We start from the raw sequence: 144,179 nt of genomic DNA on the forward strand, positions 1-144,179 counted from the left end.
TTACATTCTCATAAAACTTAGGAAGTCTCTTGATAACTGATTTTAAAATGGTAATTTTGGGTATCCCGCAAAAGATGTCTGGAGGGACAGTGTAGAACTTCTTTCATTTTAATGAGAAGATAAGAGAGGCTAAAGTACTACTACTGGTGCAAAGCATGCTGCAATATTATTCTTAGAAATGGCAACACGTTGAAGCATTTTTGTGGCAGGCTTCAGTGTTTTGTTAGTGTTTTTAACTTCCTGTTCTTGTAATATCACCCATTGGAAGAAGTGTGCTCATAAGGTTGGTCAAGAAATTGTGATTACTTTATCCAAGTATTTGGCATAACTTATGTTCTACTGCGTACCACATACAGCGTTGCCCTGATCTTGCAAATGCCCTTTCAACCCACTGGAGTGTGGCGTGAAGTACATGATTACAAGATCATTCTTCCTTGGCCAAGTCCAAGTCAAAACAGCCATTTCTTTAATGTGATGGCACACCTAAGATAGCCAATAATATTAATTTGCTACAGAAGTTTCCCCCATAGCCTGCATTTGTAAGGAGGGCCCTTGACTGTGTACATATATAAAGAAGGTGAGGAAATATGGAATTGAACTATTGTCTGGCCAAAATAACAATTAGAGTTTCAAGTTAGTCTCCTCCTGTGTAATGCTGGCTTATGTGACAAATTACTTCTTTGCCTTAGTCTTGGCATACTAAATTACAAGAGAAATGCTGGAGAAAAATAGGTTGATCTCCAATCATTTGATTTAATATCCCATCATTTGATTTAACGTCCCTTCTCTTAAATATTTTATCTAATAAATTGTTCACTCTTCACTGATGTTGTGCTCTATTTTTCCTAGAGCACAGTCTTTTCATGTACAGAGAGTAATACCCATCCTAAAAAAGTACTCTAAGGCTAAAGTAGAGTGCAGGAGATAAGCAAGTTATTTGTTGGATTGGAGAGGTATGATGCATAGATTGAGTCTACTGCTGTTACTTCCCATCCAGATGTGGATTGTTTGTTTGTTTCCTTTAAAAGCTAATTTTTTTTTTTTTTTTTTTTTTTTTTTTTTTTTTTTTTTTTTTTACTTTGTTAGTGATGCCTATGACTAGGCTCATTATCAGTTTTACCTTTGGGCATGGATGGATGCCAATAATATTATTTCCCCATCTTCTGTCCTTCAGCCTGACTGCATTTAAATAGCTAAACAATGAAATTTAATTGTCCTCTCAAGGACGTGATATTCTCTCACTTATTTTACTGGATGCAGACTAGATCATCCCATTCCTGTTCTTGGACAGGCTATCCGTGCTAAACTAGGTTATGCTGTTTTGGATCAGGGTTGAGCCTATAACATTCACGCTTTGTTTCCTCTGGTGTGTGTGGTGGGTTTTTTTTGGGGTTTTATTTTTTTTTTTTTTTTTTGCTTTAAACCCCCTCACTTCTATCACTTTATGGCTGGTCCAATGACTTCTAGGAGCAGGGCTAGGGAAGCAAGCATAAGCTTCCACAGCATTCAGCCTCTCACACAGCTTAATGTGAATCATTACTATGAGGCTAAGGCTAATCTGACCAGATTTCGTCAATAGCTACTAAACATGAAGCATAAATGTTTTTAAACATTTACTGCAGCCTTCAGATGCATTACTAATGAATGTTATCCCTCTTGCCTCCTTTTTGTGGAGAAGGTGAACAGCTTTTATATAACATTCATAAAACAGCTGCTGGAAGAACTAACACTTCGTAATCCTTATTGTTACAGTATCATAATATATTTATGGATAACACATCCTAAAAATCTTCATCTTTTAACAACTGTATTTGTAATTTTAGTTTGTAATTTTAGTTTTTAATGGTATTTTGGCAAATCTTCATAGTTTTATTTTTTCTGAGACTACTGTCACTGGTGAGGCTTGTCATGCTTGGCTTATCCCAAAGGGATAAAGGGAATTCCCCCTCCCTATCCATGATAATCCTTTGTAGGTTTTCTCTGTTGTGTTTTTTCCTCTTATCCCTGCCACCCCCCCGCATTCTTTTTTCCTTTCTCATCTCAAGCCTGTTTGACAGAGTGAAAAAATTCCTTTGCAAAATATTGCTAGCAGTGTTGTATTTGAAAAAGCATTATCTGAAACAGTAAAGTTAAAAATGGTTTATTTGTTTATACTGGTGGGAGACAACAATCATGGATCGAGTTTTGTGTCCATCCCTTCTCCCTGCTTTCCCACTGGGGAAACAAAAAATAGATCATCTACATCTGCTTTGAGTCAGTCACTTCTGTCTTCTGGTTTTCCAAGAATAGCCAAATGCTGCCATTGGTTCGCTAACTGTCAGGGAGAAAAACACTGTGGAGACTGTGGCATTAACGCAGGCTCTTGAAAACACCAGCCCAAATGCATGCTCATCATGAGTCACGACTGAGTGCTTGGATTATTTCGTTCCTGCAATTCCTCCGCAGCAGAGACTGTTCCCTTGTCTTGTATCTACTGGAGTGGGACAGTAACTTGGTTTTGGGACAGAACCTACTTGGGACCCTTCTGCCACCACAGTGACAGTATCATAGCATGCCCTCAAAGCTACTTTTTTCCCAAAATACGACTGAGGAGTCAGGTAATTTAATGAGGGACCCTCAGTGTTACTCATAATAGGATTTGAAGGAAGAGACCTCTCCTTTCCCTTGCTTGACAGCACTCTTAGAACTGCTTCCCCAATCTGCCCCTTTCTATCAGATGCATGACTTCTGGGATGTGCTTGTCTAAGGGGAAAGCTTGAAAAGCCAGGACTCAATGAGAACTAGTGACCTTCCGTAAAAATAAGTGAATGTGGAAGTTGAGACTTAAATCTCTGAGAGACTTGTGATGTACCCACAGCCTTCTGCTTTCTAATAAACCCAAGCAATTCTGGCTTTGCATGTGTTGAAAGCAACAACAAAACAAACCCTGCAATGGGAATGCAAGGTTTTTGCTAAAATCATGCATTAACAGTAAATGGAAGGACTCCAAAAACGGCAAGGTTGTTATCTTGCTTTTATTTTAAAGAATCAAAGCGTGTGATGTGATGATGTCCCCCAGCCCTGCAACAAGAGGAGGACAGCAGGCCTTGCCACAAGTAAGGCCCTGAGAGAGGGGAAGGAAAAGCCCTTTGCCAGGGTTGTCTCTCTCCATTTTCTAGGAGTACCCTGCTACGGCATGAGCCCGCCTCGGTGACCAGGGAACATGTTCCCCCATCCCTGGGCGGACCCTGGCCTGCTGCCGCCGCGTCGGTGGGGTCAGGGCCCCGGATGGGGATGAGGCCCACGGGCGGCAACCCGTCCTCCCACCCCACAGCCGGGCCACGCCGCCCCGTCCTCCTCCGCGCCGCCAGGGGGCGCTGGCGGAGGCGGGGAGGCCGCGCGCAGGCGCAGTAGCGGGCGCCCCCGCAGCGTTGTCCCTCCCCCGGCGGCAGAGCGCGGGGCGGGCGTCCCCTGCCGCAAGGGCTGCCGGTCTGTCGGCGGCGCGGGGGCGGGCGGCCGGCCCGGGGCCCGGACATAAGATGGCGGCGGCGTTGCTGGGGAGGCGGCGGCGGCGGTTGCGGCCGTGCGGGCTGTCGCGGAGCGCGGGCGGCGCGCGACTCTGCCCGGGCTCGCAGGGCGGATAGAGCGGGGCCGGCTCGGCGGAGCGGGGCCGCCATGGGCTCCCAGGTGCTGCAGATCCTGCGCCAGGGCGTGTGGGCGGCGCTGAGCGGCGGCTGGTACCAGGACCCGCACCAGGGCGCTGGGGTCAACGCGCTGCACCTCTACCTGTGGCTCTTCTTGCTCGGCTTCCCCTTCACCCTCTACATGGTGAGCGCAGGCCGCCGCGGCCGAGGGAACGGTGCGGGCCTGGGCCTCGGGGCGGGCGGGCCTTGTGGGGGGCCGCCCGCCTCGGCGGCGGCGGGGAGGCGGGGGGAGGGCGGGCGGGAAGGGCCGCGGGGCCGGGGCCGTCGCACGCGCGCCCCCTGCCCGCGGCGCCGCCCGGGCGCTGCCGGTGCCGGGCCGCCCCGGGAAGGGGCGCCGAGGGGCCCGCCTGCCCGCCGCCGTGAGCGGTGCAGGCGACCCGGAATGCGCCGAAGGCTGCGGCGTTTGGGAAGCACGGGCCTGTTACCGGGAAGATGTGGGTGGGTGGGCGCTGGCGGGGCGCATCGGGCGCGGCAGGGCTTTAGTCACTGCCGCTTGGCTTTCGTTTTTCTGTTTCCTTCCCTTCAAAACGGGGCAAAGCTCTACTGGCTTCCACGGCAGATCGACTGGTAGTCCAGGAAAAAGCACGGTTTCTGTGGAAGCTGTCAGATGTAGCCAGTATTTCTGGCTGGCAGCTCTATCACTTTCTCTTCTGATTGTTGAGCCTGGGGGAGGGATGTGTTTCAGGGTCCATTACCTAGAAAGTTATTTGGCCATAGTATAGTGGACTGTGTGCTGGCTGACAATGTGTCTGGACTGGGTGTCGTTAACAAGAAGTTACTTTGGCTTTTCTGCTTGTGTCCAGCCTTGATATAGTTGGTTTGGGAGAATTTCTGTTGAGTATATCTTTTTACCTGACACATCAATCAAAGCTGCTGAAATACTAACCTTTAAACCTAGAAACTTTATTGACATTTGGACTTGGAAACAAATATATGAGAGGTATGATCCTCTTATGAGAGAAGGGGACTGTTTCCTGTTGGCCAGTGCTTTTCTTCCTAAACTGTGTAGTTTATGAAATACTAGTATTTCACTTTAGATTTCTTAGTACAAAAGCATGAATCATGCTAGGTGTGATATGACCAGTTATGAGCATATGAGTTAGAACGTAATTTGCAAGTCTGCTAGATCTAGATGCTATGACAACTTAAAGTAGAAACTGCATTGTGAAAAAGTGAGAGTTAGTGAATGAAATCTTGAAGTAAGAACTTTATGTCAGTGCAGCTGCAGATATTGAGAGCTTTGGGGTCAGGCATTTGCTTTGTTAAAAAGCAATTTGTAAGACTGCAGTATGAGACACTTCATACTAAGAAATAGCTAACGTGGAAGAGGAGTTTGCAGCCCTGTATGGTTAGTTTTTGATTCATATTATGTTGTTTTGGAAAAGGTAGCTCCTAGGCTTTTTGTTTGAAAACTTCAGACTGCGGGCAAGGAAACCGCAGGCTGAGACAAACTACTTTTAAAACCAAAGTTAGTGTGACAACAGGTAGATAAAACTTTCAACTAAGCAAATCCTATTTACAAAACCAGTGAATCTACATAGATTTGGAGTTCCACTGAATATGGGAAGAGGAGAGACCTTTGGGTCTCAAAAAAAAAAAAAAAGCTACATTTAAGTTGTTCTTCTGCTCTGACAGAGTGAGTAGTCTAGTACTTCCTTGCTGAGAAAGCTATTCAAAAAGATGTGGTGAGCTATACTCTGTATGCACAGAAGACTTCTGAAGAGGGGCTGATCTATATTCTACATAGGTCTTTTGACAGCTAATAAGTCTGGATCAGCATTTGAGTCTTCTGCCACTTCTAAAGCAGCGGTTAAGCTTCAGTTGCCCATACTATGGGGTAAACTTCAGTGTTGCTTAAACTCTTTTTCTTTTCCTTTGCAAGGGGAAAAGACTGGCAAAAGCAAGCTGCTTTGGGTTTTGTTGAGGTCAGAGAAATTCTCTTGCTTCATAGCTCTGGACAAATTAAAGATGCAACAACAAGTGCCAACTTCCCTGAGAATAAGTAGGGAGATTAGTCACAAGTTAAAGCAGATTGAATCATATTTGGCTGTTTTCCCTTTTTCCACCCTCTGCAGTTTAAGTGTTGTCTAGACATAAACTAAACACGCAGAACTGTGATGGTCATCTTAGCTCTTTAGCATCTTAAGCTCTTTTTCAGAATAAAAAGCAGTAAATGTTGCAGTGCTGTAGGACACACATAAATAAGCAGAACTTGCTTAAAAAGTCTTAGGTAATTGTAATCTGAATTCTGAGCATGGCTCACTGGTGTGTAGGAGGGATTTTCTAAGCTAGCTTCAAATGACTTGTTGCTGGCAGACAACCCTGCGTGTTTAAAAAACAAGGTATATAGAAAGACTTAGAATGCTGACAGGTTTTACATTACATATAAAACTTCCTCACATGAGGAATTCCAGGATCACTGTGTTGCTTTGATTGGGACAGCAATAACTGTAGTTAGTCCTAAGTTGCTTTGTAGCAACAAAGGCACAAGTATCTTCTAAGAGCTTCACTTGTAGCTGATTCTCAAGGCTGAATGCAGTTTACAGTATCACTTTTTAAAAATATTATTTAATCACTTTTTAAAAATGTTATTTAACCTTAAACAGGAATGGCACACTTAATCTCTTTTAATTATGGTGATTTAGATGCACTTACTGCTTAAAGACTTGGTTTATTGCACCCAACGTTGCTAGTCTTTCGTCTGTGCATTCCTTCTATTGATCCTGTATTTTCAGAATGGAGTCTGGTAATGTCTGTGGTTAGCAAGTAATAACATAAATCTGTGTTTCTTTGTACCTATATGCCAGTCTGTTAGGGCTGATAGGTTTAACATGTGGTGCAGACCAACTGAAGAAATTAGCAGTAGAATTCAGCTAGCCTTTCTTCCTTGGTCCCTCATCTGCCTTCTGAGCTTAAGCACGGGGAAGTCTGAGATCTGTACCCTGTGTGAAGAAGACACAGATGTATGCATAGGTCTATCTGTATTACTGATCTGGATATTTTTATTTTTCTCATAGGTATTTATATACTTAACCTGTCCTTGCTGGAAGTGTGGCAAAAATAAAAGTGTAGATCATGAAGGAACTGGGGTGTAGAGGAAGAGAAATGTCTGCTTGAGTGAAGCTGCTTGCGTCCGTACTCTTGGATTTGTGGCTTGGCAGCATGCATACAAAACCACTGCTTTCTAGACTAGTTAAATCTATCCTGTTTGGATATTTGTATTTGGTAACAGGCTCAACTGTACTTGTTGATCTGCATAACTGTCATAAGAGCTGATCTCTGTTTTTACTCTAATCTGAAACTCAAGTTGTGAGAAGAAAATATGCTACAATGAGGAAACAGTACAACTAGGTTGTAAAATATAGTGGTAGAGTTGGGAAAAAATACCCTAATTGCAGATGCCGATGTTACGCATCAGTGTTGCAAGGGGGAGGGGAAGAGAGGAGGCTGCCAAAGCGCTTCCCCTAGTAGGAATGCTGTTTCAGCCCCACCACGTGCACAGGAGGGGGTGAAGTCTTGGCTCCAGCACTCCGGGAGCTTTGCCAGTGACTGAAGAGAAGCCAGGACTGCACCTTGCTTGGGGTGATGGGCTTGTATGTACCTACAGAACTTGTCTGTCAAAATCAAGCTCATTTAGACAACAGTTCACTTAATAGGCACTTGATTTCCTGACTTGTGTACATAGTTATAGAAGTAGGTCATATAAATGTCTTTTTGCAGTGAACTTTCTGAAATAGGTCCTGCTTGTTAAACTAAGACTTTAAATACTTAAAGTTGGATGTATGATGAGAATTCCTGATATCCCACATTGCTCTAAGCCACACTTAATTTTTTGGCTACTCTGATTCCATTTGTACATCTTGAGGTTTCAGTCAAAAACTAGATAACTTGTAACTGGACAGACTTCCTGATAACAGCAGTTCTTAAGGGCTCTGGCTGTTCATAAACAAAAAATGGTGACAAAACAACATCTGCTGTTCCTTGATCTTTCCCCTTCTCCAGTATGAATGTTTCCATAAAATACAGGCCTTAAAATGCTTGAACTTGAGAGCATTTTACAAGGCAACTCTCACTGCTTAACAAATGTTTGATTAATATCACTTTTACATAAGGACTTGTAATCTGATTTGGGTTGGGAGACTTAGTGTTTCCTATAAATGTTCTCAACAGGTGACACATCTAATTTTGAAAATAATCTGTAAACTTCGTTACATTTGTGGTGTCTAGCTAAAGCTATATGTGGTTAGGTAAGGTCCATATGCTCTTTGTTTCTTCATAAGTATGAAGCGCAGCCTGTGATCAATGAAATTCCCTCTGGTGCCTGACACTTATGTGTTTGAAATGTTGAATCAAGATACAGTGACCTTTGTAGTTCAAATAAGAATATTTTAGTCCTGTAACTAGTGGTCTGAGGTTTCTTTTCTCTTCTAGGTTGACCACTGGAGTCTAGGAGTACCTAAAGCTTTTTCTACGCACTCTTTCACAAAGGGTGTGCTGTGATACCACTGAGCTGACCTCACAGCCAGCAGCTTCCAGAACGGGCAGTCCCACTCCTCATAACTGCATTACGGCATCTTACCTTTGTCCGTGTGTATAGTATGGTTTTCATAAGTTGTCTTGAAAGGTTTAAACTAGGAAAGTAATTCCTGAGGGAAAGGTGGTAGAAAATCAGTGTCCTTTGCCGCCTCCTCCGTCTTTCAGAGTACTACTTAACTTCCCTTTAAGATTTAGGGAAATACTTTCATCTAGGAGTTTATCTGATGATTGCATTTGTTTAACCACTAGATGACTGAAGTTTTCAACAGAATGTAATTAAAGCAGGCAGTTTTTGTATGGTCATGTCTAGCTCTTCTCTCCTACAAGAGCTTCAGTTGTGACTACTGCTATTCAGTATATGTTTTCTTTTGGTGCTAATGGAAGTGACTAGAGATGTGCAGTTCTCTGAAATGCTGTTGCAGCTACAGACTTGTAGCCAGCTGGTGTCTGCTAACAAGCTCTAACCTGAGGCTTTTAGTCTATTGTGCCCAATAAAAATGCATTAGAACTTGTGAAAAGAACTGAAATGAGATCTAGCTGCAAATCTGTGGGACTTAGATTTGTATTCCTGTCTTGAAGACAGTATTGTATAGGATGCTCAGTTATGCTGGCAAGAGACTTGTCTCTCCTGAAATGTAGTAAAGTGTCAAGCATAGTTTAAAATACTAATCTCACTTTAACTTTCCTTGGCTTGTGGAGGGAAGACCACTGTATTTGATTTGCCTGGCAAGGTTTTTGTAACGGGGGGCAGGGGGGGAGGCAGGCTACAGGGGTGGATCTGTGAGAAGCTGCTAGAGGCTTCCCCTGCGCCTGATAGAGCTAAAGCTAGCCAGTTCCAAGACTGAGCATTGGCCAAGGCTGAGCCTGTCAGGAACCGTGGTAGCGTCTCTGGGATAACGTAGTTAAGGAGGGAGAAGAAAAACCAGTGCAACTACAGTTGGAGAGAGGAGTGAGAATATGTGAGAGAAACAACTCTGCAGACACCAAGGTCAGTAGAGAAGGAGGGGGAGGAGGTGCTCCAGGCACTGGAGCAGAGCTTCCCCTGCAGCCTGTGATGCAGAGCATCGTGAGGCAGGTTGTCCCCCTGTAGCCCATGGGGGTTAATGGAGGAGCTGAGATCCACCTGTAGCCCGTGGAGGACCCCATGCTGGAGCAGGTGGATGCCCAAAGGAGGCTGTGACCCATGGGAAGCCTGTGCTGGAGCAGGCTGCTGGCAGGACTTGTGGCCCCATGGAGAGAGGAGCCCATGCCAGAGCAGGCTTGCTGATGGGACATGTGACCCTGTGGGGGACCAATACTGGAGCAGTCTGTTCCTGAAGGACTGCGCCCCATGGAAGTGACTCATGCTGGAGCAGTTGGTGAAGAACTGCAGTCTGTGGGAAGGACTTGCGTTGGAGAAGTTTGTAGAGGACTGTCTCGCGTGGGAGGGAACCCACACTGGAGCAGAGGAAGAGTGTGAGGAGGAAGGGAGTAGCAGAGACAATGTGTGATGAACTGACGGCAACCCCCATTCTCTGTCCCTCTGTGCTGCTGCGGGGAAGGAGGTAGAGAAAATTGGGAGTGAAGTTGAGTCCAGGAAGACAGGAGGAGCTGGGGGGAAGGTGTTTTAAGATTGGGTTTTGTTTCTTATTATCCTGCTCAATTTGATTGTTAATTAATTTTCCCCAGTGTTTTGCCCATGGCTGTAATTGGTGAATGATCTCTCTCTGTCCTTATCTCGACCCACAAGCTTTTCATTATATTCCCCTTCCCCTGTCCTTCTGGGAAGGGTGAGCAAGTGGCTACGTAGTGCTTAGCTGCCAGTTAGGCTAAACCATGACAACCTCAAATGGAAGCTGAATGTGTCTAAATTTGGCAAAGAAAAATAGAGGAGGCACCAGTGGTTTGGATTGGGTTGCAGTAACTTGTCCTCTTGAGGCTGAAATAGAGGCGAGTTGCTGGTACCATGCGTACTCATGCTGTACCACAGCATGAGACTCAATGCAAAGTGTGATCAGACAGCAGAGTATGCTGGATGTGCTAAAATTTTTCTTTTCCCAGAGTATATGCCCTATCCAGAGAGGAGTAACTACAGCTGAGTATGAATAATGAAAAGCAGTGAGTTAACTTACCTTATTTTTAACTTTTTGTAGTCCTGTGGAAACAGGATGTAAGGGTAGGAAAGCACCCTTTAATTCTTTTTTTGGTTTATGGCTAGTTACATGAGGTATTTTGCTTTTTTTTCCTCACTTGTTCTTAAAGCTTTCCTTTGCAGAACAGGATATGTAGATTTTGCATTCCACAAGATAAACTGGATAAACTTTTGTCATGTAGTCTTAAACTGACTCTTCTGGTATTGGCTTCTGAGCACTAGGAACTTGTAAAGGAGAGGATAGCTGACTTTGTGTTTGTGATTTTTGTAGCAGACTGCTTAACAGGTGCAGGAAGCTCGTACTTTTCTCCAAAGTTAACGGGTTTGCCCTTGCCTGCAGGGAGCTAGCTGCCTCCCAAGTTCCTGGCAGTGGAAGCACTGCATCTCTTGAGGAAACCCTCGCAGCATTGCCTCGGGAGGTGTATGGGTACCATTAGTGTAATTGTGGCTCCTGATTGCTTACTGATGCTGTTTTTAAATAGCTTTGTTTCCTCTCTCTGCTCCCAGCCTGGTGCTTGGTAAGTTAATCTCCCTATCCATTAGGGTCCTGTCCAGCTCAGCATGCAAAATACAATTTAGCATACCTCAGCTTAGTTTGCCTGTCATACTTCAAATGTTATTTAGGTGTTGACTTAAGTTGTATTGGAGGAAAAGGCAGGTTAAACTTGATCTCTTTAAGAAAAGAATCCTAATAAGTAACCTGCCTCCTGAAAGATTCCTGGCTCAATTATTTATACTTGTTTGGCTTTAGAAATGTTGCCTTGATTGTTTGGTTTTGCTTACTGTCAGAAAGTGAGCAGCCAGATTAAGGATTGGTTTTGTTCTGAAGTCAACAGTCAAATCAATATTTATAGATGTTTATTCTTTTATCCCCATTATTAGTGCAATATTTTGTATTTGGAGATCTCTTCAAACTGTTTTTGCTAAGCTCATGGCTTAAACTGTGTGACGAGCACTGCTAGTTCTTCTAGGACTAATAAGATCTTGAATATTTAGAAATATTAATATTGTAATTGGATGTCTTTTAAATGACTAAAACTAGCTTTATGTGTGGAATAGAGGGGCTCTCTGTCTTACTCTCCAGTCATTTTGCCTTTCTGATTCTGCAAGATGTGCATGGGGGCTTTGATCACCATAAAGACTCTTCTCTTGCAGTGGTCTGTATAGGGAGGGTAACTAGGTGTATGACTTAACTGTAATTCTCGTTAGACTATGAGGTCTAAAAGGACAATTCACTTATTCTTTTCATCTACTAAATTAATGTTTGTGCTGGGTAACATGCTGTTTAATTTTGATTGTCATAAGTCTCTGTGTGTGTGTATATATTTATGGCTGTTAGAACTTTATGTCAAACTATACGAGTGGAGCAGAGGATGGTGTAGCAAAATATTTGAGAACACAGACTCTTATTGCTTTTGTAAGGAAATAGTCTGTTTGTGGATGACTAAGAGTTAATATCTCATTTTGCTTAGTGACTGCCTGGGGAAATGGCAAAATTATAGATGTGAATAAAAGATGAATTAGAAGGGTGAAAGCCTTGAAGTGAAATCTGAAGTTTAACTAGTACTCTTAATGCTTATTTTACATAGCTATTAGACTGCACTTTATCAATATCTCTTGCTGAAGTGATTGATCTGTAAAAGCTTTATGGGCCTCAGTTTCGTGAGAAGTCTTATTCTGAGTGGAATTTCAAAAGTTACATTCAGGACTGAGGTTTTTACGTGACTTCTGGCCACCTTTGGCACAGCTGAAAAATCCTCTTTAGAACATCTACATTGGCAGCCTTTCCATGGGCACATAATGGTCTAGCACAAATAATCTCTGCAGCATTTGGTCTTGCAGGTTATTGTGGACTACTGCTCAAATGTGTGAGCCACATATGTGAACAGCCTTTTTTTTCTTTATTTTGTATGCAGGTAGGGAAAAGTTTGGCTTTTGTGACTGATCAGTATCTTGTCATGCAAGAGTAGCTGTTGGAAGCTGACAAGCTAAGTCAAAACATTTGTGTTGAGTAGCTGAGCAGACTTTTCTCCCATCCACCATGCTGTCAAACTCACATAAGTGAGGGTTTTTTGTTTGGAGTTTTTTTTTTGTGGGGGTGGTGTTTTGTTTTGTTTTCTTTTTTTTTGTTGTTGGTTTTTTTTTTTTTTTTTCCCCAAATGGATTTAGTTGGTCCTGTGTACAAGCCCTGAAATAAGGTCATACTCTGTGCTTGGTTTAGTTTTCAGGTTGTTTAAAATCTTTCCATGTTTTTTTATTCATAACAACTAATCGAAAATATTTGGTGTGACAGAAAAAAATCATGCTAGCTCTAGGTTTCCTAGTCTAGGTCTTATATTTTAATAGCCTGGAAAAAGAGAACAAGAGTTGAATTTGATTTTCAAGCTCTAGTGATAAGTCTTAGCATGCTGCTGTGGTGCTTTGTAGTCCAGTTGTTCCTTTTTTCTGTCTTGCTGGACTTCTAACAATCTCCACGTGAAGTTTGATGATAAGGGATCTGTGTTTACACCTTCATTTTCTGTATGAAGGAAACTGTTGAACTCTAGATAGCTTTATGTATTTTTATGGACATTTGACCTTGTGTTCATTAACTCTTTTACTCTCTTTTGAAAGGCCCTTCCTTCTTCCATGATGATAGTAGCTGTCTACTGCCCGGTGATAGCAGCTCTCTTTATCGTTTTGAAGATGGTGAATTACCGTTTGCACAGGGCACTGGATGAGGGAGAAATTGTGGAGAGGAATGCCAGTGAGCATATGGACAGAGGTGCAAAAACAGAACAAAGCAATGTTTCAGTCAAGAGGAAAGACAGCAATGGGCCCAGGTAAGCTGTCTGCTGATGTTTGTGTATTGCTTCAAATGATAAACAGTTTTGTCTTCATCAGATCTGTAGCTGGAACGGTGGTTGAAATAAACACTGAGGAATGTAGATGCAGAACTCCGTAGTTCTGAAAGACTGTTTAAGTCTGGTCTTTAAAAGCTGACTTATTTTATGTATTAGGTTTGAAATGATAGCTTCATGTTAATTTCCTGGTTTGTCCCCAGAAGGAGTTCCAGAACAATATTGAAAATACTGGAAGCACTGAAACAATAGCATGGAAAATGTGTGCTGATTAGGTCACTAAATACTTAATGAACACAACTGGTACAAGTAACCTTGTTTCAGCAGGAGACTTAGTTTTAAGAATCTAGCCGTGAAGACCACGTACTCCATGTTAAGTCCTTTATTGCTAAAAGGAATGTCTGATTAGGTTTCAATTTGCTTAGTTTTGCAAAAACAGGATTTAGACTATGCCTGGAGTCGAGCATTGGATCTTACTTCAGGAGAACACTGTCTTGTGAATTTGGAAATTCTGGAATTGCTCAGTAATGAAGATTATGATTCTGAAGTACTGTCAATAGGAGGTGATTCCTTTCCACAGATGTTTGCTGTTGCCAGCATCAAAAAACCGAGAGGTCTTCCTCCTCTGACCAGACTATTTGGAGAAAGAAGAGCAAAAGATGACTCATCAACAAGGCCAGCCTAACCAGTCTGATTAGACTGGATGTGTTGTGAGCTCTATTATCAAAGCCTCTGCCTGACTCCAGATAATTGAGGTCATCTTAAGAGTTAAACTGCATTAAATTAATCAACCATGACTTGTTGGCTTTTAAAGGCCTTTCTCTTTTCTGTAAGTTTCTAGTACTGGTAGCCATGAATAGTTTTCAAAGTGAGGCAATTAATATGCTGTTCTGACTCTTAAAGGTTGTGTGTGTTTTACTAAAAAAAGCAAACAACCTGAAACTTTTACATGGAGACACATGCTGTAAGGAAATAATAGTTGAAAGAAGCATCTTAAGTCTGTTTATCAGGATGCTTAAAGAAAGGAAGTGTTGAAGTGATACTCTTTTAAAGTGCTCAGCCTCGAAGTAAAAGGACTTTATTGTGCATATGGGTAGCTTCTTATGAGACCGATCTTAAGCTCTTCTGTATCTGCTCTCAGCTTAGGGAGTGTATTGTTAACAATAACAGTGTCTTGTATTCCTTGAAAGTTCATATTCAGTAACTTATCAATCTTTTATATCCTGACCCTTTTTCCATGTTGTGTTTGGTAACTGAACCTGCTGATTTTAATTGACTCCATTTAGATAACCATATACATTACTAAAACTGTATTGAGCTATTTTGGCAGAGTGCTTGAAAAATGTATGTTAATGCTTATTCTACTTAATAAAATTCATTAAAGTAAACTAGTGGTCTGTTCTGTTTCAATGCAACCTTGCTAACGCATGTTTTAGCTGTGGTCCTTAGATATTTTTTTTCTTTTTTAAGCTTTTGCTTCCAAAACAGTAGCCAAGACTGGGCAAGGGACTTCTTTCTACTACTATTGTGAGTTACTTCTGGATGTTTCAGAAGTTCTGTTTTCTCTAAGGAGCAGTTGACATGGGACAAGTTACTACATTACAAGCATTTGTGAGCTCAGAAGTAGAGGTTAGTTTGATGCTGTGTGTCCTGCTTGCCAACTAAAGTTTCATTAACTTTTATATGATCCTTGTTCCCGCTTTCAGGTCTCTTAACTAGAACTGGGAACAAGGTCAATGCAGAAATTACGGAGTTACTTTTTGGTAAGTGGGATATACAGTATATACTAATCTTTGCCTGGAAGCCTACAAGAATTCTGGGATAACATTCAAACCAGTAGAGGGGATGTAGAGTGTTTAAGATTGAGCTGTCACCTTCTTAATAAGTTAAATTGGAACACTGATTTTAAAAAAATCAGAATATTAGTTTTGATAGCTTAGACTGCAGCATGTGATACCAAATAAATATGTAGAGAGAATATAGTGTGCAAAGCTGAACTAGAGTTTTTATCATGTGTCCCCACCTACCCGGACCATTTTAGATATGGATGTTAGTATATTTGAAGGATTAAGCAATAGTCTAGTTTCTGTTCAAAAGTTATGTTCAGGATTCTGTTTAGCTTCTAAGAACTGCTGTTCTTTCTTTCTGAAGTTGTTCAATTGCGAAGTGGTGCTTTCAGGCATCTGACAAAAATTTATGTGCTGTCGTTTGTAGGTTTATGTGAATCGCTCATTATCTTCTTAGTTTATTAATAGGATCAGACTCTGAACTTTCCCTAAGAAATGCCTTGTTTATTTTTTTTTTTCCTCATCCTCTTTATAAAGGTGAAATTCTCTAGTTAGTATTTTTGAGAGAAGCTAGTCTTAATTTAAAGATAGGAATGTGAGTTTTCTGTAGCTTCTAGTGCAGTTGCTGCTTTCATACTTAAGGAGATGGTGTTGGTAATGCTTCTGTGAGGTTTCATGAAAACAAATAATGGGAATAGAGGCTTGTAATTGCACATAAAAAGGTAGAAGGAACAGTGCAAGTATAATCTCTGAGTGTGAGTGGACCCACATAGATACCTTAAAATGCTTAAGTTAGTTTTACTTCTGAGGAGGTAAATATAATTTCTTTCTGGTATCAATGGCTACTATGGTTCAAAGTATCATAAAGGATTAACCTGGTGACACTGCTGTTGCCAACCTCCATCAGCATGGGAGAAGCTGTAATCATGATACTACATGAATTTCACATGTAAATACAAAATAAAACTGTCAGCTGGAGAATGTTGTTTCCTAATTTGTTGTATATTTGATTTACATACAATCTACTGAGGTATGAGCAAGAGAAATAAAAAAGTAGTCTCTACAACTCTTGCTCTGCCTTTTGCTATTTCTTCTTGCAGTGTTCTGTGTCTGGCAGACCTGTCTTTGAGCTTTGAGTTGTTTTGTCTTTTTGACTCTACAATTAGCGATTCAAGCTTTAAAGAAAACTTATTTTAATACTTGAAACTGTTATAGTCTAGCGTTTGCAGTACATGCTGTGTTCCTTCTGTGTTTTGAAAGCAGCCTCCTGGCTAGTTCTCCTGCTATTTTAGTTGGAAATTAAGGATAGAAGGTGTTCAAAAGAAAGGAATAAAACTCTTCCTCTACTTTGTCCTGAAATAAAAATTGCTCATTCAAAATTCTCTGTAGAAGTTCTTGTCTGAATATCAGGTTTCTTCAGTCAGTCACCTTAAGTCAGGTTTTAAACTTAAGAATTCATGTGGACTTACCTCTTCAGACTTTTGGTTAGTCTCTGACACACTAATGTAATACAGCTGTAGTTAGTAATTTTTAGATAGGACAGTTATTAATAATTAGAAATACTCTTTTAAAGTTTTTTTGTACCGTCTGAATGCCTCTTCTGCAGCAATCTCTGCAGGTAGCTGGACATAATTTAGTCAATCTTCTCAATTTTTGTAGTAACTTCAGGATTTTTGCTTGCAAACTACGCAAAAAGCGTAGCATTGCTCTAAGGTGTGAAGTCAGCAAACTGTAAGAAACTGATTGTATAACTTAATAGGAGAAAGGAATGGCCACAATGCTAGCAGAATCGTAGAATGGTTTGAGTTGGAAGGGACCTTCAAAGGTCATCTGGTCCAACCCCCCTGCAAGGAGCAGGGACATCTTTAACCAGATCAGGTTGCTCAGAGCCTCATCCAGCCTGACCTTGAATGTTTCCAGGGATGGGGCATCCACTACCTCTCTGGGTGACCTCTTCCAGTGTTCTACCACCCTCATTGTAAAAAATTTTTTCCTAACATCTAATGTAAATCTACCTCCCTCTGTTTTGAAGCCATTACTGCTAGTCCTGTCACAACAGGCTCTACTGAACAGCCTCTCCCCATCTTTCCTGTAGGCCCCCTTGAGGTACTGGAAGACCGCTATCAGGTCTCCCCGGAGCCTCCTCTTCTCCAGGCTGAACAACCCCAACTCTCTCAGCCTGTCCTCATAGGAGAGGTGCTCCAGCCCTCTTATCATTTTCGTGGCCCTCCTCTGGACCCTCTCCAACTGGTCCAACCCTCTCAAACTTGTGTTGGGGGCTCTAGAACTGGATGCAGTACTCCAGGTGGGGTCTCACCCGGGCAGAGTAGAGGGGGAGAATCACCTCCCTCGACATCCTGGCCACGCTCCTCTTGATGCAGCCCAGGATGCGGTTGGCCTTCTGGGCTGCAAGGGCACATTGTCGGCTCATGTTGAGCTTCTCGTCCACCATCACTCCCAGGTCCCTCTCCTCAGGGTTGCTCTCAATCCGTTCTCCGCCCAGCCTGTATTTGTGCCTGGGATTGCCATGACCCAGGTGCAGGACCTTGCACTTGGCCTTGTTGAGCTTCATGAAGTTGGCATGGGCCCACCTCTCCAGCCTGTCAAGGTCCCTCTGGATGGCATCCCTCCCCTCCAGCATGTCAACGGTACCACACAGCTTGGTGTCATCGGCGAACTTGCTGAGGGTGCACTTGATCCCGCTGACCATGTCACTGATGAAGATGTTGAACAGGGCAGGGCCCAACAGAGACTACTGAGGAATGCCACTTGTCACTGGTCTCCACTTGGACACTGAAAATAGCTCCTAAAGGATTCTGCATGCTGTTGTAGTTGATTGTTACGCATACGATGATTAATCCTAAAAATTTGTACTTCCTGCTTGTTCCTACAGACTTTTTTTGTTGTTGTTTGTAACTAGCTTTTGTTAATCCCTTAGTTTGTGTGTGCTGTCACAGAATATAGCAGCTGTGAGTAGAGTGGTGATTTTGGGTTGTATTGTTGTTTATGCTGATATCTGTTGGTTCAGTTTTAGACAAAATCACATCCATCTCCCACCCTGGCTAACTACCCAGCTCTGTGCATAAGAGCTTATTCGCAGTGACTTATATTTCTACTTCATAGGACATACTTTAATCATATGCAGTGTTTCTGAATTAATTATTCAAACAGGAAAGGAATTTCATCTTTTTCTGAAAGGCATTCTTTGTTATCTTCAGTTGTCATTGTAATGTATGCTGAACTTAAACATTAAGTGATAATTTTTCAGTTTAGTCCTTAACTTCATGTTGTGTTCTTAAAATGCTTATATAAGGAGTACTTTGACTGAAGCTGGTGGAAATTATTGAAGCTGAATTCCATTTAACCCTTTCCTTACCTGGTTCTGCCTTAGCATAATAGATAATAGCAGATCAGAGAGGACTCTGTAAACAAGCATCAGTAAGAGCGTGCTTATGTCTCACTACTGAGCTGTACCAAAATGGTGACTTTTCACTTCAGTTTGCTGGAGTCCAGTCATAACTGTTTTGCTAACTCATGGCTGGTTGTCTCATAAGTTAACTTATTTTTACTGAAGTAATATATTCCGAACTTCAAACTGACTTTTTTTTTTGTCATGTCTGCTGTAGGAAGGTTCAGGAGTCTCTTGTATGATCTAGGATGGTTCTCAAGGTTGTACCTTTATGTCTCTGAGATAACAACAGCTTGAAATGTCATACTGCGGAATGAATAATGTTTCAGGTCCTTTGGTCTACAGCCAGTTTCTTTATAATATCCTAGACTGATGTCTATCTATTACAAAAATCATTAGGTGTTGGTCTTGTTGCGTGAGACTTTTCTATGAGTAACATGCTTCTGTCCATTTCTGTCCCCTTCTCCGAAGGTGCTTCATCTTTAGTTTCTTTAGTCCAACTGGAGAAGTGTTGTGCATATGTGCTTTCTCCAGTAAAATGTTGGAGCAGATTTGCCACAGCTCTAAATCATTGATTGCTGGGAGGCAGTTGTTTGTCTTTGGGAAGGAGCAGAGAGTCTCAGTATCAAATTACACTGCGGTTACTTCTGTGCAGAAGTCTCCTGGATCAAGATGGTTGAAGAGAACTGTACTGGGAGAGGAAAAAAGATGTCCCAGCTTCTCCCTCTTTGCAATTAAAGTGCTAGGTTGGATCCTTGACGTGTGTTCCCCAACTCATTTCACATCCCGCTGTCCTAATAGATAGAGCCAACTTGCTTTTATTTCATAAATACCTGCCTTTGACAAGCTGAATTATGTTGAATTACAATTTGATGATGTTGATCTAGAAAGTACTTTCAAACCAATACTTACTAATCCTGAAAGGGTGAAATTACTAGGGTGTAATAATATATCTATTGTACCTCAAAATATTTAGAATCATAGAATGGTTAGGGTTGGAAGGGACCTTCAGAGGTCATCTGTACCATTTCTTGGTACAGCCTGTAAATTTTCTGAAGGGAAGTTATTTTCTGCTAGAAAGAAGTGGCTTGCATCCCAGGGAGAGATACTGTGTCCCTATATGTCCCTTCCTTTCTAATGACTTTTACTGACAGTGTGTGGCTTTCTTGGTTAACCCATCCTTACTTTTGCTCCTAGATCTAGTCTAAGGAAAAATTCTGGAGTCCTTTCCCTGTTCTTTGAAGGAGTTCTATTTAGTACTCCTTCCTTTTGTTGGTTGTTTTCTGGTTATAATTGGACAGATGATTCAAAAGTTACGTGTGTGTACATTTAGACCGAGAATATCATATGTCAGCATTTCAGAATACCTTATAGCTCCTAAGCCTTCATGGCTTGTGTTGGCTCGTTACAGTGGACTTTGCAAGGCAGCACCTTCTGTGACAGTGTATAGGGTGCTCCAGCTCTGAGCTTCCTGTGTCAAATGCAGTATTCATCTGAGATATTAGGATTTATTTGAGCCCCTGATATTTGAAAAGGGAGACATTGTTTTGAATCTGCACTCAGTGTAGACAAACAAATTTCTGTTTAACTGGTAGGTTTATGTGTTGGTTTTTTTTTTTTTTTTCTTCATGTGTTTCAGTGACCCTGGTGGAGGGATTGAGATGTCAGAGTTCATACGAGAAGCAACTCCCCCTGTTGGCTGTAGTTCACGCAATTCTTATGCTGGGATAGATCCAAACAACCAGGTAAGAATTAAAGATGCTGCAGCTGCTTTAGTACTGTTGGCTTTGCAATCTGTAGAGTAATCTTTGCTGATTTTTTTTTTTGTTATTGTTTTACTTTTAAAAATTGTGTTATGATAAACAACTTACCTTTCTGTATTTCTTAACTGCTTTGTTAGGGTGACATTACAGCTTCCCAGCTGCATAGCTCTTGCTCATCCCATCTTGTGTTTATTTTAGGAATGGCTGGATTTTATAAGGCAACCTACTGTCTCCTTAAAGTATTCCCTTTTGCTCAATTAGCTTTCTTCTGATTTAGTAAGTAAAAATGGCTCGGAGCATGGTCAGATAAGTACCAAGACCCACTCCGGTGGCCTTACCTCTTCCTTTTGGTATTAGTGAGCTGTTAGCTCAAGCTATAACTTCATCCTTGTGTTTTGACTTTGTTTTTCTCCCTTACTTCTGTGTGATCTGTCATTTAGCTGCTTAATTGGCAAACTTAAGTTGTGCTGAATTTCAGGATGCTCCTGTTAAGTCTTCCAGAATGTATCCGCTGCTGATTATCCCTTGCAATGCTAAATGGCTTTCTGAAAGTTATTTTTCCTGACAGTTCAGACTCTGCAGTCAAAAATGTTGATTTGTTAAAGTATAAGGCAAGATATATGCTGGTAGAGATGGAAAGACTAAAACTTTTTATTTTTGGATGGCCTCGGCAAAATCTTCACTATTTTGTCGCTTCAACGGAGATGGGAAGAAAGCAGTAAATAGGGGCTACTGTGCAGCAGATGGAAGTGCTGAAGAACTAGGCTTTATTAGATTTTAATGCAACTTCATTATGCTCTAGTTGCTTTGTAATTTCAGTGATTTCACTGGTGGAGTTGCTCTGTTTCTTTATTATGTCTGCTAGATTTATGCATTCAGCTTCCATAGTGCTGCATGTGCTGTTCCTTCTATTTGGCTTGTAACATTTAGGCAGTTGTGGCATCTTTCTTTTACCAACTCTTCATGAGGACAAGTAGATTGACTGGCCAGACTTGTAAGGTTATGTTGACCATGAGCAATGCAGCATCATGTTAAAGATAAAGAAGCTATTCTTGAATGACTTGTAATACCACACCAAGAATTTCCAATATCAAGTCCTTCTAATTATTTCTCTGAGCAAGCAGTATATAATGTAGCACAGTGTTATGTTGATGCTGGTGTTTTATCTGAATAATGCTTCATTATGCAGCATAGATAAGCGATTTTCTCCCTTGAAGAGAGCAGATATTTGTTAGTGGTCAAAGGAAAAGGAAGCAGTGATCCATGTAGGAAGACAGAACAAGGCTGGAGATATGTTTCTTTGGCTGATCTCTGGGGGTGGGATGGGGGCAACACCAAAACTATGCTAAATATAATAGTTTTAAAGCATGTGAAGATCTGTATTCTTTCTTGTGTGCGTTAATGCTGACACTGCAACACAGTTAAAGCTACTGTGAAAGGAAGTAGTGTTTAAAATGTGTTTATGCTGATAAAATTAGTGCTCACTAGCCTCCTGTGACTGAATTTGCAGCATCAAAAGAGTATGTGAACAGTAAGCATCTGAGTAGTGTTTGGTTTTTTGTGTGAAGTAGCTTTCCCATGCTGATGCATTTGCATCCAGCTACAACATTCAGCAAGGGAATTTTTCCTGAAGGGGGAAAAAAAAATTGAAACTTGGCAAAATGACTAACTAAAAGTGTGCGTGACAGTGTAGTAAAGACAATGCATTAAACAAGCTCCAGCTGCTTTTTTGCATTACACATAGCAAAGCCATTGTTCTTCTCTAGTACAGCTGAATAAAATCTGCACGTCTTCAGATTACCTTAAATTTGCTGTGTTTACAGAGAAGAATTAGTGGAATTATGTTTTCTTATCCCTAGGGTAATTTGCACTAGGGATTTTTGAAAAACAACGTCCCCATAAGTATACAGTAAAGTCAAATTGCTGTTGTTTTTGTGTCTTGGGTTCAGATTTGCCTTTGACTGCTCTTCTCTTGTCTTATTTCTGAGTGGTTTATTTCACACATGCATTTTCTTTGAGAAGTGGTACTGGAAATATTATTGAAGGAAAGACTAAGTTCTCCTTAGCACCTCTGCAAAATAGATATGCTACAGATTACAGAATATATGTAGAAAGGCAGACTGCGAACCTAGATGGCTAATTTTCATATGAGGAGCTCCATGCCTGCTGATTGGCCATTAAACATGACTGAAAAGCAGATACTGTAAATTTGAAATGTGATTGTAACTAATATGCAAGAGTAGATCAAGGAATACTGCACAATGTTCCACTAACTGGAAGCTCACTTGCTTTGAGGTAACTGTAATCTGTGTATTTGGAAACTATCTTCAAAAGAAAAGCTGCATTTGCAGGAATGAGAGGGAGGAATAAGATACAGTAAAATTATTAGGTTGGATTGATTTAAGCTTATTTGGCTACCGGCAGGGATCATTTTGCTGTTTTCTCTGTTCATGATGCTGCCACTTTCCATGTACCAACGTTTAGGTTCTTGTTATCTGGTCATTGGATCAATTCTTAACAGATCTGAAAACTTACCCTGGTAAAAATGTTTATCTTCTCCAATGGGAGCAGCTTCTGGATTTAGCTTGGTGTTTACTATGTTGAACTGATAAGTTTTATATTAACGTGGTGTTTTCTTTAGGCAAACTTCATCACTGCATTAAACATTCAGCTTTACAGCAGCAGTTATTAGTGTACGACAACACTAGTAGTTTGTTTTCCCATTAAGTATTTTCAAGGTAAATTCCTAGATTATAAACTACTTTTAAAATCTCCAAGTATTGGCTATAAAACAGAACAATACTTGGGTGTATAATTAGATGCCTTGTCATCTCTGTTTGCAGTGGAAACATTCGGAGTCAGGATTTTACAGCATTGTGCTGTTGGATGCTTTTGTGCCTTTGAAAAATCTCTTCTAGGTGTTTAGACAAATGCATGCATTGCAGTAATAGGAAACAACAGTTGGATAATTCCTGAAAGTTTACAGCTTCTTACATGATTCCTTGGTTCTAGGTTGGATCTGGGTTATCTCGTCTGGGAACAGCAGCAACCATCAAAGGTGAGATTTTTTTTTTTTTTTTTTTTTTTTGGCTGCCTCTTAAAATTGCCTTGCGGTTGTACTTCAGATTACTATTGTTTACTGTGTTGTTTCCAAATACTTCCTGTCTTGTTTATCTTCAAAACTTCCAAACTTTTTTTGTGAGCTAAGTCCAGTATTTACTAATTGGAAGAAATCTTCCTTGGAGTTGCAAATTATGTGCCTAAAACACCAGGAGAGAATATCCTGGAATTTGTGCTCGATTTTTCCGTGTAATAGGTTTTTCTTTTGCTTGTAAATGCAGAGCCAAGGGGTTGGTTTGAGTGGACTTTTTGAGTTCTGTGCAACCAATTGCCCTTCTGGTATTTTATTTCAATGGCTTGATTATTTCTAGTTGCCTGGCATCTAGCAAAAGTATTGTCCAGGACAACCTTTGTGAACTCTCCTGAGATGAAGAGATAAATTACTTGTAATAAGCAGAGTAATTTACTTTGTAAATTTTTGTCATCTTCCTGATTTTCCCTTGCCTTTATCTTTACAAGTATTTTCTTGCAAGCTACCCCTCATTTTTTCTGGCAACCATGCAAAAAGGAATATTCAAACAAGATGTATCTTTTAAGGAGAAAAAAAACCCCAACCCTTTACTTAAATTGGGTTCTGTGTAAGAGACTTTTCAAGTTTTTCATGGAAGTTCTGTGTAGTTGAATGAAAACTTTCTTATATGCAAAATAAAAGAAATAGAGTAGACAATACTTTTTATCTCTAAAAGATAAATCTTGTGTTACTTGTACTTACTGTTATTTACCTTCAAAAGCAACAGTCTTTCATGACAAATAAGAAACCTGCAGTGTATGCAGATGTATGTGTTAATACTTTGAGCACTAGTACTCTTCTTTCTTTCTTAAAATTCACAGGAGATACTGACACTGCGAAGACGTCTGATGATATCAGTTTAAGTCTTGGCCAGAGTTCTAGTCTATGTAAAGAAGGGAGTGAAGAACAAGGTAAAATTTCTTCTGCATATTAATCATGGTATTTTGTTACCAAAGACACTTTGCTTAACATGCTAAATAAATTCATGTGATTTGTTGATCAGCTCTAAGAAATGCTATATTGAAGCTCTGTTTCCTCTCTTAATTACTCAAAATTCCTGGGATGCGTAGCTTGAATACTTCTAACTTTATTCTTTGACTGTGTGTTTCTTGTTCTGGCACCTTCCGTCAGGTAATAAATATTTACTATCCCTTACTGCTTAAAGATCGCTAACTTACATGTCTCTAGACTATCTTTCTCGTATTGAAAGTGGCCTAGGATTCATGCACTTAATTGTAGACTAATTTGCTTTGCTTTCCAGTACAGCCAAATAATTTTTTTTTTTTTTTTTTTTTCCAAATCAGGAGTGCTTTTTCTATAAAGTAAATAAACCCATGCAGAGTTCTGTATTTCTGGAGCTATAGACTGCTTCTAATATGCAAGCTATCACAGTTTTGTTATTGTTTTTTCCTAGTATGTAAGGAAACTGCTAGCTTGTGTTCTTCAGTTGTCCAATTTTGTTTCATATCTCATTTTTCATTTAGCTTCATTGCCAGGAAAAAAAAATCTGCTCAGATTAAAACAGAGCATAAAACTGCAGGGAAACCTTTTGCTTGCTGATTTTTAAATTACTGGGTGGTTAGCTGGAAGTTAACTCTGGAAATACTGTAGTTCATTTTGGCCAATCTAATCAGACTGATGGGTTCCTTTTAGTTGTTACTCTATGATTCAGTGCAGAAAGTATGTTTAGAATACACGATTACAAGTGGCTGTGCTGTTGTAATAGGCAGCAAAGTTCTGTTACTTTCAGCTGAGTAACAGAACTGTTTTGTGAAGTCTCTGAAGTTTTACATGTGCAAATACACTCTACATAATTCTAGCAGCTGTAGTAACTTAACTTGGCCTCCAGATCTTCTGTTTTTAGTGACAGTACCAAACAGGAAGATAGCCTAACTTTCAATACTACCTGCAAGTGGGCACTTTTAGAGGAGACTGCGTGTGATAGGTAACAGAAACAGTTGTTCTGACTAGGAGCTAACAGCAAATTCTCATTATTTTCTTTAACAGCACCAATTTTAGAGGTGGTAAGACTCAGTAACTTAGGAAGTTTCATTATAGTACCAATAGACGTATATCTGTGCCTGCATGCTTGCTAACCGTGAGCTTACTTAGTATCTGGCAGGAAAGGTGATTTTTGTTGGGTTTTATACGACTTCAGAGTTAATTGAGTTTACTCTGTTTTCTTTAATAATTTTCAAGTTTATGTGAAACAAACAATTTACTGCATGTAGAAAATAAAAGAAAAGGCAAGGTACTCTTTTATAATTAAGAAACTTTGGGATACATAAAAATAGTAAGTCAGAGACACATGAGTGATAGAGGAGGCTGGGAACTTCTTGGAATTGTGTTGTCTGTTATTAGCTGCTAAGATTAAGCTGGTGTTGATGGCTTGTTTTTTAAATAAAAAGTTTGTCAGGTTTGCCTAGATGCTAGGAAATCTTTTAAATGGTAGTGTGATACATGATATTGCAAATGGATTTGTCAGTTTATTTACTTTGTCTGATATTAAACAAGCAGTTGTAAAGCAAATTGTATAACTTACTGAACATTCTACATGAATATTTTTAAATATGTACTTAAACAGATTTGGCAACCGATCGGAAGCTTTTTCGTCTGGTGTCGAATGACTCATTTGTCTCCATCCAACCTTCATTATCCTCTGGACAGGATTTGCCAAGAGACAACAGTGACAAAGTGTGCCTCTCGAACAACCAGCTTGTGGACCAGTCTAAAACCAGTGCATGTGACGCAGAAGTAGCTTCACTTATAACTCTGCATTCTCACTCCTATAGGAAGGATCATAGACCACGAGGTGTACCAAGGACTTCTAGCTCTGCTGTCGCTTTTCCAGATGCTTCACTGAATGACTTCCCTCTCTATCAGCAAAGACGAGGACTAGATCCTGTCAGTGAGTTAGAAGCTTCCAAGCCCCCTTCTGGATCCAGAGAGTCCTTGGCTGAGAACTCTTGCATTTCAGGAGTTTTTCAATTAGATGACATTCTGAAAAGCAGCAGCCCTCAACCATTGGCTAAGAGTGGGAAGAGCAAATCCTTGAAAGCAGACAAAAGCGTGGACAGTTTGAGAAGCCTGAGTACTCGAAGCAGTGGTTCAACAGAAAGCTACTGCAGTGGGACTGATCGTGACACTAACAGTACCATCAGTAGCTATAAAAGTGAACATACTAGCTCAACGCATATAGAAAGTGTGCTGTCAGAGCACGAGGAGGAGTCTCCTAGAGAAGAGAAAAAGGATGGTAAGAAAAAAGACTGTGGTGTTGACTCAGAGGATGACAGTAGTTCTACTACTGACAAAAGGACTAGTAGTGAAAGGACTGCTGTGGAAGTGAGCACTAACAGTGGTATTCAAGAGGTAAAGGGTTCTAATGCATCTGATGAGATGCACAGTCAGAAAGGTCTTGGTGCATCTGCTTCAGAAGAGGCCAATAAGAACCCACATGCCAATGAACTGACTACACAAGCTGACAGGCCACCTGGGAAGGCTGCTGAACAAAGAGATGAGCAGAGTGAGAAACTAGCTGTCTTAGCAGATTCAAGAGCTTCTAAAGAAACGAGTGGAAAACAAAAAGAAGGAGATGTTCGACCCAAATCTTCTAGTTTAATACATCGAACGGCCTCTACCCACAAGTCTAGCCGCAGAAGGACAGGAAAAAAGCGGGCTAGTAGTTTTGATTCAAGTCGGCACAGGGAATATGTTTCCTTCCGAGGTGTATCTGGTACTAAACCTCACAGTGCTGTGTTTTGTCATGATGAGGACTCCAGTGATCAAAGTGACTTGAGCAGGACATCAAGTATGCAGTCAGCTCACCAGTTCAGCAGTGATAGCTCTTCCAGCACCACCTCCCATTCATGCCAGTCTCCTGAGGGAAAGTACAATGCTTTAAAGACCAAATATGTTTCTAAAGAACGTGGGGGCACAGACCCTGAAAACACTCACAAAACCTATGTAAGCTCTGAAGGAATTAGCAAAAAACGATCTACACGTCGGACTTCTAGCACAAACAGTGCCAAGAATCGTGCCAGAGTGTTAAGCCTGGACAGTGGTACTGTAGCTTGTTTAAATGACCCAAATAGTTTAATGGCACCAGGTAACATAAAACAATTAACCACTTCAAAATCTGATTTGGAAGCCAAAGAAGGAGAGGTGCTAGATGAGCTATCTCTGCTGGGAAGGGCTTCACACTTAGAGTCAGTCACTCGTTCTAGGAATAGCTTACCAAGCCAGGCTACGTTTCCTGAAGGGGAAGAGCAAGAATCAGCAAGTGGAGGTAAGTAAGTGACCAACCAGAAGTACGTTGCTGTATTTTATTAATGAGTCTGGTATCTGTAATTTAAGTTGCAACTAAACTTAAGCATCTTCCTATTTATTCATTCTTGCCAAGTAAGGCTGAAAAAGCATTTCCTTCATAATCTCTTGGAAGATCTACAGGAATAGGAGTTGAAATCAAACAAATGTTGTGAAATCTATAGGTAGATTTGTTATGGGTTTGTAACTGGCAGGCTTTGTTAACCAGAGCTATATCTTAAAGTTATTATTTGTGATCAAATCAGACTTGCTCCATTGTATTACTCAAACTTCAAATTATGTGTACTATTTTAAGAGTTAACAATAAAAGAGAGACTATTTTGTTGGAAAGATTGTGCAGCTTAGAAAATTTGGAACATGGAAGTGATTATTTAGAGTTACTGCTGCCTCTTAAATAAACTCTCTGGCATGACTTGAGGTAGTATCAAAAAAAACCAAACCCACCCTTACCGTGCTGCCTTGAATCGTGCATTCTTACAGTGGTCTAGTTACTAAGCTGAATTCTCCAAAGGATGTGATTTTGCTTAGCCTTGCTGTTGTTGGCTAGACACTGTTGTTTACTTTGAGTTTGGGTTTTTTTTTTTTGTTCTCATTATGAGAACACAATAAACTTCCTGTGCTGGATAGAGGAATATAGTTTCCTCATACTTTCTATAACTATTGCTTGTTTGGTGTAATGTGAGTACTAAGTTTACCCGTAGTAGCTGGTTCTACTATAGATTAATAGGGGCATTTAAAAAAAAAAAAATTGGAGCTCCTAGTTATTTGTTTATCACTTATTTCAACATTTCAGTCTCTTTTCTTCACTAGGCATATTGACTGCCTTAACTAGAAGGCTTTTTGTGTCCGAGAAGATAAGTGGATTTAAAATAAGTTTTCAGAGCAGCATGGTATTGTGAATTACCTCAGTCTGACTTAGGGGACTGTTTGAGGGAAGTACCTACCAGATAATCTGGATCTTGTTAGCTAAGCACACAAATGTTTCATGAAATTGTATTTTAGATCAAGACATAAATTTTTTTTTTAAGAAACTGTAGCAAATTTACTGTCCTTGTTATTTAGACTGCCTAAGCAAAGTGTAGTGACTCTTCCTTTTAAAAAGGAGAGACTTCCAGCTCACAGTGAGACGATGTATGTATGCCCAATAGTTCATTTCCCCCCACCCCTGCCCTGATACAGACATAACAGCAAACTCTAAAAATCAATACAGTTAATTGAGGGGAGGTGGAAGGAGTGTGCTACTCTGAAGTTCAGCTGTGTGTTGATCACTGATTAAATCTGACATCACTACAATTGGTTCAGACCTATTTAGATGCCTTCACTTTAAAAATTGAATAAGGGTATATACTGGCACTTTCTATCTTTCTATTATTTCTATTATTCCTAGTAACAGGAATTGCGGCAGCTTTAGTGAAAGATTCCAGGTTGCTCTTTTAGTACTAACTCTGCAAGTAAAACACTTAACACACATTTTTATTATACCTTGTTCAAGTGACAGCTCTTCTTTATGTCTACTGAGAGTAATTTGGCCAGTAAAAGTGTTATTGGGCTAGATGATCTTTAAAGATCGCTTCCAACCCAAGCTATTCATGATTCTAAGGTCTGCTTTATCTATTTACCATTTTGACTCTATACTCTCCTTAGCACAAGATTTAATTTCATTTTGGTTTGTGTTATTACAACTTAAAACTGTTAAGGTTCTCTCCTTATATGCAAAGGAGGATTAATATGCCTTACCTTACAGAACATGCCAGCTTTTATATGTGCTCTCCAGTCATCAGTAATTTGAAAGTATTGGCGCATGACTGATGCTGTATATTAGCAAATATTTTGATTGCTCTTTTGAAGAGAGCAATGGCGAGGCAGACCAACCCTAGCACATTTAAAAGCAGTCTTCAAGAGACAGATCTGTAGCAGCTTAAGCAGGGAAGCCTTGCAGGACATTCTTGCCTGACTGTTCTCTTCAGTTTCCCCTTTAAACTTCATTTGGATAGTGGTAATTTTGAAGTTGTTAGTATTTTTAATAAATTACGAGCACCCAAGTATTACTCTTCTGTGGGTTTCAGGCTAACTTTAAGAAGCAATCTAGATGTAGGTTCTCCAGGTTTGATGACATCATATGATTAATAACATTTGCTATAACTTATGTTTCTTGTTACCAAGAGAATAGGAAATATTTTCTTTGTGATTGTAAGAAATTAATATAATACTACTTTTTTGAAAGCAGAATGAAAATATCACTAGATTTTCTTTAGCAGTACTTAAATATTTATGCAGTCATGTCTAGCATCAAGCCAGTAATTATTTTGCATTTATCTGTTCATGATCAATCTGACTAATTCCTTCATGTTGTCCTTTGTTTCTACTAGGGTTGGTTTTTTTTTTGGGTGTATTTTTTGTTGGTGACTTTTTTTTTCCTAAACGTATAGCCTATATTACAAATTTTGTAACAGCTGTATCTTTAATTGTGGCTTTCTTCTTTGGGCTTACATGTGACTAACAGTAACAGGAGAAGATTTTTTAACTTTTTAGAATCCAAGTTACTCTATTCAGTGTTTCCCACAATTGAGTTGTCTTCACCTTTTGCGAGTGTTTTTAGGCATACATGTGTAATATAAATATATATCATATGTATGTATGTGTATAGAAATGATGTGAGAATACGAAGAAGTTATTTTATTTACATGAAGCAGATGCATTACAGAATAAATGTGATTCAGATTTTAATAAGATCAGAGAATACTGGTTGGATGGGACTCAGAAATTGTTCCAACCTCTTGCTGAAAGAATTATTTTATAACTTTTATATAATGCTTTTTAATTTCTGTGACTGGTTATGATAACTTTCTGAAACAATTAACAGATGCATGCTGAATAACCAAAAGACTGATATTAATACCACCTCTTCTTTTTCAGTCAGCAGCTTTCAAGTTGCTATTTTTTAAAGAGGACTTAAATCAGTAACTATAACTTAATTTTATCTTTAAGTCTTTAGGGAGTAAACAAAAAAGTACATTCGTACTTGTTTGTGTTAACTGCTGAAACATGTTTCGTAATGGATATGGCCTTCAGTAATCTTTTACTAAGCAGGATGCTGTACAAACTTGTACATACTTTACTTGAGCAGATGCAACTTGGCAGTTTCATTTCTATCTTATTATGCCAGGAAGTGGTGAATGACTCACTTTGTATATGATAACTTGTGCATTTGAATAAAAATTGCAGTTCATTAAAAGACAGAGAAACAGCATTTGAAAATTCTGTAATTAAATACATGTGGTGGATGTATAACAATAGCTGTTTAAATACTCAGCCTCTGAAAGTAGCTAATGAATTGATAGGTTATGGGTTAAATGAAGTTGTTTAGATACCTGAATGTTTGCCTGGATGTTTGGGGATGTTTTGGAAATACCACCTTGATACTCTCCTGTTTGTCAGAGGTTTGTGAGATGTGTGCTATTTCTGGATTGCCGTTTGTAAAGATTTAAAGTACCAGCATAATGCTGTATATGACACAATGATGTTTTGTAAAACTTGACCTGACCTGAAAAGTCAAGTGTTCTCCCCTAGTTCTATATTAACTGTAAAAGATGTACCCTTTAAGTTGCTATTCTCTTGGATCTTGCTGTAATTTAAGATTTACTTACTATAAGTTATTGAGTTACATAGCCTTTTGTAAATAAAACTGCATGTATTGTAATGCATTCTTCCATCTGTGCTATAGTGATATTGAAGTAATAGCTCATACTGTTCTTCTGTGGTTTGTGGTCTGCAGTACATCTCTACAGGCAGGCAAAATAGGATTTTGTGAGCTTGGATTAGAATCTTGCATTTCACATGGCATATGGAAACCCGTTAATCTCTTCTGTCTGCGTATGTTCATACATACATAGTTAGTGTATGTGCTTCTAATCATTAGAGAGTATCCTATCCAAAGTTAAAAGTACAATTCAGTTCTCTGCTGTGCAGCCAATGGTCGTGTCAACTGTTACCAATGTATAATTTTTTTCCTACTGTGCTAATGTTGTATATGGTCTATAGTCATGACTTATTTTGCCTGTGTTGTAGAGCTGTTCCATGCTTCTGATGGCCTTAGCTGGATATGTTTTCTGCAGGTGGGACTAATACTGTTGCAGGTGATGAGGCTTCTGGTCTGTTTTCTGAGAGTCTACCAGTTCACATTCAGACTGCTAAACCAAACAGTTTTGCATGAGAAATGGAATTCTGAAAGAGTTTACAAATTGTAGAAACTGGAAAAGGTGTAAAGTGACTGTAATCTGGTTGTGTGTATGTTAGCTATTTCTGTGCATGTGTTCAGCAGGACCTCTCCTGTAACTGGATCACATTAAGCAGATTAGCCAGTAGAAAGGGCTCTATTCCATATGAGGTTTGTTACTGGAACCAAAAGACTGTATTATGTTACTTGATTTTTAGATGTTAACTAGCAGTGTCATAACGTACACAGCATTTGGTTCAAGCATGACATATAAATGTTGATGTTAGCCCTTCCCAATATTTGAGCTTAAAAGCATAATGTTGTTCTATCACACCTTTAGTGTTTGAAGGTTGAGTTTCACAGAATTGCCTCTGATTTTTGATATCTTGTCATCTCAGTAGAGGTGACATGTTGATGCTCAACACTTAAAGATGTAAACAGCATTAGGAGTGATGCGTGAGGCTGAAATGTAATTCTGCAGTTTAGGAACTTAACAATGAAATAACACTTTGAATTAATCTTGCATCTACTAATTGTTAATTACTACCTACTAAAGCAAAATGCAGTTTCAGTATGTTGTGTGGGGACACCATCCTGCTTGTTTTGTACCCTTTCTGGTATTTATGGATAATATAGGGGCTTTAATTACATGACTTAATACCAAAATACTACCATCTTCTTGACACTTTGTGGTTCCATGAAGGTGGTGATGGGGGAGAAACAAACAAACAAAAACCTCAAGTTTTGTCCAACTCACAGCAGTGGCTGTTGAGAGCCAGTAGTGTGTATAATTGCTTGGCAAAAGCCCTGAGTACTACTGGTAAGAGACTTCCTGTGCTTGGTAGAAGCATGCTCCTTTAGTGTGTCATTTATGGAGTAATAGATATTCTACCTAAAGTTCTGTAGGGTTGCATAAGGGAGATTGGGGATACTTGATGAGAAATGCATGCCACAGCATTACAGCATATAGCAAAAGTTAAAAATGAAGCAAAATACACTTAGTAGAATTTGTTTTTTTGTTTTTTTTTTTTCTTCTGGGAATATTACTTATAAAATTTGACCCTGGTTAAAGCTCTCAAGCCTCCCAAAGAAACCAGAAGTAGTAATTCTTTTAAAGTACTTTGCATTGCTCTATGAGTGAAATATTTAAATAATTCACATTGGTACTGTTTGTGCAACCACTTCTTACAATAATTTTTACTTGATTTGGAAAGAAGGGTTCAATTTTGTTGATGAGTATGATGTATTGTTCATAAATCTGCCAAGTATTTATCTCAAACAGGAGTTCAATAAGAATTTTTGATACTTGGTATAAACGAAGCTGCATCTACTAAAGTTTATAAGCCACTTTTTTCGTGCTCCTTTGTAGATGTACCTGGTTTTGTTGTTATACATACAGCTGAGAAAGTTCTGAGAGCTCTCTGAACTGTAATGGAAGTGCTTACATTGCTGCCAATTGTAGCTATGAGATGTAATTCCAGGACATATCAAAGTTGGCTACTAATTAACATTTGAGGTTATAGTTAATAGAAGCCCATTCAAAGCAAACATGACTTTGTGTGTGATATACTAATACCTCGAGCCACAGCTTCCACCTTTGAGCATCCTCCTGTTCCAGCGTGTGGTCCTCCATAGCTGCTAGTGGATCTCTGCTCCTCTGTGGGCCTCGATGGGCTGCAGGGGTGCGGCCTGCTTCACCATGGTCTGCATCACAGGCTGCAGGGGAATCTCTGCTAGGAATGACTTTACTCCTCCCTCTCCTTCTTCACTGACCTTGGTGTCTGCAGCCATCCGTCTCACAAGAAATTCTTCACAATCAGGTTCAGGCAGATGCCTCTCAGGTTCTCTTCACATCTCCTCTCTTCACTTCTTGCAGCCAGGCCAGGTCAGGCCCAGATGGCTGCCTGGCGGGAGGCCAAAGGGTGAGAGCCGCAAGGCCCACCAGGCTCACGCCTCCTCTGCTGCTGATTCTTCGCTACTACTTTTTTTTTTTCTAATATTTCCTCTTCTTAGATATGTTATCGCAGAGGTGTTATCAGGGAACAGTCCATCACCAGTTGGCTTGGCCCTGGCCCTAGACCCGGATGAGTCCACCGGACAAAGGGGAAACTTCTAGCAACTTGCAGAAGCTGCCACCGTAGCCCCTCCCACTACACAAAACCAACACATGATATTAACTCATAAATGCATGTGAGAATTATGGCTTTTCTCAGGTTTTGAATATGAATTAGATGTGTTTGATACAGAAGAGCAAAATTTCAGCTATTTGGTTTGGCAAAGTGTGTTCAGTGTTAGCAGACAGATTTCATTGCTTTTGTGAATGCGTGAGCTGTAAACTATTCATTTCAGCTCTCACTGAGAATTTGTAGGGTTGGTCATTACGAGTGGTTGAAAATAGTTAATCAGAATTTCCCATTTGATGGGGACAGAAATGGCATGTCCAAGCATCACTCAGGTTCTGTGCACATATTTAGCCATGCTTAACCTTACTAATGTTCAAAACCATCTAGACTTGAAGTAACCTTTTTTCTTTCCTGAGAAGTGAGGCACACTTTGTGTTGTGTGTGGGGTTTTTTGTTTGGGTTTGTTTTTTTTTTTTGTACACCACTAGATTGATGTTTCTATATCAGTTGTGTAGTTGTAGTATAAAACTTTGTCTTCAGTTCTGTTTAAAACCTTGAAGAACTACAGAGGTTTACAGCAAAACACTTGTGTAGTAGAGAGAAATTTTGGAAAAGCATAACCTACAGGCCAGGTAGTTCAATGTATGTTCAGATATTCCCAGCTGTTTAGCAAAGGGATGTGAATTACTTGTTATTCTAGAATTTTCTCTACAATAAATTTCAGTCTTTTTTGGGACAGTATCATTCCAAATGCATGACAACAAAATTACATTCTTGTGACTTTTTAAGTGTGTAACTGCTAATTTGGCTTTTTTCCAATCAGAAGTGTAATGAAAGGGGGGAAAAATATGAAATTTAGTAAAAATGTGTTCATACGCACAGTTGCTTTAACAAATACAAAAGTCAAATTATTTCCTTTTTGAAATTAGATGTATTACATTTGGGGATAGGTGTGAGAGGGTTAAGTTTGCTACAAAGTTGTCATTAGGTCTCCGGCTCTTATTTTATTGATTTCTGGGATGCAGCTTTGTATTTCTAACTTGTGCACTTTGAACTTCGAATGTGATTTGTCTGTTCTTGAGAACAGATAATGCTGGGGACTCAAATTAATATGACAACATGCAGAAGAAATTTATACTTAAATTTCTTGACTTTAATGAACTGTAGTGTTTCAGCATGAAAGTTTAGAATAAAATAGAAGAATAGAACACCTCAACACTCTGTAAGCTGAAAGGTTTGTCTACTTAAAGTCAGCAGGAACTGTAAAAGTATAACCTATGTTGACTCTCATTAGATCTAGATTTTGTATGTGGATCTTACCTTTCTGCAGTCTAGAGTAAGTGGTTCTAAGTAGCAGGATTGGAGAAGTGTGAGTGATGGTCTAGAGATGTTTTTTAATAAGAAAAAGCTGTCCTACAGGGATACTTTTATTTGTTTTGTTTTTAAACATCAAAACATTGTTATTTTGTAAATATTAAAGGAAGCTTATTTGTGTTAAAACAAAGCTATTTCCATGATGATTAAGCAGCTGCCAGCATGACAGAGGATAATTTAGGAGCTTTTTCTTACATCCTACTGGTGAATTGACAAGCAGCTGTACTGCGCCTTCTCATTAAAGACAAGTAGAAACACAAGCAATACTTATTAACATGAGTAGCTTTTCATACTGGTATAATTTTTTAATCCTATGTGTTATTTAAAATGGAAAAAAAAACCCCAAACTTTTTTCACTTTATTTTTCCACATTTCAAACTGTAATCCTTTCTGCTCAGCTAGATTTTTTTTTTTTGTGGTGGTGGTGTTTTTGGTTTGTGGGTTTCTTTTTTTTTTTTTCTTAGTATGGTTTCAACACGTAGCTTCTTGAGATGTTGCATAATGTTAGCAGACTCCGAGCTTGTTGGGCTGAAAAGCTCTGCAGTCTTTTCAAAAGAACTTAGACTGGCTCAGTGATTCTTATTGTCACCACCTACATTCAGGAAGAGCACATATAAAAAGATGTGCATTGAACAAAAGTTTCAAGGTAGATCAAAAATCCCTTAGTAGATTAGGTAGAAAGCTATACCAAAATCTACTTTGATCTTTAAAAGTTAAAGTGAAATAATAAAGAGCTAGCAAAAGCCAGAACTATTTGCCTGTGCAGCTTTGAATTTAATCCTCAAGTACATTTGAATTTTGATTTTACTTTTTTTTTTTTTAATCTTCAAATGTGTTTATCTGTTTTCCTCACAGGACATTGCCTCAGTGCTTGAGGTAGACTTGCTTTAGTGATAAATTGAAGCTGTGTAGGAAGGACCTCTACTGTTTCTGTAATCTGAGCTTCAGTTATTACGGCAGGTGATGCTTACTGAGTAAAGGATATGAAAAGAAAAACATATGCTGTCAGTGTTAAGTATGCTGCATTGAAAAATTGCACTTGAATGCTGCTTTTGCTAAGTAGTTGTAAATGGTAATTAAGATGCAATGCTGATGATTACTATCTTAATGGTAATTGAGATGTTTACATTTCAGTTAGGACTAGTCACTGGTCTTTATTTAATGGTGCTTAACTATGGCCTGATTAGCAGAAGCCTGTGGAATTGCTTTTGCATCGGAAGTGAGTGGAAGCTGTGTTGTGAATATGAGTTCTTACATGCCGATGTATGCGCTGGAAAAATTGAGCTTTACAAATTGACACCCAAAATTAATGGGCATTTTTGACCTCTTATGTGTTAAGTTAATTGACTAGAAAAAATTCAGGACTCATACTATCTTGTTCAGTGTTTCACTTTCCCAGTACTTCAAGTAGGAGAGCTATAAAGAAATCCTTGAAGAAAGGAGGTCGTATATGAAAGTAAAGCATAAAGCTATGTATTAAACCACAAGAGAAATGTATTGAATTCTTGCTGAAGAATACTGAAAAGGAAGTATCATTTATTCATGCTTAGAATAAAAAAAACTGTTGTGGAGGAGTGAGGAGAAAGTGAGCAATCCCACAGTTTTCCTGGAAATACAGAATAGGTCTGAATTAAGGATCTTCTTAACTTGTGATGTTTTGGTAGTGAAATTCTTGTAACTTTAATGTTGATCTTAAAGTATATCTCTTCATGTAGCTTCTTAGCTTTTGAAGCAAACTACAGAGTGGGGCTTCATATACAACATTCACTTGATGGGTGGAATTAGACTCTTGTTCCATGCAGTCTTTATTGCTTGAGTTACGGCAGTAATACACAGCAGTAGTAGGCTGTTACAGGTTGCTGTTTTCTTTAGACCAGCATTGGAGTCTTTGCTGTAAGTTTTGAAAGCTTAATGACAGGAATATTGTTACTTGTAATGTGCTTAAGTGAACATGGACTATTCTGCTTTTTTTTTTTGTTTTTTTTTTTGTTTTTTGTTTGTTTTGACTTGACACAATCCTTGCTTTTCTCACTCTAGTAACAGACTTCTTGGCTACCGAGTTGTGACTGCCCCTTTGAGATCGTGTGTGTTGGTGTTTTGTTTTTTTTTTTTTTTTTTCACTGACTTCATGTCAAGTTTGGGGGGTTTTTGATGGTGTTTTTTGGTGGTTTTTTTTTTTTTTTTCTCGTTAACTTGCCTGCCAAAACTTATTTTCTCTGTGACTCATTCATTTGAGCTCTGTGTTCAAATTTGTTAGTAGCTTCCTTGGTTCAGGAGGAAGACTCTGAGACTGTAGACATACCATGAAGCTGTCCAAATCTGAAGTTGTTCGGACTATGAAGCTTAGGGAGCACAGGTGGATTGGGGACGGGGGTGGTCTATGGAAAACTCTTAGACTCCCTTGGGTAAACACAAACTGTTTTGTACAGTCTTGCTTTATAAGTGTTGTGGGTTTTTTTGGTTTTGTTTTTTTTTGGGGGGGGGGGCGAGGGGGAGTTGAAATAATGAAAACACCAATCCTTACAAAGACATTACTCTTACTTAATCTCAATCACCTGCTCCTCCAAATCATAATGTAACTAGTCTACAATGAGCAATGCGTATCCCATGGTGCTTATGAGGAAAAACAAAAAAGCAACTCTATTTTGTCCCGTGAGGAGGTGTAATGAGGTTAACCTCAACCCTGCCCTATTTGGCAGAAATTATAAAATTATGGTGAGGAGTGGCAGACAACCTTCCTAGGTTGTCCTTTAGAATTCTCCTTTAATTATCTATTCAATGAGATAACGGGTGAGATCAGTCTTGTCTCTTCCTGATTTGTGTAAATGGAAGAGATTTGGGATATTCTTTTTTTTATTATTATTTTTTAAATTTTTTTTAGGGTTTTTTTTTTAGGTTTTTTTTAGGTTTTTTTTTTTAGGTATTTTTTTTTAGGGGTTTTTTTTAGGGTTTTTTTTTTTCCCAACCTGGCTATTTCAATCTAGGGGTGAAAAAAAAGCTAGCTGTATATTCAAGAACACATACACACACACAGCCCCCCCACCCCCCACTCACCCACATTTTTAGCAATAATTGTGTGTTGTGATCCTGTTTTGAGGCAGGTTGTTTGCTAACAGTTAGTGCATAAGCTACTTTTGTTGCAAGTCAAGTTCGTTAACTTGGGGAGGGTCAGGGGGAAGAAAGGAGTCTTAAGTTACTGTGTACGGAACTAGGATGGGTTCTTATTTGACCTAAAGTCTGTCTTGATGCAGCAGCACAAGCCAGCGAGGAGACTGTCACATTTCGCCGTGAACGCAGCACATTTAGGCGTCAGGCAGTACGACGCCGGCACAATGCAGGGAGTAACCCTACCCCTCCTACATTGCTCATCGGATCACCCCTCAGGTAGGGTATCTAAATGTTCCACCATATTTAGCATGCATGCAGCAGACCACTTCTCCCCACACCCACCAGTGTTGCCAGAAAAGCACTTTTTACTTCCTTCCCCACCATAACCTCCTTGAGCTGTCACTGCATGTCACTGTGGGCTTGTTGAATTGTGCATGTGTATGTGGCACTATTCTCAAAATGAACAAGACAGCCAGTGTCTAACATGTTATAGCTGATTTCAGATTAATAACAAAATGAACTAATGCTAACAAACTTAGACTCAGTGGTTTTTTTTAATCAAAAACTTTAAAATGTTTCTTTTCAAGTAAGGAGAAGAACCCAAGAAAATATTATTCACCAGCCCTCATTTTGGTTTTCTTTCCTTTAAGAAAGTAAGCATTAGGGACTAGCACTGTAATAACTTTTCACGTCTGTAGATAGAGAGAGATAAGCATAATAACACAATGGCAGAATATTATGAAGAGCTAAATTGTACATGCGAAGATTCCAAATCTAAAATACAGGTAAACCATTGTATGAACATCCTGCAGCTTTTTACAACAAAAGAAAAATAATGAAGTAATAGCAATGCTTTTGTTACAGAATGCACAGTATTACTCAGTATTAAACCTAATTGTGTGACACTGTGCATGCTATGGGGATGTTTAAAATGTAGTACATACATGTGTCTCAGGAGTCCACAACCTTCACTGGCCCATTTGTTAACAATAGTAATATGTTACATACAGCAGCTCTGGTCTGTCAACTTGAACAGTAGAAGCAGCAACCACATTAAGTGTTTAAGCTTGCTTTTAAAATCTTGTGGTTGCCTACAGTGTTGCAGAATCTGGCTACCATAACATTGCCTGTAGAGGAAAGAATGCTCCCCCATACATATAAAAGTAATTCTTCCTCCAGTTATATGGTAAATATGCAGGAATAATTTTATATGTTGTGTATTCTTAATGGGCTTCCTTCATATGCTAACCTGTCTTTTTAGTAATTTTTTTAACTGGAAATAAACTAAGCAAATAGAAAATTCTGAGCAAATAGATAAAAACTGAGCAAATGAAAATTCTTTATGGTAGAGTATGGGTGAGGAGTTGTGCCATCTTTGTGGCACCACCGAGGTAATCAAGAACTAAGTTGGTAAATTTTCCTCAGACAGGAGGATTACAAGAATGGTACCTAAAATCTAACAAACGAAGGATTGACTTCTGCCACATCAAAGATTGAAACTATTTAGATGTGTTTTTACTGGCCAGTGCAGTATGTAGCAGTAATCACAATTTCAGAGTTTATTTTTTTCCTTAAGCTTCTGGTCTTGCTGAATGTAGCTTGTTCAGCTGTACGTTACTGATTTACTTCATAGTGAGGAATGATAAAACTTTGCATTCTCGTAGATCACTTTTGCTCTACTCTCAATTGCAATCACTTGCTTCAGAGTTTTTTTTAATTTTATTCTTTTTCTTTTTTTATTTTATTCTTTTATTTTAGAAGTAGGCTAGTATAGTTTTGTGTATTGGTTCATAAGAAGCTGTGCAGACTAATCAGAACTCCTTAACTGTATTAGCCACAAACAGTAAGTTTTGTTTCTTAGATGGGTAAAAAGTAGGGCAAATAAAGGACTCTGTTTAAAACAGAGGCTGACAGTTGCCTCATTTTCACATGCTAGTACAGTCTTTAAGGTTCACATGGGTTAAGCTGGACTTCAGTGAGAGATCATGAGAAAACTGAAGTTGGTAGAAGTAACTTTTTAATTGGAGAACATGTTCAAGGGTGAAAAAGGAGATCAAATGTTCTAGCATTCTGTTTCCTCTATGCATCTTCCAGTTATCTAAATTTGTTCATTTCTAAATTAAAAAAAAAAAAACCCCAAACTCTGTACTTTCTCTGGCATAGACACACATTAAAAAAAATACTTGTATTAGAAACTTAGGTTCAGAATTGAGTACTTAGTGAGGTTACTTTCTCAAAGCATTGTGATGCTAAATGACTGTCTGTCAGAGTGGAGTTAAATTGCCTTAGTCCAACCAAACGCCAAAATGCTTTCAGATTTGTTTGACACAAATTCCATTTGAACTACCAACCGTGGAATGTATGTAAAAAATCATATTAATTACTGTTCTCATTTCTGTATGAATAGTTTGAAAAAGATTCTCCTTTACGTGGGTAGCTTAATTTTAATGTAAATTCAGTATATTACTGGAAGAAGAAACCTTTAAGATGGAGAAAAAAAAAGTGTATAAGGAAGAAATGTGAAGAAATAGAGGTTTGTCTCTTTTAGCAACCATACTGGCATTACTTGTATATGCTAGTGGTGAGCTGTCTCGGTCTAGTTCCCAATATTATTAATCCATATGACTTCAGACGTTAATTTCTAACAGTATTAGATTTACTAATCTTTACTTGCCCCATTACTACTTATTTCTTATTCTTGCCAGCAACCTTGATCTCCTAATTCTCTAACTCTGGCATAAAATTGAATGTTGTGGGGATGTTCCCTTAACCTGTTGAGTTCAACCAGATTTTATTTTTTTTTTTAATTTTTTTTTTCTTATCCATTATTGCAATTACTGTTAATTCCTCTGTGGAATGTTTAGTAAAAGAGACAATGACATCTATGTATGTCTGTGTTTGTCAATGGTAGACACTTAAGTAAAACCTAATCTAGTAAATTCTGCTGTTTTGATGCTAAATTAGACACAAGAGTACTTTGCCTGGTAACTTCAAAACAAAACCAAACCCCCAAACCCACCACAAAGCAGCCAGCCGCCCCTGCTTTTGTCCTACCTAAATGTCAACAGTATTTTGGGCACTTTAAACATCATTCTGCGTTGGCATCATATGTAGTCAATGGTGCATGCGTGTGTGTCTGATACAAGAATGTCCGTGACTGTCTGAAGCAGAATTTTATTTTTATAATTATTCATTAGAGAATAAATGTATCTTTTGCATATCAGTGCAATCTGGTAATGTTAATGTTTTTGGGTTTTTTTAATCGTGACAGATGTGGATAACCTCTGAAAGGGCAGCTTTGTATATACCATAGCTATTATTTAAGGGAAAGCGGTACTGTTTAGCATTGCTCTGGTGTTGCTGATAATAAGGGAGACAATGAAGGCTGCCATATCCATGAACTTCCTTAGGGCTTTTGTTGCCGTGTAGCTCACTGAAAGCCTTGTGTACAGCAGCAAAACACTGAATTTGAAGTTCAGATTAATATGTTAGAATATGATAAATGAGTTGTAATTTTTTTACCTCATGAGCTGAGTGCATGTCTGCTTTATTTTGCATGACCTTTTTTTAACACCTATTCTTATATCCATATTTTGTTTTCCAGTGGTGCTCTAACAAAAGAACTGAAAAGTAGATGGTCTAGAAAATATTGTTAAAAGTACATCAGTTAAACCCCTCAATTCTCAGTAAGATCTTGCTTTTTCAGTTGCTTCACTTGCCAACTGTAGCATCATGCTGTAAACAGTGAAATGCTAAAGGCAACAGGTGATAAAGATTGTTTTTCAAATGACAGTGTTTAAGATATTTTCCGTTGTCTTTAAAATATAAATTTTTATCTGTTTAAAAGAAAATTAATTTCATCGCGTCTCACAGCTAATGACTGTGATACGTAACTTCTTTAAATCACAAAATGAAGGATAATAAAAACAGTAATCTTGCAAAGTAGTGTGATATGTAAATGTAAACATTTATTCTGCCACTTTGCCATATTTTAATATAAAACAAGCTATTTAAAAAAATCTAACTTTGTTAAATAGCTTTATTAAACAGTTTTGCAATGAGAATGCTGTGAAGAGGAGAACTAACATTTTCTAGCATTTTGTACTCATGTGACTGTAAAGTTGGAAATTTCTCTGAAGCCCAAGTTGACTTTTAAAACCTGCTTTTTGGTGCAGGTATATGTCTGGATATGTAAGGATTTCTTTGCAGTAGTAATACTGAGTAATAAAGTTTTTGCTGTACTGTCACACTAACTTCAGAATAGAGTTAAAACTACTGCCAATTAATAATTTGTTATAAGCATTCTTAATATGTTAAAAAAAAAAATCTGAATCCAAACACTTTCACTGCAGTTATTTACAAGGTCTGTGGTAGTGTATGGCTTAAAGTTTAAAGACATTTTCTAGTTAGAGTGCAGATCAATAACAGGAACGATGATGATATTGTGAAAAAAAAAAAAAAAAAACAAAAAAAAATCCCAAAATAAACCCCAAAGGGCCAACTAAACAGTTGATCAAGTCATACCTCAGTAAGCAAAAAGAACCCTAATTATCGTGAGATCGTGGAATAGTCACTACTATATGTAGGTGATACCTTGGGTTAGTCTACAGTTAGACTAACCACCAGTAATTTGTTTTTGCATCCACAAATTAAGACTTACAAGAATATACTTGAGGGTGGAAGGTAGAAAGCAAAACTACTTCTGAGAGGTAGGACCGGAATTGTATCTCTAGATTACTGACGTAACTAGTGTCCAAACATTGTTATATGGAACTCATGGGTTATTGTAACCCTACTAAGTGGCTTCTTAATGCTATACTTTTTAAGTTTTCACCTTTAAAAAGTCTTGTTTTGCTTCACTTCTAGCTCTCTTTCTCTTCTTCCTGGTAATGTGTCCCCAATCCATGTTTTCTCGTAGCCTTCAAGATGGTCAGCAAGGCCAGCAGCCCTCCTCCCAGGTCAGAGTGCAGTCCCGCCCCCCTTCCCAGGCAGCTGTGCTCAGCGCTAGCGCCTCCTTGCTGGTGAGAAATGGGAGTGCCCACTTAGAAGCATCACATGCCACTGCATCTGCTGTAGGCGGTAGCAGTTTGCACGATGAACTTGGTATGCAGGCCTTATGTAACCTTGGTGACATGGAAGTTTTAATACAGCAGATATATTGGTAATAATGCAGTGCAAATCGGCTAACCTTAGCTTTGTTTCTGAGTCTTGTAGGTGCATTTCTTTAAAGGGCGTATTGCTCATAAATTCCTTGCCTTCCACAGTTGCCTTTGCAGGCACTTTATCTAACAAATGCACGATGGGAAACACTCTAAGAATGCATAGATACAAGTAGTGATGGTGTGAGAGCTTTCATGACTTGAACAGTGTAACACGTGTGATGCATAATTTCTCTTGCATTGCCACAGTAGTTGAGCAGAGATTGATACCAACTTTGAGGAACTTCTGATTCCTGAAAAAAGTATTTGTTATAGTCCCTAGGAATTCTTGATCTTTTTTAGATGAGTCCTGCTTAGCTGCTGTTTAAAAAAAAAAAAAATCCTCATGTAAATGAGAGTACTTTACTTTTCATGTACACTTTAGTTTAGGAGCTTGAGATTTGAAGAAAATCTGGACTCTTTCTTATACCAAGAGCCATTATTTAATGGAATCTTATAGTGCCCCTTAGTTCTTCATGGTACATTTTATGTAGTATTTTTAACTATTTATAAACTTTAGTGCAGGAAGTTGAGATGGTCATTTAAAGTGACTGATCTCCTGTCACACAGTAATACAGGGGCAGATGTGGAAAAATTCCTGTCAGGGATCTTTGCAGCTATCTGTACATGGCCTGAATTACTTATGACTTCAGCATTAATATGGAATTCTTCCTCAAATTATTAAAATGGACATCTTTAGAACTGACAGTTTTTAGTGATAGTATTTTGAGCAGCTGTCAGCTGTAATAACTTAAAAGTACAGGTTAGCTCAGAACACTGACAAAACACTTGTTTCAGATCTTACTTTAACCTAGTACTAAAAGATAAGTGAATTGGCATCTTATTTGTATGCCACTATTGGGGAAGACTTGAAGAGTTGCCAGGCTGTGGTACCTCTTTAAATATGAGTTTGATTAACAAGTTGCCTTTCTTCTGCACCATCTAGCTGCAATATAAGAAAAAAAATAATACGGACAAAACTGAAAACAACCCAAATATTCTCTGAGGTGTTTTATAAAATTTATCTACAGTTGTGCTAAATACACACAGTTTACTTATCAGATAATTTTTGTTTTAGAATCTGTGGTTATGTTGTAGTAGAAATCAAAGTGGATCATTTAAGAAATTCAGCATTGCATTCAGACCCCCAAAAAAGGCATATCGATTGCATTTGGTGTGTATTGGAGTCTTCAGAAATGTGTATAGCTAAATTCTTGTGAAACTGTGTGTGTACTGTGCTTAGAGTTATATGGGGGAGCACATTGTCTTTGGGAAGCACAAACCTTCCAGGATTGCTCGGTTAAAAATCTGATGTACAATAGGGATTTATTTCTGATTTGAAGCTCTGAGAATCTGTTTAGAAACCTTCCATGTGTGAAAGCAACTCCTATAGGCAAAATCTGTTTTCATTATTTTTAGGAAAACCAAATTTTCTAGTTTGTGTAGCAGGCTTTGTGTGACAGGTGCTGTCTTTTGTTAGAGTGGAATAATTGGCAAAATGGTGCAAGCTTTCACATGCATGATTCCTTTATCAGGCTTGACAAAAAGGGAGTGTATCTTTCCTTATAACTGGTACCTGGTTTGTTGTTTTGTTGGTTTGTTGTTGTTTTTTTTTTATCCTCAGTCAGAGATGAAGTAACATTACTGCTCTGTCCCTAAAGTCTAAGGCTGTTGGTTTTGCTCTATTGTTCCAAGATAGCTTACAGTGAAGAATGACCCTGTTACTTTAGAATGTGTATGGTTTTTCTTTAACTTTTATTCTGATGCTGATCAAAGCAATGCAGTTAATATCTCCGGTTCTTTGTCACTGTGGAAATTACTGTGACTGCCTAGGGCAGAAAAAAAATTTGAAAATAGAGACTGGGGAAAAGATACGGAAAAAAAATCTGATTTACAGCAATTGGAAAGATAAGTGACAAATGTACTAGATAGGGTTATATATTTCTGTGCAATGCATGTAATAATTTTATTTTCTTACTGAGATTCTCTTAGCATATTCCAGCTCTTCTGGAAGACAAACAGGGCGTGTGTTAATTTACATTAAAAGCCCTCACATTTAGAGCTCCTTTTTTTTTTTTTTTGTGCACCAGTGCAGTATCTGCTTCTATGATCTTTCAATTTATGTCTTGTTGTCAAGCTGCAGCTCTTAACAAGACACAATTTTTTATTTTTGTTTACTTTACAGATTCATGTCTGTTAACTTGATTCTGGTGGCTTATTTTACGAAGATGAACCTTACTGTATCATACTCAGCCTACATCTGATCTAGTGACTATAGTCGTCTTTAACCGAGCATTGTCCTGAGAGTAAGGCAAGAGATACTTTGAGGCGCTATTTTTAGTCTTCCATGTTCAAAGTAGATAGATTTTTATCAATTATGTTGGTTTGTTTTTGGTTTTTTTTGTGAGAGGTAAGGGGGAGGGAACTTGAAAGGATGGAAAAGGAGCTTAATCTGGAGCAGTAAACATGAAGCAAATAATAGGAGGAATACAGGACCGAAAGGGAATGTAGCAGACCAAATGCCATGATTAGAGGCAGGATTAATATTATATGAATCCAGAAAGCAGCAAAATGCATACCATGACTTAAGTGAATGACAGTCTTCAGAGCACAATGTGGCGGTACTGATGCTTTTTATTCTCAGTAATATGTGATTCTTGAGACATGTAGGTGATGGGTGAGATTTTTCAGTCCTTACAGTGAAGTCTGTAGGTGTTAGAATTTGTGAAGTAGTTAGCAAATAAAGTACTGAGGTACTGGAACAGATGCTCAGTTTCTGAAACTGAGGTGAAGTAACAGCATCTTGTTCTCAGCTAGATTTTTTTTTTTTTTTTAAGGAATATTGATTTTTTTTTTTTTTTTTGTTGATTAAAGAGAAGTGGTCATCTGGAGCTTTACAATACAGTTGCACTGCTATGTTGGACTTCTGGTTGTATCACTTGTGTGCGAGTGGTAATTATTTCAGATTTATTGAAGTATTTTAATTTATGGAGACAGTTGGATGGTCTCGAAGATCAAAACTTTTATCTAAATATAAACACAGATCACTTGATTAAAAACGATTTAGATTCAGTTCCTCAGTACCTCTTTATAATTAAGTAGACTTCATTTATTTAGTATGAATGGGAGAGTATTTTCAAAGGTACAAGTGAAAAACAAATATTCACTTCCCATTGTACCTATTGAAAATATCTCTGTTGTAGTCTGTGGAATTCTGCTTAATAGGTAAGTTACTCTTTTGACAAACATCATATTGAAATAAGAAATGAACCTCTTTAAAGTGAAATCTTATAAGTCTTCATACTCGAGCTGAAGGTAAAATTTTGACATTTGGAAATGATAGCTCCTTGCATGCAACAAAATATCCAAATTGGCCTTGGTTTTGCAGACTAGGATTTAAAAAAATACTATCCCTAAGTAGTAGATTAATATATCCTAATGATCTAATGATGACATAGACCTCAATATGTCAAAAAGTATTATCAGTTTTCAGAACTAGTTTATGGTGGTTTTAAATGAAGTTATATTTATTAGATGGAAAACTAGGAAATGTGCTGAAAACAGCGTGGCTGAGGAAACCATCAAAGCACCATTTTAGTTGGATCCTGAGTCACTTAAGTCTTCCAGATTTCATCTGTGTAAGCTCATCAGCCTGTTGCTTTCATTGATTCCTGTAACTGAGTACACCAGTTCGTAGTGTGAACTGTTAAGTGGCTGTCTCTGGACTTGGTGACGATACGTTCTTGTCTTTTGGAACAAGGAAGCTTGTTTCAAAGGAAGTACATCCATCTTTTCATCTCCATGTCAGATCAAAGATATGTTTTACATTTGAGTGCCTGAGTATCAATGACTTGGTTTTGTTTATTTTTGTAACCTTGTACAAATACAGTACTGCTTGGGTGACTTTAGTCTGCTACAAACTCACAGACGTGCCTTGGAGCAGGGTGGGGGAGAAGTTACAAGCATTTCTGTGTAGTGGACAATTATGCAGTTGGCTGTATTTCTTGATTTTAAAAATAAACTTTAGAGTCTGCCATTTGTTCACAACTTGATAAAACTGTAGTCCTTGGAGAAAGGGGAAAAAAAAACCAACTTAAGCTTCTTCAGGGTGATGCTGTTAGAGAAAATTACTAGGGTAATTAAAAAACACATCCATGTGTATAGAATCTTGTGAGCACTGGGGTCCTTTGTTAGAGTTTGAGAGTGCTGTGAGGAAGCTGCTGTTATCTCATGCAGTTTAAAAAGTGTTTAATTGATGGAACTTTGGAGCTCAGCTGTAGAATCTCCAGTCACACCTTAGGGTTTGTGTCCTCAGCAGCACTGATTAGTCCTGTCATCTTTTCTACTTTGGATGATCTGAGGTTTTCCTGGAGACCCTTTTGAGTGTTTGAGGTTTTTTAAGTTGTTTTTTTTTGTTTGTTTGTTTTGGTGTTTGTTTTTTTTTTTTAAACAAGGAAGAGGGGAGGCAACTGTTTTATTGAGAAGCCATGCATTTCTTGACAGAGAGCTAATTTTTAATAGGAAGCCTGTGTAAGTAGGGTGACTGAATTGCAAGTATGGCAAAACTTGAGTCTGTTTTGTAGTTTGTGTGTGAAAAATTGGAATTGTTTTGTCTATTTTGCTGCATCTCTATTAACCAGGCTTGTTTTATCTCACCACAGCCATGCAGTACTTACAGCAGTAACGCAGTAAACTTTGACAGATTCAAAGATGTGTTAGATGTGAGGGAACTGTAGATATTTTTCTAATGTGAAGTGTTTTATGCTGTTTTTTTTTTTTTCACAGTTTGAGGCCATTTTCAGACATTTGACATAAGTGTAATGGTTCAGTAAACTTCTTGTGGAATAAATATATCTGATGTATTATCTCAGCCCATGAGAACAGGAAGCTATATCTTGCAAGTAGTATATTTTAATTTCTGTGACTAGAATGTCATTAATTTAAAAATCAGAAAGTTTAATTTCTGGGCTCACAATTCAGCAGTGCAAAAACATGAATTTAACCCACTGTTGCTTGTCTCTTTTAAGGGTTGGTTGCACATAAGACTTTTCTGTAATAAGTTAGCATAATTTTGTCCTGACTAGAACCTCAAATATGTTATCTAATACCTTCGTGTTTGCTGTTGTTTTACTATTGAAGCTGAGAAATAGTCCTGTGTAACTGAGGTTATTAGTTTGAGGGAGGAGGATTCCTAATGTCTTGCACTAGTTTAAATTTTGAACTTCAGTAACAACTGTACACTATGCATTAAAAACCAACTACAGCATTTCATTAAAATCTTAGCTATTGAGGAAAAAACCCTAAAAAGTGAACTTTCTACTTGTATTTCCTTACAAATGCCTATAGCAGATGTAATGAAATGTTGAGTGTGAGCTGTTGCTTCAGGAGCTCTGACACACAGAGCAAACCGCAAGACATGCAGCTGAGAGGTCTACAAGTTTTTTTTCAGATACTCCAAAGTGGGAATGTTTTTGTTTTGTATAAGCAGATCTTAAAATATTGCTTGATTTGCATCATGGCTTAAGAAGGGTTTTGAGCTAGAAGAGATGGGGAAGTTGGCAGAGCACTTCATATGAGATCACAATTTCGAAATCAGCTTCCTGCATTCAGAACTGAAATATATTGGACCTGACCTTCAGGGGAAATTACAATGCTTATCTCTCTGATCAGCCTGTTGTGAGAGAATGGCACTGTAAAAACATCATATTGTGAATAAGGTAACATCATTTGAGTTATAATCTCTGTCTTCTTTTTTGTTAGTTATATATTTAGGAATAGCTTGATATTGTTTATTCAAAAAGTTCTTAATAACAACTTTAGGAAATTATCACTAATAAAGTTCCAGTAACTTCAAATAGTTTATCTGAGAAGTTAGTTTACAGTCTTGTGTTCTACACTGAAGTCTTCGCTTTTGGCTTGTAGAGTAAATCTCTGCCTGCCATTCCTTTTTTAGTTTTTCTAGAGGTATAATGTATGAAGCATCTCTGGCCACTTCTTTCACTCTTTATGTTTCTTTTCAAATAGACATGTACCTCTTAAAATAATTTTATTCAAGATACTTGGGGGGTTTGCGCCTTTGCTAAATGCTATGATTCTTAAATGCTGATCGTGAATGATTTACTGATAGTTCTGCTGGGGGTGGGAGGTGGGGAAAAACTGAAGCAGCTGGTCATTGCAAGTTGTTCACCTGGTTATTGTGTAAGGGACATTAAAAAAGACTTGCATTGTGCTTATGTTATATTAGTGGTGACATCTTGTAAATAGAAACTCTTAAAATTTAATTCAGTATTGCAGTTTACTGTATATATCTATATGTAATGTAAAATGGTGTGAAAGAGGACTAAGTAGCTAGTATCTTGTTCTGCACTGGTGACGCATTAATGTGTAATCACACTTTATATTCTGACACTGATGTAAAAGTCTAGATTGATCTCAGTAGTAAGTTAATAAATAGAAACTAGTGCTAGCAGGATGAAACATTATGAAATTTTGACCTGCTTTTGACCTTTTCTTTAACAGGTAAGTTCAGTTCTACGCTCTACGAGACAGGGGGCTGCGACATGTCACTTGTGAACTTTGAGCCAGCTGCAAGAAGAGCATCCAACATCTGGTGTGTGTGAAGGCCAGTCAAGAGTGACGATTCTTGTCTTACTGCAACAAAATATTTGATTTTAATTTTAAAAGGTTATTTAGTATGGACTACAAAAAAAGTCAACATAAAATATTATCCATATACTTTTACGTTTGAACCCTAAGTGATTTTTGCAAGAAGATGACACTAACTGCATAAATAATCTTCTCCACTTAAATAAGTCTCAGAAAATGAAGGCTACTATTAGCTTAAGCAACAAATGTCCAAACTGAGAACTTGACAAATGCATTTTTGATTGGCTTACAGAAAGCCTTTCTTGAAGGATTTAACCCAGATTTTAGGAAAGGAGATGGCTGTTGACCGTAATGGCTAATAACTTATTTACAAATGAACTTCCAATTGTGAAGCAAATGTAAACTGATAAATTTTTTCTCTAGTTCATAGATAGCATGAAGCAATACATGGAAGTGTTAACATGCCTGAGGTTAAAACTTGTCTTACAGTTGAAATAGCCAGCTACATACTGAAAAGTTCATTTGCTGTTGGAAAGATGCCCTTTCTTTCTCTGAAGGGACAGGAGGCAGAAGAAAGAGAAAAACAACCCAAAGTCTCCTGTGCGCCCTCCCTGCCCCAATCCACTTCACTATATAGAACTGCTCTGAAGCTATTGCATAATGCTGAATGCTACAAATTCCTACCACCTGTTGGTGGAATAGCTATTGGAATTATGGAGTAATGTAAAAGCTCCCATCTTCAAATCTTCCTTCTGAAAGTGTGCAAGTGCCTCTTGTAGAGTTGAACTTTGACAAAAAGTTCCATATTCCTTGCACAAAGCTGCCAATGCCTGCCTCTACTGCTTGCATGTTCCAGATGCAATGGCTTTGCTGATGGCTGCTGTTAGGAAGTTGTATGTGCTAATGGAAGGAACAGACTGCCCCAATCCAAGTAATCAGATCTCATCTTTAGAGAATACTTGAGTTTCAGTGAAGTAAAATGGATAACAAAGAATGTTTTTATCTTAAGGCAAGGAACTGAAGGGAAGTTGCAAAAAATTTGATACAAGTCTTGCAGCCATGTGATTTACATGGAAAACAAACATCCAAAAGCTATCCAAAATTGGGGGAAAAAAGCAGTGGTTGGATATGGACTCTCATACAGTAAGAGAAATTTCTCCTCATCTCTAATGAATGGAAATTGCAAAGTAATTTTGCTCTTCATACCAGAGGTTTAAGTTTGTTTAAAGTTAAGTTTTTCAAGAGCAATTTAAAATTAACTAACTCAGTATACATATGTTAAGTATGTACTATTTTTGGCAGTTTTGAGACCATGGTAAAAAGGTATATTAACAAAAACTCTGTAGGTGAATACATAGCGTACTCTGCACTCCTTTAGAGATGTGATGCGTTGTTGACACATCAATAGCTAACAGATTATAAAACATGTTTGTTTTTTTCAAGTGGAATAATTACTATAATGATAATCCCTGTTAGACAATTTAGGACTAGGTATTGATGAAATTATACCAAGAGTAAGGGTAAAGAGTCTCCTGATTTACGGTAGCTACAAAATTTACTACAATACACAAGCTTAAGTGGATACTTGTATTTAAAACATACGATCGAACAAAAAACTTAAAGATTTTTAGGTAAGATTTGCAAGGAGTCAAAATTAATTTGGGACACTAGAAAATTAGAATGACCTGTTGAAAAAAATGTAGTTTTATAATCTGAAGTCTTTCCCCTGTTCTTATAGTGACACGGACTCTCACGTATCGAGTTCTACCTCAGTTCGCTTTTATCCACATGATCTAGTAAGTTTTTTTTTTTTTACTTATTTTTAAAGCATGCAAAAATCAGAAGGCTTTCCAATTTTATAGTACTGATGAATCATCTGATATGGTAGTTCTTTGTTCTTAAGAAGGATTTTTGCCTGGGTTTAAATGAAGATAATGTTATTGCATTATGAAGATGTTGTCACAGTATCTTCATATATACATACAAATTAATCTTTCTGCATAGCACTCTATATTTAAATTGTTTCCTCTGATCTGAAGCATAGTGATTTTTCTAAGTCACACAGAAATTGGATGTTCTGAGATACCTTGTAAAGGTTTCCAGACATGACTGGACAATCTGGACAGAGTTTTTCCTTCTGTGCATTATTAAGATTAGCAGGCAGCAGAAAGAATAAAGTTCATATTCTGACCAAGAGAAGCTTCAGTAATTTCTCTGAAAGAAATGTAGAAATCTATTGTTGGACTCTGTACAAAACTTTAATTCATGTGCAAGACCTGACTCGGGAAAAAAGGCAGAGGCTTATGCTGTTTCCTACTGCAAACAGCTTTAGAATTTGTGATCTCAAACCTTTTTACATTGTTGTCAAGTCCAGACACAGCTGTACATTTAATTCTGAAGTCTGATATTGCTGTGTCATCAAAACAGTGGAAATGGTCATGATTCTTAAGCTAGGAAACCAAAGTAAAGTATATTGAAGTACCTAATGACCTAATCAAGAGGGAAAGTTAAATATGGATTCAGCATTTGGCAGAGGGAGCAAGAGACATCCAGTTGCCTGACCCACAATTTTGATCAAGAACGTGCTCTTCACACCTGGTGTCTGCTAGAGGAAATTTCTTTGATTTCCACCATGCCCTCAAAAATGTAGCCGGCAAAAAAAAGAGGCTGCGTTACCTGTTATGAGCTGTTGCTTTACCAGTGCGGTCCCATGGGAGGGAATGGTTCTGTTGCAGGCAAACTGGTATTTATAAAAGCTTAGCCTATGTACCTAAATGGAAATTTCCACTGAAATGTATTATTAGTGCAATGAATGTTATGTTATGGTGACTCTGCCTTCTAAGAAATTTTTAAATTTCTAAAAACTTAAAAAAATATTTTAAAAGTTGTCAAAAAAGCACCTGTTTTCTGACAGAGCTTATGTTAGTATGTTTTGTACTTTTGAAATGCCTTTAGAAAGGGAATATTCCTGCTTGTTTTTATTAGTATTTTTCTGGGAAGGAGAAACTGACTGAGCGTAGTTACAGTACACCAATGCTTTAAGGAGTCATGAAAAATTTTCGAAAACAAGAAATCAAATGTTCAAGTTTAAGATAATTGTAAAAAAAAAACCAAGCCTATATGACACTTAAAGGTGTCATAAGTATTTAAATTTTACTCTTTAAAAGATTATGAAGATTTTTCATTAAATGACATTTTAATGATTATATTGTAAGACTGAAGGGCAGTGCATTAAGATGTTTCTTGGCCTGTTAATGAAACTTAAAGTGGATTGGATGACACATACATACTGTAGAAACTTTACTTTTTAACCTTTTAAGTACTCTCCATAAACGTTCTTTGTGGTTGTTGGTCTTACTGTGATTTAAAGAGAACTCTAGAGTGACAAACTACAAAAATAACTGAGAAATATAATCAGTCATAAATAGTACTTGGGTAGCTAGGGCAGAGCTTTTTTGAGTTTGTCTCTTGAGTCTATTCTGAATGGAGTGAGTTTGACCACTGATGCATGCGTATCTTGCTTTGTCATGCAAAATCAACCATTCGGCATGGGTGTGCATGCAGATTAGCTGACTACAAGAAATGTGTTGTACTTTATTTAAATTCAGAATTGGGTTGTTCTTGTAGTATGCGTTATTAGTGTTCACATATCAGTTTACTTGTCTTCAAATTTGAAGTTTTCAGGGTTAATGGGATAATGTGCTTGGAAGACATGTTCATACTTCACTTGAAATAAGGCATATGCTAAAAGGCCAAACAGCTGTGTAACATGCAGACTGTTATTGCTGCTGGTGCTATTCATTTGCCAAGAACATAACAGGAAAAGTAACTAGAAGCCTCAGAACTGACAGTATTTAACATACAACTACTTAAAAGTGAAACTAAATAATACTGGCAATTTTTTTCCAAAGCAGTTTTCAGTAGAATGCAGTGATATAATAAAAATGAAGTTTTGTTAATATTAACTTTCTTTTAGCTTTCTCTTCCTCAGATCAGGTTGAACAGGCTGCTAACCATGGATACAGATCTACTGGAGCAGCAAGATATTGACCTGAGCCCAGATCTTCAGGACCACATGCAACCTCAAGAGGAAGCAGCTCAAAAAGTCAAGCAGTACTATCGCTTTTGGATCCTACCTAAGCTTTGGATTAGCATCAATTTTGATAGATTAACTCTTCTGGCTTTATTTGATAGGTGAGATTCTTGTATGTTACTAGACCTCAGAAAGTAAAGATGAAAAAATGGTAACTAAACTATGATAATACTGATAAAGCTATGAGAAAGGTACTTATTTACTGTAGTCTGAATGATGAAAGAAAAACTCAAAATGCAATTTTTCTAAAATAATGAAAGCTACTGTCCCTTTTTCTCTGGCAATGCTAAAAAGGAAAAAAAAAAAGAGATTAAAAAAAAAACCCTCCTCACTTCACATGAGTGGACCAATAACATATTTGAATTGTCAGAAAGAGAGATTTGTTGCTAATCTTTAAAGTTAGAAAATAACCTTCTCCAAAAAAAATAATTGAAAGGGTGTAGAAGTTGGCATACACTTAGACTGATTCAGTAAGTAGAGACAATCTACCTACTGTTTCAAAGCATTTTTCTAAAGGGTCACCTAATATTCTAACCTGTTGTTCCTTGCTGCATTTACCTAGCGAAATAAAAAAAAAAAGGTGACTCCCAATTTACCAACTTTTGGAATATATTGAGTATTTAAATGTTGGTAATAAACTTCCTTGAGAGAAACAATATAGGAGTGTTTCTGTCCAGGCAGTAATACTGTTAATTCTTTTCCTAATCACTACTGATATCATATGGAACTCTTTATTCCTCTTGGTGTATCTTTGCCAAGTGAGAGTATGTTTAGTTTCTTCATTACAGAATCATGAATGACAGATTATATACAGATAAGCTGTCATGCATGTATTTTTCACAGGTTTGTGATCATCCCATGTGCACCTTGAATATAGATTTGTATTACAGACCATGCTTCTGGTTGAGCATTTTAATTATTTCTGAAGTGATCTTCTGTTGGTTAAAGGTCAATTCCATAAGATACTAATTGCTTTCAGCTGTTGCTGAAATCCTTGTAGCTCCTAGCTTTGCTGAAAGACAGTGTGCTAGTCTGTGCAAGTTCAAGCCTATTCTTAACTACTTTGCTACCAGCAGCATAACTCTTGTTAACTTCTAACCCTAACTGTTCCCTTACAGCTTTTTCTAGACATAGTTAGCTGTTAATTGTTTGGGTTTTTTTTTCTTTTTTTCTCCCTCTAATACAGGAATCGTGAGATCCTTGAAAACGTGTTAGCTGTCATCCTAGCTATTCTAGTTGCATTTCTGGGCTCTGTACTACTTATAGAGGGCTTTTTCAAGGATATCTGGGTCTTCCAGTTCTGCCTGGTAATAGCCAGTTGTCAGTACTCGCTGTTGAAGGTATTTTAATTTCTATCTTCACTTTCTGTAAACAATAGAAATAACTTTGGTTGGATGTTACAGGTTGGTTAGAGCTTTAAGGAAAAAACTGCGTGTTGGTCATTGAAAAGGAAATGACTAAACTTCAGCTTCATGGAAAGTTTGATAGATAGTCATACAAGGTCATTTCACTAGAGTGGTTCTGCGTATGTTTGTTGAACAACCCTTTATTTGTTGTTCTCTTGCACTCTTTGTTTTCCCAAAGAGAAGCACATTCTTATTGGTTGAAAACAGCCTACAAACTAAACTTGAAGTCTTATTGGTTTGGTGTGGTGTGTGGGTGGTTTTTTTGTGTGTGTGGGGGTTTTTTTGGTGTTTTTTTTTTTTTTGTGGTAGATACACTTCAATGCATTTATATTAAGCAGTTATATCTAAGCCTATTTTTAATCAGAATCTTAGTTTCTGTTAGACAATTGTTAATGGTATTTTTGTAATTTAGGAATAATTGTTTATTTCCTTATGGTTAGACTATTAAGGTGGAAATTAGGTTTAAAATTAAAGTGTGTAACACATTTTGTGTTTAAAAAAAGGTAAAAGCTCTAAAAATGAGTGGAGGGTTTTTTAAGCTTTGGCTATAGACATATACTTTTGGAACAGATTTTATGAGGCTATAAAGTGGCTTGACAATTTTAAAATTAATTCTAGATATCATTAAAAGAACTTTAATCGAGAAAGTGTGTGTGAGGGGAGGTTAACACAGTTATCTGTAGACTGGGTAACTTTCCTCTTTCTGTTTTGGTTTCAGAGTGTTCAGCCAGATTCTTCTTCCCCCCGACATGTAAGTCATGGGCACATGCTGCTGTACTAACCTGCAGATCTTGAACTTTCAGAGAATTGATCTTTCTGGTTTGATCTCTTCAACATTTCTCTTGCGTGCCTTCTCATAAGGCACAAGGGGCTTGTTATGTCTCAGTGTGTGAGAAGGAAATTGATAGTATTCTTCTTCCCCACCCCCATATGCTTGTTTGTATTTAGCAAATCATGCCCTGCCTGTTTTAAGCCTAGCTTTTGCTATAGAGCTGTATCACGATATATATATATTTTTTTTTTTTAAAGAATCTTTAGTATTCAAGCAATTATACTGAGAAGTATTCTTAATGTTGTAGTTTGCTACGGTGGTATGAACTGACACAGCTTTGTTCTATTCTGGTCTTGTAGATAATTCTGTTGTCTTAGTGTCCACACAGCCTTACATTTTTCACTCTGTTAGGCTGAGTATGCAATGCTCTAGTGAGCATTAACATTTGAGGATGGAAATGCTAATATGCTAGTGTTGCACAATATGTTTATATTCTATTATGCATCTGCTAGATTGCCAAGACAAAATATTTGTTATGTCCTAAGATAGATATGAAAAAGTACTATTTGTCTGCAGCAAGTCATTCATATTATTTTAGGTAATAAGTTGTATGTTTTCATGAACACACAAATACAGATTTTTTATTTTTTTTTTTCAGCAGGAGCAGTATCTGAGTAATAAACTTTAATTGCTTTTTCTTCAAAATTAATATATTCCCTGTTGCTTATGAAGCCTAGTCAGAGTTCCTCTAGCATTTAGTATTGCAAGAAACATATTTTAAAACTTAGTAGAGAATAAGGGTAACCATAGCTTAGTCTAACTTACTGTTTTGTAGTTGTGTACTTGTTATATCAAAGCCACAGAAAAAGATGTGCATCACTGCAAGACAGTGTATTAACTATTTTATGAACAAAACTTAAGGATGTGTTAAGGTGACAGCACATTTAATTGATAAACAATGATGAATTTTGGTTCTGAAATTGTTACAGAAAAGTACTGATTACTTATTCTGCTAATAATGAATCAAATGTGCTTTTTTTTTTTTTTAAACAGGGTCATAATCGTATCATAGCCTATAGTAGGCCTGTATATTTCTGTTTATGTTGTGGTCTTATTTGGCTGTTGGATTATGGCAGCAGAAACATATCTACAACAAGATTCAGGTTGTATGGACTGGCTTTCACCAACCCGCTGCTGCTGCTGTCAGCCAGGGACTTAGTTATAGGTGAGTGGCTTTTTCATGGATGTGAATCATTTGCTTCACCATAGTTAAAATATTTCTCCCCTCCCCCACTCCGCATCTTCTTAGGACACTGTTGCATCATCACCTTCTAAAAGCAGTTCTTTTAGTTTCCTTTGGAAAGAGTAGTTTTAGCTTTGCTGAAGTTCATGGGAAAACTCCCCCTTCTGTAGCTTTACTGTAACAAACTGCAGAGATGTTAACTAATGTGATGTCGGGGGGGGGGGGGGGGGGAAATCAACTTTTAATTATCTAGTATTTAGTGCTCATTCCTGAACCTTCTGTTCTTTCTTCTTAACTTGGACCTGGATATGCTGCAACATTCTTGGACCTCGCTGCTCATTAGTAAAAGAAACATTTTGATTTGAACTCTTTCATACTCTATAGAGAGGCTAGTGGCTAATGAGTAGGAGTTCTTTTAAATCGGGTTATTTGTGTTTAGCAATCAGGTAGAACAGTATGGACGCAATTTTAAAAAACATTGTGGATATATTAAATCTTATTTAATGTAATCTTATTTCTTCTCAGAACAGGCCTATCAGCAATATAAAAAAAAAAAAATTTGGGCTGTATGAGGGACTTTCATTGTAGCACAGTACATCTGCAATACTCCTGACATTTAACATCCCCCTCATCCCTTGTATTGTGAAAGTGACCTGCTGTAAAAATAAAGTACTTAAGGGTTTTTTCCAGTTTTCAGAAAATGTGCTGGCGTCTTCGCCAGGCTGTGTCCATTTTGTTAGTCCATTTTTCTTAGTTCAAGAGGTCTGAACACTTTTTGATCCTTATGTTTTACTGTTTGTTGTTGTTTAACCTCAATCAGCAACCGAATACAACACATAAGACACAGCACCCTGCCCCCGCACACTCTTAATATTGCTGAAGAACTACTTCAAAAAGCTTTGTGTGCATGGCAAAGCAAGCTGGCTGCTAGCAAGCATACTTTGTTAGCACAAAGTGAAAATCTCAGCTGTCTTTTTTCCCATTCCCAGGCATAGCTACTAGAACAAGCACAGGTGCAGGGCAAGGCAGACTTGGTGTTTAGATAACATAATTGCTGTGTCCTTGCCAACAGACAAGTGAGGACTGGTATAAATTTATTTATTTATCTTGTGTCCCACATGTTGAACTTTATCAATTGGTCTAAATCTGCTCCACATTTATAACAACTATTTTCTGTTTTCACCTAGGTGGTCCCTATTAGAGAGCAATTCTGTTACAAACTTCAAAAGCCATCAGAAATATTGGCTTTTTGCAGGACTACTCTTTACAAATTGTGTATTCCCAGATGTATTTTGTAGTTTTATTTTCAGTGGACCCAAGATGGTTCAACTTACAGGCCTCCACAAAACAAATTTTTAACCTGTCATTGAGAGAACACTTTTATTTTTTGCCTCCTGTGTAGGCTTCCTTGAATAGTGATTTGAGATAAAGGTTTGACTTGAATTCTGAAAAATATTTTCTTCAGTTCCTGAGTAGCTAGTCCTTAGTCCTATATTTCCTAATTTGTGTCAGTACAAAGGTGCAGTACTCAGTGTTTTTCCCAAGCCCTGAACCTACATGTTGTTAAACAACACTCAATTATTTCACTGTACCAAGGAGTAGGAAAAAAAAAAAATCACATTCTCAGTATGTATCTAACTGTAGGTATTTCTAATGTGATGTCCTCTAGTGTACAGCTGTTCTGTGGATATCTAGTTAGAAACTTAAAATTGAAACTTGTGATTCTTTACAGGATACTTTAAAATTGGTTTCTTCTTTTGGTCACTGAGGTTACAAGTTGATAAGGTTATAGAAAATCCTCCCGAAGCTGTAAGATTTTATCTGCTGGGGTTATTTTCATGGTTTGATCATTCTGTCCCTCAGAACCAGGAACTTATCATATGCTGCTACTTGGGAATTATATCTGAACTACTTAACAGTTGTATAAAAAATTATTTCCGCATCTTTTATTCCTTAAGATGGAAAGTAAATTATATGTACAAGTTGGGACATACCATTCTCTATATTACAATTAAGTGGGATTAATTTATCTCTTTGCATCCCTAAGTCCTGTAATTTGCAGAGGTTTTAATGGTTCATGCAGTTACCCATTTTCATTTTTAAAAAAAAGTCATTTAGGATCAGAACTTTTGAGAAGTAGTATGGGAAAAGGGGTAAATTGTCAGACGTTATTGATGGCAGAAAACCCAGAGGCAAAATGCTTGGCCTTTGTTACATCAACGTGGCTCATGTTAGCTTGCTTCTGTAGCTCCAAACAGGTAGCTGGGCATGGGTAAGCCTCATGCTTTACAATGAGTGGAAAATTAGAAATCTTCTAATCTGTAAACACTCTTTGTGATCTTTGCTAAATAAAAATGGAAAGCCTGAATTGGCCTGTGTCTGTTGCTACAGTGGTTAAAGTGGAAATAAAAGAAATCTATTGACTATTGGTTTATGTGACCTCTATATTCAGTCAGTTCTGAGTCATTGAAGTAGAGATTTACATAATGGATATTTTCCTTAGAAATAATAGTAGAAGTAATTCAGTGGTGTTGAGTTAAATGGTGTATGTGATACTCTAAAACTTGCACTGAAGAGTACATTATTGTGCTGTATTTTTACCACTTTTTCAACTATTTTTTTTTCTCCTCTGTAGTGTTTACACTATGTTTCCCTATAGTATTCTTCATTGGTCTCCTGCCTCAGGTGAATACATTTGTGATGTATCTCTGTGAACAGCTGGATATTCATGTCTTTGGTGGCAACGGTGAGTGTTGGTTTTGTCAGTGGTAAAAGTATTAGATTAGGAGCAGCTGTTGGATTATTAAGCTAGTTAAAAAAATTTAGTGATTACACTACTTGTATTCCTACTCTCTAAATATAGAATACTAATTGTATTTTTTAAAAGGCTAAAGGTCTTCTGATTAATTTTTGAGAAGTAGGATTACTATCCTAATAAGTGTGTCAGAAGTATACTTTCTTCCTTGACTGGTTCCTGTTGTAGCTGTTAACCATTCCCATGGTAGTACTGTTGAATAAATGAGAAGGTAAATGAAGCCACATAAATTGTGCTTTTATAAAAAAAATCATTTGTGCAGAAAACACTAGTAGTTGCTGTGGGTTGAATTTCTTTTTATATCAGAGAGGTGTTGCAAATAGGAGGCTGATATCTGTCTTAAACAATCTGAAGTATTTTGTATTCTAACAGAATTATGTAACACTTAATTTTTCTTTCTTTTTTGTAATATTCAGCTACCACAAGCCTGCTTGCAGCACTTTACAGTTTTATCTGTAGTATTGTGGCAGTAGCATTGTTGTATGGACTGTGCTATGGTGCCCTGAAGGTGAGCAAAATTTTAGACATTGCATACATTTATGTTTTGGGATTTGTTCTCTACTTCCTTGTATATTAGATACTTTATCTTACTCAGCTGTGATGTCAATAAAGGAATTCAATGCAGGAACTAAGCAGATTTTTCTTGCTTTTAAAAGGTGTATGATTTGTACCTGCAGTAACAGGCTCTTTTTGTGCCCAAAACCACGACACCTACCTTCAGTTCCATTCTACATTAGTTCTTGAAAAAAAAAAAACACAACAAACCAAGTGTCTTGTTTCTAGCACAGTCCTCATGTATTTAGTTTGTTCACCTCTCAAAATGCCTCATGTGAATACTGTTTCCAGTCCTGCAAACCAGAAAGTCTTTTCAAACTAGTCTTCACTTGAAAAGAAATGAGGAAATAATTTGTACTGTCAGAGTGAAGAAGTGTGCCTATCTAGAAGGTCGAGTTAGCTGGCAAAGGGGAAGGAGAACAAAAACCTGAAACCCAACAGCTTTTTCTTGCTTGAAATGCCATTCTGTTTGAAAACAGTGTGGTGTTGGTTCTGCTTGTTGTTTTCAGGTGTTAATAATCAAGTGCTCTCAGTTCACAATTAATTGTAGCATGTGTGCCTCTTTCGAAGAGTTGCCTGGCTTTTTTCCACTCTGTCACAGAGAGTAAAAAGTTGCTAGAGGAAATATTCCCATGATGCTATCACCCGCAGAACATGGTTAGCTTTCTGTGAATTGGTACGTTTGTCTCAGCCTTTTGTAAACACATCTGTTCAAGATAAACATTCTTTAGCAAAGAATTAGTTTCATCTTTGCAGATCCAGTAAGGATCGTTAAACCAGTGGTTTTACTTTTGTTTTAGTCGTAATTCAGCACTTTAGGAAAAAAATAAATCTGAGTAAAAACATATGTCACTTCCAAAATTAAGAAGTTACTGAATGCAACTCTTAAGAACTTGCGGTCTCAAGGAATGCAGGAAATTCTTCATAAAGGTCATGAAAACTGATGACCATTTAATGATTAAGATGGTGTAGGCTTAAGGGATGTACACTATTTTAAAGTTTCTGACCTACTTAGACATAGGTAAATATTGAACAATATTTTCTTTTAAAATTCTCGGGGGTTTTTTTGTGAAATTGTAGCTTATTTTTCTGTTCTCTTACTGTAATGTGCATAATTCTTGTATTTTAAATAAGTGTTACATACTTTGTCTCCTTTTTAATAACAATTCATTTTTGTGTCTAGGATTCTTGGGATGGGCAGCATATTCCAGTTCTCTTCTCGATATTTTGTGGTTTGTTAGTGGCAATATCGTATCATCTCAGCAGACAAAGTAGTGACCCTTCTGTACTTTTGTAAGTGACTCAGTTTGTGTCCCTTCCACAAGGAAGAAGCAAGTCGCAAGGGAATGTTATTTATAATACTAGATGTTAGTACTGTTTGAACTGGTAGTCACCAGCATTATAAAAACTAGTATGATATTGGTTCAGGAGTTAGAAATTCTCAAATTTTGCACCTAGTTGCTCCTCTAATGACAACCTTTCTTTGTGACTTCTGGCAAATCACATGCCAAAATCTGGTTTAACTGCCTGCTAATGTTCTCTGAAATACCAGTCAGATGCCATCTTTCTCCTGATGTGTTTGTGCTGAACAATCTGTACCCATTCTATATTTAAAGGGATGCTCAAAGCATTAGTTTAAGCTGAAGCCCACATGTGGATTTCTTTTTTTTTTTTTTTTTTAACTATTAATTTGTTACTATGTTCTTATCTTGAATGTGTGCTCAAAGCACTTGTTCAAGTAATTTCATCTCGGATACAAAATAATAAAAACCTGTTTTGGTGATGAGCATTCCCATCAAGCATGGGGAAACATATATTCATGCTGCCATTCTGAGCTGGAGTATTGATCTGATGATGAGAGTATTTCTGATTCAGTTAATAATTATGTGTGTAAAACAAAATGATTCCAGCAGGAGAAACACCTCCCACAAAATAGCCAATAGAGACCCAGTCACATACCTGGATTTAAGTTTAGCTGTAATGTTGGATCAATTTGATAAACAGTAGTCTGGGGTAGATAGGGGCCTCTTTTGTGAACAGGAAGATTAATGATTTGTGAGTGTTCACACAGAAGGAAAATTCTTATCTTTGGGCTGACAACTGAACCTTGTCTTGTTACTCTTAGTTCAGGTGACATTACTCAGCTGGTATGGGGTCTTTGTCCCTAGATACCTGTTCTTTTTTTCTTTCCGAGTACTATAGCCTGGATGCTTATGTTTGACCTGCAGGTTCGCCTATTTAGCTAGAGGTGGCACAGTTAAGCATTGCAATACATTGCAATATGTAATTGCCTGTGGAGACTTAGGGCTTATTCTGCAGTGAGCTTTCTGTCCGTAAAATGAAATAATACATATTTCTGTACCACATAAGGTAATGTAAGAGAAAACACATTCAGGGGTTGTGAGACACTTAAATATGGCTGGCAGTGCTGCATATGGTCTTCTGAAAGCTTAAGTATAAGATTTTTTTTTTTTTTTTTTTTTTTTTTTTTTTTTTGCTTCAGTACCAGCAGGGTCTGTTAAGAATTTAGTGCTTTGGTCAGTATGGGTAATTCATTAATTAATCAGGATAGTATAGTTGTTTTTTTTTGTTGAAGTTTTAATTAAACCAAGGAATTCTTGGTTTTATAATTGTTTTTGACAAATAGACCACTTCTGAACCTTGCACCAAGTTACATTTCTGTTCAGTTATTTATGAACTAAAGCTTTGTTTTCGTGAGTACTAAGAACTCCACTTAAAATTCAATATTGGTTCATTTATTCCTATTGGAACTGGAGAAGCTGCTGTTTGAGCAGCATCTGATGACTTGACTTTAATTGTGGTCACTGTGTGCAACCAGAGAACTAATTATTTTATAAAGCTGAGATTTCATATTTGTAGATTTGCTCAGCCATGCAAAAGCACTAATAAGCCAGGATTATTTTTTCTTGTAATCAACTTGTAATAGAATTTTTTACTTTCTTATACTTCTAAAACCACACAGAACTATACATGCTTTACAATGGGTTCTTTTTTGTCTTTAAGCTCTTTAGTGCAATCAAAATTTTTTCCTAATTCTGAAGACAAAAACCCCGAGGATCCTCTGTCTGAAGTAAAAGATCCTTTACCTGAAAAGCTTAGAAATTCTGTGGTAAGTAGGCTGCTTATTATTATTATATTTTTTTTTTGTTCAGTGTAAGCATTTACTTTATGTTGGTTTGTATAGCATCAATCTGGATCTTACTTAGCTCACAATGCTTGTTAATTACCATGATGTTGAATAGAATGGATATCGGAGCATTTCCTTTAAATCTGCAGATGAACCAATGTGCTACACTAAGAGTGTAATGCTTATGCATTTTAAGTTATTTAAAAGGAGGCATGTGAGAATTGGAATTCCCTAGTGTAAATTCAGTGAAGTATTATTGATTATTTTCTTCTAGCTCATATTGATAATAATAAATGATACTTGCTTTTGTGCAGAAGTTATTGGGAAAGAGTTAATACTGGAAAAACTATATTAACTCAGTCTTTCTAGTAATTGTGAGCAAAAGCTTTGTGCGTGCTGTTCCAGAAGCAGAAACTAAATATGATGGGAAGTATTGTGGGTTTTTTATGTTGTGGGCTTTGTGCTTGTTGTTTGGTGGTTTTTTGTTTTTGGTTTTTTTTGTTTTGTTTTGTTTTTTTTTAAGGTCATATGTAACCTGTACCGTTTACTTTAGCACATACTTTGAATTTTTAGTACAAATTTTAGTATAATTTTAGTACAAATTCACTCTAAATATTTATGAAAGTAATAATATTTAAACATTTTTCTCTTTCACACAGTGGAGCGTTAAGTAAAAGATGTAAGAAGCTTAGTATGTTTAACTTGTACAGAAGAAGATTGAACACTAATTTAACCTTGTGTAGAGCTTGGCTGTAGGGCAGTAACAGTATAGATGGATTTCTCCTTTGTGCAGCAGGCACAAGCATGACGAGATGCAATGTGTGGAAACTGCAAGTAAATTTTTATAGCAGAGAAGCTGCAATTTTTTTTATGCTTAACAAGAGAGAGTGACCATAAGAGCTGCCAGCTCGTCTTTAGATCTCAAACTGTGGTGTTAGTCACCAAGGCAGCAGGGAGATGAGGATTGTGATATATTCTTTCTTTCACTGTTTTTCTTAAATCAAGACTTAATCATTTAAAAAAAGAAAGTTGTATCCCAAGAAGTTAAGACCTTGCAGTAATAACTGCTGTGTGGCCGATTTTGAAGTAGTTAATCCTTTAATGATTTTCTGGGCTGAAAATATTAACACTGTATTTTGAGTGGAAACAGGTTTAAACTTGGAGACTCAGAACTGTAGAGGCCCTAAGTATGTATTGCCCCCTTGTGACTGAGTCTGGCATTACTCGTTTTGCTATTTTTTTGCCTGTTACCAACAGCTTTCCTTCATTTTTTAGGGGTAGTGGAAAATTCAAACTCATTCCTCAGGGTCATTCTGAAGGTATCCTTTACCCTTCTACAAAGGAGGGGGGAAAAGGTTTAAAGAGCCTAATTGTTCCACCTGTTTTTTAGTTCTGTCTAGGCAGCTGTCTTCTAGAGCTCTTAATTGCCCCATTGTCTAAGCAGTTTGGTTAGCCCTTCCAGCTCTTTCCTCATTGTTGTAGGGGGGTCCTTATACCCCCTCTCAGTCCAGAATGACAGAGAGAATATATTGGGTGTATTAACTTCTCCTGCCCCACTTTGGGAATGCATCTTTCCACTTAACTAATTTGAACTAGTGCTCTTAGCCATTAGGCTTATCTTGTGAAATTTCTGATAACTTCAATGGAAGTAATTAAGACTAGGATAATTTGAAAATCTTTAATCACTTTCAGTGTTACTGCTGACGGACGTTAAGAATATAAAGAAAACAACCAAAGTTGATATTTTCTAAAATTATTTTGCTTTGACTCCCCAGAGTGAACGATTGCAGTCTGACCTGATTGTGTGTATAGTCATTGGTGTACTCTATTTTGCAATTCACGTCAGTACCGTATTTACAGTTTTACAGGTAAGGGGTTCCGTCATGTATACTGTTTGTTGTCTTTATGCAAATACTATGATGTGATATAATGCTTACTCTGGTAGTGCACCGGGTCTCCTGATTGGTTTTAGATGATCTTTAATGTGATAAGTACCTGACTGAAGATCTTCATATTCCAGTTTATGTGCTCAAAAACTCTTCTTCCTCTGCTCTTTCCTAGTTTATTCTGGATTTTTATTTTAGTCTCTGACACAAAATACCATCTTTTGCTTCATCTATCTCAGTTAAATAGTGTCAGGATCATTTTGCAGTAATGGAAAATGAAACTTTAAAAAAAAAAAAAGTTTAAAAGGTTTGAGGGGCTTGAACCTTGATTCAGCAATTGCATGCTAACCTGGCTGTTTGTAGACTGTAGTATAGGGGAGTACCCCTTTAACTGGATTGGTTATTTACAGGACTTCAAAGAGTCTTTGAGTTTCAAGTTTTTTACTTGTCAGTCTAGCTAATATTACTGCGTCAGATACTTTTAATGTCTATATATGACTCCTGCTTGATGATGATGATGTTATGGGACCAGATCCTGTGTTTGAATTTGTTTAAGTAAAGGCATTTGCCCGAAGAGTTACAGTTACTGAATTTCTTATTTTGGTGTTCCTGTCATTGAATCATTGATTAGCTTATGAACAGCCTTACATCAGGTAAGGGAATGTTTCTGGCATGTATTTCAGAAGGATTTTACCTTCCCGCTCCTGCCTACAATTAAGGAAAGAAACTAAGTTTAAGAAGCATATATGTTTAGGTAGCTTCAGATTTTCAGGTGAAGTGCCCTACTTCAGCAGATGTACTAGGTTTTTTTTCTAAGGAAAAGGCATCTTCTGTTGTATGGCTGGACTTTAGCACTCTTCCCAAATGTTACTTTCTCCCACATTTGAGAAACTTGGCTATATACTCTTCACCAGTTTTGTTCAACAGGCTTAGGCCTCACAGAATTTCAGAATGAAGAGCTTATAACAAGAAAATGCAATCCTAATTTTGCTATGACATATCTAGAAATTTAGAGAAAATTCTAATGTATAGAAAGTGTTACTGTGAAATCCATTCTTCATACCATGTTAATACAGTAGTGGTTTGTGACTTCCGTGAAGGAGTCTGATCTTGGTGGGAGGCTTCTCAAAAGAATATAAGATGAATGATTTTGGTTTTCCTTATGCTTATACCTCCTTTTATCCAGCAGATGAAAATACAATTTGGGTTCAACCTTTAGGGGATAAGAGCTTTATCATTTTTGAAATGCAGATGGGTCAGAAGCCATGAACTATGAAGGAAAATTGGTGTACTATTTTTAAAATACCTGTCAACTTCATAAAAATTTGTTAGAAATTAGTGGTGTATTTCTCATAGGGATTTCTTGTTTGGTCTTAAAGTTGGTAGTTTGATCTTAAAGGTTCTCATGAAAACATACATTCCCAACTTACTGTTACTGGAGCACCTGACTAGATACTGGAAAAGATATGACATTACTAGCATATGATTTTGCTTATAAAACACAAACCTTAATTTCTTCAATTCTTCTTTTTAGCCTATTTTAAGTTATGTTCTCTATGCATTGGTGGGTACGGTAGGCTTTGTGACCCATTATGTTCTGCCTCAACTCCGAAAGCAACTTCCTTGGCATTGCTTTTCTCACCCGCTGCTGAAAACCAAGGAATACTATCAGTTTGAAGTCCGAAGTAAGTATCATTAGTGACAGATTTTTTAACTTACTGTAGTTGCTAACCAACTTGTGTTAGCTATTGATACACTTAATGTCTTTCTTTATTGTTCTCACCACTAGAGTATTTAATGACATACCGTGTAGAAGTGTCTTAGTTTCTCAGTTCTTCATGCTTGGATTCCATGACATTTTATGTATCTCTTAACTGAGGATGACAATATGTTACATGTGTTAGTATTATCTCCGGGCAGTTCCATTAAAGCATAGTCTTCAAAATCCTAAGTTGAAAAGTTTGTGCTAATTATAGCTTTTTTTTTTTTTTTTTTTAATAAAGGTAGTGTGTTTCACTAGGTATTTCTTCAAGATAGTAAGTTTTCATATATTTTGAGGATTAGGTATGGTGGATGTTGTCAGATTTCATCATGGCATGGATTTGATTCTTAATGGTATTGTTGACATGTTTAACAACAGAAAGTAGTGCAAGTGGCCTACTAATGGAAAAACACACTAAAGGACCAGTCTTGCCAGTTGATCTGCATAGACACACACTTGCATCTTGTGTTCAAGTCTATGTTTCCATGAAATCTTTCCCTGGAGGCTGCAAACAATATGAAGTTAGCTATGCTGCTGGTCAGTTTTCTAGTATGGATAAATGTAGCAGTAGATTGTGGGATTTCCACTGTTGGAACGTTTTTGTTGTTAACAGCAGACTTAAGAAATTTCTATCAAAAATGACTTGGAAACAATTGAAACTATTTTGTTTTTTCTCTTCAGTTAGCTTCCAAGGTAAGACAGTAATGAAAAGAAAATGAGCGTTCTGCTGCTTTCAGGAGCAGAGAATTACCAGAACTGATGTGCAAGCTTCCTACCTTTGTAGCAGCTATGCAATGTGGTCTTTTCACTGATGTCTAAATTATGGGCTTTTTTCAGTGATCGAGTGTAAAGATGGATAAATATGAATAGTAACTGTAACATGATGCAAACTCAGAGGAAGAAGTGAAAACTGCAATTGTATGCCTTGTTTTTTTTTTTAATCTATGAAACTAGAGAAGCTGCAGTTCATGCCCTTTTGCTGATATCTGACTTCAGTATTTCCATATATAGTAGTGTTTTCAGAAAGATAGGTCATATCCAGTAATGTTAGCAGTTTGTAGCATCTCACAGTTTGGTCCCTATAACTTAAAGAGAATTTGTGTTGTATCAGTGACTAATTGTCCTTATGGCTTCTGTTGTAGAAAATCAACTTCAGATTTTGCTGGGGGTCATCTAGGCATGTGCAGTCATTCATAGCAACGAAGAGGGGTGGGCCTTTTTCTAGCCTTCTTCAAGTATTCCTTTAACCCTTTATGTATGCAAGAGTGTTTAACATAACTTTGACATAAGCTTTTCCAAACTATGGTTGTACTGCCTTATAAAATAAATTTTCTCATAATTTTCATTTGCATTAATTGGAAGTGTAGCAATCCTGTTATATAATTTGCAATTACTATAGAAGTTTAAAATAAATTCTTAAGTCTCACTCGCTTGTGTTGGCAGGTTGCATATGCTCTTCTATATCATAGAGTCGTAAACCAGAAATCTTTTGGTTTGAATATGGTTGGAAAACATCTTTTGAATGAGATAAAATGCATAATGTCAAACAGCAATGTTGAAAGTATGAAGAGGTGGCAACCCAGTTGGTTTCCTGCCATGTGCAGTAAGCAAGTAGCTTGCAAACTCTTATATTGTAATAGATTTTGTATAGTTGTGTAACAGTGCAAAAATTCTACTGGGGCTACCAATAGTAGCTTAAAAGGAGCTTTTCTTTATTTTGGTTAGATAAAACCATGAAAGTTCAATATGAGATACAGTTAGTGTTTGACTCCACAAATTGCTTGGTTCAAGAATCTTCTGTTAGCTGTGTCTGATTTGACAGTACCATCTGATTTCTTCTTTTCAATGTATCTTGATAGATGCTGCACATGTTATGTGGTTTGAGAAACTTCACATTTGGCTCCTTTTTGTAGAGAAGAATGTTATCTATCCACTGATAGTCCTCAATGAGCTTAGTAGCAGCGCTAAGAGTATTGCTAGTCCAAAGAAACTGGATACTGAGTAAGTAGAAAAGGCTATCAAGTAATCTGAGTATGTCTACTGTGGTGTGAAATTAAATAGTGAGTTCTGGCCTCCATGGGAAGACAGTTAATGCTATTGCCTTAAAACTAAGACAGGGAATAAATAAGGATTTTCTTTATTTGAAAGCTCTTCTAGAACCAAGTTATCTTGCTGACTTAAACTGAATGGAGTATTACAGTGTTCAACTGGGAACCCACATGAAGATAAATCATTCAATTCATAGCATATACTGTGAAGATTGCAGGCTGCAGAATTATCTAGTAGTATGATAGCAGAATTTCCTTCTTGATATTCAGAGTCTATAATATGATTATCTGGACTGCAAGTTGAAGATATGTTCTGGTACTTTTGTGAGGTGTAAACTTAAGACTTGTGTAATGTTCTCTGAGTTGGTGTGCCAGCTTGCAACCTCTCTACAACATTCTGCTCTCATCAAAGAGAGAGAGGCCTTCTAGCCCCTGAGTATAATCTGTATCCAGATGGAATTGCAGATTGGCTCCTAAATTGAGCTTTAGGTATAATCTCTTGAGCAGTGTGTCTGACTGTCTCAGCAAATCAGAGTTCAATAATAGACCCTGGATTTTTTGCCTCCAAGAACAACGATCTGGTGGCTTTTTTTGAATTTGAAGTTCTATTAATTTAGACAGAAGTGCTGTAGAGAAAATAAATCTTGAAACAAAATGGAATATGAATTTGGAGGGGGGTAGAGATGTTGGGTTTTTTTGGTGTGGGATTTTTTTTTTTAAGTTTAATAATGCTGAGATCTAGTAAGTTCTTTCTTTGGGTTCATTATTCTTGTCTCTACAAGACCTTTGGGAGCATTGTTGCTATTGCATTACTTTAGTGTTATTTTTATAACCTTTTGATCTGTCGGTTACTATCTCTGAATAAGAATATCACTGAGTTCATATTAGGGGAATAGCAACTTAATAAGCTAGAGCAGCATAGTCGTGCAGGAAATAATGATAATCCAGTGTTCATTAACATGCTTTTGCTGATTAATCTAGAACACTTCTAGCATTTTTGTATCTTAATATTTATAACCTAAATTGGAGGATATTTCAGCTCTGACTTTTTTTTAACACTTTTTTTAAGCAAGACTCTTACAAATAGTGCTAATCCTTGAACACTGATTGTCTTGAGAAAAGACTTTGATAGTAACCTTTAAAAAAAATTATCTGAAGTTATCGTTAAAAAACCTAACAAATCAAACACCAACACCCTCCTTCCAAAAGCAAACACAAATCTAAACCTTGAGTTTGGAGAGATTGGCATTGCATGACAGCAACAGTTTAGGTGGTCTTTAAACTTCTTTCTGACAGCAGATAAGTAACTGTTTTGTGTGAATTTCTTATGCAGGTTGGGTGCTTTAATGATCACAATAGCTGGCTTGAAGTTACTGCGTTCATCATTCAGTAGCCCAACGTGCCAGTATGTCACTGTTATTTTCACAGTGCTCTTCTTTACTTTTGATTACAAAAGTTTTACTGAGACCATGCTGCTAGATCTCTTCTTCATGTCCATACTCTTCAGCAAGGTAACTTTAACTCTCTATTTCTAGGTGTTTCAGGTCCAAAAGGAAAAACAGATAGTCCTAACTGATAGGTAATCTCCCAGATCATCAGTCCTGCTGGTACTGTAATCAATATGCTGTAAGACAGCTAAGACTTCTCCTTCCCAAAGTGCTTATGCTTGTAACTTTCTAAACATCTCATGAGTTTCTTTTAGCACAACAGTGAAGTGCATATTATGGTGCTTGCTTCATTATTATATCCTTTTTGTAAATCTCAAGGCTTCCAGTAGACCAGTAAGAACTCTAGGGTGACCAGTAAATTCCTCAGGATATTTTTGTACTGCAAAGCATGTTGATTCTTAGCCAAATCACTAAATTTTTCTTTTTTTTTTTTTTTTTTTTTTTTTTTTTTCCCTCCTGTAGCTTTGGGAACTCTTTTATAAATTGAGATTTGTGTATACCTACATTGCTCCATGGCAAATCACCTGGGGATCTGCCTTCCATGCTTTTGCCCAGCCATTTGCTGTGCCACGTATCCTTTGAAAATGCAGACTTTTTGCTGAAGTAGTATATTTATAAATTCTGAATGTTGCATTGTGATGAATTATGTATTATGGGCTAAATGTACCGAATGAACAGGTTTGTCTATTGAGTATTTATGAAAAACTTTGCACGCTTTCTGCCTTGCTATAATGCTACGAGTTACACAGTAGCAGACAGAGTAGGAATAGAATTCTGACATATAAGAAATATGGAGCAGGAGTTACTTAACTCTGAAAATGACACAACTTTTCTTCTGGCAGTCATTCCCTTTTTCAAGAATCACTAACTATGGCTTTAGTTCGAGTTTTGCTTTTTAAGCTTCTGTAGGCTGGTTTGAATGGAGTGTTGAATTAGTGTTCTCTATAGAACCATGTCTAGTGCCAAATTTTCACCTGCTTCTGTTTTTAAGAACAAAAACAATCCCCTTATTGCTGGAGATACTGTAAAGATACTTTGCATAAAAAATTTTTTGAGATCTTGTCTTGCTCTTAATTGGTGTTGCTGTCTGTTCCTGGTACTATCACAGAAGCTTGAAAAAAGTAGTTGTTGCTTCGCTTTCCTTAATTCTGTTATCCTACAGATTCTGCAATGTTGTTTGTCCAAGCAGCTGTGTCAGCTTTCTTTTCTACTCCACTGAATCCTTTTCTGGGAAGTGCAATATTCATCACTTCATATGCCAGGCCTGTCAAATTCTGGGAAAGAGACTACAAGTAGGTGAAATAAGACTTCTAAAGCTTGTGTCCTTTGTTTTTAATAATGTGGCTAAATGTGTTGGTTTGGGTTTTTGTTGGTTTTGTTGTTTGGTTTTTTTTTGTCTAAGTGCTGCTACTTTTTTTTTTTCTCCCAGATACAGCACTGAAAGTTTTCAATGAACTTGTTTCTGAAATATTGTAGCAGCTGTTTTTTATACTAGCAACATTTGCTTTAGCTTCTTAAGTAATTTCTGCTTAGTGGTATGCCATCCTGGTAGTTTTTTAAAATGTAACAATACAGTATTGTAAAGTGAATTTATGTACAAAAACATTTTGGGGGGTAGTTCATAACTATATTTGACCTGTGTTCATTATCGCTCATTTCACAGCTAAAACTGGCTAACCTCAATATAAAAATCTTCAAAGTAAATATACTTATTTTTGATCAAGGTGGGATCAGTAGTAAAAGATTACTCATGTCAGATTATACCTCCCTCTGTTTTACTTCTCTGAAGTCCAGTATTGTTGATGGGATGTTAGATAAACAGCATAGGGAAGATGAGTGGATAGGTTTGTTATTTATGGAGAACTAACTTTTCATTTCATTGCTTTATTGCTTTTTTCCTTCTAATGCTAGAACAGTTTAAATGAGGGCCACAAAGATGATCAGAGGGCTGGAGCACCTCTCCTATGAAGAAAGGATGAGAGAGTTGGGGCTGTTCAACCTGGAGAAGGGAAGGCTCCAGAGAGACCTTGTTGCGGCCTTCCAGTACCTAAAAGGGGCCTACAGGAAAGATGGGGAGAAAGTTTTCAGCAGGCCCTGTTGTGAATAGGACAAGGGGTAATGGTTTTGAAATAGAAGGAGGTAGATTCAGACTGGACATATGGAAGAAATTTTTTACAATGAGAGTGGTGAAACACAGGAACAGGTTGCCCAGAGAAGTGGTTGATGCCCCATCCCTGGAAACATTCAAGGCCAGGTTGGACAGGGCTCTGAGCAACCTGATCTGGTTGAAGGTGTCCCTACTTCTTGCAGGGTGATTGGACTAGATGGCCTTTAAAGATCCTTTCCAACCAAAACTACTCTATGATTCTACAGTGTTAAAAATCATACGTTAAAGAGTAAATGTTGTAACTTCAACCAATGAAATAATAACTTTCTGAAAATTGCCCTTTTGGTAACATCTAGTGGCTTGTTAGCTGTGCTGATTTAATTGCTTTTAAGTTTGTCACAATTAAAACTTTGATATCTATCTAAGAAAATGCATACACTTATATATAAAGCTAACAATTATTCTATGGATACCTACTGTGGACAAAGTTTATTAGATATTGTATCATAATGCTATTATAGGCAGAAAATACTACATACAGGAGCAGCAAATTTGCATATTAAATTATTTTAAAATAAGTTCTTGGAACTATTTCAGTAGGAATATTTCATAAAAAATTTTATTCTGTTAGTAGTTTCTTCCATTAGATTTCCTTAGAGTGATAAATTTGTTGTTAAGTATGCTTTACTTAATTATTTTCAGCACAAAGCGAGTGGATCATTCAAATACAAGGCTGGCTTCACAGCTTGATCGAAATCCAGGTAAGTTTTCTAGTCTGATTTCAGTGACTTTCATTGGTGCTTTTTTTTTTTCTTTTTTTTTTGGAGGCGGGGGGGTTGGATGTAGTGCTTTGGTTTTTGCTGGATTTGGTGTGGGTGTTGGGGGGGGGGTTGGTAGGTTTGGGTTTTTGGTTTTTTTTTGATAGTGGTTTTTTTTTTTACATGTAAATAGCTTTTATATGATTTTTATAGGATTCATGATCAGTTTGCCCTCTGATCTTCTCTAACCCTGGACAGTCTCTGTGTTGTTTGGTCTGTTATTTTCTCCTCCATCTGTCTTGCTTTAATCTTTAGACTTTCCTATAGGTTTTTTTTGTTTCCCACTTACCTTTATGTGTATCTACTTTACTACTTTATTTATAATTGTAGTATACATTAAGCTGTTTTGCTTTTTATTCTTAAGTAATTAAAAAATTCAAACATTATTTGAAGGTGTCTCAAGGTGATGAGACCTGTACAATAGTCATTACTGAGATACTTGTGTGCTCATTTGCTTTTGCACTTGATTATGTGGAATAAATTGATGGGAAATGCATGAGTGGAACTGAAGGAATAATTTGGAAAATGGAGGAGTGACTAAGAAGGGAAAAAAAAAAATCTGTCAAAAATACTAAATGTCACTTAGCATTCATTTGGTGTAGTTGTCCCTTAAGAAAAGGGCTGCTAGGATGTGAGGAATGACATTGAAACATTGTTGTTAAGAAAAGTGTAGGATCCAATGCAAAGTGATAATTGACATTTAAGCTTGACGTTTTTCTGCAGATTCCGATAATAACTCAAATGCAATCTTCCTGCAGGTTCAGATGATAACAACCTGAATTCAATTTTCTATGAACATTTAACCCGTTCCCTTCAGCACAGCCTATGTGGAGACTTGTTGTTGGGTCGGTGGGGAAACTATAGTACTGGGGACTGCTTCATCCTAGCCTCTGACTACCTCAATGCACTAGTACACCTTATAGAGATAGGAAATGGCTTGGTCACCTTCCAGCTGAGGGGGCTTGAATTCAGAGGTGAGTGCGTAACACTTCCTTAACTGTCTGTACTAAAAAGACTTCTGTTTTGGTAACTTACTTTCAGTTCCATCCTGTAAATTAATTGCTTTGAAAATGGGCTGCAGGACCTATTTCTGTCCCAGTCACTTGTAAGGAGGAGCTTACTCTAGCAGAGTTGATGCTAAGTCTCTCTTTCCATTTTAGTGCAACATGGCTACCATATTTGATTCTTAGAGACACCTAACTGAAATGTGATCCTAGAGTGATAAATTAAGGTGTCCAAATCTTTTGTGTTCATTGGCAGATAGTTCACTTTGTGTTACAGAAATTTAATTGGTTAGATTCTAACCTCTTTTAGGTACAAGTCAAAGTTAAAGCAATCATATAAGGTGTTCAACTCTTTCCTCTTTTCTCCGTTTTCTCCTAAGGGACTTACTGCCAGCAACGAGAAGTAGAGGCTATCACTGAAGGTGTAGAGGAAGATGAAGGTTTTTGTTGCTGTGAACCAGGCCACCTTCCTCACATGCTTTCCTTTAATGCTGCCTTTGGGCAGCGTTGGCTGGCTTGGGAAGTGCTTGTGACAAAGTATGTTCTGGAGGGCTATAGCATCACTGACAACAGTGCGGCTTCCATGCTTCAAGTCTTTGATCTCCGTAAAATTCTCACCACTTACTATGTGAAGGTATGATTCAGATCAGTACAACCCTTGGGGGGAGAGAGGCTGGATTACGTCTTGGAACTGCTTAATGTCTTGAGCTTCTCATATCTTCCCTATGAGGATCATAGGATGTGATACAAATTATAGATGTATGAACACCTTCATTAAAGAAGTATAGAGTTCGCTGTACTGATGATTACTTAATACTCTGGTGTGTGAGCAGGACAGTGACCCTGTGGTCTAAAATAGGGAGATGACACTATAGCTGAAGCTGGAATAGAAACTTGAAAGCTGTTAATTAAATATAATAGCTGCGTTGTAAATGAGAAGTTAAATAGTGTGTTTCTCTTGGAGAAAGACAAGCTGCCTCAGTCTTCAAAAGCTGTCCAAACAAAACTTTTTTTTTTTTTTTTTAAATCCCTGCCCAGTAGCTATAAGAGGACCCTAGGCCTCAGATTGCTTGAGATAAACAGTTTACTACTTGAGATCTCTTACAAGCTACTCTCTTTCAGAGAGCTGAAAAATTTCAGGTTGCAATACTTCCAAGATATTATTCACACACACAAGTTGTTGTAGTTTTTTCCCCTACCCCTAAACACAAGGGTGTTAAACTGTTTTTTATTTACCATTTAAATTTTTTAGAAATTCAGTATCTAAGCCTCCATGTTAACTAGATAAAAATTCCTGTGTATTTGTTTTTCTGTAAAATTACAGTGAGAATCCTGTCCTGTCCTTTTTTCCTTTTCCTTATTCTTTCAGTGTATGCTTCAGAAATCTTGACAGTCTTTGAAAAATACGCCTGTCTACAGGCATGTGTTGTATTTTGTGTGCAGAACTGTTGCATGTATGAGCTAAATAAATGCTACTACTGTGTATCAATTTTGTTCATTACCGGGAAAATAATGCAAATTAGTTGAAACAATTGAGATTGACTTTTTAAAAATTGCAGTACTGACTCTTACTTTTAACTACTACTGTTTTCAGGGAATCATCTATTATGTCACAACATCCCCCAAGCTAGAGGAATGGTTAGCTAATGAGACAATGCAGGAAGGACTGCGGTTGTGCACTGACCGCAATTATGTTGATGTAGACCCAACATTTAATCCCAATATTGATGAGGATTATGACCACCGTCTAGCAGGGATCTCAAGAGAGAGCTTCTGTATGATATATTTGAATTGGATAGAGTATTGCTGCTCTCGAAGAGAAAAGGTAAGTAGAGCATGTGGGGAAAGCCATTCACTATTCTAGGATACTCTTGTTTTTTAACCTGTTTGTTTGACTTACAGGTTGGTTTAATATTGATTTTTTTTTAAAAGTAAAGATTTATAATTAAAATATTAATTTATAGTTTACTGGTTTTGATGTTCTGCTCTTGAGATGTGAATTTACATAAATTCTGTAAGTAGTGTGTAATTTAACCTGTTCATTAATGAATTTTCTTTTACTAGCTCAAATGAATCAGTTTAATCTTAGGCATTTATCTACATACAAAAGGGTATGTTTATAGAATTGATGTTTCATGCTTAGATGCCAGTGTTTACAAATCAACCCTAACTTAAACAAAAAAAACCCCACAAAACAAAACCCCCCAGAAACCAAATACCTGTTGCCAGCTTGTAAGACTGACCACTTCTTTCTTAGTGGTCATACTTGACTGTTCCTTTGGACCACTGGAATTGTTGGCTTGTGAAAATGATCGTCCCATATTCAACCTTTTCACGTCTCTCCAAATCCTTCACCTTTTCAATAGACACATTAGGATGTTTGTAGAGGAATGCCTTGACTTCTTACTGTTTACAAAAAAAAACCTGTATGTGATTTAGTCAAAGTACTGTTGCCTTTGAGAATAATAAGAAATTTGATTGAAATTAAAGGGGCAGGAATATAATTGGAATTTATGTGTTTAACTGAAGGATCAGAGACTTCAGAGTTCGGCTTTACTTTGGAGGTAAAAATTAATTAGAAGCCCATTTTAAGGGGTATAATATTTAAAGCATTGTGCGGTCAAATGACAAACAACAGAAGAAAATTGTTTCCATGTCGCGATCTTGTGAAATACTTTGTAGGTATTGAAAATCAGGTTTAAACATTCGAATAATACTAATATCTAAGGCATTATATACCCTATACAGCTACTACTGGCTTTGAGCTGAGGGCATATTTCCCCCAAGTAAAGCTATAGTCCAGGGAAGTCGTCAGTTATCTCAGAATTGTATACTCCTAACCAGTAAGTGAGAATCCACTTCATTCACTAAAAATATCTTTATCTTAATTCCATAATTTTACTAATCAATAGTTTGCATACAAGATGGTATCCATGAGGAATGTTGCATGCATCTGTTCAGCTTACAATTTGTCTTATTTCAAATATGGGGTGTGTGTGTCTGCTAGTATTCTACATACTTGCAAAACTTTTAACAAAGAAATTCTGTTGGAAGTCTGAGCAAGAGTAACTGATGTGGTAGGTACATATGCACATTTGAGTTTGTGTACCTTTTATGTGTCTGGGTCTTTTTACTCTTTCTAGCAAAATGGTTTTTCTGTGGCGATTTTACTCCGTTCACCTGACTATGCTTTTTTTTTTTTTTTTTTTTTCTATTATTGTTATAAGCCACTGGATTCAAGTAAAGACTCACCTCTGGTGACATTGTGTTATGGACTGTGTGTTCTGGGGCGGAGAGCATTGGGAACAGCTTCACATCATATGTCTAGGTAATAAAATATTGTTCTTATACATTTCCCTTCCTCAAAATCCTTCTGAGTTCCTAGGTTAGATATTAGATGAGTACCTCTTCATGAAAGAAAACAAGTATTTAATGTCATATTTCATTAAACTGGACAATATGCTGTGTAACCTGTCTTCTTTACAACAGCCAGTGAAACATAACCAAAGAGCTGCAAATGAGGGAGAACCTGAATTTGAGCATTTTATTTTAATGCTAATGAACTAATGCAAGGTGAGAATTGTGGTGTGTATAAGGACCAATGATAACTGGTGAAAAAACAAAGAACTGGTTGAGTTCTAAAAGTAAGCTCCATTTCTTTCTCCAGGTATGTGCCTTATATAGGAATAGGGGAAAGAGGTGGACAGCTTCTTAAAATGAAGAACACACATGTCTTGAAGTTAGATCAGACCATTATAAGTTTCACCAGCTCAACCCTGTCATCATTTGGCAACCTCTTTTTTGCAGGCTGACAGCCTCAACTTACTTTAGAAAGCCAATGTAAAATATAGTTGTGTGTTTCAGGAAATCACAAGGTGGTAGTTCCAGATGTGGAAGCCGTTGTTCAGCTGGGTGCCAACTCTAAAACTTGTTCTACTTCACTTTCAGGGAAACTGTTGACTAATTCTTCTAAGTACCAGGCAATTGCCCCCCGAAGGTCTTGCAGATACGTAGTTGCAAGAATGATCAGAGCATGTTTGATTTTTTCACTCTTAAGTTAACTTTGTAAAAGGAAATTAAGCCTTGAAGCACAAGGAAGTTGTCAAGATTTTTATTCTGTACTAAAGCATACACAGCTGAAGCTACATATCCTCATTAACTGGTCCATTGTGGTGTCATTTTCCCTGAAAAGTTCTTTTTAAAAATCTCTGGAATAAAATCAGGCATTCCTCACAGTGTTCCTGTTTACTTTAGTATGTGTAAATAGTCTGTTGCCTGTATGGTTTATTCATTATCTGTTCAGTGCTGGTAGACATCTAGTATCCATGCTTTGCTTACACACACATCCTTACTCATAGGTTCTATTCTCCCTATCTTATCCTGTAAGTTATCTTAATAGAGAGTAATTGCATGCCTTTCTGTACAGATACACAGACACACACGGACATATATACAGAGCAGAAAATACAACAAAAGCAGTTTTTTCTGGTCTTGTCAGTGATGATAATTGTGAGTATATTTGTATTTCTGTTAATATTTGGGCTGTTTTCTTCCTTTTTATTTTCCCCTTCTCTAAACAGCAATCTGGAATCCTTCTTGTATGGCCTGCATGCCCTATTTAAGGGTGACTTCCGTATATCTTCAATTAGAGATGAATGGATTTTTGCTGACATGGAATTGCTGAGGAAAGTAGTGGTTCCTGGAATACGGATGTCACTTAAGCTACATCAGGTGAGGAAATACACAGGAAGATGTGTCCAGTTCTTTATATTTCTTTCCATTGGTTCTTCGAAAAGTAAGCAGCTGGGAAAGAGGAGTAAGAGGAAGAGAATAGAAGGGCATGTGATAGACGTGGACAACTGAAAATGAGGGAATATTGTATCCTGTCCTTTGTTATAGCTCATCTGGAAGGTGATATAGAGGAAAAGGGAATGCAGTTTATGCTCAGAGCTTGAAAAATTCATCAAATGTAGATCACAGAACATGTCAAGTTCTATTTCATGTCATCTAGAGATAATTCCCTTAGGAGCAGCCTCTCTGATGTTTTCCCTCCCTTTTCCCCTCCCTACATGTATGTAATTGGCTTGAAAGGTTATCATGGCTATTCAAAGCTGTAAAGCCCTCTCTAGCTGTCCAATGGAGGTTGTTTTTCGTGTTCTTTTTACTTTTTCTTTGAAGTGCTGTAATAACAGACACTTTGACATTACTCATTCATCCTATCCGTAAGGTTTCAGGTGGGAATGAGAAGGTTGCTTTTTGGTAAGCTGAAACAGGGATCTGTCTTTATAGTGAAGTGAGGGTGAAGATGAACAATCTCAAATTCTGTCCAGAGCATCTATAAACTAAGCTCAGCAAGTACAAGGAAGCATGTACAGAGTGATAAGCACTCTGAGAGGGGAAAAGTGTTGGTACTGTAGAAGAACAGATTACGTGAAAATCACAGTGAGTAGGCAAATCTTAGTTGCACTTGCACTTTTTAAATAATAAAGTTACTTTTTTTCAGCCTTCAGTGCACAGTCTAGAAGTGCCCCAAAGCTCACAGTGATGGAATCAACTCGTTCATGTAACACAAACTCCCTGAATTTAGCAGAGTGTGTATAAGTATTAGGAGTACATGTAGCAAAGTAGAATAATTACAAAATCATTGTTGAAACCAGCAGAAGTACCGCTTCAACAGTTCAGAAGAGTTCTCAGTGTATTTGGGTTACTGTGCAGAATGGGCTAGAATTAAGTTGGCGTATGAAAAGTGAGAAAAATACAATTATCTCTAACAATAGAATACGTTTTTAATGAATGCTATTGGATTAATCTATAAGGGGTGATTTTATTCACTTGCAGTGCAATAGCACATTGAGGCTCCAGCCGGTGCTGGGAGTTTAGCCATTAACCACTGTCCTTTTTAATCGGAAAGTAATGTGACCTAATATTAAATTGAACTTGAGAATTTTGTGTTTTTACACTACCGCCAGTTAAATAAGTTGTGTGATAGTATCTGATGCTGAAGTAGTCTGTCATCAAGTACTAATGAGAACTTTTTAAATAGAAGATACAGGTAAACCTTACTGTTTTTCTTCCTATTGTTATTTTCATATAATACAGTCTCCGTGAATAATCAGTGCTTTACTTAAGTATGCTTTACAATTGAAGACTTGTGAATAAGCAAAGAAGCTAAAACTAAAATGCTTCTGAGGACAATATAAATAGATATGAATCTAGTGTAATAATTCAACTAGAAATTTACTTGAATCAATAATAGGCAGATCCTTCCAGTCATTTTGGTTTTAACTTAAAAAGAAGAAGCAAACACAAGCAAACAGATCTAATCTGTTGGAAAAGAGGTCATCTGTAATGGTATCTGATATTTTTGATGTCTACCTTTGTGCAATGTACTGAGCCTTTCAGGAGTTTGAGGTGTGAAATGTTTGGGTTTTTTTATATGTAGTTACATCTGAGAGTTAATTGTATCTTACTGAATGTGTGTTCTTGGAAACAGGATCACTTCACTTCTCCAGATGAATATGATGATCCTTCTGTCCTTTATGAAGCCATAACAACCCATGAAGAAAATCTAGTCATAGCACATGAAGGGGACCCTGCTTGGCGGAGTGCAGTTCTTTCCAATTCTCCCTCTCTCCTTGCTCTGCGTCATGTGATGGATGATGGCACCAATGAATATAAAATCATTATGCTGAATAAGCGCTATCTCAGTTTTAGAGTCATCAAGGTAAGCTTTGTGCACGTTCCACAATGTGACAGTATGTTGTGGGATATTTTAATAACTGTACCAAACTACTACTTCAACTCAAATAATTACTTTTTCGTTACTGATCTATCATTGCTAGGGCTGCTTCTTCTCATATAGTGGAAGTATTTAATCAGAAAATCAATTCCTGACTTAAAATATCTTCTTTCTCATCTCATTCTTAGATTTGCTTTACTCTTACTGTTGCAGCCTGTGTCCCTAAGTTCAGCCTTTTAAAGAAGTGAATATGAATGCTTGCATTTCTGCAGTGCAGTATTACATACAGTCATAAAGGCCTAGGTATAGCAAAGCAGTTTTCAGACACTCTCATTTTTTCACTTTGATGCAATCTTTCTTCTTGGCTTCTGTCTGTCATCGTTTGCAGGTGAATAAGGAGTGTGTACGTGGCCTCTGGGCTGGACAGCAACAGGAACTTGTCTTCCTACGTAATCGTAATCCAGAAAGAGGAAGCATCCAAAACGCAAAACAAGCTCTGAGGAATATGATCAACTCCTCTTGTGACCAGCCAATTGGATACCCAATCTACGTCTCACCTTTGACTACTTCCTATTCAGATAGTCATGAACAACTTAAGGAGATTCTTGGAGGAGCTATCAGCTTAGGAAACATCAGAAACTTCATAGTGTCTACCTGGCACAGGTGAGCTGAGGAAATGAATTCTCATTAGTATGTGTTTGTGCTCTCATATTCCACTAACTAATCTCATACATGCCCAGCACAGCATAATGTATGATATTCAGTCATACAAAAATAAATTAGCCTTGGCTTTTATTTCAGGCACATCTGTACCACATAGCAACTGCTTTGGTATAGGATTAATCTTCAAGGCATATAAGTAATAAGTCACAAACTATGTCCTGTTTTTTATCTGAGCTGTTATTTACAAACTCTAGATGCAAGAACTACAACTTTGTTTCTGATGTCAGGTCTGATAATGAGACAGGGCAGCTTCTGTGTTGTTGTTTTTCAGTACTGTCACTTTTGCAGTCTATAATGCCATCCTTACAGAATCAGGACTATTTGGTAGGGTTCCTCTCTGGCAAACACTTAGCATGCAAGTACCACTGTTAATGTTGTTGGGGTATGCTCATACATATTAACTCAAGCTTTAGCTGTTGTTCAGAATTTCATGAGTGCTTATAAATAAACTATGTCAGAGCCAGAAGAAGTAACTGGAGTGATAATATAATCCTCCCTCCACGTGACTCCTCAGTAACCCAGTACAAACTCTTGCTGTGCTGTGTTTTATAGGCCGTGACAACTTTTAATGCACTTCTGGCCTCTTATAACACTGGCTCCAAAACCAACAGTGGCAGCTTTGTGTGACACTCAGAAATGTGTGTCCGAGTACTTACCAGTTCCAGGAGCTGGTGCCATAGTTGGAACAGTCCTGTAGCTGTTCCGATGGTCATATTTACACTTAGCTTATCTACAGCACATCAAAATGGAACATGCTGCTTCACCCAAGAACATGCCATGCTTACTACAGTCTGTGGTAATTGTCTTCTGTCACCGTCTGCTTGTCCGACACCTGGATAGAATAACAGGTGAAAGCATGGCACAGAACAGTATTTGGACACAAGTTGTATATGCTTTTGGGATTCTGGATCTCAGGGGCAAATAAAATTGGAAAGGAGTGCTCAGTGTATTTGAGTGCGACAGAAATAAAATAATAAAAAGTAGGAATTGAAGGGAGGAGGAATGTGCTGTGGTTTTTGTGTCTATCTGAAGTTTATTAATGCAAACAATGTGGTGAAATGCCTGTATGGTTGTATACGCTGGAAAATGTTGGCTAACCTACTGTCTGAATGTTAAAAATTCACATGAGAATTTGTGATTCAAATAATTGCAATATGTGCTTCAAACAGCTGTGAGTACATTACTGAAGGTAAAAAGAAACCAAATACATTAAAGAGAAAAAAAAAGCAACCACAAAACCAAACAAATATTATTTTCCTGCTCATCTCAGTAGACAAAGATTTTGCAGTACGAGACTACATGACTGATGTGTTAAGGAGCATGAATTTTATTAAACTGTTACAAAATAACCAGGATGTTCTACTAGCATTTTCTATTTAGAATTTTATCACTTTATTGTACTTCAGAGGTGACTTGATTTTTTTTTTTTTTTTCCAAAAGATATTTTCTGTGAGCATTTGGGTTATTGTAAATAACTGCTACTTGAATAGTTATCAGTCTCAGTCAATCTCAGAGCAAGCAGCATTTTTATTTCCAAAGCAGTGCGGATTGTACTGAGTAAAGCCTTCCACTTGTCATCATAAGGCATTTCTTAGAATTCCTATGATTAGGAGGCCTGACTAAATGTGTCAATTGCATTATGTTTTCAGACTAAGGAAAGGTTGTGGAGCTGGTTGCAATAGTGGTGGAAATATTGAAGATTCAGATGCTGGAGGTGGAGCTTCCTGCACAAGTAACAATGCAACTATCAATGAGTCGCAGAGCAGCATGTCGCAAGGAGGAGGGAATCCAACTACAGGGCAGGGACTTGGAGCAGTACAGCACCCTCCTGTTGCAGCTCATCCCACAGCTCTTCCTGCAGCTCATCCACCAACTCATCCCTCTACTCTGGGTAAAGTTAAAATAAAGCAAAGCAACTAACTACAATCCCATAGCCAGAATTGGCCTTTCAGCTTTTTGAATCGGGCCTAAGTTAAAAGAAAAAGCAAATAAAAGTGACTTGACTACGTAGTGTTAACACCTGCTGGATTCATCTTAAGCTACAGGGCTGTCTTATGTAATGCAAGGTTCCCAGACAGAGATTTGAGCAATAGGGCTGTAGCTGTGCTGGCAAAATAGATTAAACAACTGTTTATAACACGTCTCTACAGATTGGATCTTTTCACTTCTGTTGTATTGTCTGCAAATGCTAAACTTGTAATTTTTGTTAATTTCTTTATTATTCTTGTTTATACAGTAGAATGCATTCTCTATTTCTGTAGAATTTTAGCTGAATCCTACCCAAGAGTCTATAGTGATCTGTAGTTAGGGAGGTGATAAACAGTAAAGCTGAGATAAAGCTTTCCAAGCACTGCCTTTACTCACAGAGAATACAAAAGTGTATGTAGTTGAATGAACTTTTTTTACACAACATAAATCTATCAACTGTGGAGAGGTAGCTACAAGTTCTTAATATAGGAAAAGCTGTGACACCAAAACCCATAAACTGCAATTCCTGTTTTTCACTTTAAGTGCATTAATTTTTCTGAATTTGTTTAAAAACAACTTTTGCTCTAACAGGTTTTTCTGACTCAATCTTTTAAATTCCAGTTAAGCATGTTAAGAAAGAACATGTAGTATTTTTCAAATGTGGACATCTATCTGCCTTAATGCCTTAAGTATAGGAAACTTAAATGTTAATATTAAGAAACAAATTGTTAATGTGGGGCAAAGCAAGGCTAAAGTGTTTTTCAAGCTACTTGTCTTGCAGAGATTGTGAATTGAACAGAATGTGAAGTTCCAAAATAAGATGAATGGAATGCATTCAAATGCTGTGCTGTATGAAATGCAACAGATCTTCTGCAATATAGCTGTTTCAGGGGATGTTGATTAGACACATCGATTTTGTATCTAAGCACTAAAACATTTGTGTGTTGGAAATCTAATGTATGTGGGAGGCTTTATCAAACTCTCCTGATTTTGTATCTTTTACTTTTAGGCACCAGTCACAGCTCTCACTCTGTGCAGTCAAGCCTTGTCAGACATTCCCCTGCCCGTGCCTCAGTAGCTAGCCATTCATCTTATTGCTACGGCAGTCGTCATTCATCTCTTCGCACATCCACAACAGGCTTTGTGCCTTGTCGGCGCTCTTCCACCAGTCAGATATCCCTTCGTAACCTCCCATCATCCATCCAGTCCCGCCTATCTATGGTGAACCAAATGGAACCTACTGGCCAGACTGGGGTCAGCACGCAGCATGGACTGCCCTCTTCTAGCAGCTCCAGCCAAAGCATCCCAGCCTGTAAACAGCATGCTCTTGTGGGCTTTCTAGGGACAGAAGGAGGGAGTAATGCAACTGAAACTCAGTCAGGTGGTAATGCAAGCCCTGCAAATCAAATGCAAGCCAAAAAGGATGACGTTATTTACAGAATCCAGGTGAATAGTCCAGAAGAACAAGTTAACCTATGCTTCCACATGCTTTTGTTAGTGTTACCTTGTATGTTGTTGTAATTGCCTCTTTTAAATACACACACAGTCTGGAATGTCTCAGTATACAAATATTGTGCAGTTACATTTGGAGAACTAAAGTGAAAAAAAATATTTTTCTCGACAACTTGCCTTCCTGCATGCTTAGACATCTCTGTTTACATTACTTAGGTTTTGCTCTAGTGCAGCTTTCAGAATGTCAGCTGAACTCCGTTCCACTTTATACTTAGTTTGCCTTTATTCATTACAACATGGAAAGCTAAACAGCTTCATTTGCAGGGAGGAAAGCAACTAGCTTTTTTTCTTTTAAACCAAGTAGATTTTTCACAAAAGTAAGTGTAAAAATACTCACTTTCATATGTATTTATTCTTTGGTTATTGCCATAAGTCTGGGCTCACTGAGCAGCAAACAGTACAGCATTGACTTAAGTTAATCATGGCAGCCTTACTTGTTTTGTGAAAATCCAGGCATTTGTATTCTTGGTCTTCTGGCTTTTATTAGGCCCACATATGTGTCTTTGGCAATATAGTAGTGGAGAACATCTAGAAGTGTATTTAATAGGATAGATCACAACAAACATTACTTCATTGCTGATACCACCTCATTTTAGAGTAATCCTTACTAAACTTGGTAAACTGCATCATAGTGGGCAAATTAACAGCTTAATTCCTCTGTGTGAGGAGGATAAGTTGACATGTGCCCTTGGATAGCGGACACTATGTGGTTCTGTCTGTCCTTAAATAGGAAGAAGTTTTCAGGAGTTTTCTGCTGCTGCCCCTATGGAAAGGCCAGTTTGCTTCAAAACATGGGGTGGGTCTCAGCTAACCATGCTAGTAGATAAGTAGTTCTTCAGCCTAACAGTAAATTCTCCAAGATTATGTTTCTGTAAGAAATTACGAGCCAGTTTGAGCAGCTCATCATCACTTAACTCTTCCCTGCTACGGGACTGTGTGCTGCCAATGCTTGTGTTGTGCCAGCTCCTCAGACCCTGCCGTGAGCCAGTGTAGCAACTGAAAGAAGGGATGGGAAAGGGAACCAGAGCTGCTGCTTCTGACGGCAGTGAACTGGTATATTGTCAGCTGTGTCTGAAACCACAGCCTAACTTCCAAATTCAGCGCTGCTCAGGCTTTTTCCTAGAATCATGCTTGAGTTGACCATTAAAATTGGTCAGAAATTTATTTCTGTGGGTTTAAGTCAGTTCTCTTGAAGTATGCAAAAGGTTACAGTTTATCTGTTTCTCTTAAATTTTGGCTGAACTAACAGTCAAAACTCAATTCCTACTTATAGTTAATGGATCCCAGTCAAGTACTGGAAGGGATCAACGTGTCAAAAAGGAAAGAGCTGCAGTGGCCAGATGAGGTGATACGGCTAAAAGCTGGAAGAAACAGCTGGAAAGACTGGAGTCCTCAGGAAGGCATGGAAGGCCATGTAAGTTTTACTTAGAAGTTGACAAGCTGATTTTAAAAATAGCAACGTCTGTTTCTATGGCAATCTGCCTAGATGTCAAGGCCAAAGATACAGTAGGAGTAAGTTGGATCAGCAGCTGTCCTCCAAGTCACTGTTGCTGGGAGAGCAGGTCTAGAATCCTAATGTGAAGCAGAGTGATATTTCTGCAACTGTATGCAAAAGATGCAGGATGATGATTCAAATGTTGTCAACCACCTCTCCTTCCTTGCCTTCTTCCAACTCTTGTCATGAACTTTTAGGCATTGCGCTCATGCGTCCAACCTTCAGTTCCTTTCCTTAAACCGTCAGTCCTTGAGCAAATACGGAAAGTCAATTTACTGAGTCCTTGATTGACAGTATATTACTTTAACAGTGTTTGTTTTCAAAGTATTCTGATTAAAATAGAGCCAAGTAAGATTGCATTTAAATGTATCTTTATTATATTATAGGTACGTGATAGAAATTTACTTTCCTTTAAGAAGGAAATCTTATGTAACTAAAACTTGTGAAAGCCTATGACTTGAAACTCCATCTCCCTCTTACCTAGGGGTGTTATGTCTGCATTTTATAAAAATGCAGTGCCAGAAAACTGATCTCCCAATTTAGGCTCTCTTTAGGAAGAAAAGACCTCAGTTCTATCTTTGAGACTTTTTGGTTTTGTTTTGTTTTTTTTTTTTTTACTGAGTCATGTGTTTTGTGGGGTTTTTTTGTTTTGTTTTGTGTTTTTTTCAGACTTTTGTGTCTATAAAGATGCTCCATTGAATATTCTTTTAAGGATAGTTACAAGGGAAGAGTCACTGATATGGTGTCTGCGTTGATTCATCAATACAACTGTATTTTAATTTGTCAGTTTTGACAGTTTATAAGAATTTGTTTTGACTGCTTACCTCAGAGGCATTATTTGTAAATTGGATTCTGGGGCTGGATTTTGCTGTCTGAAAGTCCATGTGACTGTGGATGTATGTGCAAGCTTCAGGTTAGAAATGGCAATATGCTGATAACGCAGTGTATGCCAAATCTACGTTGATGTTATCTGTATGTGAAGCAAGGGCCCTAGAAATAAATGCCTTCCATGGATAAATGTCATGGTCGACTGTCTGTTCTTAAGATAGTAGAGGAACACCTACAAGTAGAATGCTGTTGTTAATATTCATAGTTATGTTGTGTTTTTAGAATTTCCTTGAATTGCAGTTCAAGAATGTCGTAAAGATAGTGCATGTAAAGAGTTATATCAAAACATATCCTGTTGCCTAGTATCACTGGACAATTTTTGTCAGGAGTTTGTGAGTGTGTTTTGCAAATTGCAGCATGCTCACATGTATGGTGATTGATGTTACAGAAAGATTAAAACAAGAGGATTTGAAGGTCAGAGTAAGCTACTATTCTGAATGCTTCTCATTTATCTTTGTTACAGCATACTGGCAGATTTTTTTTTTTTTTAAAGAGCATCTTCTAACCTGAGATGAAAGGGGAAAAGCACCAGATTATCTGATGTGTGATTAGGAGGAGAGGATTTAACTTGATAACAGTTTCCACTGTCTGCTTCAGCTGCCTATGGATAAGCATAGTAGTATCAGTAAAGCCATTAGCTCTTGGGACAGTATCCCCTTTCTATTCTATGGCTGTGATTCTTTCTGCAAACAGGCAGAAATTATTCTTACCTACTAAGATGCTCCTCATCAAGTAGTTTATTAGCCAAAGCCTTATGTGAGTGCTCTTGATAAGAAGTTCAGCTTCAGAAAAATGCATGTCCTGGTACTACCTATGTACCAATAATTATGGCCACGTTCTGAGTGGCATGTAGATTTTCCTGTTGCGTACCAAGGGGAAAGAAGCACTAGTCAAAAGAGGAAGTAAGTGAAGGAAGGATTGGAAGAGAATGTAAAAGACAAGAAGAAAGAGAAAATAGATGAAAACATAGACAACTATATATTGTTCCTGGGTTTTGTGCATGAGGATACAGGATAGGGATTCAGGAACTGAATTATGACAGAAGCTTGGGAGTCATTATGCTAGGGGGTGTATATGTTCTGTATCTGATTTCTTGAATTGTATAAAGTACCAAAATGTATTTTACTGTTGTGATGTGTGAGAAGTAGTTTGTGTTAAACCTGATGGTGATGGTATGACCTAATTTAGCTAATACTCATTTAAGGGTTGTATTATGGGTGACATCTAAGGATGAATTTGAGCACTACATAGTCTCAGTTGTTTGAAGCTTTTCTACTACATAGAAAAAAAAAAACATTTTTCCTAACTTTGCTTTTTATTTTACTGAGCGTACAGTACAGTATATACAATACACAAAGATGCTATAGGGTTTCATCAAGGAAATGATTTATCAATCCTCTTTGTATTGTAGCTACTTTTTCCAAGACTTTGAGATCAAGGTATAGCTGCATTATCTTTCTGTGATACCTGACACTGGCAAGTCAAAGAACCCTTCCTCCCCACCCTTTCCCCGCTCTCCCCCCCCCCCCCCCCCCCCCCGACTATCTAGTGACATAATTTTGCATGTTATCAGTCATTTATGGGCATCAAATAAATGCCAGTCATGACAGAACAAATGGCAAAACTGAGCGTGGGTGGATGGTTGCAGTAAGTTATAATCTATGTACAACTGGTGCATACACAGTTTTTCAAGAGCCATGATATTGCTGCCTTTGGAGTCAGCCTTCACTGTTTCAAAGGTACCAGTTTTAAGTTGGACAACAAGGATGTAGTACTTGGACTTTATTGGGAAATGTTTTATGTTTCTAGGGATAGAATATTTGTAGTCTTGCTCCATATGGCAGCATAAAAAGCTTATTTGGGCAGACTTTGAAGTCAGACTTGGACAACTTAAATATGCTGTTTTATCAAAGGGGAACTAAAGATGCTGTGCTGCTTCTGAAATGCTGTGCCCGTGGATGCAGTGTGGATCTCATGCAGTGGACAAAGCTCTGAATCTCCTTCACACAGTGTTAGAGAAATAGGCAGCTGTCAGCTGGATATAGTGAGGATTAAGGAAGTTTCCTTGATTTGATCTTGGAACATGTAGATTCCTTGTGGTTTTCTGTCCTTTTTTCCCTACCTGTATTTTTAGAACTCTTGAGAACTGTACTGCCCTGGGTTTTGTAAAAATTAATTTTATTTCCTTTTTACCTTATCCTGTCTTGAATTTAGGATTCTTTTCCCACAACTGGCAAATTTGAGATGATTCTGTTTCTATAGAGCTGGCAATACCTAAACCCGTGATACTGGAGCATCTTTGTGGTTCCTTTTAGGTCACCTAGAAGTTAAGCGTGTATTTTTATGGAGGCAACTGAACAGAGAGTTGATCATACAAGAGCTTGTATGGAAAAAGGACTTTCTCATGGTCAATATCAGGCGGGATCTTTGGAAGCAGCAGATCAAAGTGCCTGAATTCTGTAGATCAAAGGGAGTATGGGACAGTTGTAGTGGCACTGTTTCTGAAACCCTTCCTCTTCGTAATCTTTTTGTTTGTTTGTTTTAAGTTTTCTTTGAATAATTTAATTTAAAAGATCAATCTTGAATTTACAGTGAGTAGGGAACAAAATCAGGGCAAGAGATTTGACTTGGAGGAGACAGTACTTTAGACCTAACTCCTGATAAACTACAGTACTGTGCTATTAAGTGTTGCACAACACAGGTATTTTAAGACAATTACAGCTAGAGCATCAAAATATCCCAAATCCATATGTGTACACTTTTTTCAATTGTTACTCACTTCATGTGAACTGTTTAGTTCTGATTTGGGTGAAGTTGGTTGTTCCTGCTGAAATTCAAATCAAAGGCTGGCTATTCTCAGGTAAGCTGCAGATCTCCAGTAAGACTTCACTGCGTAGTTTGTCTGTGGGTGTGCTGTCACTGAAAAATTAACAACTAAGCCAGTACAGCACTTATGTTATTGCTCCTTTTGCTCTGTAAAGGTCCTGAATTATCAGCTGCAACTTTGATACGGTAGCTGTCGCTATGAACTCATGTTTTCTTACACTTTTTTTTTTTTTTTTTTTTTTGCCAGGTGATTCACCGCTGGGTGCCTTGCAGCAGAGATCCAAGTAGTCGGTCCCATATAGATAAAACCATCCTGCTGGTTCAAATAGAAGATAAATATGTTGCTGTTGTTGAAACTGGAGTCCTTGAACTTGGGGCTGAAGTGTAAATCACTTTGAGACTGAAACTTCCCCTTCTCTAACATTTCAGAAGAGAGAAGGGTCCAGAAGAAGCAGCTCCCAGGACACGAAACTTCGGTCCAGTTGTAGGAAAGGACTTGAAACACAGATTTGTCTAAGTCCCTTTCCCCAAATAAACAAGTGTAAGAAATTTTTTTAAGTTGTTTAGCTGCTGAAGAAACATTTGCATGAAGGATAGATTTGTTGAGACATATCTTTTTGTTTATAAATTTTGTTTATGCATTGCGTAATGCTTTAAATCAAAAAACTTTTCAGTTCTAAGATCAGAGCACCTCATATTTTTCTAATTGTTTTGCCAAAAATGTCTTGTCACAGAGTGTGTGGAATTCATCCACCTTATTTTAAAGAAATTGACTACAAACCTTCAGTTTGGTGAAACAGTGTAAAGGTTTCAAGTGTGGCAAGAATAGACTGAACAGATGTATAGATTCTTATTCCTTATGAGCTAAACATTAATGAGAACTGCACTAATTTTTTTACAGCAATGCACTAAAAACAACCCTGAGATTGCTGAGAACATTTATTTATATATATAAATATAAGTATATAAAATACCATTATTTAAATTGCCTTTGGGATTAATCCCCTCCCTCTCCATATACATGTTGATGGTAAGGGCTGTGCCATGGTTTGGTTCTATGTTCTGTATTTCGTACAAGTGCATTTGCTGCATCCTCTTCACAATAAATGGTAAAATAACAAATACATAGAAAAGCACCTGAGTCCCTGTACTACATCAGACTCTATTGTGGTGGCAGTGGTACCTCAAATCTGTACAACACATCTAGCTTTAAAGTGGACCCCAATATACTACCTTTCATCTGTCCTCCCTTAGCTAGCCATGGCTACTTTTGCTTCTTTTCGCCCAGAGCTGGCGAGGTTGTTCCATTGGCTCTTCTCTCGCAGGGACAGTTGCTGGAGTTTTGTTAGGGGGAGGTGCAGGTAGATTATTACTTCCTGGATGCTTGAAGGTTTTTGATTCCATCCAATTTAAAAAGAAAAAACTGCAACAACAAAACCCCCCAAAAACAAAACAAAAAAAACTGCAACAAAAACTTGACTTCAGCTTTTAAAGAGCTTTTTATAGAAGGCACAGCCCTAAACTTCTATCACTTTTACCACCTTGCCTTTTCTTTCCCTTTAGTCTTCGTTCTTTTCTATGACTTGAATTTTATTTTCTGTGATTATATATTCTATGTAAGTGTAATTTGAGTATTTATAACTGTGAAGTTGAATTATTCATGTGTTACATATCCCAGGTTTTATTGTATTTTTTTAAAAGTGTGTATTCAGGGAAACAAGTAACTCAGAACTATCATGGGAGTGTGTGAGGGAAACTGGTTTGTTCTTGACTTGCAGTTCCAATGACTCACTTCTCTTAATCCGTAAGAAAAAAAATGTACCTGTTGTGATTGTTTCCTGTTTCTGACCTGTACTTGTGTAGGACTCTGTGAGGAAACTGCACACAGTCCTAGCTTTTGGGAGCAGCCATCTTCTTCCCAGTCACCTCCGCTTCTTTATACATGATATAACCAGAAGAGACTTCTGACATACCACAGAGGTTATTGTAATTATTTCTCTGACGTCAGAGAAACCTTGTCCATTATGTACCTAATGTAAGAGTGAAATTATATGGGATGAGAAAAAACAAAGGAAGAAACAGCTACCTAAGAAATATTTATGTTCTGACTCAAGTCACTGTATGCCATCTAGCCATGAAAGGGGTAAGTCTGTGTGCCTGGTAGCTAGTCGATTCTCGATACTGTTCCCAGTGAATTATACTGGGACCTTGGTTACATCATATGCTATGCAAACTTGTACTCAAAGTACTGTGCATCTTACAGCTGCATATTACTATTTGGTTTATGCATCTGCAGTCCCATTTAATCTTGGTATAAATGCACAGTTCTGGATCTGCCACCATTGAAATAATGTTACTGCTCCAAGTAGTTTGTCGTATCTGCACATTATAGTGTAGTTTAATTCATCTCCTGTGTATCTGAAAACATAGCACAGTAGATGAACCTTTTTCAGCAGTCTGGTAATGTTGCTGTCAGGAATTAAGAAAATGTGTAAGTTTTGAATTGAAGGTGGTTTAGTTAAGATTTTATTCTGTGTCCTTCCCTACAGGTAGTTAGCTTCCTGTATCACTAAGAGTATTGCTTCATTTTAGAAAGAGGAATTTGTTTGAAAATAGGCCCCCATTTGATATTAGCTGCACAAGTTGGTTTTTTTTTTCCTCTCGTACTGAAGCCTTGAGGTAAGCAAATGGCTGAAAAACAAAATACACAGTTCTTTTTAAAACTTGACTGAAGTAACTTTCAATATGTTAACCCTGGCTGTGAACAATCTCTGTCACGCTCTCTGGGGCAAGATAATGACAATGTCCATTGCTGGTAATAGATATGACAGGAATTAATGGCTTGTTAACATAAAAATTCTAGAGAATATGTAACTGCCTGGAATTAGATCAGCAAACAGCAGATGGGAAAAAGGAAGTCTTCTCTTTTAAGGGGCAAAGAGAATTGATGGAGATATATATATATATTTTTTTTTTTGATCTTAAGGCTTTTGGTGTGTTGCCTTCAGAAGAAGGATTTTAATGCAGCCAGTTAACAGGTTAATACCTTCTTTCAGATGCTCAGCAAACACATGTTGTGAAGCCCTTGACATAGTGCTCCTACCTGTTCCAGATCTGCTCAACAGAAGCCACCTAGTTGAAATTTCACTCTTTCCTAAGGCTTTGGAAAATTAACTTTTTAAAAGTTTTCCTGCATTCTGAACTCTTAAAGATTCATATATGATTGTTTGTTGGTTTGTGCAAAGTTTGTGTCTTGGTTTGTTTTCTTCTAACTCCCCACAGGATGGATCCGTCCATGGAAACTTCTGTTCTAGATTGAGATAATTGTATCTTTTGTTTTCTTTGGCCTTTTTCTTGATGCGTAATACTTTTCTCCTGTTATGAGTATGGCAAAGATGGGTATGTTCAAATCAGTCCTGTCAGACCAGATTGAGCTCAAGCATAGAGCAAATTTTTTATATATATCTGAGTTTTAATGAAAACCTATTATAGGCAAGTCCTTTAACTCTGTCCACTTGCATTGTGTGATATTCTCTTGCCATAAGAACATTCCAGTTAACTCCCATTGTTTTAGCTTCCAGGTAGATCACAATCTAATTTGTTTCTCTCTGATTTCTTTAAAGGTGGTATCTGTGTGTACATATATAAGGACTTACTGATCCCTAAAACAAATACTCAGTTACAGAAAAATGCTTGAAAACTCCACTAATCAGATTATGTTCACTGGTAAAAATGGCTGCTACTTAATTTTTTTAAAACTTTTTCCCATTTCTAAAATGTTCTGATTAAAACAAACAAAACCCTAAAATGTGTATGTGAAACCACTGATGACACCTAGATTTCTGTGCCACTTGCACTGTATGATACTTGTGGCTTCTGGGGATCTCTCTCATGATTCAGCATTTGTGAAATTATTTCAGAGTTGGGGAGAGAGCAAGGGGGAAGATTATGATGATGATTATTTTTTTTTAAGGTAATTCCATGTAGGTTGAATGGTCCTACAGCCATTTTGCCTGGGATGTTTAGCATGTTTCTGAGTGGTGATCTCAATTTTCCAGTCAGCTGTGTAGTTTACGGCCAGGCAGCAAAGAACTCTTTGAGAAGCCTAGATGACTGGTGAGGTGGAAGACGAAGATTTGTGGTACAGGTCCACGCCCTTGACTGTTTGGCAATAAAGCTTTGTCTGGACTTGGGTGAGAAGGGGAGAAGAGATGCCCTACAATGGGATTTGACTTCAGATCATTTCTCTGATAATGCACACACCACTGTATGACCTAGGAGTGTAGATAGAAAGACACTGCTTTAAAGATATTTCTCAGTTACAGAACTCCCCGTTCACAAGAAGGAGCAGGACAGATTGCATTTCTTACCATTAACAATATTATTTAGATACTAGGCAACCTATATTGGATTTGGAGTTACACCACCACAGGTTTTATGTACTTAATTTTATTAAGGAATTTTATACCTATTATATAGGCAACTATTCTTTTCTTGTCTGGCTTGTTCTTTGATAATCTAATGCAGTACATTCAGTATGCTGGACTCTTTCAGAAATTATACTGGTAATTACTGGTGCCTTAGTAAAAAGGTGGGTACATAACACCTTGGTGGAAAGTAAAGCATGTGGCTTGTTTCACCCTAGCATGATGTGCGTATTTCCAAAAAGATTATTAAGATGGCTGCTCCAAAAGATGTCAGGAGTATACATACTTCACTCAGTCAAAAACATCTGAATATGAGCAATTTTTTTGTGACTTCTGGTATGTACAGTTTGAATAGATAATCCCAGTACGCAACCCTGCACAACCCTGAAAGATGGTGATCAAATAGCTGCATATGTTAAGTTGTTACACAGACGCCCCCAAAAGCTTGATGACAAGCTGCTGGCTAGGAAATGGAGGGAGAGGGGAGTAGAGCATAAGTGGGAGGATGGCTTTGGTTTTTAATGGACAATGAAAATACATATTGCCTCTACCAGCAAATGGATACCTTGCCAGGGATAGGGATATATGTACCTGCGTGTCTGTGAGTGTGTATGTGTCCGCGTGTGTTAATGGAAACAGCCTGTAAATATTGTAGCTGTTTAAAATGGAAAAGGCAGAGAGTTTTTTGCGACATGTTGCAGCATAAGGACAGTATTGACAGTGGAGAAACGCTGAGAAATAAAAAACCTTTTTTCACTTGTTGTCATTTATTGCACTATTCTATTCTCTTAAGATGTCATTCTCACAAATTCCCAGATCACCCTTTAATGAAGGATTCTCTTATTTTAAAATTACTGTATGTAGCTGTAGTAGTAGAAAGGAGAACCTTGGCTATTCCTATTCCACTACCAGCATTGTACCTGGTTTTATGCTTTTGCATAGGGTGCCATGTGCCCTCTCTTCACAGTTAAAATGTTTTTCTGTTGTCTTTGCTGAAGCTGTTTCTGTATTTGTCAGATTTCCTTTCTCTGAGTCTTTTTCAAAGGCTAGAACACTATTGTGCTGGTTTTATGCTCAATAATTTTCTGTTCTTCATACTTCCCAGGGAAATATTTTACCTACTGTGGTTTAATCAGTGATTTCTAACTTTCTCCTGTCCTTGGTCTGATAGCCAGGTGTGGCATTGTGCGAAGTCCTGATGAATGCTATGCTTACATGAAGCACTTGTTGATACAGTGATACTAATTCAAAAATTCTCAGCTGCCTTCTATACACTGTCTCAAATTTCTTCATGCTAGCACAGAGAATTTCAACATCATCTTGTCCCTCTTGCCTTAGAAGTGAATTTTTCAAACATAAAAACAATGGTCATTTATTCATTGGACATCTCTAGCAGTTTCAAAATAAAGATTGGATGCTACTTTTTCTTTTAAATCCAACCAAAACAACATCCTCCCCCTCCTTGAACTTGCTTCTATTTGACTCTGCTGAACAAGGTGACTTTGCCCAACAGCTTGTTCAAGCCTTAATTTATGAATGAGAGAGGAGAGTACAAATACAACGTGTTCTTCAGGAAAACCAAACCCTTTTTCATAAAAGCTAGTGCGTCTCATTGAAAAGATCAAAAGGTGTGTAACTGCTGTGCTTACAAAAAGCAGCTGAGGTTCCAGCGATATTTTTAGCAGTGACAACATGAGGTGGTTTTGTTTGGTTGTTTTTTTTCCCCTACAGACTAGTACAGAACACCTTGTTGTACTGCAGCACTAACGCCATGGAGCACTGATGATGCAGGGTTCCCAAATGCCTTCTGTGGAGCTGCAAGTTACTAAGAAGTGAGTCACGCAGATGGCATGTGCAAGAGGTCTGGTTTAACTTTTTTCCTGGCAATTTGGCTTTTCCCATCTGGCTTGTAAACAGCAAGTGCACCAAGTTCTGCTGTGCCTGTAAATAAGAGAAAACTTTGGCTGGATGGGTATTTTGGCTAAGCCTTTTAATTCCTTTTCAGCCTTCTCTGCCTTTACACTTGTGTCACTGAAAAGTTATTTTGGGCTTTCTTAAGTTATTTGGGATCTGTAAGAGGTTAGTTAGCGGTGTCAGAAACAAGTCTGAGAAGGGTGGAGTTGCAGACCAGCAGCTCTCTGCTGGTGCCAGTTTTTTGGTTTATTACACTGAGTAAATAAGCACACCCAGCGTGGTAGGATCGTAAAGCTCTAAGGAGATGTTTAGGAGGAGAAAGGGAGGGGGGGGGAGGAAGTTTTGAGTCCTAGAGTGTAAAAGAGAGGAATGCTCATCCTTCAAAGGGTCTCTGGGGGGTGAGTGGAGGGGCCTCCACCTCCCGTCTCGCCGGTGGCGTTTCCAAGGCGGCTGGGGGCTCGCCGCACCAGCCCCGCGCTGTGCAGGGAAGGTGCGCGGTGCCCGCGGGGCCCGGGCCCTGCCGCGGAACGCGAGGCGCTGCCGCTCTCAGGGCCGCGCCGGGCCCGGGGGAGCAGGCAGGAGGCGCGGCCGCCCCGCGGTCGGCAGGTGGCGGCAGGAGCCCGCCGAGCCTCCGGGCAGGGCCCGCCGGCTGCTGCCCTGGCTCCCGCGGTCTCGGGGGGGGCCGGCCCCTCCTGCTTTTAACCGAGGGCGAAGGGTGGGCTTCAGGGGAGGAGGAGGCAGACAAGCAGCGGGCTCGGGGCAGCCTCTTTGATGCCCGGCAGCCCCAGCGCTTGCAAACCTATGCGGGAGAGGGCACAGCGAAACACAATGCCTGGGATTGCAGAGAGCTGGTTTTTAAATCCCCACCTGGCTTTCTGCTTGCTCATCTGTTCCAGCGAGCCTTTGGGGTTTGGGTTTTTTTTTTGTTTTTGTTTTTTCCTGTGATGCCATTTTAATCTGCCCGCTACCAAAGCAACCAGATGTTTCTGCTAAGCCAAGCAGCAAAGCTGGTAGCGGTGTTCACACGCGATGATGGGTCAGCGCTGAGCCAAGCTGCTCGGTTAATCGTAGAATCATAGGGTTGTTATGGTCAGAAAAGACCTTCAAGATCATCAAGTCCAACCGTCCACCCAACACCACTGTATCCGCTAAATCGTATCCCCGTAGTGCCACGTCTACATGTTTTTTTAACACCTCCAGGGACGGTGACTCCACCACTTCCCTAGGCAGCCTGTTCCAATGCTTGGCCACTCTTTCAGTAAATAAATGCTTTAGAATGTCCTTTCAGATATCAAAAAGAAAGGAAGACACCTAAACAACCAATAATTTTCTTTGACTGTCAGTGATCCCATGGCCAGGGAAGTAAGAAGAGAAGAACAAACGGCAAGAAAAAGAAAGACAAATATATTGGGGAAAGGACACACGAGGAAAGACCACTTTCATTTTTCTGGAAGGTGGAAGAGATGAAGTGCGCAGCTCCAATGTAATTTCCCAGCCTCTTTCCCGTAATTCCCTTGTGTTCAAGTGAACCAGAGGTGAATTCCTCAAAAGTGCAATTTTGAATACAATTCTGATTTAGCAAGCACCGCTCTTGGAAGCTACTAAAAAGGGTCATAATAGGCCACTTTCTTCACTGCAATGTTTTGTACATGTTATGGTGCATCATCCTTCTCATGCAAAATTGCAGGTTAACCCTTGGTTTAAGAGCACAGTGTCCCTGCTCCTTTGTAATGCTGGGAATGAAATGGCTGCCGTTTCCACACGCAGTTCTTGGAAGTGCATGGGCAACTCCTGCAACCCACATCTGTATCCCTACTTCAGTTGCTCGAAACGTAGGCTGATGAGATCTGAGTGGCCCCTGCTGCTTGTTCGTTCCTGCATCCCTTCCACAGCACATTTCACAGGACGGCTCGGAGAGGCGTACCGTGAACCTGCATGGAGTTCAGTAACTCTTTTTCACTCCTGCTGTGGAAGGAAATCCTTGGGACGGGTGCCCTTGTGAGCCTCTCCTGCAAGCCTACCTGCTCCATCTGATGTGATTGCCAGAAAACACAGGCAGGAGATTGTTGCTGGTAAGTTGACGCTGTCTTTGCAGAAAACAATTTCCTACTTTGTTGGTGGAGCGTGTTTTACACGTCCGGCAGCAGCTGCTGGGGATGGAGAGGCGTAGTGATGTTCCCCAGGAACGGGAACCATTCCAACCCTCCTCCTTTTTTCACTGTGGGAACATCGGAGGTTTGGAGCACACTGGTTATCGCTCCCCTGCGCTGTAACTGCCGCGGTACATTAACCTCTTCTCTCTCACACGCTTCATATTTACCAGTGCTTTGAGTGATCGGCCCTCAGTGATCCCTGACACTCGCTGAGGGGGGAAACCAGTGCTGTTCCCAACACATCTCCTTGCTGGCACAGTCGTCAGCCGTGGCATTCTGATGCGCAAAAAGCAAAATCAGTAGCAGCTCGTCCCTCTGCGGGTTACAAGACGGCAGTTCCCTCTGGAAGAACCAGCGCTCTGATGTATTAGGAGCAATTACAAACTACAGCTTCCCGTCTTCTTGTTGTTCTTGTTGTTTGCTATTAATGGAGCGTTTTGTGCCATCAATGTGTATTGTGTACATCTACAGTGAGACTGGGGCTGTTTCCTCCCCTGGAGCTGCGAAGAAGAATCGGCCATAACCGATTGCTCAGCCCCTCCCAGGCTCTCTTACCCAGCCACGGCAGAGCCCAGCAGCTTGTATTTCTTGCCTTCTCAGGATGTTTTCTATGAGTAGCAAGTGCTTGCTGCACTCTGGTTTTAATGCTCTTTGCTCACTTTTCCCTAAGGCTTGGAAACCTCTGAGCTGTACCTTCCTGCAGTATTGTCTTTTGTCACTCAATCTGTGAGAACGAGCCCTGAAAATGACTCCTGGCTGTGGCCTGGGTGATCTGCTTTACAGGTGCCTTACATGATTTAAAAAAAAAAAAAAAAAAGCCTCATACTTCAAGGTAGGTTACTTTGTTTGTTTGTTGCTGTCAGGAAAGTAGCTGCCTAAGGGTCCCTTGGCCGGCCAAGGCTGCTTGCTGCCATCCAGGGAGCCTGGATGTGCCCCTGGAGCTGCAGACATGCTCCCCCCAGCTCCGCCAATGCATCCCACTGGCATCCCACTGGGCAGAGCAACCAGTGCCAGCTCATTGCTGCCACAGGGCCGGCTAGGCAGAGAGAGGGTGACCCAAACCACAGTAAGGGCAACATTCACCGACAGTGTTTGCATTGAGCCTTGCCCCATCCCACCCAACAACTGCACGTGCTGCGTTCACCTCCTCTGCTTGTGCTGCCCACCAGCAGAACCCACCACCAGGCACACCAGCCCATTTATGTGCTGCCAGCTCACAGGGAGCTACAGCTGAGGTCTGAGAGCTGATTTGCTGTCTCCACCTCTTTTTTTTTTTTTTTTTTTTCAGTTCTGCGTGATGCAGAATGCATTAGGACGAAGAAGCCAGCACCTGTGAGAAGAGAGAGCCCTAACAACATATGGAAGTGCTACTACTTGGGATCTCCGAGTCAAGTGGGCATCCTGCGCATGGGGAGGTCTTCCATCTGCTGTGCAAACCCTTCAGCCTAGGCAAGGATTAGCTGCTGCCTGGGAGCTTGTGCCTGGATAACAAGCGTACTGGAATGGTACCTGTGTGGGGTTGCATCATAGGATGCTTCTGATTGGAAGGGACGTAAAGATCATCTAGTTCCACTTCCCCTGCCCTGGGCAGGGACCCCTTCCACTAGACCAGGTCACTCAAAGCCCCATTCAACCTGGCCTTGAACACTTCCAGGGATGGGGCATCCACAGCTTCTCTGGGCAACCTGTTCCAGTGCCTCACCACTCTCAGAGTGAACATTTTTTCCTTATATCTAATCTAAATCTACCCTCTTTCTGTTTAAAACCATTGCCCCCTCTCCTGCCACTACAGGCCCTGGTAAAATGTCTCTGTCTTTCTTATAAGCCCTGTTTATACACTGAAAGGCGAGGTACCTGCTGGGTGTGAGAAGTTGGGAGCTCCTGACAGCAGAAAGTGTTACCTGCTGCGAAGCTGTTCAACAGCTAAGATAGATTGATGTTAAACAGCCGAGCGGGACCGACCCAAGAGGTGATGAGATGAAAGCCCTGTACGTTTCTGCCTGGGCCTCGCCGCCGCTCCGGCTTTGCTGTTGCAGCAGAGGTTGGAGGCCTTCGGAGCCCTGCACGTGTGCCGGGGGATTGCTGTGAGCAACCAGCCGCTCCCCTCCCTCGCCTTGCGCTGTAAAGCTCTCTGTGTGGATAATAATGAATAGAAGTGACCTGTGTAATGAATAATTGCCTTAGAGCGCAGCGCTGGCCGTGATTACGAGTACATCTGTACGTGATGTTACGCTGCACAGCCCCCTAATGATTTTCAACACAATTGGTTTTCATTATGGAAAATGCGTTCCCTGAAGGAGACGGCAGTGGTGCTGGTGGAGCTGGGCTGTGTCTCGGGCACGGGACGCACCACGTAAACACAAATAAATGTCAAGTCTGGGGGGAGCCGTGCTTTTTCCACTCCTGTGCCAAGCCCAAAAACACGTGCTCACCCTTCCCCGTGCCAAAGAGCTGTCAGCACTGGGGAGGGGGATGGAGGGAGGGGAGCACCCCCTTGCCTCTCTCACCCCTGGCTGCTGCAGCTCCTCTGGGGAGGGAGCAGACACCCCCCCTCCTCAAGCTCCCCATCACCTCTCACTGCTCCTGGTCCCCCTGCCACTGGGACGAGGGCGAAAGCCATGGGGTTGCCCCTGGGAGGCCTTGGCACCAGCATAGCTGGAAAACTGTATGGGGGGCCATCCTCCAGCTGTCAGCTTGGGGTTTAGAGGCATGCCATGACTTACTGCTACATTATTCTCTGTTTTGTTAAAAATTTAGCAGTGACTATTCTAGAGATCAGTGGTGAATGATAGGAAAAAAAATCCAAACGGCACAAACCCTTTTACCATCGGGTTTGGTGTACCAGTACTCCTACGCCCGCGTTTCTCTCCCAACAGGAGCCAAATTGCACAGCTTTATGTAACCAGCTATATAAAGAGCGCTTTGAAGGAAGGTGAAAAAGCTGCCTACCCACCCCCACCCTGGCCCCAGCACCCCCTGCCCTCCTCCAGGTGCATGGGCTGCTCACAGCCCGGCCGCCCCCTGAAAGGCGCCAGCAGCCCAAGTGCTGTTGCTTAAAGATGCCCAAGTGCCAGCTACGTGCCCAATGTGCACCCAAATGTCTGAGGTGCATCGGTCCCCGTCTGCACCCCAGGAAGCTGCTTCTGGCTCTGGCGTGTCACTGCCCAAAGTGTTTTTGTGGTCAGGGGTGGGGGGAACAGAGGAAGAGGAGGGGGAGTTTACGGGCACTGTGCAAAACATAAACCGGGCAGGGTGTTCAGGCTGAGAGCCTTCGCTCACCCAGACACAGAAGGCGTTTGGGCAGGGTGAGCAATGATTCAGCCTCGTGGCTTGTCTCTGGGCCGGTGGGAGTAATGCACGGGCAGCCCCTGGTTTGCTAAAGAGATGCCAGGACACATTATTCCATGTGTGCACACACATGGATATACACACACTGGCTTCTGAAATTAAGGCTGCCTTGCAGAGCTGCGTCCTGGGATGTCTGCAGCAAAGCAGACATCGCAGGAGGATTTAGGCAGAAAGCGCGTGGGTCGCCTGAGCTGGAAGCTCGGAGCAAATTGGAGCTGTAGCTCAGCGTTCCTGCCTCAGCCCAGCTCGGGGATTTGCTATGGGGCACTCGCATCTGCACCGCAACTGCGTTTTCATTTTCATCCTGCAAATTATTTATAAACAACGCCTGGGGACAAGCATGGCTTTACCGGATCTCTCTCATTCATAAACATGCAGACACTCACCTTTCCTAACTCTTCTCTAAATGCTTTCCTCACCAGTTTTAAATGATGCCTGGGAGGATGCGAAAGGTGGCAGTGAAGGGAACTGTGCCTCCGTTCTGCACATAATTACAAAACAGTCATGTAAAACACATAATTGCTTGAGCGAGAACTGCTTAAAATATGAATTCTGACTCAGCTGGCAGCTGCTGTAGCAGGGGCCAAGGATGCCGTGGGAGAAGGTGTCTGTGCAGAGGTTAAAGCTGAGCTGCAAGGCACAGGGCCTGGACTGCAGTCAAAACTCTGCTGCTATGGTGACTTTGGGATCATTTTAATTCTTTCCACCTTATTTTTCATACCTTCTCATAGGTGAAAACAGTTTTATCTACCTCATGGGAGAGAAGTGTTGTAGGAAGCGATTTCTTTATATATATGTCATGCTATAAAGGTTTTCATAACAGTGATGTAGACGTAAGCTTCAGATTTTCTCATTTTTGGGGGGAGGCAGAGTTTCTGCATCAATTGACTGAGCACAGAGCTAGAAGCCAGCTGAGAAAGCAGCCCAGCTCCACAGGCACTGCCACGCTCAGAGGTGTTGGGAATCTGTACTCACAGCCTTGAATTTTGCAGTCGTGGCCCCTTCCCCTGCAACAGCCAGACCCACAGCTCGGGGGGCGGTGGAGTGGGGACAGTTCTCTGCAGCCGATGCACTTCATGGGGGTCAGCAGAAAGGCCTTCAGAGTGACATAAACACACCATGCCCCAGCGTAAGTCCGCTTGCCCATGATGGGGCTGGAGGCTAGAAAAGGTTTTCTGTGAGAAATACCTGCCCAGGGAACGGGATCCGCTTAGGCTGGTTTCACCATGGGAGCGGTGCATCTCAGGAACCCTTTCCTCTGGACCTCCTTCCCCGTATCACTGCTTCTCATTTTTCCCTTTATCTCCTTTGTTGTGCCTTGCCATAAGGTAGATTCAGAGCACAGATATGGTCCTTTATGTGTGTAGAGCTCCTTAGACAATATGGCCCTTGAGCACTTACCAATAACACGATTATTTTAGGGCAACGCCAACTGTTCAGATTTCCTGGGCACGGTTATAATATTATTTAGATCCTTTTTCTTCAAATGTGAAATGATCAGTAATGCAGGCTGTGCTGGTAACGCAGGCTAAAGCCAGTTTATTTCAATATGTATGAGATTTCTTCCTATGCAATATGGGAACCTTCCTGAAGTCAAACACGAAATGAGTCACTGCTCTCTTACAAACTCGCCGCAGACAGTCCCCTCTGCCAGCGTTAGCTCAGTGCCATCTCCTCGTTACGCACTTGCAGAAAAATGGCTCTGTGTGTACGGCTGTGCCTTTCTTCCTCTCCCACCGCTGCCCCTGGCTTTCTGCGGTAATTGCCATTCTCCTCCGTTCCCACAAGTACAGGGAGATCTACAGGAAATTATATTGCTAATTAAGCTATGGGAGAGAGCACAAAAGCCCTAAACTATAAATACTCCATCTGTGTTAAAAGCCAGTGACATGTATTGTCATTGCTGGTTGGAAGCCAGCGCAGCCGAGGAGGCAGACAGAAACTTTGGGAAGCAGGCAGCACAGGCTGAGCGCTCTTGGAGGGTCCCTGGCCGCTGCCCCCAGACTCAAGTCACAGCATTGCTGCAGCAAGAAATCAGGATAGCAAGCAAACCCACGATTCCTCAGTTAGCCGGCTTTTCTAAATACAAACTGCACCAAATTACAGGTGACGGCCGTAATATTTGTATATTGTGTCACACTTAAAGTAGCTTCCTAGCAGCAGCGTATTACATGGCCAAAATGCCGCTCCAGCAGCATCCCCAGCGAAGGTGTGTGCCGGTGCATCAGTTCACCCCAGACCCCCTGCCGTACCCCAGGTACAGACCCGCTGCAGCTGCCTGGAGCATCAACCCGGGACAAAACCTGCAGCCAGCTGAGCAGCTGTTTGGTGCCCAGCTCATCCGCAACCAACACCTGTGGGTCCGGCCCGGCTGGCAGGGCTCTGGGGGCCTTTCAGAAGGACAGGTCCTCAGGGTGCAGGCGTGGGCAGGTGCCTTGCTGCATCCCATTTGTGTCATCGGACCACTCGCCGGCTGACCATTCCCCCTGAACGCCCACCTTCTGCCTGGTGCTGTCCTGTCACAATGTGCCTGTGCGAATCTGTACTTCACGTTGTCATCTGAGCTCCAGCCTGTAAAATCCTGAATTGCATGTGGAGGTGTTAAAACCACTTCTTGTTATTTTGTACTGAGCCAAGTGGCTGAAGAGGGAGAGGGGGCACTGGGAATGACGCCGGCAGCTGAGCCTTCTGCTGCTGCATCTACAGATTGTGCTCGGGCTGCGAGTTTTTCTTTGCAACCAGAGTAATAAAAACTTTTTCGTTTTTGATGGAATTTAAGATGTTCACATTCTTCCCAGGCAAGAGGTTTAAGAAAAATGCCAAATATTCAGCGAACACAATAAACCTTGAGACTCAGCCATGCTGTGTATGCAGAAAAAGTGTCTTTTCTAGGTCATGGAAATAGGTTAATTCAGCAGTTATTGGAGCTGAAATCTGGTCCGCAGGAGTACTTAGAAAATGCTGCTGGTCACTACAGGTGCTCCAATACAAAGTTTTGATCCTCAACACCTGTGCCAAGATGCTGAGATGATGAATGTGAAGAAGTTCAGGGCCATTAACCGGAGCTACAGGAGATGCCGGCAGCACTCCTTCCCCCTAAAATGGTCCAGGCAGCACGAGATCAATTAGCTAAAAGGCCTGACTGTTTCTTACAACAAAGGGGGCCACGGCGATGCGCTCTCAAATGAGCTCGTGCTCAACTGGGCATTACTTTGGTTTGGTAAATCATTCTGCTAGATACAGTTTCTTTATCATTAAAAAAATATTATGCTAAGAGCTACATGTAAAAGGATGTGTTTCCCAAAGGAAGCACTCTGGATTAAGGCATTTACAGAAATAAAGTTGTGCTTTCCTCCTTAACGTTGTCATACAGTGCCTAAATCTTGCAATGGTGCTCCATTGCTTCATCCTGTGCCTCCTTGGCATTTGTTTCTTGCCTCACATGCTGGATGTTGTGCAGTGAATGAAACAGAGTACGGGCCAGCCCGTCCTGCCCAGGGAATGAGGCAGGTGTCCCGCAGAAAAATAATGCTATAAATCAGCTTCTACTCTTATTTGTGTACACCAAGAAGCCAGATCAGAGTGTTTCAAGCAGATTTCATCTCACCTCCGCTGAGCACCAAAGGGGAATTTGCACCTTGCAGCCGATCCAACAGCTCTCTTGTCCCTTCCCTCTGCCACGGCTCCCAGGCAAGAGGTCCTCCTGCTCCTGGTTTCTGCTCCCCTGGGACTTAGGGAGGCTGCTTCTGCCAGCCCAGGGAGCAGAGAGCTCAGGGGGCTGCCAGGGCTGTTGTCAGCGCAGGGAGGGAGAAGTGGGACTTTTCCTTTCCTTGGCAGCAAGCTGTTTACGGCTCAAGCCGTAAATAATAGCAAGCCTTCTCTCTAAGGGAGGTCTTTATCCAACAAGCACATTGCCCCGGGTAAACTGTGCTCAGCTCTTAATTAATGGCCCAAGCTACAACACACAAACTCAGTTCTGTACAAAATAAAGTCCCTGCAAAATGAACTTCCCTGCTTACCATGTTCTAGCCTGGATGAGAGAACTGCTTGCCCACAGGGCTTCCGTGCGCAGCCCTGGTGCAGGAGGATAAAGACACACCAGATATGGATAAAGAGCAGACGAACCTGCTCACCAGGGAGTTGTTTCTCACTGGACACCCCCTCCCTCTCCAGGGAAGGAAAAGCTACAGAAGGCTCTCAAACCCCAAATCTTGGGAGGAGAGCCTATGGCTGCATGGAATAGCACAGGCTCTGCCTCTTTCCCGTGGTCACGAGGGACACATCATCCCACCTGCCCCTGCACACGGCAGGTGCCAAACACCTGTTTTTTTCTGGTTAGCAGTGGCTGGTTATCTAGTTACCCAGCGAGGCTCAAAGCTCAGCATGAGCCGCTAGATTGGTCCTGCAAGATCCCTCTAAAGTCAGTGGAGGCAAATAAGTAGAGTCATAGAATCATAGAATGGTTTGGGCTTGAGGGAACCTTTAAAGATCATCTGGTCCAACCCCCCTGCAAGGAGCAGGGACATCTCCAACCAAATCAGGTTGCTCAGAGCCCCTGTCCAACCTGGTCTTGAATTTTTCCAGGGATGGGCTTCCACCACCTCTCTGGGCAACCTGTTCCAGTGTTCCACCACCCTCATTGTAAAAAAATTCTTCCTTATATCTAGTCTGAATCTACCCTCTTTTAGTTTAAAACCATTACCCCTTCTCGTATCACAGTAGACCCTGCTAAAAAGTTTCTCCCCATACTAAAGGGAGTATATGCTCCCTTTAGGTACTGGAAGGCTGCTATAAGGTCTCCCCAGAGCCTTCTCCAGACTGAACAGTCCCAACTCTCTCAGCCTGTCCTCATAGGAGAGGTGCTCCAGGCCTCTGAACATTTTTGTGGCCCTCCTCTGGACCCGCTCCAACAGCTCCACCTCTTTCCTGTGCTGAGGACCCCAAAGTACTCTGGGTGGGGTCTCACCATCACAGAGTAGAGGGGCAGAATCACCTCCCTCGATCTGCTGGCCACACTTCTTTTGATGCAGCCCAGGATGTGGTTGGCCTTCAGGGCTGCAAACACGCTTTGCTGGCTCATAGAATCATAGAATCGTTTGGGTTGGAAAAGACCTTTAAGACCATTGAGGACAACCATAATCCTAACACCGCCAAGTCCCACTAAACCATGTCCCTAAGCTCCACATCTACATGTCTTTTAAATATCTCCAGGGAGGGAAACTCAACCACTTCGCTGGGCAGCCTGTTCCAATGCTTGGCAACCCTTTTGGTGAAGAAATTTTTCCTAATATGCAATCTAAACCTCCCCTGCCACAAGTTGAGGCTGTTTCCTTTTGTACTATCACTTGGTACTTGGGAAAAGAGACAAACACCCACCTCACTACAGCCTCCTGTCAGGTGGTTGTAGAGAGCAATAAGGTCTCCCCTCAGCCTCCTCTTCTCCACATGAAACAACCCCAGTTCCCTCAGCTGCTCCTCATAGGACTTATGCTCTAGACCCTTCACCAGCTTCATTGCTTTTCTTTGGATACACTCAGCACCTCCATGTCTTTCTTGTAGTGAGGGGCCCAAAACTGAACACAGTATTCACAGTGCAGCCTCACCAGTGCTGAGTACAGGGGGACAACCACTTCCCTAGTCCTGCTGGCCACACTATTGTCCATCATGTCCAACTTTTCATCCACCAGTACCCCCAAGTCCTTCTCCACAGGGCTGCTCTCAATCCCTTCATCCCCCAGCCTGTATTGATACCAGGGGCTGCCCCAACCCATGTGCAGGACCTTGCACTTGGCCTTGTTGAACCTCAAGAGGTTCACATGGGCCCACTTCTTGAGCTTGTCCAGGTCCCTCTGGATGACATCCTGTCCCTCAGGTGTCATCCTCTTCACCTTCCCACAGATGCAAGTTAGATGGATCTGCACCTGCTGAACACCATGTGCTTCACTACCACAGCCTTTTCGCACTTCTGGAATATGCCCAGTACTTCCTTAGTGTAGTGCTGGAACATACTTTCACCTTTTAATTGGATAGCTTGTAAATAAGCTTTAACAAAGCTGAATATAAGAGGATGGGTGTTCAGTCTCATAGCATCCTCTGCGCTCAGGGTGCCTTCATGTTTGGTACAGACCTTTCTTGTGATTTTTCTCTTTGAGAAGCTTCCAGCTGTGCTGTGGAAGGATGAACAAGCCCTCACCCTCCCTACACAATTCCACTTTGGTAGGCTGAGCTTGTTAGCTATTTCTCTTCTTTTCTTTGCCTAACTTAGAAACATGATGTTCTTCTACAAAACCAATAACCAAATGTGCTTCCTGAGGGTAGGGAAACGCCCTCCCCAAAGCAAATGCTGCACACGCTGGCAGAGAAAACCAGGAGTTTCCTAATGCAATTGTTAAAGCTTTCTCCTCTCTCTGGACCACCAGAGCAGCAGTAGCTCAAACACCAACCCACCATGAGCTCATTGCTGAGCAGAAACCATGTCAAGATGAGATACTTCATTGGTGAGAGCCCTGCTCAGCAGTGTCCTGTGAGCCAATTTGAGGGACCTACCTGCATCTCAATAGCCATCAGCATTGCAGGATTCCTGTCTGGATTCAACGTCGTGTGTGCACTGAGACATCACTTTTTAATGACACAGTTAGAGAGACTTTTTTTTTTTCTGTTAGATCTCTGCTTCTTTAAGAGTCCACAAAACACACGCTAGGAGAAAGAATTATGACAACACAGAAAGCTGTCAATTAGTCCCTGAGCAATTTTCAGCCGCATGCACCTTCTGTTAACTAACCTGTATCAGCTGTGCCGTAGCGTGGCGCAAGTGCATGCACATACGCATGTGCACGCCTATCACGTAAGGTGCTTACATTGCACGGCGAAGATTAGAAAAAACGTTATTCGTGTCTTGGAGAATACTCATATTATTCTGCTAACGGAGAAAGTAAATTTACCTGAGTTGGGACACGCAGTTGGATTAAGACTTGTAAATAATTTATGTACATTTTGTCAACAATTTAGACTTAATACTATGCCTAATACCTTGTAGTTGAAGTCATCAGGCTTTATAAGGCCAACTCAAACACAATGTAAGCATAATGCAAGCTGTACAACGAAAGAAAAAGGATTCCTATTCCCTCAGACTGGGCTGTAAATGGGCCTTAGGCAAGCATGCATTTGTTTCACCTGATGGAAAGATTTAAGCCTATTCAAATGGCTTTTGTCCAGGTACCAGAGGAAAAAAAAAAAAAAGCTCTTTTATCCTTGTTGTTGTGCTTTATAAAAAAAAAAAAAAACCAAAATATCAATGAGTAAGAAAAGCAGAGGCCATTTTGCTATGTCAGGTACGAACACCTTCGATGAGCAGGTCTGTTAGTCTGGGTGTCAGAGCTTTTTCTTTCCCTTGCTCCAAGGTGAGAGCTAGCTCAGAAGGCTGGGCTAATGTCTTCCACGAGGATAAATGCTGGAGGTGGCATTTCACAGCTGTTCTCTCCCAGGAGCTGAGGTTGGAAAGGGATGATTATTTTCCACCTGTGAAATTTCTGGGTTTGCTGTCCGAGATTGCTTTTTTCTCACCAGTGCCTGAAGTAGTTATACCACTTATGGGTCAGATAATGATGAAACCACATGTACCTGTGAGTTTTATATCTAGACTCATACAAAAACCCTTTCAAATCCCCAAAAGAATAAATTGTCAGGCTGAATATTCACCCTGGGTCTCTTAGAGAGGCACTGCCATGAAGGGCAGGATGGTAATGGTGCGTGTGCTGCTGCCCCTTTCTGAGAAAAGGGTGCTTACAGCATGTTAGTGCTAAGAGAAAAGGAAAGCTTCGGGCAATAAATCTTTTTTGAAAGGACATGGCATGGCTAGGTAGAGAGGGGTGGTAACATAATGGCATAATTTATGGCACAAAGTGCCAGGAGAAGTGCAAGACCAAAACCTATATATTCCTTGTCCCACAGGACCAACCTGCCGGAGCTGCAGAGACGAGGCGGAGCTGCACCAGCACAGCCTGGGACGAGGCACCCCGAGAGCTGCGGGGCACCAGGCGAGCGCAGCAGCGTGCGGCTGCCCTGCCGCAGGGCCAGCTTTGCCCCCTGCATCGTTTGGTACAGAAATGGCAGAAAAAGCTCTGTTCTCCTTGCAAAGAGCAATGCTTTTCTTATTGAGGGTAGGGTCTTAAGGGGTTTTTACCATAAGCTTATCATCTAGCCTCCCACCCAATTTAAGGTTCTCCCACAGAATCACAAATTTGTGAATGGACAGGGATGCTAGCTGGAGTTTTTCCAAAGTAATTGCTCAAATTTGGGAACTGTTCTCTCGCCAAGGTGACATTATTAAAATGTGTTGACCTTCATGAAAATCTTGCTGATGAACTGAAATGGGCAGAGAGCAGGCAGAAGTGCAGCATTCCCGGTGCTGCTGGCCAGTTTTTGTGTCAGATACACTTCCTTTATTGCTCTGAAGCGGTGCAAGGAAATTGATTTTTTTTACCGCTTTAGATTTTCATCCATCACCTGAATTTTTCTTGAAGCATTGCACTGCTCTGGGGGGCATCTGGCATCTGTTTACTGGCGCGCTGAGAGCTTGCCTAAATGAACTGCTGATGGAAGCATTCGGCATTTCTCTGCTCATCAGAGCCGCTTTATTTGTTTAATCAGCAACTCCGTGCTCTGCGTTGTCTGTCCCCTGTTAGGCAGGCACGGTGCCTCCGTGTCAGTATTAGATGAGGATTACATTGCAATTCAGCTTGATCTTTCCATTCAACATGCAGCTATGCTTACTTTTTTATTTGTGTTTGGCCAGACCGTCGCATTGCAACTGACCTACATCAGTTTATGCCTGGTGAAGGGCCCTGCAAATGCAGCGTTCTTCAAAAACGCTGCAAAAAGCAGAGAGTGATGGATTAATTGCCCACAGCTCTAGCAATGATCAAAGCAATCACTCTCAGGTGAGGCTGTGAAGGGACGTAGGGGGAAGACACGATGATCACACGATTGCTTGCAGGAATAACGTGTGTGTGCACCTCTCCTTCTGCCTCACTGAATTCTTTGGGGCAAGCACTCATCCCTGGAGGCTTATTTTTGTAATGGCAGAAAGTTGGACAAGAGGTGTGAGAAGATTTGCTGTCTGCCTCCCCCTGCCTGCTTGCTGTATTTTTCAGAAGTCATAGTGGGAGATGATGATGAAGTAGAGCGTTAACATAGGATGAATAGAGAGATCTGTTATTATTGGTGAGGATGAGGTTTTGAATGGGTCTTGTAGCAGGCATATTAAAATACACATATATATAAAAACACCAAGAAAATTACTTTCAAGAGGGATTTAAATGCAGAGTTTGTAAAGGTCCACCGAGGGCATTTCAGACAGGACTGGCAATGCCATGTAACCATGGCAGATACACCCTTCCAGACAAAAATACATTCTTTGTGCTTCGTTATCAAGTCTCACGTAGATATCTGATGTCTGATCGTTTGTGCTGATATTTTACTAATTCCTTTTGCGGCTCATTGAGGCTTGCTATTATCCTGGAGGAAGGCTGGGGGACATGGCATGACGAGCAGGCTGATCCACTGGGTTTTCTGTATTCATGAGGCTCCACTTCCATAAAGAGGAACTGGAAATCCTTCTCACCAGGGAATAATGTACGAGGCTCAGAGTGGATGAAGTTTGTGTGCTCTTTTTAATAAGCACTGCTTTTCTTTCCATAGACACTCAAGCTCCCTGAATTACAGCGCTGCCTGAAGGGACAGGTATTATGAAAAGAGCTGCCAAAGCCTTTGTGTGTCAGTGGGAAGCCCCTGATTATCACAAGAGGATCTAAATGGAAAGGTGACATTCAAAAGACCATTAAGATAAAAGCCAGGATGAATTTCTTTCCAACCTCACTTAAGAAAAACTTTTGTTTAAAATCACCTTTCCTGAGAGAAGGAAGGAAAGTCCGACCTATGTGATTTGATACACAGAGCTTACTCCTTAATTGGGTACAGTCGGCTGCTTAAGAAAGCAATGGCTTAGCCAGGAGAGGTAATGAGATTAATGGCAGAGGTAAAAAGAATGTCAATATATGTGACAAATATGTATTTCTACGCTTTCAGCCACAAAAGCCCAATGGAGAACATAGTACCAGCTACTTCTGGATGGTCTTCCAGGACAACAGGCACAGCTATGACTGGATGACCTTTAAAGGTCCCTTCCAACCCAAACTATTCTGTGATTCTATGATACGGTACTGACAAAACTGCCTCTCCTGGGAAGCCAGCTTTCCTTGTGCATGGTTTTGTGGAGCTTTAGGAAATTGAAATGGGGGGGGGGGGTGTCTTAGGGCTAATTTTTTAGTTTCTATTTGCTTGTCCTCTGAACACCTGGCAAGGCTACAGCATACTCCTCAAAGCTCTTGGTAGCCTAGTCTTGAATGAAGTAGGAGACTGGGCTGTGTCCTTTCTGCCTGAAAACTGCCCCACAGTTTAACAGTTCTCCCTGCCTGGCCGGGGCTTGTGGCTGAGACATGTTTCAGTTTTGTCCCATTTTTCCTGTTACAACCTTGTGACTGTTCCCAGACAAATACATAGGGGTATGTGTGCGTGTGACCAGTTGTCCCTTTGGAGCATCAACCAGATTGCAATTTGAGCTTGAAATTTGAACGTGTGGATTGAGGAAAAAGTGGTCACAATCACTGTTAATAGTGACATTTGCAAAGCATAAAATATATTAGCCCTGACTTCCATCTGGCCAGTCCTTCCCCTGTGCAACCCGTGATGCTGTCAGCCTAGCTCGTCCCTGGGAGCTGCTGCTGATCAAAGTTATCCTGAAGCTTCGAGACGACTCTGGCCAAGATCTCAAGACCTTGACTAGTCTCTAACCAATGCTCCTCTCTACTGTGATAACAGACGTTGCAGCAGCACAAGTCTAACTCGCTGTGTCTTTGCTTTCTCCCATTTACTACCCGTGTGCAGTAGAAACAGGCAGTAAATGGATGGCTTAATTTGCTAAAGTCAGATCTATAGGCATCCGCTTGGCCGTACGGTGATGTGTTGTGCTGCACAGCTGAGCCTTATCATTCCCAGCTATTGTTGAAGGAAATGCATTAAATGAGTAGGTCACTTTTATTACATAGGATTCGTGCCAGTTCAAAGCTGCCTGCTGCCTTCATGAGTTATAGCAGGCGTTCTCTACAACTATTTCCTTTTTTCCTAAGGGTTGTCCCTCTCTCTCTCTCTCTTGCAATGCTGGATCAGAAGTCACAGAGTCCCTCCACCCAACCTGCAAACAGGTTGTCATGCCTTAAATCGGATGCTTCAGAGGGTGATCACAGAGAGGTGCCCTCGACCCCTGCCTCCCACCCAGCTTCTTGGCTCACCACCACGTTAAAGCTGCCTGCAACTCAGCACCTGGCTCAGCTGCTTTGCAAGAGAGCTGTTTTAACCTTTGGGAGTTTAAATACTCATATTAAATTCTCACCTCGGTAGGCTGTGATTTTTGCTAACCACAATTCACTGAAGTCCCTATTTCTGTGCATGACTAATATTTGGTTGCAGCTGGGAGGGTTTTCTTTTAGAAGGATTAGAGCACGAGACATAAAACGAAGCACGCTTGGGAAACAGTCCCATCCACTGTCGTGGTACCAGGGTTACCCCTGGGAAGGTGGAGGAAGCAATTCTGGGTCGGGTTCAGGTAGAACCCATCACAGCCCAGCCCTGGTGCCCCTGTTGCCACAGGAGAGAGACTTTTTTGCAACATCTCCTATACAAAATGCCTAATTTAGTCTGGGACCAGAGAATATTGATGACACATCTTTTTTATATGGCACGCTAGGGGAGTATCATCTGGGTATCATCTATAGTCCAGAGGTGTAAATTCTAGTTAGGATGACTCTCTATTATGTAGTAAACTGATTAGATCACTATATATGTATATATGTACTATCATTTTCTATTCCATTTATGTCTACATTTGTCTCTCATACACTATTTATTGTAGAATTTTGTTTTGTGTTGGATTTTTCTTGGTTTAGCAGAGTTGAAAAGCAGTCTCAGCTTCCATGGTTTTTCCTATTCTTCAGAGATCTGTCTGGCAAAATGTCTTAACACTGCCAGAGCTAGCAGTGGGTACAGGCGTAGCTCTCTGTTACCTGCTATCGGGCGAATACTTTTAGTTTCCTGCTTAGAAACGATCATGCTAACAGCCAGCTCCAAGGAGCTGAAGATGAAAATAACTTGAGCCTGTCTTCCTGCTGCAGCAGAACTGTTATCTTGCATTCACTCACTATCACTTTGTCCAACTTAATTTTAAACGTACCAAGCAGTAGAGCTTCTGCCGCTTTACCCTTGGGAGATAATTTTGCATATCTCACTGCCACGAAGTCTTTCCTGATAGTCCACATTTTCCTTTCTTATCTTTGCCCTTGAATGCTAATTCTATCCTGGTCCATTCTGCTAATTGGCTCCTTGCACTTCATGGTATTTGAACTCTCTCAGGTCTTCCCCACCACCACTTGACTGTGCTACAAGCATTAACCCTTTGAGCCTTGGTCTTTTCCGCTTGCAAGTGATTAAAGTTTGCCATTCACTTCAGCATTGCCAATCTTCAAACCCACCTTGTATGCAGAGTGGTGGAAATTATTCTTTGATTCACTATCTGGTGAGAACAAAAAAAGGAAAAAAAATAATGTCAGCATGAATGGAGGAATTTGTTTCCTTTTGAGGAATAATATATTTAGTCAACACGTACATCAATTTCTAATCAAAATGTTGGTTTTAATTGAAAAATAAATCTACTTTGCTTTTAGCAGTCCACTTAGATCTTCTCTGCATTCATTCATTGCATTCTGTTTGTTCATATCTCTCCGCTAACTTCCAGCTACATGAGCTAATGAAGGGTGCTTAGCCAGGCAGATCTTTAAACATCTGCAGTATCCACAAGTGAGCACGTTAATAGCCCAAATGATCGCGTGTTCGCAGTTGCCTACAGCATGAAAGCTTTCTTTTGCATTTTTGCTGTTTGAGAAGCCACAATAGATCACTGTAAATACTGCGAGGAGATGCGTTTGGGGTGTGTTGAAGGACACGTCCCTGCAGCACTGATGTGGCTTGCTTCTTGGGGCAGGTACGAAGCATCCCAGGGGTGCAGAGACCAGCGCTGTCCCATTGACCGCCCACTGAAGCAGCTGGCTGAGAGAGCTGGTCTTTGCCTACAAAGTTGCTTATTCAAACAGAAGCCCTCAAACTACCGTAAGGGAAGAAGAGAGAGAGGACTTCAGGTATTTAGAAGGTAATCTTCCATGATTGACAGTGGTGCATCAAAATTGCTGTCTGCATGGTGGCAGATTCCTTTTGTTGCTAACTGCTCACCCTCACTGTGTTCAGAGTCCAAGTATTTTGTGATCTGCTCTTCTCCACCAACAAAATGCCTTCCCTTCTGCAGTCCTCTGGGTCTTTCTAGGACTTCCCAGCTAGAATATCTGGGTACAAAGATAGCCGCTTCAAGAAAAATCTGTAAATGTGGATGCTGGCACATGGATTAAGTTACAAGGGTCGGGGATCAAACACAATGGCATCGCTTGGGAAGAGCAAGGCAAACACATCCCTCTCTCCTCACAGGGCGTGCACCTGCCACTTCAACACACATGTACCCACAGCCAGCGGGCCAGCAAACCCGGGGCTAGGAGCTGTCACGTGTTTCGGTTACGTGGCTGTTTATAGCCTAAGCCACGCACTATTCCTCTCTATTCCGGTATTTCTTTCCTAGTTCTTTATACCTGGAGAGCTTTTGGAGTTAGGCTGCTCCCTGAATAACAGAGCTATCTTCAGCAATGCTGAATAATTAATATTTTGTACATATTTACAGACAGTCCAAAGGATTTTGCTAATGTCCCAAGTGCTTAAAGAAAAGGATGCATGACCCTTCTGGCATCAGATAAATATGTTAGTAAACCATCCATGTAAAGCTGTAGCCTAGCCTTCATTGCCTAAGGCAGGTCCTCTGGACTCTGCCCATCTGCCTAACTTGAGCTGCCCTGAGCTCCACAGCAGTCACCAGGGCCAGGGAGAAATCAGATATTCCTGCAGGACTCTGGCAAGGGGAGGATCAGGGTTTGGAGATTGCAATCACAATCGATCACATAAAATGAGCAGAAGACAGGAGTCTCTGACCCATCAGAAGGCCGCATGAAGTTTGCAGACAGAGATGAAATCTCTTTTAATGAGTGAACCGCTGCAGGGGCTGGATGTGAGCGAAACCCTTTTGGACTTGGTCTTTAGACTTCCCAGCAATAGAAGCTTGCCTAAAAGGCAGTGTCCTCAGAATATGGGATAAGCAGGCTAGCAAATGTACGTATGCCCCAGCAAAACAAATTTTAAATGAATCTACCATCTAGAACTGCAAGCTTACTAAATTCAGGGCACATGTGATAAGGGGGAATATATTGGGGTCTCAGTAAAACATTTAAAAAGAGTTCCTCAAAAATCATTCAAAATGCCTTGTCTCTGACAAAGACTTAGCAATTTTTAAATCTGCCCAAAGCGCTGCTAACAAAGGATAGCCGGCAGTAAGGTATCAGTGGAGAGCAGGAGAGAATCGTGGGGTAGTACTGAGACGCGCAATGTTAAATATTCTGCAATCTATATTCAGAAATATCCCTGTGCAGGAGCCAGGTGGAGGAATAAGCATTACCTGCCTGCTGCTCCCGGAGAGTACTGGACAGGGAGGAGCTGTGGGCTCAGAGAAAGGAAAAATGGCTACAAATAATACGATGAAATTTGTGGAAATTGCAATGTGATCCCAAAAATACAGCTACTCACTGGGGCAAGCCTAGGGGCAGAAGCCCTAAAAGAGGCTGGTAACAAACAGTGAATGATACATAACGGTGCAAGGCAACGGGCTTGCCAATATATTATTCTTTACTGATTTCCATGGTATCTGAGCGCTGCAGAGATTATATAAATAGACACTTTCTGGAGAAACTCTTCTCCCTACTAGGATATGTTAGGAATTTTATTTACCAACTTCTTTGTATTTTGCAGTGAAGAGGTGGGCTAAATTGAGAAGACAGCGGCTTGTATTCAGGCTCGATTGCAGTAAGATCCTCCCATTCCTGCAAAAGAAAAATGAAGGCTGTACTGGAAGTATGGTGCTTAAAGAAGAAGATGCATAAGACAGCCGGTAGCACTCCGCTGTCCTGAACTCGCGCAAGCTTCGCCCTGGTGCAGACAGAACCGCTGCCCCTGGTAAATGCTGCTGATGTGAGCGCTTGACTCTGAAGCATGCTCCTGCGCAGGAGTCTGAGCTTGGATCTAATCTGCTACCGAAGGACCAGCCAGAGGACTGCCCAGAACACCGGCGTGGTACCTTCACAGCAGCGAGTGTGGGAGGATGCGTGGGCTGCTCAATCTTCAGGCAGATGACATGATATCTTATTTCACTCTATTTCTAGAAAGCCCGAACCTTCGTTTCTAAGTGGCGTACAGTGCATTAGTGACGGTGGGAGGTGGCAAACGCATGACTCAGCGTTGCCTAGGTCTTTACCCTTCAGTGCAGGCCCGTCACACATGGAGGGAAGAGGGTGGGAAGGGGCTATTTGGCTGTGAGGGTGGTCCAGAAGGATGCTGCTGCAAGAGGGGCCAGTGCCTCCGCACATGCTCTGGCTCTGCTCTGCCAGTCCGCCCCTCTCCTAACACATTACGCTCCTTCACCTAGTTTTAGGTATGTTCTAGACCTGTTTCCTATGGAAGGAAGTTTCATGTCATCTCATGAACTACCCATTTCATCACTGTTATGTTTGAGCCTGTTCGCCAATTTCAAGCAAATTTGACTAAGGGGGCCTCAAAAATAGCAAGGGTCCTGTAAGTTTCACCACAAAAAGTTGCGTGCAGAAGAGAGGAGGCATCATGCCCAAGTTTGCCTTCAAGAGTCACCAGCACTGCAGCACATGCCAGCCTGCACGTTGTCATCAAAGTACCCTTGTAGGGGAGAGTTGTAAGGCAAAAAAAAAGCTGTGTTTTGTAGGGATAGGAGGAGAAAAGACTGAATTGTGCTATGATTTGGTTCACAAAGCCAGTCAGCCCCAAGGCACAAACACCAAGTGAGCGTGCCTGGTCATTTCTGTTGCTCACCGGGCTGCTCCATCCTGTTCCAGACTTGGCCCAGCCCCCAGCAGCTGGAGGGTGCGGGCTGCATAGGGTCAGGGATGGAGGTCAGGAACAGCTGAACAAACCCCCTGTCTCTGGACAAAGAGATCTTAATGGGAGGAGGAGGAGGAGGCGGCAGCAGTGTCCAGAATGTCCCCAGATAGTACACTGATGTCCATGAATCATAAGTTGCTCTGCAATCACAAGGCTAAGCCCTGTCCTTTTCCCCCGGTATAATCCTATTAAAGATCACAGGGTTGTATCTCGTTATGCGAGAAGAATTTGACCTACGCTTCCCCCCGTGCTGCCGTAATGAGGGCTAGTCTGCGGCGGAGGCCGTTGCTATGCTGAGAGGAAGGCAAACGAGGCAGATGTTTGGGGAAGACATTGTGTTTTCTTAGTTTTTAACTGCTAATAAGGCAGCAAAGAAGAACAGCGCGTTGACTGATTCAGAGCGTCTTGGGGCTGGGAACACCCTCCGTTTGCAGCTGTGGGAGCTGCTCAGCTCTGTTAGCCAACCGCCCCGGAAAAAACAGGACATTGACTGGAGAAGTGCAGCATCGGCACGTTTCACATAAAATTACAGCGGTGGGCTTATTCCATGCTGCCTTAGTCTGGCTACAGCTTAAGTGCATTAGGGCCCCACCCTGGAAGAGGCTGAGCTGGAGCTGAAGCATGAACATTCAGTAGCACAGCAATAAAATTACACTCTGGTGTGTGCTGGCCCATCACCGCCACGGGCTCTTCTCAGAAGCAACACTGTCTTCAAGCAGAAACCCAGGCAGAGAGAGTTTGTGTCGGGGCGGACTATGCAATCATAGCACATCAGTTTGTGAGCATTAGAGGTCAATTAATATCAAGGGTCATTTTATCCCCAAAGGTCCGTGAGCTTCCTGCCGCGCAGTCAGGCAGATGCCTGCAAGGGTGTCATGCTTCACGGACACTGCCATCTGCAAAACAGAGGAATCAGCCAAATGATTTGCAACCGCAATAATCTAGAGATGATAAACGATGAACAACAGCAGAGTCGTCAGCTCTGTCCAAACCCAGCATTAGCTGTTCCTGTGAATGCCAATAAAGGAAAAAAAGGTAATATTTTATGCTGCCCTAGGATGTTCTGCTTGTACTTCATAAACATTGAATTTTCCCCGGCTTCCCTGTGTGAGGCAGCTTGTGCTATTGCTAATACACTGCCTGAGAGCCTGGCTGGCAGCATCCAAGTGCTTTGGGAAAGGCTGTGCAGCAAACCTCCGAAAGAAGGGCCCCGGCACAGGGGCTGCGCCCTGGCCACCCATCTCCTCCCAGCCGCTCAGAAAGGCCACCGGCACATGGCGTTATCGGGGGATCTGGAACAGGTATGAAGCGCTTTAAAATGTACTTCAGCCCGCTAGAGCAGCACAACCCGCTGCTCCTGGGGAACAGTTCTGCTCGTGGAAAGCCACGGCTGCAGCTACTCCTGGGAATTTTGGTTTAGGTGCATTACAAAAAGCCATTACAAATATTTGGCTTTTACCCCCTTCCATACACCTCCCACGCCCCTCAAGAGGTGCTAGCACTTCAGCTGGATTGAGAAGACCCCCCCAGCCTGGCTGTGCAGGGGGCATCAAGAGGGGCAGGGAACACGCATGTGCAAAGGGCTGCTCGAAACCTGGGGTTTACTGTTTGTGTGAAGCCCTCGTTCTTGGTTTTGTTCCAATTCTTAAAGGAAAATACTCTTTTCAGAATTCCCCAGGGAACAGAAATCACAAGAAATTCATACTGCAGAGGTAGCTACATGTTTTTTTCCCCCTCTGGTGAAACACGCTTACAGACCTGGGGCAGCTGCTCCTTCAAAGTGACATGATCTCCGCCGTTACAGCGGAGAGGTTTGAGTGGAGATATTCAGCTGTAAAGAGTGCGGCAGATGACAAGGACCGTGCCTGTTTTAGTCAGCAGTTATCAAGGGCTTCCCGAGTCCTTGTCTCCCAGGAAAGACTTTATCAGGGAGAGTAAAAGCCCTGCGTTCCCAGCTATTGCATCCCTGCCAGGGAAGGGCTGGGGAAGTATAGCAAATACTGGTGGGTTCCTGAGGAGCAAGGAAACTTGCAGTAAAACCCATGTATGGTACCGATGCAATGCTACTTGCAAATAAACTTTGGAAACCTTCCTGCATGCTGTTTGAAAAATCCATGGAAAATAAGGTTTCTGAGAGATATTAGCAACTTAGTACTTTGCCACTGGAAAACATTTTCTTGCAAAATTTACTGCTGTTTCTTCTCATGTCTGTAGGGCCCTTATTTGGTGGAAAATGCGTGCTGGCCAGTGCTATTTTCCAGTGGAGACAAAGGAAGCATGCAGGTACCTTCTTCACATGAGCTAAGGTTGAAACTCTGGGTTGTGGGTGCAGATAATTCCTGTTTAGGACGGCCCCTTGCACATGGCAGGATTTGCAGAGGGAGCAGATGCTGGCTCTCAAGCCAGACGCCAGCACAGAGGTGAGAGTTATCCTTCTGCTTCACTACCCAACTCGCTGTCTTACTGAATAACTTGGCTGCAGCTAAACTTGGCTCTGCTATCCAGACTTCTTTTAATAAACTTAAGCCTCCGTCAGAGTGCTCCAGAAAGTTTGATATGACATCACTGCTGAATAAACAGAAACCAATATAGAGTGGATTTGCTGGATAGTGCAATCAAGACCTCAGCTATAATGCCAAAGTTTGGAGTGATTCAAAATACCGTAGATCCCTTGTGATTTATAAGCATCTAATCGGTGCCTTAAAGCAGTTGTGGGCAGGCAAAGAAAGCAAGGGTGACCTACCAGAAGTAATACTTGCCCGTGAGAAAAGAAAGAAAACAAAATGAGGTGACACTGTTCTGGAAGCAGTTTAAAGCCCTGATGTGCCTCTAGATACCTATCTGAAAAGAGATGCCCCATACCCCAGACTCGTGAGGCTGGTGGGGATATTTGTACTCATTTTAATGGGGTGGGCCGCAAAGATAAACACTGTCCTGTGTAGCCCTTCCCAAGGCACAGAGCAAAAGTGGCACCAAACCTCAGCCAGAACTGGGACGAGTCATCTGTAGCTAACTGCGCCGCTGTTTCTCCTCTTCACCCCTCCGCCACCACCACATGCCAGTAAACTCTTACTGACCGCTACTGCTCCTCTTCAGCTACATCATCAGCTCCGGATGATGTGGGCAACCTGGATTTGTGTGGCTGCACTGACCGCTCGCACCTACAAAACCTGGGTCACACCGCGGGGGAGGCAAAGCTGGAAGGGGCTGCGCCCCGCAGGGGAGGTTTGGAGGAGAGAATTGTGCCAGGAAAGGCACTGGGGAAGAAATCTGAGCAACCATGTGGGCATGTTGGAGGTGCTTACACAAGTAGGCTAAGACCACATTTTTGTTTAAATGTTTCTAGGCACTGAGGAAATGTTAATTGTCATCTGAAAGAAGAAGCTGCATTTTGTGGTTGAAACAGTATTTCCCAACCTTGCGGTTACCAGGGTTGTCCCAAGGGGCCACAGAGCAGAGGAAAAGCGCATGGCAAGTGCAAACAGATAGGGGAAGCTCTGTCTGATGAGTACATGCCTCTGCTGCACGGGTGATAAAAGGATCTTTCTTCCACTCTGCTTTCTGGCTCCCTCTAACATAGGGAGACACAGGTTTATCACAGCAGGCTGCTGCCAGGCAGCTCCCGAAGACAGCATCGTAGATTCCTGTCAGGAGCTGCTCTTTCCAGCTGCCTTCAGATGGGGAACGTAGGAGAAGGTGCCTCTGGAGGAAATGTCAGAGATGGAGAGGCCAAAAGGAACAAGCCGGGAGGGGAGGACCAAAAAAGAAAAGAAAAGGATGCTGGAAGGGCAAAACAAATTGGGAGGGGAGGTTGACAAGAAATTGGCAGCTGAGGAAGCACACACGAAGGAACACAGGGCACAGACCAAGGAGCCAGTGCTGAGGTGCTCCAACAAGGGTTAAAAATAAGATGGCACTATAGGACGGATGTGGATGTTAGACCTGTTGGAGCAGGTCCAGAGGAGGGCTATGAAGAAAATCAGAGGGCTGGAGCACCTCTCCTATGAGGACAGGCTGAGAGAGTTGGGGCTGTTCAGCCTGGAGAAGAGGAGGCTCCAGGGAGATCTTATAGCAGTCTTCCAGTACCTAAAGGGGGCCTACAGGAAAGACGAGGAGAAACTCTTCAGCAGGGCCTGTTGTGATAGGAGGAGGGGTCATGGTTTCAAAACAGAAGGAGCTAGATTCAGACTGGATATAAGGAAAATATTTTTTACACCGAGAGTGGTGGAACACTGGCACAGACTGCCCAGAGAGGTAGTGGATGCCCCATCCCTGGAAACGTTCAAGACCAGGTTGGATGGGGCTCTGAGCAGCCTGATCTGGTTGGAGATGTCCCTGCTCCTTGCAGGGGGGTTGGACTAGATGACCTTTAAACGTCCCTTCCAACCCAAACTATTCTAGGATTCTAGGTCTGGGAGATGTAGTTCCCAGCTTAGGTTTAGACTCTAGGGTTAGCACACGTTGGAGCAGTGCACAGAGAGGAGCTTTAACATGATCAGCCACAGCCAGCCACAGCTAGACTGGCTAGAAAGCCCTCTGAGAAAGCTGTACAAGCAGCAGAGAGGCAGGTCAGCCTTCGGATGCCCAGTCCTGCACTGACACAGCTGCCACATGTGCCGGGACTGCCCGCAGGTCCGACAATGGCAAAGGCCTCCTTTAGCTCAAGCTCCGATCCAGCTGGCACCAGTAGCTCTGCTGGCACCAGTAGCTTGTTCCAGCTGCAGAGCACCTGAATGCTGTAAGACTTCTTGCTCCAGCGAAGCAGAAAAGAGTTAACACCCCCTCAATTCTCCTGCAGAAGAGAGAAGATGGAAATGTTTCATACTGTGCTATTTTTAAATTGTTCAAGAAACATATTACTAACAGAACAGCATAGCTGACGTTTCCCAGAATCAGCTGATGAAAGTGCACAACACAGGTCCTCTTGGGTAGTCCAGGAAAGGTAGAATAACTTTAAATAGATTGCAAATAGAAAGAAAAAGCAGGAAACCATTACAGAGCTCTGAAGGCAACACCCCAAAGTCCATTTTAGCTGTTAGCCATTGTACTTAAGGCAACAGAGAGCAATTAAGCAATGAGACCACTGGAAGGTTTGTTTCCCCATTGAATCCTAAAAATAGCTCCAGCTTGCTCCAGTGAAAGGTATCACACTGACAGGTCCAGAGACCAAAGGCATCTATCCAAATGTTACCAAACCTCTATAACAAGGGTCTTTAAAGCATGAGGGGGTTCCCATCTGTTTAGGCTGCGACCTCTCCTGCAGGACAGAGGCTTGTGAGCGCTCTGTGATGTTGACATCTCCCCACTGTGCCTCAGGCTGAGACCCACCAACTCGCTTCACGTGATGTGCCAGATGACTCACACCTTCCCTCATGGAGGCAGCATGTGCATCAGTTAACGTACTTAAAACTCAGGCACAGGTAGGACAACTCGTACTAGCTGCATACGAAAGGCTCTGAAATGCCCCCTATAATCAAATAATTACTGCTACGCTCAGGCAGCAGCACATTGTCTTTCTGAGGGCTTATTATTTCTAAGGGCTGTTAAAGATAAATTTTGCAGTGGTTATTTGGACTAATTTTCGTGCAGAATAAATTCAGATATGAATGAACTCGGGCTCTTCTGTGGCCTGCATGAGGGAGCAGGTCAGGTGAGGAGATGACCCTGGCCTCTTCTGGGTTTATAACGTCGGAAGGAACGCAGCTCCTTGTCAAAGCACACCAGCGAGCGAGAGCCAGCGTTGCTGGGAGATGCACTGCAGCGAAAAGCAGGTGTCCTGAGGAGCCTGTGAGAAAGCACCCGGCCTGTTGGAGTGGATAGTAGAATTTCTACTGAGGTCATACATGCGACTTGCCCTTTGTTTTCAGTACAGGTCAAAAAAAAAAAAAAAAATCCCTTTCTTCCTTGGTTTTGAGGAAGCAGTTTGAAATGCAGTTTCTGTGTTGCAGCCTGCCAGCTCCCTCCTTGTGAGGAGTGAGCAAGCTCCAAGGTGAGTGTCTCCTGCCAGCTGAGGAACACCATCCCTTGACAGCTCGGGATGCCCCAAAGCGCTTTTGGTGCGGCCTTCAAGGCTGGCATGTGCAGCAGCACTGCGCACTTGATGTCCTGAGCCCAGGCTGGGCTCCCATCACCTGACTGCTGTGCTGCTGTGACGGGGACACTGGAGAAAGCATCTCCCAGTCTTTGAAGGGTTTGCAGGAGAGAGCAAGTTAACAAATCTGCGAGCAGTACAAGCAAATCTGATGCGCGACTTGCTGTGCCTTCCTCACTTACAAGCCATCATTTGTAAATATTTGTGGTGGTACCTAGCAGGAGGCAGGCGAGATGCACAGAGATGGGGAAATTTTTTCAGTTGCAAAGAAGAAACATTAGCAGGTACCAGTGGTAACATAGACATGCCCAGGACAAAACACAGCCACTAGGAACTTTTTGGGGACCTGATACGGGTTAATCACTGAACAGTTACTGTGCACAAAGACGCAGGTTATGTTTTGATTCAATCTTTTCGCTGCAAGGGCACTTTTTACATATAAGGAGCCTGTCTACCGCAGGGCAAGTACTGCAAGTTAGTTCAAGGTGGTTGTTAAAAGAGCACTAAAATGCTTTGTTCTACAGTAGAAACTTCGTGTTCATCTCATGAAAGGGATCTAGAAGCCCAGTGGGGACATTTTCAGTCTGGCTGTGATGGTGCTGCATCTGGAGAAATAAAGTACTCCTGAAAGGGAGTTTAAGACTTGATGCTGTCCTTTCAGGAGGTCTGTCTCTGTACAAACCCCAAGTTTTCTTTCATGATGAGATTCTCTAAAGTGTCAGATGGATTTGTATGAAATGACTTGGTACTTCTGTCCTCCTACATGGAATCTGCTAACAGAGGCCACCAGTGGCCCCTTGGTGTGGTCATGCACCTTCGATTAGGTGGTGGAGTCACGCTGCTTGCAGTTCCCCAAAGGCAAGGGTTTGTCTGTTGTGCCCAGAGCTGAACGACATCCCATCCAAAGAACAGACCAGCAGGGCTCTGGCCTGAACAAATTCTTAGTACTCTTCTGTACATGTCCTACCAAAGGAGGTCTAAGCTGCTCTGTGGACACTTAATCAATGAGCAGAGTGATGGGGTGGAAGGACACTGCTTGTCTCTAGGCCATGCAGATGCAGAAACTGTCGCAAACAAGGGCAAAGAAATTTGTCCAGGGCCGCAAAACAAGTGGGCAGGAGAGCCAGGAGCTCACCCTCCCACTTCTCTGAGCCAAGCACTAGAGTTATCTTCCCTCCTGTGGAAGTAGCCCTAGGAAGGACAGCTGAGAAGGAACGGGTGGGGGAAACGCAGTGTGCAGGGGAAAAAAATGAGCGTATCTATTTTTATTCTACATTTTGCATGTGCAAAGGGGGAAGAGGTGGTGCAATTTGCCTAGAGGGTGGTTTCCACGACTGGAAATATTTAGTTAAGTGAATTATTTTCCTAGTAGTACTTTAAAAGGTTATATCCCCAATTAACAGTGCATTAGACCTAGTCTGAGCCCCATTTTGATATGCTCAGCGGACTGTGAGGAATTTACTGTCAGCTTAAGAGAGACAAAAAAGGTAGAAGTCAAATCGGTGGCAAAATGCAGTTTCTGGCTCCTTGTCAAAGCACCCGCATGCCTCATTACCTTGGTTTAAAGCCAACAGACCAGCTTAACTGGGCTGTTTATTGCTCCCTCCCCTTCCATCTATACCAAAAGGGAGGTTTCAGCTACAAATCCTCTCTTTGCTAAGTTGTACTTTGCTTTTATTTTTTCGGATAGATACCCTTTCTTAGACAGCACGGGGTTTGCATAAGGCACCGATAAATGCCACCTGGTGACAAAGTCTCTCAGGCCGTTTCAAACAATATCCTGTCTCCGCACCAGCTGTTTCTGCTGGGAACATGACTGTACCCTGCTGCCAGACCTGGAGCCAAATGATCCTGGGGAGAGGGGAAGAGAGTGTTAATGAGATAATGAAAGTGTACGCTCACTATTTTCTACTGCAGCATAAATGTGGCTTTTTCTTGACTGTGAAGCCTGTTTAGCCATTGGAACATGGCTCCGTCAGAAAGAAATATCGATTCCTTTTTTTAATTGCAGCCCTCATAGCATTGCACCACATGAATCGTCAGGCTTCTCTTCCTCTCTTTACCAGAAAGCATCTGTCCTGTTTTCCTTCAGGTCCCATGTAGCACAGACATCTAGCGTGGTGTTCAACTCCTTTGCACCAACCAATCTGCTGTAAAGACACCCCCAGGAGATGGATATAAATGAGGGACATAAGTGTCCCCACTGCAGCTGTATCCCTCACTGCTTAGGGGATGTGACCAGCTGAGTGTCTCCACAGGGTAACATAGCTTGAGAAGAGGAATTACCTGTAACGTGTCCTAAAATTGTCTCCCTGTCTTAGGCACAGCAAATCTTCAAAGTCTCAAAGCACAAGTGCTGCAGCTGGTGCTGGAGCAGCTCAGCCACGGCGCTGCTCCCATCCCCTTTGGCACTGCCAGGGTGGTTCCATGCACAGGAAGGAGGCGGAAAATGGAAGCAGAGAAACAAGTGGCCTTTCTTTCCTGCTCATCACTCATTGAGAGCTTGACTTTCACCTCTGAACTGCCCATGGCCATTGGCCATGGCCCTCTAGGTTTATTTTCAGCCAAGTGCTTTCTTCTCTAAGACTCTGCCAGGTCCCAGTGGCCAAAGCCTGTCTCTTCTCTTTCTGCAGGCTCTGTTGGAGAAGATGCTGCTTAGCCCCTATCTACAGTGTTTTGCAGGGATTCAGCTGCTGGTGTGCTGAGACCACCCCCTGCTGAACTGACAGATACAATCTCAGCAATTCCTCGCGGTCTCTTTCTTATCTGTATCTTGCTTTTCTTCCTATCTTATCCTCAGCATGTCAGCTGTTTGCAGCAGGAGCCTTCCTTGTACGTGCCGACCTCCTCCATTGGCAAAGCCTCCTGAACCACAGAATACTAACAGTTAGTGATAACGGGCATAGTCATCTTAGGGCAGCAATGCTTAAAAAAGCCAGAAATAGGGGTGAATATAGACATAGTTTTGTATTCAGCTACCCTAAACTTTAGCAAAGCTTTGGTTTGAACAGACCTACTATTGCTACAGTCTTTTATTTCCTGATCAGTCGTATTTCTCCTTTATACAAATGCAAGCAGAGCTCCCAGAGAACCAGCCTGTGAACTTGGTTAATTAGTCAGCGTGCTTGAGGGGAACACAGATTCACACCTGGCTCCATCCCTACTGACGAGCTGTCTTCAAAAACCTGTTCAGGAGGCAGGAGAGCCCTTCAGATGAGTGGAGGTTTTAGCAAGGTCTCTGTGTGTTAACCTGGAGTGGAGCAGTGAGGACTTTGCTCAGGTAAGTGGGGATGTGTGGAACAGAATGGGGTGATGGGCTCCAGCACTTTGGTCTGGTGTTTCCTGGCAGAGTAAGCAGGACACAGAGGCTGCTTTTCCAACCTCACCTACCTTCCTTTGGTTTTCACAGGGATTTGTTGCAGCTGTAAGCACTACTCCAGTTCTTCTGAAGCATTGTGAAAGAATGTGATGATGCAGCTTCATTATTTTTAGCCTATTTTCCTGAGTGAATTATGCTTACACAACTACTCCTCTGCAGCCCTACCCTCCCTGCCCCTCACGTGCAAGCACTCGTAGCTCTTACATCCATACGCTAATTTTAAACAAATTTGAGAGGGAGCAGGGGTCTTGGGGCCATGAAGGATAACTCATGACACAGGCATGTGGGTAGATGAGCGGCAACACACACCCACTCACGAGCCTGCTGCTGGCAGGTAGGCAGCAATAACTCAGCCCCGGTCTGTGCTAAGGGCAGTTCCCAAACGGCACAGCTGTCATCTCCAGCCTGCCCTTGCTGGGACTTACCCTGGCAGGTGTGAAGGGAATGGGTGTGGAAAAGACTGGGAAGGGTCAGGGATAGGGCACGGGGGAAATTGCAGGGAAGGCTAAAGGTTATAGGATGCAAACCTGTGGCAGATCAGACTTCAGCAGTGCTGGCACTGAGCAGCCTCCTGCTTTGTCTGAGAGCCATCGGCACAGGCCTAAAGCAGTTTGGCTAGGGTAGTTATCAGTAGGACTGAACTCTGCTTGATCGGATTAAGGAAACAGTGGTGGAACACGCTTCAGCATGTTTGCTGATTTTGTTTCTAGCTTAGACAGGACAAAGGACAACCTGAGCAGAGGGGAAAACAAGGGGAAAATGAGCATGGGGGTCATTTATTATGAAAAATTAGCCAGAAAATGTAAAAGAAAATCCAAAAGCTTAGAGTCCCAGGCTTCATTCTCCCAGGTGAAGATAGTTCTCTCTTAATCTGCAAAGACTACTGAAGCTGTGAGGCATTTGTTAAAACACACATAAAGCCCCAGTGAGGTGAGAAATAATTTGCACAGTGATTGAACATGAGATTGTGTGAGTGTGCCTGTGAGCTGCTGCCTCACTGGGTAGGGCATCCCAAGCCGTCCGTGATACCGGGCTGGCCAGGCACAGCAGAGATGCTGCTGTATGTCAGGTACCTCCCAGGGATGTCAAGAACCTGTCTCTGGTTTCTGAGGCTCAACAAGCCAGGGTGAATGGGTGGTGGGACTTTCTGGGTATAAATGCAGGGTACATGGGTGCCTGTGTCACCATTCACCATAGCCTAGGCATTTGATATCTAACATCTGCCTGAAGAGTGATGGTCACTAGACAGAAGACTTATCGTGTACAAAGGATGAGGAGATAACTAGGTTCAAAGGGCTTATGATGAGTCCATGAGATAAAACATTCAGTATGCATACACTTGGTACGCAACATTTATTTATTAAGCCAATTAATAAATAAATGACATTGTTTTCTCAAAAATGAACCTAATTGGGTATTTATCCTGATGGAAAAAAAAACAGAATACAGCATAAATGGGTCTCTGGTAATGCAATCACTACTGTAATTTATTACACTGGGTAGCTGATGGAGAATTGCACCTTGTCTTTGCCTCCTGCTCTCGGTATGGATTGGCTGCCCACAGTCCAAGGCAGCCCTTGTTCTTTCAGTGTGAGCTTCTCGTTTTCAAGTGGTGCAGCCATAGCAGTTTAGCCTTTTATTTCTGCCTGAGCATTGTTCTTCAACATTTTCCCCAGCAGAGGGGTCCTGCTGGAGAACTGGGCTCTCTGAGGGGGGTATTTCTTTGATGGTGCCAGATACAAGCTGATATTTAAAGGCAACGCCACAGCTAAAACTAAGTGTATTTGGTGGCATTAAAGCCAGTCTGAGTATGGGCTTATTTGTCTATTTTATAATACTGACATTGTTGCTGTTGTTTTTAAGTTACTATGGCCAATAGCCAATCTTTCAAAAATTAGGACATTATTTCACCCCATCGAACATAAAGCTTAGAGGAAACTCAATTCCATTTGAAGCACTGTAGTGTAAAAGAGAGACTCTTACCTTGAAATTGGAGCACTGCTGAGGGAGACCTGAGCTGCCCATGGGGGTCAGCCTGCATGAGCCCTGCAGAAAAGCACTGGGATTAAGCTCTAACTTCTCATTTTGGAAGTCTCAGTATTTGCATGCCTCTCCTGAAGGCTCTGATTTCTATTGTTGAAGTTGCTGACAATTTCCAGCTTCTATTATTCTTGGCTGCTTCCAGAAATATAGCATGAGTAGAATCCTTTTTTTTTTTTTTCTTCTCCTTATTTTTTGGCTACACCAGCTTTGTATACCTGCGCTCCCATGACTATATTACAGTTGACTTTTATAATCATGAGCTCATAACAAAAGAGAAATGTAAAATTACAAAAATATCAGCTTAGCTATTATTTTTAAACAAAGGCAAGTACTTCTACGAGAAATGTACTTGAAAACAGTGAACTGACTCTGACACTGCGATTTCACAGTAGATCAGATCCTAAACCTTATTAGAAATCTATAGAGGTTGACGCCTCAGTGACATAAAGCAGAAGTGCCATTTCTCAGTAGCTAAGTGGAGTTCAAAAGCAGCCAGCCCTTCCTGTATTTGAAATGCCAGAATTTGATACGAAAATATTTAGATTACTCATCAAAACAAAACAAATCCTCCTTCCCCACCATTACTACAAGATATAACAACTCTTTTTGTATTTAGCCTATTTAGATGCTAAACTGCCTGCTATTGGGCAGTGCCATTCCAAAGAAGACAAAATAAAAGCCACTAAAATTAAGACAGTCAGGTCACCGATGACTCAGGCAGCTAAAATCAAAGAATTAACTGAAAGCCCAATAGCTTTTAAAGCCACAAACTACTATAAAGATCAGTTTCTATCCATTGTAGAGGACAGCAAAAGGTGATAATTGTTGTATATGCCTCCTGCTATCATTCTTTTGAAAAGGGGGAAATTCCCAAAGCAGCCCAGGAAGGGCTAACTGGTATAAATGGGACTTGCAAGGATCTCTTCAGGCAGCAAGGGGAATGGTGGAAGGTGAGGGGAGCTGTGGAGGAGCAGGCCCTTGGCCAAAGCTTGATCCTGCTGTATCCCATCCATGCTGGCCGGACCTGAAGAAGCCACCTGTGCCAGCTGAGTGGTTTCCAGGCTTGAACAAAAGGCAAGCTGTGACTGCTGGAGCTGGAGCATTTCTGAGCTCTGTATCTAAAATCTCTGCTGTTTAATGTGCAGGAAAACATAATAGAAATAACACATTCCTCTTGCCCTGATCGGCCTGCCCGTTCCCATGCTCTGTTGAGGCAGCGCAGCCAGATCCAGAGACACCACTTCATGTCAGTGAAACATCACCTCTGAGAGCCCCTGTGGCAAGTCCTTTGTACCAGAGTTCAGCTTCCCCATGGCGAGGAAAAGGGACCTATTTCTTACTAATAGGGATAACGTCACTGGAATGATATGTACTCTAACTGTGTTTGAATGAAAAATGAGAAAATTCCGCTATGGTCCTTTCTCCCTCGAGTCCCACATAACAAGTTTGTCTCCTTGTCCCCTCACAATTATAATGCCACCAGTAAAGGAGCTGTAGGCTCATTACCTAGCTGCATAATGAAGAACATTAGCAGGACAGATGGATAGCTGGCAGTAGAGGCTGAAACAGGCTAAAATCCAAAGGGCTCTGAAATATGCCCTTGGGCTTTCTCTGAAGCCTGTTTGTTTTCATAAAAGGATTCTCAGAAGTTCATAGGAAGCTTGCCTGTTTCCAGAAGGTGTCATTGTGCACAGCACAGAAGCCCCAACTGGTGTTTGGATTCAGTGTTTGTGAGCTAACGCTGCCAGTGGTTACGCTGCCGCGAAGATTTTGAAGTTGAGTCACCCAGAGAGCAGCACCATCGGGGCAGTGGACTGCACCCTCTGTGCTACGTGTAGTCCTGGGGACAACTGGCAGCAAACCCCCCAGAGACCAACCACCCTTTGGACAGAATCTTCTCAACATGATCCTGTGGTCCTCAGACCTGAAAGTAAGATTTAAAAATAGATACTTATATTTTTCCCTCAACTGTTTTGGCATCCATGGCTGTTTTTGTCAGGAGGAGAGCAACGTCTGCACTGTCAGGCGGCATGGGGCTATGTACAGACCAGCCAGCGGAGCTCAATCCTCTCGTCCTACATATCCCACAGTCATTTTATTTAACATTTTCCTATAGCACACACTGATTTCCTTGTAACCTTTCAGGCAGGGGAATCATCCTTACCAATCCCTTTGCTCACTATATAGTGATGTTTCACGTCACTGGCAAAAAACATACCACTCTTGGGCTATGCAGAGTGTGCCTTGCACAGAGCTGTATGAGGCATCCTTCCACTGCCTACAGACGCGAGATGTGCTCCCTCGGCAGAGCCAGCTTTCTGCGCCGTATGTCGCAGGCTGCTGCCTTCAGCCAGAAAGGGGTCTGAGCTTGCTGCACCAGTGACAGTTTCTGCTGTCCCGGGTAGGAACACAGAACTGTTCTGCTGAATCATGTGAAGCTCAGAGGCTACAGGCCATCTCCCCAGGAGACAGCTACTAGTCATCATGAAAATAAAAACTCAGGCAAGTAGCTAAGACAAGCTGGTAGCAAAATGAGTGTTATTCAGTTGCGTAAGGCAGTAGGGTAGGGATAAGCACTACCCCAGCTCCTGAGGTTGTCTGTACAATCAGGGAAGACCCCAGCTTCTCCTTCTGATCTCAGGTGCTATGGAAGAGTGGTGTCCTGGGATGCAGTTCCATCTCTCAGACTCCCACCGCTTAGGTGATCAATTCCATGGCTGTCCTGGTGTGAGAGACCAGAGCTGAAGGAATGTTTTGCCTCTCATGCTGGAGCCTGCCCCATCATGCTGAGGTGCATGGGCTAGGAAAAGGAATTGTGTTACAGAGGGTGCCAGCATCCTGTACCAATGAAGTAGAACTGGCATTTGTCACTGCAGAGAAAGCAGAAAGCACCATCAGTTGAGGCTACCCATCCGTATGTGCTGGCAATATTGAGGACAGGAAACAAACATAGCGCATGTGACAGTGCACCTTCCACCCAAAGGTTTCAAAAAGGTTTGCAAATCCTGCATTGCTAAATTAGCCCGCCCTAGTTCCTCTGCAAGACAAGCAAGCATGATAGCACCATTCTGCAGATCGTTAAGGCAAGCTCACCTGTAACTCGCTGAAGGACGTTCCATCGGGGGCTGATGATAGATAATTCCAATGCCACCACCCAGTTCCTTTGTCATTATTTGACCATATGGCTTTTTAAACTTCCTTTATCTGTTACTTCAGAAGTGTTTCTCTTTGCAATGTTAACTTGAGCTAGAGCACAGGTGTTGCCCTACTTCAGATGCCATCTGCACACAAACCCCTTCTGTAGCTTGGATCGGTTGGTTTAGATGGTCAAATGGGCATACGACACCACTTTGTAGAGTAGCTGCTGGCTACTGCCACAGACCACCTGTGGTCCTCTCTGGCCTTCCCAGAATTCCATGCCAAGTGTCCAGAAAGGATAAGCAAGCTCTCCCATCGTGCTATGAAAAGCCCTTATTGTGCATTTTAGCCTACTACACGGCTGAGATTTGTGCTAGTTCTGGTATGGCACAAAAGTAAGCTCTGGGGTGGTACGGACCATGCAGTGTTTCTGCTGTCACAAGTGCCAGGCTCACTCAAGGTCAGTGATACGACCATAAGTAACTCAAATTGCCTCTGCTGGGAGGACTTTGCAAAAATGCAGCAGCCAAGAGCAGGAATATCTTCATGAAAGGTTGGTGTTACTTAACTGGTTTAACAAAAAAAAAAAATATTTCAGCAGAATCATAAAAAAAGTCACAGAGAAGATTCCTTGGAACCATAGCACTGTAAAGCACTTTATTTATTTAACTGAAGCCTACAAACATGCTAAATAAAATGAGGAGCTTGGTCTCGGAGTTTTAAGGAGTGCCTAGGGCACTTGCTCCTCTGCCAAGTGTTAGGATGAAGTACTGAAATAACATATCCAGAAAAAAAATGAGAAACTGTGTTTTACTTAGGGAGGAGGAAAATCAGAGCAATTAATCTGCCAGAGGCAATCCTCTTCATTACAGTGAGTAAGTGTTTACTGTTCCTGAGTGGGGTAGGGGTGACGTGTACTTTACAGCAGACAAAGATGAATTATCTAGAACAGAAAGCAGACATTTGAGCTTATTAGGGAGGTGAGGGGTCTATCAGTTTTATCTGCAACTGATTCTCTGCTGGGCTGTGAGTAAACTGGCTAGCAATTCAATGGCATGCTACTTAGTCCAAAGACAGATTAACTACTTTTACCCCTTACTAAGGCAGTAGTGCGTAACGGGATTCAGTGTTGTCAGGAGGACAAGGGTGTGACTCAGGGTTTGGGGTTTTTCCCCCTTTCTTTGTTTTGATTTGTTTATGAAGTAGGTGGCCATGTTCCAATCTGCTTGCAATGGGTGTGCTGATAGCAAGCTAAAAATAATTTTGGGGGAGTATTTTACAGAAATCTCTATAACAACAAAACATACAGATATGTCACAGTAAACCCTCGCTACATGTGTAGAGCTTTATTACTTAGGAAGGGACAGGCAGCAACAAAGAACTGAATGCAGCCCATATTTTTGAAAGCATTGCTTGTTTGTAAGACAGAGGATATACAGATGCTTCTTTCTGATTTTGATCCAAAAGTTTACATTTTCCTCTCTTTCCACTAAACGTGCCACAGAGTATTACTTTTACATTGAAAGTAAGTAAGGTTCAGGCTTCTAAATCACACTGTAAGTGTTTCCTAAAGGCTCTAAGGGCAAAACCTGTATCCCTAGAGAGGATCTGGACAGGACTCTTATATCCTTTAAGTTCTGGGCTGACCCTTAGGACCAAGGAGTGGGAGAGAAGTCACAGAGGGATGAAGGGTGGGGGGGCTCCTATCAGCTACAAACAGGTTGACTGTTTTGGAGGAGATGGCCAAATCCATGCTTACAATGATGGTTTCTCTTGTTAAGATATGTATCAAGACACACAGTATTTGGTGGTTTTCCTTACAGCTGCAGTTCTGCAGAGAACTGATGTGGTGAGCCCTCAGCTCGATTGCTTGTTTCCAAGTTTGTTTGAACGTGGACAAGAGCGAAGGCAAAACACAATGGCTCAGACTCCAAAGAACACAATGCTTCTCGTTTTAAGACTCTGATAATGAAGCCATTAAAGATTGCTGGGTTTGGCAATACCATGCCTACAGGGAGCTAATTACTTGTACAACTAGTAAAATACCATGACAACAACAAAGAACGACATTTTTTAGACAAGTAACAACGACAAGCTCCTGCCCTGCAGCATGCAGTTGGGAGGGCCAGCCTGTACCCTCCCAAGTCAGTGGGATGTCTCAAGCGAATAAGAGCAACTTAGAACCCACATTTCTGTTGTGAAAGTGACTAGAAAGGATGCAGTAAACTCTAATACGTATACAGACTAGAGATGTGTCAATCCACGAGGATACACTGTGGCTGTGCAGTCTGCATCGTTAGATGCTGCTTCAACAGCAGAGCAGTGGGCCCAGGGGCTTGCTGATTTGCTCTTTCCTGATTTTTTTTTCACTTTGCTCCTTCACAGAGGTTGTGGTTTTGGTCTACAAGTCTCTCCAAGGGCATCTGCTTTGGTGTTGTTTTTTTTTTTCTTCTCTCACCAATACCCTCAAAGGACTGCCACTTAGTTCCCTTTCTATGCAGCAACAGCAAGCATAGAGGCTCTAATTTGACTGTTGGAATCGTATTTTCATGGTGAGAATAGCATGTCTTCCTCTGAGACCTCTCAAAGGAGCCCCACCTTGCATAATTGCAGGATTTCAGCTGAGGTCTGACTGCTGAAGGATCCCTTTTTACTTAGTGACCTAATATCACATACATCTTTCCCTAACTATAAAAGCCTTGATTTTTAATTCGTGTAATTTTCCCATTGAGAACAGAGGCTAGTTGAGGCATCTGCTAAAATCTATTAATGCAGTTATTTGTTGGAAAATAATTCAAAACAAATTTCTGTGAGGCGGAAGCTTAAAAGCCTTAAGGGGACTGGCAATAAAACATCCAATGTCATTTACAGAACACCTGCCAAAATTCAGGTAGCATTGGTTGTGGCAATTATTTCTTTGTTATTAAGTTGCCTTATTCATGTTCCAGAGGACAGAAATCAACATTACATTTGTCCTTTCTGGTGACAATCTCAATGGCAGGCCACTGGCTGGATAGTACGGAGATCCTGTGGTACACAGTATATATATAAATATATGGGGTTTTTTTTTTAATTTTTTTTTTTTTTCAGGGAAACACAAGACATGAGAAATGCACCACTGGGTCAGATTTGTGATCCACCTAGCCTGGTCCCTGGCAATGGCAGGAGATCCTGTTCAGGGAGAGTATGTGAATCTGGCCACTTTCTGTATTTCACTCCCCTTTGAACCTTCCCTTATATTTGGGGTGCTAGAGAGTATATATGTGCGTATACCTTTTGGTATCCATGTGTGAACCTGTTGTCCATGAATTTGTCTCATACCTCTTTGAACCTGCGGACACTTTCTGACTCCATACCCTCCTGTGGCAAGAAGGTCCAGAAGTTCACCACCCTCTGTGTAAAGATGGACTTTTAAAAATCTGTTTTAAATGGATCTCCTACTAGATTCATCGAGTGCTCTCACACTCAACTTCTTGTATTGTGGGGTTTCATAAACATCTCTGTACTCCTGTTTTACCTACTGTCTCCATGGTTTTATAAACCTTGATGATATTCAGCCTCGGCGTTCTCTCCAAACAGGAGAGTACTAATCTTTTTAGTCCTTTTTAATAAGGCAGCTTCTCCATCCTCTCAGCTGTTTTAGTTGCCCTTCTCTAACCCTGCTACGTCCTTCCTAGGATGTGGAGACCCGAGCTGCGCTCAGCTGCTGTGGGTGCACCAGGATATTATACAGCAGCAAAACAGTACCTTCAGCCTTGATCTCCATCCAGTTCCTGACGAGACAGAAGCATCTTCACAGTGTGTGGTGGGTGTCTGTATTGCTATCTAGATGTCAGGACTAATAGCACAAAACGGCAGCCATTTGCCTATGAAAACAGCACAAAATTCCCCGAAAAATCTATCAGGGGATTATGGATGCTCCTGAAGATGGTATTAGCCATTTATTCTGCTGGCTGCTGTTTTTCAAATGGGGTAAAGGGAAAAAAACCTCCAAAATTTGAAAACCTGCCTGAAGCTCTTTCGTAAAGTCATGCATTTTTTTCAGCATTGGGGAAAAATAACACTCACCAGGAAAGGCCCAAACTCTGAATTGATGCAAAATTGCTAGGCATAGTTTGAAATAAGGAATTTTTAAGCCTCTGAGACCTGGACTTCAGCCACCTTCCTGCAGCTCTCGCTCCTTTTCCTTGCCCCTCTGGGCAGCATAAGGCATACAGAGAAAGAAAGCAGCTATGGTGACTGGGACCCTAACTATGAGCTCCAATTTGTGGACACCAGCTGGGAATCTGCTTCAAATCAGTACCAACTTATTTTTCCTCTTAACATGATCCTCCAAAAAGGTAGCAGCCAAAAGCAGAACTCACGGCAATCCCGTTCTGCTGAAAACCTGCCTTGTGAGCCTCCGGAGAGGGAGAATCGTTCAAAACTGCGAGACAGAGCGCTATTGCAGAAACCACACAGTTTTCCTGGCCCTCGTCGATGGATTTTTTTCCACCAAAAAAAAAGGATGTTTTGGCCTAGCAGCAGTCACTTGAGATTCTGTGTGCCCGGGAATGAGCTCTCTGCACCAGGCATCCTGTGAAACCCACGGGAGGAGAAGCTGAACCATTCCATGTGGGCACAGGGAGGGAAGACTTGACAGGACAGAAACATGGCCAACTGCTAAAAGAAACACTCAGGTCAGAGGCACACACAGTGCCAATTCAGCATTGAATTTCCACCATGTTGCTAACCAAACGTCCTGTAACTTTAACAACCGCATGGCTGAACCTGCATGAACTCGTTTTCCTCTGGTCTGCCCTTAACGCAGAGCCCCCTTCCTCTCCTCTGCCCTCGGTGAGCTCCCGAGGAGTCCCCAGATCAGGCTGAGCGGGCAGGGCCGGTCAAGGCTGCAAGGTGCTGTTGGTGCTTTCGAAGTCGCATAGAGGAGGATGCTTGGCCGAGCTATTTCTGAGGGTGCCGCCTGCTCACTCCAGCTCCGCTGCCTCTCTCACCGCCACGATGAGCAGGGCTGGCTCCGATAGCCCGTGAAGGCACCCGAAGGTGAGCACGGTGCCCGCTCCTCACGCCTCCATGCTACTTAGAAGTACAGAGTGGGAGCAAGTTACAGCAAGACAAGCCTCTTGCCTCACAGGCCCACGGTCTCTAAGACTGGAAGAGCGTTAGCATGTTGCACCCTTGTACAAAACCCCCCTGCAGAGGACACAGCCGTGGGAAGGGCTACCTACAGGGGTCAGAATCCTTGCCTTCTGCAGTTAATCCCTGCAAAGCCTTTCTTTGCCATGCCTGAGCCTTTCCACCCTACTCCTTCCCAGTAATGCTTCCAACCCTCCTCTCCCTGCTCAATCCTATCTCCATCCTGTGGGAATGCTTTAATTCTCAAGGCAGGGCTGCCTCTAGAGCCACAGTTTCAAGGTTATTAGCTGCTTCATGCATTATGTGTCAAACGCCCTGACTGATTTGTTCTTTCTTGATGCTGACAGCTCCAACCAAATAAATATGTAATAGTTTATAGTAGTGAGAGCTCTTAAAAAAATTTTTGTCCTTGCTAATGTCCCCCAGAGAAAGTGAAAAATCTGCCACTCCAAGGATGCTAGCAAATGCTGCAAGCCCCAGGCTTGCATCTCAGGGCTTGCATGCCAGTGCCTGGGTGTGGTGCATGTTCTGCTTTTTGCCTAGCTATGGGGCTAATCTCAGCTCTCCTCGCTTCGCAATCTGTTTACGCATATGTGAACTAATTCCTACAGTCTGGGTTTTACATTCCAGGTGTGTATAATGCCACTGTCTTGTTTGCTGCCGGTATGGAATTTGCAAGGGTTCAAATGGCCTGTGACCACACAAAGGATGGGTGGATGGACTTCCTACTGGATTTAACTCTGCACGGCAATCTGCTAGAGACTGATGAACGTGATACCCCACACGCAAGTAGTCATTCACAGTGAGAATATGCATTAGCATCATGAAACCCCTCTGGCTTTGCAGGGTGACTTTCATGCTACACAACAAAAACATGAATTCTTTTTTAAAAAAAATAAATCTGCAGAGTTACATGTGTCTCAGAGCTTCTCCTATTCATGTTCCAGACAGGTCCCCAGTGCTAATAAAGGACTGGATGCAGTTATTAGAGCAAGGGCACTTTTTGCTGAACTCTGTTTTTCTGTTGAGCTTTTCTGCCTCTTGATGGTTGGCTGGTCAAAGGCATTCCCACATTTCTCTTAGACATTTATAAACATGTGTAAATATACTTTAGACCAATCCTCTCCCTCATGATCTCCTCCTGTCTTCTTTCTATAATTGCCCAAAAGGAACAATGCAAGCTTGTATTATCACTTTGAGGTGCATATGAGTCTTGCGCTGTGCATGAGGATGGGAGAACCAGGGTCAGCAGCTTTGAAGCTTGCAGACAGCTGAAGGAAGACAGCTGTATGAAAAAGAAATAAAATGAAGGAGCATATAATGCAGGAAAAGGCAACCAGTAAAGTTGGAGCTAAAGACTGGAAATTAGCTTTCCAGAAAAAACAGTGAAGGGAATCAAACAGAAGTTGAACTCAACCTCAGTTTTCCATATTTAAAATCAACTCTTCATCAGTTCCAAGCTTTTTAACCCAGCACTTAATCAAAGGAAGGCCTTTTTTCTGCATCCTCTCTTTTCCTATTCAAGTTGAGCACTGCATCTTGACCACAAACTATTACTGTCACAGTGATTTACCTTTCTGGTATTAGTTATGGCCTTTGCATCTATTTCCAGCTCACTGGGTGGTTAGTTTAGCCTTCCGGCATTTAGGGAAAAAGTCCAGTGAATATAAGTTTTAGCAGTGGCAAATCCAAACATTCAAAAAAAGAAAACAAAAAAAAAAAAGGAGAGATCTTGACAAGGGAAGGGAATTATCTGCATTTAATTTCTGCATATGAGCTTTTAGAATTCATGTTATCTAGTCTATCCTCACAACTCTAAGGGCAAAGAATGCAGATTTCATGTTCAACACAACTAAAACTACATGACTCCAGAGCTCACCTTCAAATGACAATGCAAAACTAAACACCAGTGGCTGTTTTCTCTCTGATCCTCAGCTTCCTTCCCAAGGTCTGTAACAGCTTTACCTGTTGCTTGCAGATGCCCATAACTATTTCATCACTTGGTAACTGCAAAGAGCAGAGCATAGCATCCTGTGGGAGCACCAGTGAGGCACTGCAAAGCACGTAAACCTCTAGCACAGAAGTCTTGTGAGGAGACGAACAACTGGTGAGCAACCTTCCCATAGCTGAGCAACAGTGATTTGAAAATGGCCCAAGCGTCTTAATGCCTGATTTTGCAGGTGACTAAGCAAACAGGAGGAGCTAAGTCTCTCCGCAAAGCCCTGGGTGGCTGGAGATCTGGTGAGGGATGCTGCCTCAGCTGCTTGGTGCCGGCTCCCTGTAGCGAGAGCAGCGATAACTGCTGTGGCTGAGGGTGGGAGCTGGGATGAGCTGGTTGGCCCTGAGGTCAACAAGGCTGTAAAAATGCTGGACCCATGGGCCTACCCTTCCGGAGCAAGCATATCGATTGCTGTAGCATGCAAGTGTATAATTGCACTCTAGTGGCCTGTGGACAGCGGTAGAGCCAGGAGTGTGCAGATGTGATTATAAATATTGTCCACATGGATAGTTTCATTTACTCACAAACTGTACCATGCCTTTATATTCAATCTTTATTTCAAGATCACCAGAGCACGTTAAACTTGAGCTCTGTCCTGCTGGAGTGTGGGGGCAGTGCTCCTGCTTCCTCATATTCCCTGTGGATCCTGTGTGCCATAAGGACAGGAAAAAAAAGAGGCAAGTACTGAAATGGTGTATTCTTATTTATGCCAATCCAAGAGACGAAAAAAACCTCAACCTATTCCGGCAATGTCCCTTTGCTCAGTGTTATAAATGCTTCCAGACGCTTCCCAGAGCTCTGTAGGACTTTGTAATCCATCTTTCTCTAGCTTGTTACTTTTCATTACAGCCTTGCTTTATCCTTCCCCAGCTTTACCTTTGTCATCAATCGTTTTTGTTTTATCTACATTTTGAAAAAGTGAATCTTATCTGCTTTCAAAACCTTCTTCACATGGACAAACTGCTGATGACAAAAAGAAGCATCTTACTCATTCTTGTTATCATGAAAAGCCATAGAGGGGACTAAAAAAAGCAGGGAGTTTGCTTGCTGAGGGTGTCGTGTGCTGCAGCATTTGTGTGTTGTCTATGATTCTGAAAGATGCGATATACACAATAAGCAAAGAACAAGCAATAGGAAGGAATGATGTAGTTTTTGCAGACTTAGTCAAAAATAGTCTGCAGAATTAATTACTTCAAATGGTTAGGCAAGCTGACACAATTTAACATCTGTGGATTTATTCTTTTTTTGCCTGCATCTTAGCAGAGATAGCAGTGATTGGCCAGCCTTACCATGGCAATGTGAATGTCAACTAAATGTAGAACAGTTGTTAGCTCTAGATATTTGCTGAGGATAGGTTTTCTGAGGCACAGCAAAATGATGCTGACACAAATGTAGTATGCATGAGAGAGAGATGTGCGTTCAAAGGACAGGACACCATGCCCATGTATACATATCCAGGAACTTGCTACTGACTTATTTTTTTAACATGGCAGCTTGAGCTGAGTCACTGGTCTTTTGCCCCTTTTGGTAAAGAGCATTGGGATCTCTGCTATCTACCCATAAGGTGCATTATTACGGAACAGTTCCCTTGATTGCCCTTTCCACAGGCAGACATTGGCCTCTTTTCAAAGGCACATTGTATTTGCATTGATCACACTGCTGACTGTATGACCTTGTCATTAGGAAAACATGAAATGTAAAACATGGGTTACTTGGACTGCTTCTTCTAGTATTATTCATTGTTTTATTTTCTGATCTCTGAAGGAGATTGCAGAACCAGCAGGAGGTCTGTTTGAGACCCGCTGACACCATGGAATTCGTGGGACTTTAATTATCCAAATGATCTAAACAAAAGAAGTTAGCAATGGAGTGGTGTATGATTGATTGTTAGCTGTAAACTGGGAAAATTAATTTGGCAGCTGGAACAGTTGCATGAAACTCTGGAGGTTGCTCCTCCAACACCCTGACTAGGGATTCAGATTGGATGTGCTGGGTGTAAACAAAGCTGGAAGCATTTACAGAAGATTGTTTCTGTACTCACAAGCGTCTTTTTTTTTCTCTGTTATTTTGCTGTAACGAACTACTCAGTCATTACGGTGGGCATCCTCATGTCAGTGTCCAGCCAGTAACTGTAACAGTTCTGGGACAGAGAAAAAAAAGATCAACAGGAATCAGGATGGAGGGAGACCTGGAGACTGTGCAAAGCCAAGAGTCACAGACTAGAAACAACACTGTGGGAATTAGAAATTCCCAGCAAAACAGTGATGGACCTGGGACTATAGGATCCAGAACCTGTTCGCTATCTGTTGATGGCAGAACATCAGTGCCAATACAGGAGAGCTGGGTGAGATCATGGTCCCTGCATCCCTCTTCCTCTCATCCTCTCGAGTGTTTACAATTCTGAAGGGTCAAGATCAAGAAGTCCTTAAGCTGCAGCTTGCTAGAGAGTTTCCTGGGAACAGAATAACCCTGTGCTTGCCCTTCACTAAGCATCCCTTACTGGCCATGAGAGACTGGCATTTTCTGGCACCCTGTCTGGCTACCCTCACCTTCTTTATCCCAAATGTGGAAGGAAGGCTTGGGTCACAAGGACATTTTTTCCCCTTTCACCTCACTACCAGCCTGCTCTCAAGAGCCACATTAGGGAGTGTTAGGAAAGACTCTTTGTCAGGAAACACAAAAACAAATGTAGCGATGTAGTTTGCGGTTTTTAGTGAAGCACTCTTCTTTTCTTCCTTGAAACTGTAAGTGTTTAAGGAAAGCCACATACAGCTAATTACTTGAGTGCCTGCAGTGATTTTCCTCACACTCAAAAATCACAGAAAACTGCCGTAATGCAACACTTGCAACGACACCCTGTGACAGGAGTTGATCTCAGGACTTATTTATGTATTTTTAGCA

The 144,179-nt window shown here is 40.7% G+C and overlaps 1 protein-coding gene across 10 annotated transcripts; it reads left to right on the top strand.

Moving 5' to 3' along the window:
* Window positions 1-3,009: 3,009 nt before the first annotated feature.
* Window positions 3,010-94,993, top strand: PCNX1 (pecanex 1). Of its 10 annotated transcripts, XM_086748863.1 has the most exons (37): window positions 3,674-3,807; window positions 8,115-8,270; window positions 12,964-13,172; window positions 20,026-20,131; window positions 23,162-23,207; window positions 24,101-24,190; window positions 25,864-27,564; window positions 38,567-38,699; window positions 43,342-43,526; window positions 50,141-50,231; window positions 51,966-52,023; window positions 54,204-54,421; window positions 55,507-55,660; window positions 56,445-56,477; window positions 57,552-57,723; window positions 60,377-60,487; window positions 60,973-61,064; window positions 62,295-62,404; window positions 64,136-64,241; window positions 66,035-66,127; window positions 67,680-67,830; window positions 69,767-69,908; window positions 71,289-71,466; window positions 71,866-71,974; window positions 72,566-72,695; window positions 74,213-74,271; window positions 75,087-75,302; window positions 75,713-75,966; window positions 76,927-77,157; window positions 78,560-78,660; window positions 79,913-80,063; window positions 81,826-82,056; window positions 82,460-82,734; window positions 84,444-84,685; window positions 85,772-86,208; window positions 87,548-87,688; window positions 91,731-94,993. In XM_086748863.1, exons 3-37 carry the CDS (start codon window positions 12,979-12,981, stop codon window positions 91,869-91,871), a joined length of 6,882 nt encoding a protein of 2,293 aa, XP_086604989.1. In that variant the 5' UTR covers window positions 3,674-3,807; window positions 8,115-8,270; window positions 12,964-12,978; the 3' UTR covers window positions 91,872-94,993. The 10 variants fall into 10 exon arrangements, with proteins under 10 accessions (XP_086604986.1, XP_086604988.1, XP_086604987.1 ...); XM_086748860.1 differs by lacking the exon at window positions 8,115-8,270 and having other exon boundaries at window positions 3,010-3,807; XM_086748862.1 differs by lacking the exon at window positions 8,115-8,270 and having other exon boundaries at window positions 3,010-3,807; window positions 54,219-54,421.
* The last annotated feature ends 49,186 nt before the right edge of the window (window positions 94,994-144,179 follow it).

Source organism: Chlamydotis macqueenii, chromosome 5, assembly GCF_036417535.1.
Source record: "Chlamydotis macqueenii isolate bChlMac1 chromosome 5, bChlMac1.mat, whole genome shotgun sequence".
Taxonomy (NCBI): domain Eukaryota; kingdom Metazoa; phylum Chordata; class Aves; order Otidiformes; family Otididae; genus Chlamydotis; species Chlamydotis macqueenii.

Coding starts and splice junctions, on each gene's coding strand:
- PCNX1 (XM_086748860.1), top strand. CDS start 3,655: ATGGGCTCCCAGGTGCTGCAGATCCTGCGCCAGGGCGTGTGGGCGGCG. Junction 75,967..76,926: donor TCACCACTTACTATGTGAAG/GTATGATTCAGA, acceptor TACTGTTTTCAG/GGAATCATCTATTATGTCAC. Junction 77,158..78,559: donor GCTGCTCTCGAAGAGAAAAG/GTAAGTAGAGCA, acceptor TATTGTTATAAG/CCACTGGATTCAAGTAAAGA.